The sequence below is a fragment of the Meriones unguiculatus genome, chromosome 17 (assembly GCF_030254825.1).
Source record: "Meriones unguiculatus strain TT.TT164.6M chromosome 17, Bangor_MerUng_6.1, whole genome shotgun sequence".
Taxonomy (NCBI): Eukaryota; Metazoa; Chordata; class Mammalia; order Rodentia; family Muridae; genus Meriones; species Meriones unguiculatus.
Genome location: NC_083364.1, coordinates 21,775,079 through 21,896,974, shown reverse-complemented (window position 1 = coordinate 21,896,974; position 121,896 = coordinate 21,775,079). Strand labels below are relative to the sequence as shown.

The 121,896-nt window shown below is 46.4% G+C and overlaps 3 protein-coding genes across 5 annotated transcripts; 2 read left to right on the top strand and 1 right to left on the bottom strand.

Moving 5' to 3' along the window:
• Nucleotides 1-6,891: 6,891 nt before the first annotated feature.
• Vpreb1 (V-set pre-B cell surrogate light chain 1) lies at nt 6,892-15,803 on the bottom strand. Its single transcript, XM_060370104.1, has 3 exons — nt 15,782-15,803; nt 9,455-10,000; nt 6,892-7,478 (listed from the first exon to the last, which is right to left on the bottom strand). Exons 1-3 carry the CDS (start codon nt 15,801-15,803, stop codon nt 7,114-7,116), a joined length of 933 nt encoding a protein of 310 aa, XP_060226087.1. The 3' UTR covers nt 6,892-7,113.
• Nucleotides 9,506-35,637, top strand: Top3b (DNA topoisomerase III beta). 2 transcript variants are annotated; one of them, XM_021645945.2, is made up of 18 exons: nt 9,506-9,595; nt 20,331-20,485; nt 21,489-21,620; nt 21,811-21,917; nt 23,147-23,221; nt 25,419-25,615; nt 26,029-26,185; nt 26,803-26,916; nt 28,295-28,385; nt 29,090-29,244; nt 29,363-29,468; nt 30,084-30,230; nt 30,340-30,513; nt 32,089-32,217; nt 32,705-32,854; nt 33,370-33,470; nt 34,098-34,299; nt 35,058-35,637. In XM_021645945.2, exons 2-18 carry the CDS (start codon nt 20,416-20,418, stop codon nt 35,537-35,539), a joined length of 2,589 nt encoding a protein of 862 aa, XP_021501620.1. In that variant the 5' UTR covers nt 9,506-9,595; nt 20,331-20,415; the 3' UTR covers nt 35,540-35,637. The 2 variants fall into 2 exon arrangements, with proteins under 2 accessions (XP_021501620.1, XP_060225978.1); XM_060369995.1 differs by having other exon boundaries at nt 32,684-32,854.
• Nucleotides 35,638-37,681: 2,044 nt separating this feature from the next.
• Ppm1f (protein phosphatase, Mg2+/Mn2+ dependent 1F) lies at nt 37,682-68,750 on the top strand. 2 transcript variants are annotated; one of them, XM_021645951.2, is made up of 8 exons: nt 37,682-37,793; nt 44,881-45,150; nt 52,101-52,237; nt 55,891-56,093; nt 56,681-56,869; nt 59,011-59,154; nt 63,519-63,612; nt 64,859-68,750. In XM_021645951.2, exons 2-8 carry the CDS (start codon nt 44,948-44,950, stop codon nt 65,236-65,238), a joined length of 1,350 nt encoding a protein of 449 aa, XP_021501626.1. In that variant the 5' UTR covers nt 37,682-37,793; nt 44,881-44,947; the 3' UTR covers nt 65,239-68,750. The 2 variants fall into 2 exon arrangements, with proteins under 2 accessions (XP_021501626.1, XP_021501624.1); XM_021645949.2 differs by having other exon boundaries at nt 37,728-37,905.
• Nucleotides 68,751-121,896: the final 53,146 nt, after the last annotated feature.

Sequence of the window (121,896 nt, the reverse complement as noted above, 5' to 3'; positions counted from 1 at the left end):
TCGATTAAAACTGGCTTACCAGTTAAGTGAGACAAAGTACTGAAATACACCATTATCAGACACACTTGCCCACTCACCTCTAGAAAGTATATTTACTCCATTTGAAGATGAACTTACTCAAGTGTTATTTACTCCATTTCCAAATGGAATGAATACACTTACATCTTCAGTGGTAATTAAGAGTTGTGGGTGCTTTTTACTCCTGATTTAAACCAAAGCAGGGATAGTGTCAATGAATGATCCATGCAGTATTCCCACAGCAGCATCTTGGAGGGAAGCCTGACAAACCATTTGCACTTGCCAAAGAAGAATATTTATCAATGGCAGTCTTTGGGTGCCAAGACTTTTGGCACCAGGCCAAGGAAATTGCACATACACTATTCTACTTGTGTTGTTAACTATGTAATCTCTATCAAATACCACACTTCTCTAGAAATCTGCAAATGCACCAAGAAGCTGACTGACAATGAAAGGTTAGTCAATCCAGCACTGGAAGGCAGAGAGAGGAGGATCCCAGGAAATAGCTGGATCAGAAAGTAGAGAGAGAGAGGAAGACACACAGGTCAATCTCTGGCATCCATGTTCACACACATATCATATCCACACACATAAAATAAATAAGTGAAAATGAAATTGGGGTCAAGTCCTTAGCTTAATGGTTGATCCCTTGGCCAAGATGGGCAAGGGCCTTTATTTGATAACCCACAACATAAAAATAAATAAACTATGGTCAAGCATTGTGGCACAGGATTGTGATTCCAGTACTCAAGAGGCAAAGGCAGGAAGATAAGGAGTTCAAGATCATCTTTGCCACATAAGTAAGCTTGAGCTAGCCTTTCACCACATGAGAAATTAACACAATAAACAAAACAAGAATGCCAAACCATGAGAGACACAGCAAAATCAGTATTAAAAGGAAAATTATACCAAAAATGCTTATGTAAGAAAATACATTAAATGACTAATGTAGTGCTAAGTCTCAAAGAACCAGAAAGGACAGGACAGGCAGTGGTGGAGCATGCCTTTAATTCTGGCACTCTGGAGGCAGAGCCAGGTGGATCTCTGAGTTCAAGGCCAGCCTGTTCTACAGAGTGAGTCCCAGGACAGCCAAGTCTACATAAAGAAACCTTATCTCAACTCTCCTCCTTCACAAAAAATAAAAAATAAAAAAACCAGAAAGGAAAACAAATCAATGAATCTTAAAGTTGACAGAACAAAGGCAATAATGGAGTTTCCACATAAGTTAGAGAACTTAAATCCATTAGAAAAATCAACTAAACTAGAAATGGTTCTTTGAGAAGATTAATTGACAAGCCCTGCACCTAACTACCTAAGAAAAAAGGTAAAAATAAGTAAAACTGAGAAATTTAAGAAAGTGTAGTACAATTAATGACACAGAAATAAAAAACATGCCATAATAAACTACTATGAACAATTCTATCTTAACAAATTAGCCTTAAAAATGCATTGATCCTATACAACCTATCAATAATAAATAGAAAAGAGATTTCAAAGACTGAAAAAATAAACTAAAAAAAAAGGGGGGGATTTAACTAGTATCTAAAAGCCTATCAAAGAAATGCCCAGGACTGCATGGATTGACAGGTAAATTCTACCAAAAATTTAAAAGAACTAACATCAATTCTTCTTATACTCTTCCAAAAAGTAGAACAGGAACACTTCCAAATTATTTTTACTTATTTTATGTATGTGGGTGCTTTACCTACATGTATGTCTGTGTACCATGTGTGTGCCTGATGCCTGTAATAGCCAGAGAGTGTTGGGTCCCTTGCAACTGAAGTTATAGACAGTCATGACCTGTCCTGTGGGCGCTGGTAATCAAACCTGGGTTTTAACCACTGAGCCATCTCTCCCCTCATCCCTCCTTTTTTTTTTAAAGACAAGTCTTGCTATGTAGCACTAGCTGACCTGGAACTCTAAATAGATCAAGCTGGCCTGGAACTTACACAAATCTGCTTGCCTCTGCCTCCCACATATTGGGACTAAATGTGTGTACTAAATTCTTTTATAGCCAGACAAAAATACTACAAAAAAAAAAAAAAAGAACGAAAGAAAGAAAGAAAACACTACAAACTAACATGCATAACAATATGAATGCAAAAATGCTCACCAAAATACTACCACACAAAGGTCAACATTACATTTAAAAAAAAAGCAAACACTGGGCTGAAGAGATGGCTCTGAGGTTAAGAGCACCGGCTGCTCTCCCAGAGGTCCTGAGTTCAATTCCCAGCAACATGGTGGCTCCCAACCATCTATAATGAGATCTGGTGCCCTCTCCTGATGTGAAGGCATACATGCAGATATTGTATACATAATAAATAGATAAATTTAAAAAAAAAAGCAAACACCAAGACCACATGGGACTTCCTACAAGGAGGCAAGAATGATGCCACACATACAATCAATGTGTATATTAACAAAATGAAGGAACACTATTATACTCATTCTATGAAGCCAACATTAATCTCGTGCCAAGATCACATAAAGACACAACATAAAAAGAAAGCTATCAATCAAATTTCCTGGTGAAAATATTTGCAAAAAGCTACAAAAAAATTCTTGCAAACTAAATTAAAAAATACATGTTTATTATTGGCACATCTGTACATGAGCATGTTTGTGCCTGCAGGTCATGATACTAGAAAGGGCATCATGAAAAGAAAAGGATCGTAAAAAGGACAGACAAGATAATTGAATACATATGACATGAAAGGACTGTCTGGGGAATGACAGGAAACCCAGCCAGAGAGAAGATAGACAGCACGAGGTGGGGGGAGGGGAGGGGGCAGTCACGAGACAGTGGAGAGCAGAATGAGTGATAACAAACTGTAATGGCACAAATGAATGAAAATGCCAGAATGAAACCCGTCGCTTTGTATGCTACCCCGGGAAATACGTTTTGAAGATGGGGAAAAGTGGGGCCAGAGAGACTACTCGGTGGTCATAAGCACTGCTACCAGGGCACCCAAGTCTGGTTCTTAGCGTACATCAGACAGGTGTGAGCTCCAGAGCCCAGCACCCTCTTCTGGACTCCACAAGTACCAGCATTTCCTGTGGCACACACACATACACGCAAAATGATTTAAAAATAAATCACTTTTTAATTAAAAAATCAATCACAAAATGGAAAAAAAGTAGAGCTGTCCCTTGGTACTCACAGTACATGGTCCCAGGACCCTGAAATACCAAAGCCTATGGATGTTCATGCCCCTTGTATAGAATGGCATATTTGCACACAGTCACCTTTATTAATTACTGGTTTATAATGATAAATCTGTATTTCTTACCATTCCCACTCTAGGTGGGCTAAATGGGGCATTTTGAGATTAGCCTCCGGCTCTCCAGTAGAGACTTGTAACAGGGGCTTCACTTGAATCTATTCATTCTGCTTTCAGGAGGCACTTTAAGAGGAGCTTGGGTCCTCCGAGACTCGGAGCCTCCTGGTACTAGGAACTAGGTCAGTGTCTGAGTGGTGTTTATGACGTCTAGTTGAGAGGCAGACCCAGACAGACTTAGCTGAAGTTTGGTCAAGGACCTTTGTCAGCAGGCACCAGGCACAACCGAGTTCAGGTATCAGAGAAACAATGTGGGGGTCACATCTGTTGTGTAGTCACAGCTAAATACGAAAGGTGGGACTGCACGGGGAATAAATAATAAAGTAAAATAAGCATGATAGCTTGACTGTGAACTCGGATGGCAAAAATCTAAGTGCCACCCTCTAAGACCCTGGTTGCTCCTGAGATCCCCTCCCCGAGGGCCTCAGGATTTTCTCAGATCAGAATGTTTGAGTCACTGACAACATGTCCAAGCCCGTTTGGTTCTGCTTTCTGTTGAATTTGAAAGGTGAGCTCACGCATAGGTCACAGCCTGGTTCTCATGGCTGCCAGGAGTCCTCTTGATTCCTGGAGCAGAGTCTTTGCAGTACTGGGTTGTGGGTCCTGACACTCTGGGAATCCTGCGCATTCCACCAGCTCTCCCGTCTCAGGCTCAGAGGTTCCGCCACATTCCTTCTGTGTGGTTGCTCCCTTCAGGCTTTCCTTTTCCAGGCCCTTCTTTGTTACAGTATACAGTCCTTTGTTGCATTTGTCAGATGTCAGAGCATGCTGATGTGACAGAGGGAAACAGAACAATGGAGAGACAGAAGTACAAAAGCAGTGAGAGAGTGTGGCCAGTCACAAATGTGGAAAAACATCCAGGCTGCCTCTGCCCAGTCTCAGAGAATCACAATGACCCCAGCCATCTAATGAGAGCTACTTAGGGTAGCCAAGAATTCACTGGCTTGCATTCATCACGCATTCCCTCACTCACCCGCCTCTCCTATCACCCAGAGTGTTCATCACACACACATCCAGCCAGCTGGGAATTTACAGGCTGGTGGAAAAGTCTTGCTAAATAAAATCAGAGCTGTGAGGCAGGTGCTAACTGTAATTAGGAAAACAGACCGTTTGCCCACTGGAGGGAGGCAACAACTGAAGAGTGGCCAGGAAATGGTTGCCCAACGAGGGGGAGGTGAGATGGCTGTGGAGCCCCACATCAGTGCAGACAGAGGGAGGACACAGCCCAGGACAGGAAGTGCTCCCAATGTTAACAGCTTGAGTGAAGGCTTGAGGCAACCAAGCGAACCAGGCACCTTATCAATGGCAGTTAGTTGAACACAGCAGAAACAGACAGTGGAGGTTAAAGGGACAAGAAATAGGAATTTCAGGACCCGATGTATCCAGCACCCACAGGCTAGATAGTGAGGAATCTGAATTCTGTCCCATCAGTCTGTGCTCTTTTCATACACCATATGCAGGTGTTGTGGATCTGAGCTGAGGTAAACCATGGCTGTAAAATACGTACTGTACTTCAAAGATGGAGTGCCAAAGAAAAAATAATGTTCATAAGTACCTGTTATAATGCTTATTAAAATTATTGTATTGGGAACATGTTGTGTTAAATAAAATAGATCATAAATCATTTCATCTGTCTTTTTTGTTTTTTGGTCTTTTTTTGGTTTTTTACTTTTTTATGCTCAAGGACAACTTTACTAGAATTTAAAAGGAAAACAAGGCGGTAGGCAGGCTATAAATATCAGCAGCTGCATAAGGAAGGAAAGAGGTAGAGAAGAGAGGAAACCATGCCCTTTTTAGTTAGGTGTGGAGGACTGGCAAACAGACACCTCGCCAAAAAGAGGAAGATTCAGAGAAAGAATGAAAACACCAAAGTACCAGAGAAAGCATACTTGCATTCTGGCCCACAGCCCAAAGAAAGACACAGAGAAGAAGAAAAAAATAAAAGTTCCACTTTTCTGTGTCAAGACTCAGAGGAGGGGATCTCTCTATGTTGTCCAGGCTAACCCTCAGACTCACACTTCTGCTTAGCCTCCCGTAGCCAGGACTACAGGTGTGGCTTGCGCACGTGCAGAGAATACAGGAAGCAGTCAGAGGCAGAGGGAAGGCAAGTCTGAATGAAGGGATAGGAAGATGGAGGAATAGGAAGATGGCTGGGTGAGAAATAACAGGCCACACTCATGACAGGTAAGTATGTCAAGCATTTCATGTAGATTAATCAATGTTAGGCCGTCAGGACAGCTGGGCTCAGTGGATAAAGGTGTTTGCTGCCAAGTCTTAGGACCTGAGTTCCATCACTCAGGCTCACATGACGGAAGAAGAGAAATGATTCACACAAACTGATGGTAAGGCGCTGTTAAATGAAGACAGCACCTACGCTACTCATTGAATACAGAGAAGATGTGTTGTGGAATTATTAGTATTTAATATGGTTCATATGATTATTAAGGTGACAGTTATCCCTCAACCTGCTACTTTAGAAATGAATGGACACAGAGACCTGTTATATTTTTAATAAGCACCTAGGGCTGGGCGAACAGTAACCATGTAAGGTTAATAGCTCTCTGTTTTTCTGCGTTGCCTTGGCTGTCCTGGACTCACTTTGTAGACCAGGCTGGCCTTGAACTCACAGAGATCTGCCTATCTCTGCCTCCCCGAGAGCTGGGATCACACAAGTGTGCCACTATGCCCATCTCCATAGTTAGCTTTAATACTTTTGTCTTTTGACTTTGCAGAATGACAGTTGATTTACAAACCAGCTGAGTAATAAAGAATTATTTCACAGGGTGGTGGTGGTGGTGGTGATGGTGGTGGTGGTGGTGGCAGAGGCGGTGGTGGCACACACCTTTCATCCTAGCACTTGGGAGGTAGAGCAAGGTGGAGCTCTGAGTTCAAAGACAGCCTGCTCTATAGAGTGAGTTCCAGGACAGCCAGAACTACACAGAGAAACCCTGTCTCAAACAAACAAACAAATAATAAATAAATAAATATAGATAGATAATAAAAGAATTCTTTCGTGTGTGTATCGTGTGTGTGTGTGTGTGTGTGTATATAAAATTTATTTATTTATTGTTAATAATGCTGACTGGCCCCTCACTCCCCTGCACAGGAGGTAGATGCATCTCTCTCACCCTGGGGCCTTCCCTGCAGCTGCCTGCTCAACACCCACAATGCACAGATCAGGCAGCCCCATGACAAAGGTCTGTCCAGCCTAAAACACCACTAGTACCAATGAGGTGAATGTGCTCTAGATCTGTCACTTGGCCCCTGCTCTCCCGCAAAGCCGAGGCCCAGTGATGGTGCTGGCTAAGGTCCTTCACTCTGTGACTGTGGAGATGACAATAGGAGACCCTCGTCCTTGGCAAGGAGGTCCCCGCTCCAAGGTATTTCTTCCATCCATTTGTCCCATGATCAGGGCTCAGGCAAATGCTGTTCATGTTGCCTGGCCAAGCTGAGCATGACTAGCGAGGTTCCAGGGACCTTTGACCTAGGCAGTTCTTAAGTTGGTTCTGCTATCACAAACCAGCCACGCCAATATCAGAAAAACAGCTTTAATTCTATAATCCAACCTCCGATGGGGGTCACTGAAACACTGCAATACAACACTGCTGGATGGCTCCATCTCCCTCCTTGGCTCGGCAAAGCCCCATGCTCTACCCCGCCTCCCTCTACCAGCCTAGGCTAGCAAAGCAAACTCAGTCTTCACTTCAGGGTCTGAATGTCTCGTCTCTAGAGCCTGGGATCCAGAATCTGTAAGCTACTTTTCTCCTCTCCACAGTCTTTCCATTCCTTTCTTCTTTTCCTGGCTCCGGGGCCCCACAGCGCAGTAATACACAGCCTCGTCCTCAGCCTGCAGTTCAGAGATGCTCAGATACCCCAGGTTCCTGGCCATGTCTTTGGATCCAGAGAAGCGAGGGGGCACCTTGGGACCCTGGTGCTTGTCTAAGTGTGAGAAATAGCTCAGCAGGAACCTGGGAGGGTGGCCTGGCCTCTGCTGGTACCAGTAAATGCTGTAAACACGGATGTTAAGGTTTCTGCTCAGGGTACAGGTGAGACGGACGGTGGCTCCAAGGGAGGAAGAGGCTGATGGTGGCTGATGCAGCATTGGCTGAGAGCCACAACCTAGGAAGATAGAAGAATGCCCATCACTGAGACAGAGAGAGGCAAGAGAAGGGGCAAGAAAGCTCTGGGGTCCAAGAGTTCCCTTACCTGTGATGTGGACCAGCAGCATGAGTAAGACAGAATTCCAGGCCATGGCTCAAGACCTGTAGCACCCTGCCCCCCACAGCCACTGATCCTGGAGCCCTTGTCAGCTGGGAAGCACTCTCCACCCTCTTTGAGGAGTGGGTTCTTGCACTCCTGGTTCCTGCTCACCACCCACCCAGGCTTTCTGGGCTCTACAACTTCATTTACTAGAATGATCTAATAGCAGCCTTTGTGGCTCCGGGTTTGACCTGTGGAAGCATTCTGGGAGGAAGCACCTGCTAGAAACTCATGGGCCAGAACCCAGGAGCTGACTGGTGGGCTCATCTCCCTGAGGGAGAGTGACCTCAACTCCCCCCTGAGAAGCTGAACCCCACGGAAACAGATTTCATGTTCATGTTTAAACACCTGGTGAACTGGGACGAGAGGATACATCCTCGGGGTAGTGAAAATAGCTCTTCATGCAGCAGGAAACTGGGGTTCTCAGAAGGAGAGGGATGCTCTAACATCTTCTAAGCTCCAGAAGAGCCTTCAACCTGAATCTTACTCACCAAGAACAAAGCCAGGTAAAGAGGCTTCAAAAAAGAAGCCACAGACATCATCATCTGATTGACAATGGGAGGGGCTAATCTGAAAACTGTCACTTCTGCCAGGAGGTTACAATGATAGCTTGTTGTCAAACTATGGTCCCTAAAGAATTACAGTTTCTCCAGGAATCTCATTCTGAGAGAAGGGAAAGGCTGAAGACTTGGGTCAACCACTGAAGGGATCTCCACTCCATTCTGACAACCTATCAGATCACTATGAGACAGTGATGGGTAGATGACCGTCAAGACCACGCCTTGACCATGACTGTTTGCTTAAGCATACCTCTTGCTCTCTCCTTAAACCTAAGTCTCAGGCCCCAGACACTTGTGGGAGATGTCCCTGGGCCTCTTCAGTTGTTCCTCTACCATATGTGGGCACTTCGAATAAATCTCCTTTCTCTGCTTGTTACTATTACTTACGTCTATTTTATTACATTTTTATTTTCATTTATTTTGTGTGCACATGGACAGCGTGGCAGCCACTGCCTTTACCTGCTGAGCCATCTTGCAGGTTCATTCTTGTCTCTTTAATTGATGTATTAAGGATGGGTGCCCAACCCTAGCTTGTTAGGGCTGTCGGGGCCCAATCTTAGTAACAAAAGGATGTTACCAGAAGTTTGAGGACAGTCTGGGTCCACAGTGACTCAGGACAGCCTGAGCCACATAATAAGGCTATTTGAAAATAATAGATAAAAATAATTTTTTAAGAGTTAGTGTCACTATGTAATCTGGCTAGCTGTCCTGGAACTTACCATGTCGATAAGGCTGGCCTCAAACTCATCGAAATCCACCTGTCTCTGCCTCCCAGGTGCTGGGATTATTAAAAACGATATGCTAAAATAGTCATGAAAACTATTTTAAAATCTCCATAATACTAAGCCTCTAAAAACATTTATACATCATCTTCCAAATACATTAACACAAATAGTACGGTCTACAAAATCTTAGATGGTGTTTTGTGTTTTGTTTTGTTGTTATGAAACTCACTATCTAGCTCCGGCTGACCTCTAACTCTCTGCCTCAGCCTTCTGATCACTTCATTCCCAGTGCGAGCCACCATCCTGGCTGACAAATGTTTCTAACCCTGGGAGAAGCCTGCGATCCGCAACGTTTAAATTATTTTAATTACTAATAGCATCTGTTTTCATGTTGCTTTTCAAAATCATAGTGACAATCATCATTATAGTCCGTCTTGTCTGGATGGTTTTGGGGGAATCTACTCCAGCTGCTGGAAGAAAAAACAGTGGAGGCTCAGGGAACACCTGCGGCATCAAACCGGACGCAGACAGCAGGGCACCCGGAACTCACCAGCCGCGGAACTTGCAGACATCGAAGTGTCGACATCGGAGAGCAGATGAGGGAACGCCACAAGCGGACAGAGCCGGAAGTGCGTTCGCGAGTGGCCACCGGGAGAGCAAGGCCGGAGCGAGAGCTGCAGCGGCACAGCGGGTGAGCAGTGGGTTGCTAGCTGCTTGAGAAAGCGGAAGACTCTGGCTTTCCTCAGGCATTTCCGGAATGGTAGCGGAGCTCCGGCCCTGGCCGGGGCGTGGGGGAGGGTCCTTGCCTGGCGCGCCCTTCTCGCCGCCTCGCCCTCGCCGTGTGGCGGCTGAGGGGTGGTGGGCCCGCGCTCAGTAGGCTTCTCCCCGCAGCCCCGAGGTGGGTGTCCCCCCCGAACCAGGGGTAGGGAAACAGGCTCCCGGAGGACGTGGCGCCCGCAGAGGCTCAGGCCCGCGGTCCGCGTTCTAAGCCGAAGGTTCCACTCGCTGCCTCCCGGAGCCCGCTCCGTCTGGAGACCTCGGCTGTTCCCTGACTTGATCTCCACAGAGTCCGTGAAAGCTCGGGTGAACCAATGATCTAGAATCGAGGGCCAGCTACTTATGCATAAGTGGAAGGGAAAACGGTGACCTCTCTTAACCTATTTGTCACTTATGCCTTTGGGAACAGGACTGGGAGAAGGCAGAACGACTTGGGTTTGATGGCCGGATAGGAAACAAACAAACACCGTTTGTCAAGGTCTGAATTGTTAGGAACTGCAGTTTACTCTGGCTTTAAAAACTGGGCTGATGCGCTGGCTCAGCTCTCTTGCCACCAAGCTTGACAACCCGGGAACCCACAAGGTCAAAGGAGAGCTGAATCCCACAAGTTGTCCTCAGACCTCCACTTGTGACCTGCAGCGTTTGTGCACCCATACATGTACACTCACACAAAATAAATGTTTTTAGATTTTTAAAATTTAGCTTTCTACGCTATAGAGATGTTGGTAGATATAGCTGCAGCATACTAGATACAGACAAGGAGTTAAGGGACTGGATCTGTTTCCTGAATTCCTGGGTACTTAAAAATCACCGAAGCGTTAACTACTAAGACACTCAAGCTTTGCTGACTCCTTTTGGGGCTTCTCTTCAAGTTAAATCCACTACTTCATAAAACACCGACCCAAAAGGAAATGCCCATATTTACAATGCCTCTCAAAGGACACAGTGATTGCTGAGACTTGGCAAGATATAAACAGGTTGTCTTGCTGTTCTCTTTGCAGTCAACACCTAGATAACACTTGCTCCAGAATAGGACAAACTGTAGTCTGAGAGCCTTGGCAGACAATATCAAATATCAAATTTGGTGTATCGTATTGGTTTAAGTGACCGTATATAAAAATATTACCTAGACATTTTGGTATACACCTCTATTCTCAGCACTCCGAAGTTAAAGGTAGGAAGATCAAGAGTTCAAGGCCAGCCTTGGCTACATAGTGAATTTGAGGCCAGCCTTGGCTACACAAGGCCCTGTCTCAATGCCAAATCCCTTCCACACACGAAAAAGGAAAAAACTTAAAGTGAATAGTAATGTTACTAAGTCAGAGTGTGAATGTGGTGTATAAGTGATGCTTATAAGCCATCAAATTCAGGTTTTTCACTGGTTTTCATTTTCATTTTTTTATTGTTTGTTATTATTTACATTTTATCCCAGCTGCATCCTGCTCCCCCATTCCCTCCCAATCCCACCCTCCCTCCCTCAGCTTCTCCCTGCCCCTTTCCAAGTCCACAGACTGGGGAGGACCTCCTCCCCTTTGGTCTGGCCCTGTTTTATCAGGTATCTCAGGGCTGACTGCGAAGTCCTCCTCTGTGGCCTATCAGGACTGCTCCTCCCTTGGGGGTGGCGGGGAGTCAAAGAGCCCACCATTGAGTTCCTGTCAGAGATAGTCCCTGTTCCCCCTACTATGGGAAACCAAGCTACCACAATGGTTTTCATTTTCAAATGGAAGATGTTCCTTAAAAAATAAGAAGGTCTTGAGCTTAATCACAGTTACATTTGCAGAGATCTTTTTAAAAGATAGGAACTGGTATGGATGAAAGAAATTATTCTGGGCTGGAAATAAGGAAGCCAACTGTCCAGTAACCTAGTAAGTCACATTCTTTGAGACTCAGTGCCTTTTCCTTTGTGACAGTCACTGTCAAGGCCCTCATCTCTGGATTACCTGGTTCTGTACCCTTAAGAGGGGGGAAATTTTTAAACAGCTTATTGTTTTGTAGCTGAGTGTAAACCTAAAATTCCTCTTGCCTCATTCAGCCTGCTGAAAGATGGGATTAAGGCATACCTGGCAACAGAAATAACTTTTTTCCTCCTTTGAAATAGTGATAGAATGTTACAAAGTCCCCTTGTGGTACTGAAATGCTCAAACTACTTGTACCTGTTTTGAGTCAAAACTCATGAAGATCAGTGCATACTCAAGTGGACAGTGGCTGCACAGCCTTGACAAGAGGACACAGCTTTGTATTCCTGTCCAGTTATATTTCTTTTTCTGGGTAAATGTCATAATTCCTGCGGAATGTTTGTTTCTGAAGGGACTTAGCAATCTGTTCAGTAACCTAGGATCTCAGGCTGCAAGGGAGGAGTAGTGATACATAATTCCCAAACCTTTGAAACCATGGAAAAAAGAACACCTTGGAATAGAAATGTCTTCAATACCCTATAGATTTAAAGTCGGGTGTTGTTGTTTCTACTGTTTTTATGTGATGGGGTGTCACTATGTAACTAGAACTCCCTGTCTAGACCAGGTTGACCTCAGTCTCACACTAAGAGATCTGCTTGTCTCTGACTCCTACCATATCCAACCTAAAGTAAGTTTTGATTTTGTTTTGTTTTAATTTAATTTTAAGGATCGATAAGCATTTTATTTGCTTTACAGATAAAACTGTTCTCATGTTATTCGGACATTCATTTGATGATGTTTGCTCACCATGTACTACTTCCCATTTGAGTGAGGAAAAAAAAAAAGTCCCTGCTTTCCCATAATTTGTTTATGTTCTAGGAGCTGTAAGACAAGAACCTAATAGGAGTCCACATCAGATTTAGTAGTAAGTGCTGCAGGGCAATACAGTGGAGCTATTCTTACAGGCAACAAGTTTTAGAGCAAAAGGTTCAGGTTCAAATCCACCTCCTGCCACTCCAGCTCTTTTGTGACTCATTTTCCAATTATAGGGCAATATGATGACAATGTCCCTATCCCAACAACACTGCCAAGACTGTCTGCTCCTTTCTTTGGAAGAGACAGGAATCTCAGAACCCTTCATAGAACAGTCTCCTGCCTCCAGTTTTCCTTTCTGGCCTCTGACGTCTCTGTATGAGAGAAGGGAAATCCTTGTGTCTCCTTTAAATTCACTCCTGGGCCTTCAACTGTGATAGAGACAAAGCTTCCCCACAGTAGACATCAGAGGCCGTGGCTGTTCCAGTCATTCATTCATTGCTCCAGGAAACAAGTATTGTACACTCAGTACCAAAGAAACAGCAGTAACCTAGACACAATCTGTGGAGAAACAGGCCTTTGGCGCCAAATAGGTTTTCAGGAGGAAAAGGCCAGAGTGAACACATTTTTGAAGAGTTTGGCCCTTTTCCTATGTGAGATTATATATTTAGGGAAAACATTCAAGTTTTTACTTGAGGCAAGTTTTACTTCTTTGTGGCCCTACAGCAAGGACTGTGCTGTCCTAAGCTCACTTTGACTTAGGCTACTTTCATACATCATTAGGAGTAACAGGAACCCCTTTAGTAAAGGAATTTCCATTGACATCTCCATTGTTTCTGAACAGTGCCCTTTGCCCTTAGTATGTTTAGATGCATTTGTCTTTTTTGATCGGTTGTATACATCCATGGTAACAAGTTTTTAAATAATACAAAAGGGATTGTGATGAGTTAGGACCACCCCACCTCCAGACCCTCACACCCGCCCCAGGCAGCTGTTTCTGAGTTATGCAGATGCACCGGCCTTTTGTAAGCTAGCATATGTACACGGATGTGTTTGGTCACTCATAACAGTGCTTTGTATTTTATTTAATTGCATAGGGTTCCCTATGTAACTGATCTTGGTTGTCTGTGGGTGTTCTCTTGTACTTACATGTAACCAGTTCCCTGTTAACTACTAGGTTGTTTCTGATCTTTTACTTTGAGTGATAACGCTGCAGAGAATTCCCCAGCAGTGTTTTCTCATAGACGTCTCATCTGGTTCTTCCATCACAGTCCTATCCTGCCTCCTAGGGCTCACTGTCCACATGAATAGTCTCGCTAGCACTTACCGTTTGTTTCTGTGGTCTCTTCTCAGGACCCTTCACTGCCACAGATCAGTGTTCACTGCTCTAGCCTATCCGTATTCCTGATTCAGTACCTTGCAAATCAAGAATCACTCTGTCTGACTTCATTTCTACCTCAGCAGCAAGCTTCTTACCATTAGGACATTAAGAACTCACTGTCTAGACCAGGCTGGCCTCAGACTCACACTAAGAGATCTGCTTGTCTCTGCCTCCTACCACACCAGCCTAAAGTTTTTTATTTTTTGTTTTGTTTTATTTTAAGGACAGTGGTGTAGCCCCTTCCTGCATCCCCCTCTTACCCTCCTTAGGATCAGGTCTGCCATGTTGATTATGTCTCTCAATCTCTACCCTCTCCTCACCGAGAGGTGCCACCTCCTTTGCTTCCTGTCTGAGCCCCAAACTGCCTAAACATCTTCCCCAGCCTCTTCATGCCCTAGGCTGCTCAGCTGCCTCTCAATCCTTCACCCACTCCCTCATCTTTTTTTCTGCTCTACTTGGATAGTTATCATAATGACATGCCATCCATCTAAAATGAAATGTAAAGGCATACTTATGGTTTTCTGGAGTTTGTCCCACTCATCCTTTGCTTTTGTCACTGGACAAATGGTTCCCACCAAGATCACCAAGGTTCACTCAGATCACTTTAACCTATGGGCAGGTCTTCGCTGTTACATCTCCTAGCCTACATGACACTGTAGTAGTGTCACTGAAGTGTTCTTTTTCCTTAGAATTAAGGCCTCTCCTGGCACACGCAAATGGCTCCTCTTCATCTCCTTGGTGCCCAGCCTCAATCTGTGTGATGCTGCCTCCACCACACCTGAACTGCTCCTGAATTTTGACTTGACCTCCTTTTCTTTCAAGTATCCATCAACCAACAGGAATCTCTTCCTTCAGTTGCCTGACTTAAACAAAATCTAGATGTTATCTGTGTTTTCCCCCATCGCATTCGCTCCTAGTCCCCAGCTTTCTGGGGTTCAGTCACCTGTGTGTCAGCTAGAGAGTCTCTAATATTTGAGGTCAGGTTGTCATGCTCAAGGGCAATTCTTCATTGCCTCCCAGCTTTCCCACCCCACCCACTTAATTGCCCCTCCAACTGTCCAGCCACCTCTCTCCAGGCCTCAACTTCCCTGATCCCTTCTGCCTACACACCTCTCCCAGATGCTATCACGTCCAGTTCTACCCTGTTCCTTACTCTCCCCACCTGTGGAAACCCAGGTGTGAGCTCTTAAGACAAGAACCAGTGTTGCTTTGTACCATCTTACCTGAATCCAGGACTAGGCCAGGCGTGTAGTGGTTGCTCAGTAAAGTTACTGTTGACGGTATTCATCTCTAGGCAAGGAATTGTTGAGGAAGTGCACTTACACAGATGGCTCCGGTGGAGTTGTCCCACACTGACGTAAGCTAGTTCTCCAGGTTACGGTCTGTGCTAGTAAGTATAGACTTGCTTTAGCTCTTCATTTCTTTTTTTTTTTTTTTCTTTTTTTTAAGATTTATTTCTTTACTACGTATACAGATCTCACTCTAGATGGTTATGAGCCACCATGTGGTTGCTGGGAATTGAACTCGGGACCTCTGGAAGAGCAGCCAGTGCTCTTAACCTCTGAGCCATCTCTCCAGCCCCAGCTCTTCATTTCTTAATGGTTGTTGTCAAGTTGCCTTTCATAGCCCAGAATAGTAATAATTTGGGGATTTTATTTTTAATTATGTATATACAAGTGGAGGTGTACATATATAAGAGGCCAGAAGTAGGTGTCAGATCCGCCTCACATGGCTGCTGGGAACCAAATGCTAGTCCTTTACCAGAGAAGTGTACACTCTTAACTGCTGAACCAAGAAGTAAGACAACAGTTTACTCACTTGTCCCCAACTGTGAGTAAAATATGCACGTGCAGCTATGAATCAGAAAAGAGAAACATTTTTAGATGTTTGCAGGTGTGCTGCCTTTGCAGGCCAGAGGTCAGGGGTTTCTTTTTCTTGCTCTCCACCTTATTTTTTGAGACAGAGTCTCTCAGTAAACTTGAAGCTGGCCATTTCTGTTAGATGGGCTCACCACTGAGCACCATAATCAACATGTCTCCACTCTTCCCTGCGCTGGGATTCCAAGCCAGGTGCCACCACATCCAGCTCTTCGTGTTGGTTCTAGGGATCAAATGGTGTCCACGTGCTTGCACACTGAGCCATCTCAAGTTGTGAAGTAGAGGTCTCACATCGCTTTCTTCCCCAGAAGGTTGCCTGAACAAAAGTCTTTGAGTTTTTAAGTACATACAGTACTGTGTTTGTGAATATTAATGCTGCTGGGCATGGTGGCCCAGGACTATAATCTTAGCACTTAGGAGACTAAGAGGAGGATTGCCACCAGTTCAGGGCCAACCTAGAATACACAGTAAAACTCATTCCCAAAAAGAAAGGGAAGGGGGCTGGAGAGATGGTTTAGTGGGTAAGAGCACTGGCTACTCTTAAAAGGACCTGGGTTCAAATCCCAGCACCCACGTGACAGTTCACAACTGTCTGTAATTCCGGTTCTAGAGGATTTGACACCTTTGCACAGACATACATGGAGGCAGAACACCAGTGTAAATAAAATTGAAGGAAGGAAGGAAGGGAGACTGAGATTATGGTTCATAGAGCACTTGCCTATCATAAGCCCTGGGTTCAACACCCAGGACAACAAAGAAAAGGAAAGTGGGGCTGGAGAGATGGCTTAGCAGTTAAGAGCATGTGTTGTTCAGGCAGAGGACCTAGGTTCAATATCCAGCACCCATGTAATAGCTGACAACAGTCTGTAACTCCATTTTCAGGTAATCGACACCCTCTTCTGGCCTTCACAGACACACATGCATATACATAACAACAACAATTTTTTTAAGATTTATTTATTTATACATGAGTGTTCTATTTGCCTGTGTGCCTATATGATTAAACTCAGGAACTCTGGAAGAGCAGCTGAGCTATCTCTCCAGCCCAACAACAACAAAAATTGTAAAGAAAGAAATGCATGCTTTTTTATTTTTTTAAACCTTTTCTGTTTTATTTTGGTTGGTCTGGTTTTGGCTTGGTAGGGTTTTTGTGTTTATTGTTGTATTTCCCTGCTTTGCCAGCAGGTTTCAAGTGATATATCCTGCCTAGAAAACTACAGCAAGGGCCAACAGTGGTCCAGATACGAAGTTTGCATGTCCTCTTGCAAGGTATCCCTGCCATACATAGTACACACTGTAATCTGGGTTAATTAAGACAGATGCCTGGCCGAGGGCGATGAGTGTGGGAACAGAGAGCTTGACCCCAGTAGACAGTGTTAGAAGAGCCCTGAGGCTGAGTATAGCTCTGTACAAGACCCTAGCTTCCAAAGCCAGCACCAGAAACAAGCCAAAAAGAAGAGGGTTACCAGTCTTTTTCAGGGTGGGAGAACAGTCCAGTCAGGGAGCACAGGCAGAGGCCCCAAATGGATTTCCTTGTATCCAATGACCTTACACTATTGATCCTCTTGCCTCTCCCTTCCTAGTGCCCAAATAGGGTTGTTCTTTTTTCTCTCTTATAAAAAAAAGCAAACACACATACCTATACAAATCAACATTAAAGTAAATAAAATATCAATGAGACAAAAAGTGTTTAAACAAAGCAAAATAAGACAAAAAGACTACAAAAATACTATTGAGTTCATTTTGGGTTGGCCAGCCACTCCTAATGCATGCCCTGAGGTGTGGTTAATACACACCTAGAGACTCTACTGGAAGAAACTAATTTTTTTCTTGTCAGCGGATATCGGTTGCAGACAGCATCTTGCTTAGGGGTGGGAGCCCATGTCCACTTTCTTCACTCAGTGCTGGGACCCTATCTGGCTTAAACCTGTGCAGACCTTGTGCAGGCTGCCATAGTCCCTGTAGATTCACGTGTGTAGCCATCCTGTTGTGTCTGGAAGACACTTGGCATAATCCATCACCTCTGCCTCTTAAAATCTTTCTGCTTCCTCCTTCACATAGCTACCAGAGGGATTTGATGAAGACATCCCATTTAGGTCTGAGTCTCTTATTCTCGGCATTGTCCAGTTATGAGCCTCTATGTTAGTTTCCATCTACTGCAAATCTGATGACAGCCAAGCAAGGCATTGATTTATGGGTATAGAAGAATGTTACTAGGAGTCATTTTTCTGCTATTTTCCTGTAGCAGAGCAATAGTATTTGTTTTGCCCTAGTCCCATGAACTATCAAATATCAGATTCTTGGCCACTATAGCAGTATCAGGTATGGATTCCATCTCATGGGATGAGCCTTAAATCCAATCAGAAAGTGGGTTAGTAACTCTCATAACATTCGTGCCATTATTGTACCAATATAACTTGCAAGTCTCTGTTGTAGGTTACAGATACTGTAGCTGGGAGATGCCGATAATTACCTATCTCCTCTGGTAGCATGCAGAGTACTTTGCAATACCATGAATGCTAGTGAATAGAAGTGAAACCTCTAGTTAGGCACCAGCTTGACTTTTCCATGTTTGATGACATGTGTAAGTGTTCTCTTTAGTAATAGGACCTTACTAACTATTGGATTGTGGAGAGCAACCAGGAGACTTGACAACAACCTGAGCTGTTTGGGGGTTTCTGTGGGGCCCCTTTGATCTACTCAACAAGATGTTAGTAATTCCTGGCACTGGAGGTTTTACTTAGTGGCATAAGATGTCAAGTTAGGGCATTGTCTCCCCTGTTATTGGTAATTCCATTTAGATTTCTTTTTATGTGTAATTATAGTTTAGGAAGCTTCTACAGTAGTAAGTTTTCATGTGGTTTCTCAAATGTCTTTTAGTGTTAGCTGTCCCTCCTTATAGTCCTTCCTTTACCCTTCTCTTCTATCCCTTTCCCTGGTTACTCCTCCTATTCTAGTTTCCTCTTTGTCTCTCCATAATATTTCTTCATCCTTGGAGGATCATGTCCTCCCTTCTAGTCCAAATTGGGTTGTTGTTTTTCATCCCCCATTGGGTGAAATTTAATTTGACTGTAGAGTTTGGACTGCAGAATGATATGGGTAGTAAAGTAGGTGGGAGGCTAGAGATGAAGAGCTTCCTGTGTTTTGATGGCTTGTGCACTCTGCAGTTGGTGGATCTCAAGCTACAAAATAGGTTTCATAGTTCCTACAGGGCCCTGGCATGGCCATCTGCATTGAGTAACATGTATCCCTAGGCAGCCAGTACCCAACCAGTACCCAGCCAGGTGAAGTACCTCTCTCAACCTAGAAACCAGTAAGTAGTTCCTCTGCCATATAAGAGATGATTTCACAGACAGGTGTCCCAAGAACTAGTCCAGGGGCTTGGGCTTCCACGTCCTGCCCTAAACGATTAGTCCAGGTCTGCAGGTCCCAGGAGGTTTCTAGGCATGAACAGCAAAGGACCTAAAGTTGTAGTGTCACTTTGCTTCCCCTACATAGAGCCAGAACCCACTTACTTTAGCCTGAGCTAAATGTTCTCCAGTTTCCCTGGCTTTCATTTATTTGGTTTCCTCAGGACTGGGGTATAATTGAGTGGTAAAGTATTTGCTTAGCATACTGATGGGTCTGGGTTCCATCTTCAGCACCAGTGTACAAAAGAAAAGTAATATTCCTTGTTTTACCCACTTAATCTTCTTGCCAACCTATTGGCCCTAGTCTGTTCCTGCCCTCAGAGTGTCCAGACACCATTGTGCAGTGCATGGGGCTGACCTGGAAGGAATGAAACTTAGCCTGTCGGGTGGGTTATGCAGGGCCTTAGTCAGTGGTGGGTGCAGGGAGTGCAGCCTTCTCCCAGATGGTTTCAGTGAAACAGCTCTCTCTATTGGGGGGAGTAAGGGCTATATAGACCATAGGGACATGGGATGGGGCTTGGGGGGGGTGAATATACAGCATTGTCTCTGGTTGAGGTTCTGGGAATGCTTCATTTACATGAAGGGAAATTCCAGGTGCTAGCTGGACATGTCCTTATAAGGAAATAGGAAGTTTTAACCTGAAACCTGGCCACCAGGCTGCATGACTACCTCAAGGGTGGCCGAGGTGGGAATCACAAGATTACATGCACATCAGGTCCAGACCAGGAAGGGAACAGTCCTTACTCCTGCTGGTCTCAGGATGAGATTTTTGGAGTTTAGACATATTGAACCTTACTCTTGCTCCAAGCTGGCTCCCCCAGCTGCTCGCCTACCCCACACCAACCCCAGTCATTAGCAAAAGTTAATTATACCAAATAACAGGTTTCATTGTGGCATTTTTATACATGAATATAATGTATCGTTATTATATTCATCACTGGTTGCCCATTTTTGTCCCATTCTCTGTGATTCCCTTCCTCTTCCCAATTTGTTGCCCTCTACTTGGATGCCATCTTTGTGTGTGTGTGAACCAGTGACATTTCATTAGGTTATTTGTAGGATCTTGGACACTTCATCAGGAGCTACACCACTGAAGGAAAATAGCTCCTTCCCTCAGCAACTGCTAACTACATGTAGATACTTGCTACCTAGAAGAAAGCATTCCATAACACATTACTCCTTCCTCTAGCTCATACCTTCTTTTTGCTCCTCTTCACAGAGTTCCCTGAGCATTGGAGAAAGAGATAAATGTGTTGTCTTTTCTTCTGTTTAGGAGTCAGTATCAACAGTCGTGTTGAACTGCCCTTATTCTGGGTCTGAGTGCTACGGCCTGTGGGCCCTGACAGCCCAGAGCAGGAATGAAGACTGTGCTCATGGTAGCAGAAAAGCCATCCCTGGCACAATCCATTGCCAAAATCCTCTCCCGAGGTAGGAAAAAAATAAACACTAGGCTGCTTGATTGCTTTAATCTATAAGTTCAGTCATTTGTGCTTTTTAGGACATTTCTTTTTCCAAAGTGTGCCTTTCACAGCTAGTAAGGTTCAACTGGGATTGACAGGTTTTAGGAAGTACCTCTAGCAAATCTCTGATGATATGGAGTACTAGGGCTGAAGCCTCCAGGAAAAACAATGAAGTGCTTGTCAGTGTGCTGGACTGGTTAAGGCATTGTCATAAACACAAGAAATGACTCTAAAAGGGAGGAGGATGAGACCAAGTCTTGGATTTTGCACCACTAGATACTCACTACTGCCTGCTGAGTCCTTGATGTAGTTACAGCTACATCTTCTGCATCTCATGGCACTCACAAGTAGCCAGTGACCTGAGAGCCAGGAAGGTAGAAGAACATCTACCTATCAAGATCTGTGTTGCCACTGAGGTGGTGCCTGGGAGGTTGTTTTCCTCTGAATTGGAAGAGCACTTGGATACTACCCAGCAATGGCAAACATCTGCCTTGGCCTCCCTTTTACCAGCAGATGGAGGAGGAAGAGCCCCTAGTTAAGCTGAGACTGCATAGTCCAAAGGTCTAGAGGGGTCCAGAAGGCATCTTCTCATCTCCAAATATCAAGAGTGTTTAGCTGAGGGACCATAGTGTAGGATATAATAATTAGGAGGTTTCTGGTAACCTTCAAATCTAAATAAATGAAGGTAGAATTCAAACTGGGAGGGGCAGGGACCAGAAATGCAGTGAGAACCCAACAGTCTGTGCCTCTAGTTCCTAACTAATATGGGACTGACCTGAGTCACTGTTAAATTTTTTAGAGACGCTTTTGTCCTTGAGCACCATTGTGTTACCCAGTACCTGCAAGAGAGTGAAGGAGTGACCACTTGGGGGAAGGAGGACTCTTGTCCTCTGAGAGTCAGCATGTAGGCTCAGGGACCCACAGCATGGACAGCTTAGCCTCACACTTGTCTGTGTGTATTGCCTCCCTAGGGAACATGTCCTCACACAAAGGGCTGAATGGGGCGTGTTCAGTGCACAAGTACACAGGAACCTTTGCTGGACAACCTGTCCACTTCAAGATGACATCTGTCTGTGGTCATGTGATGACCCTGGATTTTCTGGGTAAGATGACCATCCTCCTGTCTCTGTCCTTATGAAAGGAGCACTGTGCAACAAATCCCGGATCCACTTAGATCATGAAGTGGTTGGCAGCTGGCATGATGTGCCCTACCATATTCATAAGGTTGTGACAGCTGCAGAGGCTAAGCCCTTGTGAAGTGTGACTCAGTGTCTTCGTGGATGTGGTTTACAGGAAAGTACAACAAGTGGGATAAGGTGGACCCTGCAGAGCTGTTCAGCCAAGCTCCCACAGAGAAAAAGGAGGCGAACCCCAAGCTCAACATGGTGAAGTTCCTGCAGGTGAGTGAGGGAGCATGAATCTGCCAAGGGGCCCTTCTCAGCTCCCATACTATAGGTGGGTGGCACAGGTGTCTTGTCACACCATTATTTGTGCCCTTTTCTGCATCTTGGACGCCGAGGCTTTGGCTGGCAGCTGTGGACCCATGTTTTTCTGCCCTTTCTATGAGTACTCTGCTGGCCCACCTGGCATGTTTCATGCCTGGTTCCCTATCCCAGACATCCTTGACACCAGTTCTGGAGAGCATGTGTTCTGCTTTTATAATGGCTCAGTTAAGAGTTTTTCCCAATTTTAAGATAAACATATACATATTTAAAATAAAACTGGAAAATAAAGGTAAGTTTAAAGGAAAAAAAAGATAGCCACACAACTCAAAAACAACCACTGTTAACACTTAACTGTTTCATTTTAGCTCTTTGAATGTTTAAGTTGAGCCATTAAGGTCTATTACAAGAAAGGAAGATGGTCCACGAAAGTAGACATGGACAAGAAAAGTTGAATATTAAAGACATGTTTGAAAATATTAGAAATAAAACGTTTATTAAATCCACTTTAATCTTTTATTTTTCCTCTGGAAATTATGGAGCACACACTGTATTTTGTGACCACATAATAAAATTAAAAATATTTTAAGATACCTACTGTGAGGGCTAGAGAGGGGGCTCAGTGAGTAAGAGCACTTGCTGCACAAACAAGTGTGGATCCAGCACCTATGCTCAGTGCTGTGGAGGGCAGAGACAGGAGGATCACTGGGGCTGGCTGGCACCCCTCCAGGGTCAGCGAGAAGCCTTGTCTTGAGGGGTAAGACAGAGAATGGTAGAGCAAGGCCCCTCTGGTCTCCGACCCACAGGCTCGTGTACCTGCACACCCATGCATTTGTACACCATGCACCTGCACATGCATGCATCTGTATGCCATGCCCCTGCACGCCCATGCACCTACACACCCATGCCTGCACACCATGCACCTGCGTGCTCAGGCACCTGCGCGCCATGTGCACACACCACACACAGAAGAACAGATCATAGTGTAATTATAATTTTATATCAAATCTAACAATTTGATAGTTCTGAACCAAAATCTTTCCTGAGTGCTGAGACAGCCTCACTGCAGACAACTTCTCACTCAGCCCAGGCTCAGTCCTCCTACTGGAAGCTCAGTACCTAGTTCCTTCTCCTGTCCCCGGAGGGGACTGTCACAGGAGTGATTGTCAACATGTGCTTTGTGACAGGTGGAGGGCAGAGGCTGTGACTATGTCGTGCTGTGGCTAGACTGTGACAAGGAAGGCGAGAATATTTGTTTTGAGGTGAGTGTGGAGCCCATTCTGCTGCTTCCCTTTAGCCCTTCTCCTACCTTCCTGATCTGAGTTTTCACACTATTGCTGAGGCTGGCATAGGGAGGATAGTGACTCAGAAACTGTCTTCTCCCACTCCTGTTTCAGAAAACCTAAGCTATTTTACATGCACAACATAGGCTGGAGAAATGACTCAGTGATTAAGAGCACTGTTGCTCTTACAAAAGACACAGGTTTATAATCATCTGTAACTTCTAGTTCCAGGTCATCTGATCTCCAAGGGCACCAAGCAAACACATAGGGCACAGACAGACAGACAAAACATTCATACACATAAAATAAAATAAAGAAATCCTTTTAAAATTTTTTTGTTGTTGTTTCTTGATTTGATTTTTTTGTTTTGTTTTGTTTTGTTTTGTTTTGTTTTGTTTTCAAGACAGGGTTTCTCTGTATCCCTGGCCCTCTGGGAACTCCCAGCTGGCTACAAACTCAGAGATCCACTTGCTTCTGCCTCCTAAGTATTGGGATTAAAGGTGTGCTCCAGCAGCATCTGACCAAAATAAATAAATATGTAAAAAAATTTAATGCATAAACTAGGGCCCATAAGATGGCTTAGCAGGCGAAGGTGCTTGCAACTAAGTCTGACAACCTGAGTTCAGTCCCTAGAACCCCACATGGAATGAGAAAGCCAACCCATGAAAGTTGTCTTCTGACCTTTAACTCACACTATGGCACATACACACCAATTATTATTGTTATTTTTTTCTTTTGTTTTTTTGAAACCGGGTTTCTCTGTGTAGTCTTGGCTATCCTGTACTTGCTTTGTAGACCTGGCGGGCTTTGAACTCACAGAGATCCACTTGCTTCTGCTTCCCTGAGTACTGGGGTCACAGGCATGCGCCACCGTACCTGGCTTCTTTTATTTATTTTTTTAAGCACCATTCTGGGTGGGTGCAAGTTGCAGAATTTTTTAGTGTTTGGCCTAGCTCCATGCCTGTTGCACACCTTCAGTTGCTGTAGTTAATCTTCTTGGCAATCACCTAATATGTTTGAGTGTTTGTGTGTGTGTGTGTGTGTGTGTGTGTGTGTGTGTGTGTGTGTGTACTGTGTACATGCCTGGTGCCCTCACAGGTCAAAAAAGAGCATCAGGTTTCCCAGACCTGGAATTATACATGGCTTTAAACCTGAGTCCTCTGCAAGAGCAACAAGTGCTCTTACCCACTGAGCCGTTTTCAGTCCCAGGTCTCATCCCACCTGTCCTCTGCCCTGCCCATCCTAGGGAGCCCTACCTACAGGAAGGGTGGTAAGGTTTCCCATGTGCCCTCTGTAATGAGACTTCAGTGCTGCTGGTTATGCCTGCTGCTCCCGGTACTGCCCCTGGTGCTGTGGTTCCAGCCCTTATGCCACAGTCCTGACCTGGGACTTGACACACTTGAGTGCAGGAGATGCTTCTAGTAAGACAGGTGTCCGGGACCAGCACTCTTGTACAGCTCTCTTAGCAAACTCGACTCCACACGCTCCTTTTTCTCTCTTCTCTCCCACCTCACAGAAGTGCCCCTCAGAGAGACTCTAGGGCAAGAAACAGTAGCAGCTCATAGGGCCACTGTTTTTCCATAATGATGCCATTGCATGCCCCAGCTTTTCTGGTGACTTTCCCTCCCTGTATAGCCTTAGAGAGTCTCAGTTTCAGGACCTCCTATAGCTAGCTCCTGCCCACATACAGAACCTGCTGTAGCCTTCCATTCTTACTCATTTTCTCTTTTCCTTATCTGTCTTTTTTCGAATCATGTGACAATTCTACATATCCATCCAAGCACTCCCTACTCCCCAAAAAAAGGGACGGGGTTTAGGGCCATGAGGTCCTTCTTATGCTTGGCACTAGCATTCACTGGTTAGTTTGGATGAAAGCACTAGAGAAGTGAAAGGGTAGGAGTCACGGGGCAAAACTAAGAAAGGAACTGCGCTGTGGAGTGTGTGGATATCTGAAAGTGGATGCAACCAGAAAGATGGCCAGCTAGCAAGGGACTTCTGGGGAAAGTAGAAGGGTAAAGGGATATGGGGGGAAAGGGGTCCCTAGTAAGGGTGGGAAGGTTAACCCTAGTAAGGGTGGGTAGTAAAGGTTAACCCTGAAGGGCCAGCCCAGCAGTGTGGGTAAAGAGTAAAAGGCAAAGTTGTAGGAATTAACCACAGCCAGTATTCTTCCTCCCAGGTCCTTGATGCCATTCTGCCTGTCATGAATAGCTCCCAAAATGGTGAGAAGACAGTGTTCCGGGCCAGGTTCAGTTCTATCACTGACACTGACATCTGTAATGCCATGACCCGCCTGAGTGAGCCAGACCACAATGAGGCACTCTCAGTGGATGCCCGTCAGGAGCTGGACCTGCGTATCGGCTGTGCGTTCACTAGGTGCTGTTCCTTGCCACGCGCACATACTGTCCCCATAGCCAGGATACTGTCTTTCCTAGGGCCCTAAGAGCCTGTATTAGCTACCAGAGATGGCTTTTTTAAACCCTAAAGAAAATTCTATATTTATCTGATGTACATCACATAGGCCACAGCTTCATAAGCAGATTATTTGCATGCACTTGTGTTCTGGGGTCAGTATTCATAGGATGCACTCTATCCTCACTCCATCCTGCACACACATTCAAGTTCTTCAGTGGCTTCGTACTCAGTCACTTTCACATTCTTCTCAGTGAGCACCATCATTCTTGTGTGACCTTTCTGCATATACCCCCACATCCACAAGCCAGGTTTACATGGGAATTGTCTAGAATGAGTTATTCATTGGCCTTTTTTTCTCTTCTCCAACCCTTTAGGTTCCAAACAAAGTATTTTCAGGGAAAATATGGTGACCTAGACAGCTCTCTCATCTCCTTTGGGCCATGTCAGACTCCTACACTGGGATTCTGTGTGGAAAGACATGATAAAATCCAGTCCTTCAAACCGGAAGCCTACTGGGTACTGCAGGCCAAGGTTCTCTTCCCTTCTCTATTCCTGTTATTTTGCTGTTTTCCCCATCAGCATGAGGACCTTGTTGGTTTTAGGCCAAGAGCACAAGTATGAGTCATAGCACCAAACAGTTGTTGGTCCTGGCGCCCAGGAGGAAGAGGCCCCAGGTTTCATGGGGCCACTGAGGCTCAGCTGCACCTGGATGCATTGAATAAGTAGGAGTGAGTTCCCTCTGGGGTAGAGGTGAGGTCAGCTGTTGAGTATTCAGTGAGGATTAAAAAAAAATCTTATTGGTGGTCTTCAGGGACTTGTTACATCAAAGTCTCCTAAAGCACGGCACATTTAAAACAGTACAAACGCTTCTGCTTTTCTCCAGGCCTGAGGCCTGTGTGGGCATGGGAAGGTGCTGTGAGTAGCCAGGCAGGATAGAGTGAGAGGCACAGCTCTGTGCAAGTGTTCCTTAAGGGCCCGCCCTCAGAAGGAGCATCTGCACAGTGGGTGACAGGGTGGGTGTTAGCTTTGGATCCACAGCTCGGCAGTGGTAAGATGTTAAAGCTAGGCCATTTTGTCTGGACAAAAACCAGCCTCCTCTGCTTCAGTGTCCATCTCTGAAATGTGTTTTCCTTTTGTCTTTCCTACAGGTTCATACCGATAAAGAGGAGTCTCTCCTTTTGGACTGGGACCGTGTTAGAGTTTTCGACAGGGAGATTGCCCAGATGTTTTTAAATATGACAAAGCTAGAGAAAGAAGCTAAAGTATGCTTTTTATATCCACATCTGTCACATGTGTCCTGGGTGGGCAGGCCCTAGAAACCTAGGAATCACTATAACCCTGGGCCATGTCTTTTTGCTCTTTGTGAAATGCAGGTGGCTTCTTAGACAAATGGGTTCCTCATACATACATTCCTAATATACTCCTGCCAGTGCCGCAGCTTTCACAGCTGCTTTCACAGCTGCTGCCTCATGCTAGCCACACATGAACCACTACCAACCCATTTCCACTGTCTCTTCCAAAAGACCCAGGCACAAGGGCTTCTTTGGCAGGACTCCATTTCACACTGATGTTTCTTTTCTCTGGTGTCCAAAACTACCAGCTGCATGTGGACCTCTGTGCACATTGGTGAACTTGCCTGAGGTCACACACACTCAGTCAATATTCATACTTGGATGGTGATGTTTTCTACACAAGGATTTTCTGAATCAGAGGGGCTGCCTCTTGGTGCTTAGGAAGATGGTGCAGCTTGGCGGAGGCTGGCTGCACAGGTTAGAACCAGGTACTACAGCTGTGACAAGTGACTATCATTGAGCCTCTTTCTGGCCTTCTTCAGTCACATTCTAGTTGCCTTTTCAAACTTTGCTTTGGTGCCATTTTGCTCAGGCTCTGCTGATTCACAGTGAGGCTATTTGACATTGGCAACTCTGATGTCAGGACCCACTCCAAGAGATGCTAACCTCCAGTGTTACACATACACAAATATTTCCAGTGTCAGCACCCATATTTGTTGGTCTGGAATCTGGAATGTGCTGACCTGGCCAGTCTGCATGAGGTTGGTAAAGGCATGAGACTGGCTGGTTTGTTTGGATTATATTTGCAGTAGGCAAAACAGAGAGTCAATTTTTATGCCATCTCATAGTGGGAAGTAGTAGCTCACTATAGACAAGCACAGCCCATAGATAATTTCAAAATGATTACCATTGAGAAATTGTGAGATATCCCATAGAAACCAAGACTTGCAGCTTCCCTTAAACAATTAGAAGGTTTTGTGATGCTGTCCACTTGGCAGCTCTCACAAATGGCCTCCCAGCAGCCATTTCCCTGACACAGCCCACAGGCCACCCTGGGACTTGGCCTATGCTGACTTCTGTGGGTTTCATACCTACAGTCCCTTCCTCAGTTTCTTCCCCATCCTTCCATATTCCCTCTCCTTCAATGAAAACAAAATGTGTGTGCATCACACACACACACACACCCTGTTCTGATAGTAAATATTCAGTTCAATCATCAGTCTGCAAGGGAAAGTGAATTTCAAAAGCAGAAAGACCAAATGAATTAATTCAGACCTTTGTTCATACATTTCAAGTCTGCTGTGCCTCTTCATCTTGCCTAATATCACTCCATCTGTCCTGTCCTCAGGTTGAGGCTACAAGCAGGAAAGAAAAGGCCAAGCAGAGACCACTTGCTCTTAACACTGTGGAGATGCTGCGTGTGGCCAGCTCAGCTCTGGGTATGTAGGAACATTTCTCTAAAGCATGCCAAAGACATCTTGAGACTGGTCCAGAACTATCTTAACCCACACCGAGCCCTCATGCTGTGATGTTTGAAGCTTGGGGTGGAGGTCTTGAGTCTCATGTGAATTTCCTTTCTGTTTAAGTCCTAGGATAGGACTGCTCAAAACATTGCTTTCTTAGCTATCACAAGAATTAGGCTGAAAAATTGACAATTTTTCATTACAATTTCAATACAATTGACAGTTGTATCCTAAAGCATTACCCTGATAAAGCTGGTCCTTGATACAACAATACCATCAAATGATCAACAGCCAAATGCCAACTCCCAGGTTAGAGCAGTAGGACAAGCTGTCTTAGAGTGCAGAAGCCTAGGAGCTCAGAAGTGAGGTGTAGTCCCAGCAGGCTTAGCTACCCAAAGATCTAGCTCCAGCTTTGTGGCCAGAGCTCAGATTATGTCATCAGCATTGCTACTAGCACCGTAAAGTTGAGCAGTGTTTCCCACTGGGCCCACCTTTGCAGGTTTAGGACCTCAGTTTTGGACAGGCTTGTGTTCCAGGTGCACACCTAGCCAGTACCTCAGAACCATGGCAATACCCACTTGAGAACCATCTGTAGGGGTAAACAAGAATGCCCAAGCCTATGGATGAGCCCTGGCCACCTTCCAAACCCGTAAGCCTCCTGTGCCTCCTAATTTTGGCAGGTATGGGACCACAGCATGCCATGCAAATAGCTGAGAGGTTATACACACAAGGATACATCAGCTACCCACGGACAGAAACTACCCACTATCCTGAGAACTTTGACCTGAAGGGCTCTCTGCGACAGCAGGCCAACCACCCATACTGGGCAGACTTGGTGAGCAGAGTGGGACTTGCCCCATACAACCCATCAGCTGTGGCCTCTGGACAGGCTTGGCTAAGACCAGTGGGAAGAAGTGGCCTGACTTGACTCTGCTTTGCTTCCCTTCCCTCAGGTTAAGCAGCTGTTAGCGGAAGGTATCAACCGCCCACGAAAAGGCCACGATGCTGGTGACCATCCCCCCATCACACCTATGAAGGCAGCTACAGAGGCTGAATTAGGTATTGGTGCTCCTCTTCCCAGCATCCTCACACTCTCAAGCTTCTTGGGTATGAAGGCCAAGCTGCTGCCAGCATACGGTAGACAGAGTCAAGCCCATTATCAGTATGGCTGCTCCACAGCCTACCACTGGCATAGTAGGCACTCATCACCAAGCACCTAAGACAGAATTGAAGTGGTCACAGCTGGTTGTGGACAGGCAGTATACAGCCAGCCTTGGTGCAGGGGAATGAAGCAGAGTAGCAGAGCTCAAAGGTGGGCTGTGCCTCCTACAGATTAAGGCTGTTTTGATTTACCAAGGCCTGTAGAGAAGGGAGAGCAGGGCCAGTGGAACCAGGAGCTGCTGGAGATCTGAGTGTGAAGCAAGAGTACCACATAGGCCTGTGTCTAAAGAGCAGTCTCCTGGAAACACTTTATGAAGGGGCCACCCAGGCACTAGAGGCAGCCTCCCTCGCCTGTGTGTTCCCTCTTTCAGGCTTTGAAGCATAGGGCTTAATGGTACGGCATTTGTTTGGCATGTGCTTAAAGCCTACATTCAATCCCTGGCATCATCCTTGGTACTGCTATCAAGGCCTTGTTGCTAGTCCAGGGAACCTGGTGACACTGAGCCTTTGCAGGGGGTGATGCATGGCGACTCTACGAGTACATCACCAGACACTTCATTGCCACAGTGAGCCACGACTGCAAGTATCTCCAGAGCACCATCTCCTTCAGGATCGGGCCTGAGCACTTCACATGCGTGGGAAAGACAGTTCTCTCCCCAGGTATAATGGCAGGCCATGGAGTCCCTTCTCATTTCCACAAACACTGTGGGATCCTGGCTGGGATGGGAGACCCAAGTGGGAACCTCAAATGGCAGTGGTATCTCTCCAGGCTTCACAGAGATCATGCCTTGGCAGAGTGTGCCCCTGGAAGAGAGTCTGCCCACATGCCAGAAGGGTGACACCTTCACTGTGAGTGAGGTGAAGATGCTAGAGAAGCAGACGAGTCCCCCGGACTATCTGACTGAGGCTGAGCTCATCACACTCATGGAGAAGCACGGTATCGGTGGGTACCCAATCTAGGGTTTTCGTTCTCAGGGTTTGGGCCAAGAGCTGATGCTAGGAAACATACCTGGCTCAGCATGTGGTAGCAGGGGTCCCAGTGTATGACCCGTGGATCCAGGCATGCTCATTGTGTCAAGCTGTTTACAAGGCCTTACCATCAGGACCTGGCCTTCCATATGACCACTGTGATACAGCTTTGTATACCATGGGATGCTACACACTGACAAGTGCCTACCAGACTCAAGGTTAATCCAGGATTCTGAAGGACTCCTGGGTCAGCTCAGCAGCCTCCCTGAGTCACACAGCTAGCCAGGCCTGCCCTAGAATTCTGGTCTGGGCCTGCTTCTCCCCAGGGCCTAGGTACCTAAAGTGAATCCTGGCAGTAGCCTCAGCCTGCAGCTGAGGACCCATTAATGGCTCACACAGTGCTAAGGACCTCTTCCACACTCACGACTTCTAGTAGCCTTATATACTGTTCTGGACCCAGGGACCAACACATATGCGGTTTGGGGCATGGACAGAGTGCTTGTGTGACCTGAGTGAGTAAGGGCAGTGCTGTTGAACAGGGTCCATGGGGGCAGTATAAAGTTTAACTACCTGGGTGTAATGACTCATATCTGTAATCCTAGCATTTAGGAAGCTAAGAAAAAAAGATTGCCACAAGTTCAAGGCCAGCTTGGAATGATACTCTCTGTCTTTAAAAAAAAAAAAAAATCTGACTATAGCAGCCATCCAGGAACTCTTGCATGTATAAACTGCCATAATGGGGGCCAATTCCTCTCCTTGACTATGAGCCATAGAACCTCTGAAGGCTCCTTAACCCCCAATGCCAGAACTCGCTCAGAGTGCCATGGTACTCTGCCAGCACAAGCAAGTGTGCAATCACTATTAAGTTTCCTTTCCACATCCTCTGACCAACAACACAGCAGAATGCATCACCTTCCACTTTTCCTTCCCTGCCAAGAAACTTGTACAAGATGACAGAAGCTGCATCCCTGGAGTGGGAAACATGCCTTGGGTATGGTGAAGGGCCCTAAAGAAAGGGAGGAGAGAGAAGAGAGGAAATGGGTAAAACCAGCCTGGTTCAGCAGTAGCTTTATGAGTGCTCTCTGGTAGACACCAGAGACCAATAGCTAGAGTGCGTACATGCCACAGTTTCCAGGTGGAAGAGGCCGAGTTGCACTCACCGTTTCATGGAATGTTCTCTGACCTAACAGAGTCCTTTATCCTCTCTGGGCCTCTGCCTTTTAACTACAAAACTAAAATAAACACTAAAATAAACACCAATGAAGGCTGTCCTTGGGTTCACAGGTGTGCCAGCACAATGCAGAGACAGCCCTGCTTTATCTTGGGAATCTTTCTGCATCGTGGCTTCTGGCAGCCATACAGGAGGCAGCAGTCTGGACCCAGTGAGCAAAATAAGCTTCAGTTTGTGGCACAGTACTCCCTCCGATGGGTGCTGGGAGGGTCCAAGAAACAGGGTTTCTGTGACAGGTGGATGAAACCAGAGTGCATAGACCAGAGCATCTAGTTGGGGCAGGCTGAGGAGTACCCAGAGCCATGCTGTGCATTCCAGGGACTGATGCCAGTATCCCTGTGCACATCAACAATATCTGCCAGCGCAGCTACGTCACTGTGGAGAGCGGCCGCCGGCTCAAGCCCACCAACCTTGGCATTGTCCTGGTGCACGGCTACTACAAGATTGGTGAGTCTCTGCCCACTATCTATGGCCTCCTGGGCTTCCCAGTTCCTTCCTGTGCTGGGGCTCTGCTGCGTTTCCCTAATCCCTACTGCAGAGATGCTGTGGGGACTCAGGAATGTAATGGATCAACAGGTTGTAATGGGTCCAAAAGTGAAACAGGGTTCTTCTGCAAACCAAACCTGGATTCTTCACTAAGATACCCACCATCTCTGCTCAGTAAAGTGCCACCAGTTCTATGGGAGATGGAGAAGTACAGCACAGACCTGGCCATTCTACAAAAGCTTTCTACACAAACTTTCCTGATGGGAAATCAGGAAAAGGTGGTGGCAGTAGAGGCTGCCCTTGGTGCCTTCCAACTCTGTAGACAAGCAGCCCAGGGGGAACCCAGGAAGACTGGGTCGGCTGGGTTGAACAGAACAGAAGTTCTTGCCTGTGTAGTGGGTGGCAGGGTCCTGAGTCTCTGCAGTAGCATCCACTCACTTGCTCATAGATGCAGAGCTGGTACTCCCCACCATCCGCAGCGCAGTGGAGAAGCAGTTGAACCTTATTGCCCAGGGCAAAGCTGACTACCACCAGGTCCTGGGCCACACCCTGGATGTCTTCAAGAGAAAGTTCCACTACTTTGTTGATTCTATTGCTGGTAAGACCTGCCTCTTTCCTGCCCCTCAGCAGCAGCTATTCCAGCAGGACAGGGCCACCTGAGGCCCACTCCCAGATCTGGAGTCAGAGCTCTGCAAGTCACAGTAGTGATGCCTCTGCATTAGCTGTTGTCAGGAGCAGGTTAGTTAATATCCACATCAGGAGCTGTTGAGGTAGCGTATGCCTTTAATCCCGGCACTTGGGAAGCAGAGGCAGGTGGATCTCTGGGAGTTCCAGCACAGCCCGGTCTACAAAGTGAGTCTAGAACAGCCAGGGCTACAGAGAGAAACCCTGTCTCAGAAACCAAAAAATTAAAAAACACATCAGGAATGTACAAAGCTGATGATCAGGGCTATAGCTCTGTTCTGTTATCACTGACAGAGATACAGCCTCATTTGAATCCTTGACCACGGGTGGTGGCCTCTTTCTAGTTCATCCAGTTCCACCAAGCCACCTGTTAGAGGGAGGGCTGCCAAGGACCAGGGCGGACATGACTCCTGTGCTCTTTGCTCTCAGGCATGGATGAACTAATGGAGGTGTCCTTTTCACCCCTGGCTGCCACGGGCAAGCCCCTCTCACGCTGTGGGAAGTGCCATCGATTTATGAAGTATATCCAGGTATGTGAATGTTGAAGGACTATAGCCACATCTGGCCCGAGCATTTCTGTGCAGACATCACCTTTAGCTCTTCTTTGTCATTAGTCAAGCAAAAATACTGTCCTTTGTCTTAGTTGTCACACAGAATGATTAAAAGGCCTGAATCAACATCAGTAACAGCAGAGACCAGCAGGCCACATGTGCATTGTCCATTCGCTCTTGCCACCACTTCTCTTTCTCTCATGAATCTAGATAACATGCTGGACTTTACATTTACAGTGTTATGTAAGAGAGTATGTGGGTATGTACATGCATGTATGCCACAGAACACATGTGGAGGTTAAAGGAGTAAGTTCTCTCCTATCAAATGGGTTCTAGGGATTGAACTCGAGCTTAGCAGCAAGCACCCTCACATGATGAACCATGCTGGCTTTTAGTGGCTTTGTGAGGGAGGGGAGAAGTGGGAGGTGTGGTGACTGGGCCTCACGCCAGTCAGTGGTTGAGAGGTCCTTGTCTGACACTGAATTCTGCTTTCTGTGTATCTGTTAGGCATTCTGCATTACTTATTCAGGATTATGAAGAAAAGGACAGTAGGCAAGCGAGTCAGCAGCAGCCCTCATATCCCTTTCTGTTGCTTCCATCACATAGGCCAAGCCAAGCCGCCTGCACTGCTCCCACTGTGATGAGACCTACACCCTCCCTCAGAATGGTACCATCAAGCTCTACAAGGAGCTGCGGTGCCCTTTGGATGACTTTGAACTGGTCCTATGGTCCTCAGGCTCCCGGGGAAAGAGCTACCCACTATGTCCTTACTGCTATAACCACCCACCCTTCAGAGACATGAAGAAAGGTGAGTGTGGCACATGGCTAACCTCAGCTTCAGACTTAACCAGACTACAGTAGGGTCCCTTAACCCATACATCCATACCTGTACCCACTGGTACTGAATCAAGGACCCTAGGAAATATTTGGGCCACTGCTCAGTCCCTGGCCAGCCTATCTGACCTGGGTATGCCTGGGTCATAGTTGAGCAAGTAGCTTGCTCACTTAGAATCTGGGCAGGGTCCATGCTGTGCCCCTCTAACTGGACTAAGTGAGAGGCAGGGAGCTTCAGATAAGGACACTTGGCAAACAGCCCCCTAGGCTCTCAGACACTGCTGTTGTCTTCCTTTGCACTCTTTGCTGGAAAAAAAAGAGAGCATGTATCCAGGCTAAGCAGAGTGTTGCTGAGCCTGGGACCAGGGGGGCTCAGTGCCCAGCACCTTTGTTACCCATAGCATTTATAACGAATCCTTGTGATCTCAGTCTGCATGCATGCTAGCAAGATAATCAGGCTCTCTTCCTGGCCCCCAACCCCAGTGGCTTTCAGCGCAACAGATAAGTACCAGGTGACCTGAGGGCAAGCTGGAGTAGCCACTAATAAGCCACAGAAGCAAAATGAGGGTTTGGGGGTCAGGTAGAACCCTCAGAGCACTAAGGACTGAGTATTTTAGATAAGCAGAGGAACCCAGGCCAGAGAAGAAAATACCCCCAAACGGTATTGTTCTGTTTAGAACAAGGGTCTGTGAACCAGGGCAGCTTTAGGTCACTGGACGCCTCTTCCTTCAGGCATGGGCTGCAACGAGTGCACACACCCCACCTGCCAGCACTCGCTGAATATGCTGGGCATTGGCCAGTGCGTGGAGTGCGAGAGTGGAGTCCTGGTTCTAGACCCCACCTCCGGGCCAAAGTGGAAGGTGGCCTGCAATACCTGCAATGTGGTGGCACACTGCTTTGAGAACGCCCACCGAGTGCGGGTATCCGCCGACACCTGCAACACCTGCGAGGCCGCTCTGCTTGACGTCGACTTCAACAAGGCCAAGTCTCCCCTCCCCGGCAACGAGACACAGCACACAGGCTGTATCTTCTGTGACCCCGTCTTCCAGGAGCTAGTGGAGCTGAAGCATGCAGCCTCCTGCCACCCCATGCACCGAGGTGGTCCTGGAAGGAGGCAGGGCCGAGGGCGGGCCCGGGGCCGGAGACCTCCAGGAAAGCCCAACCCCAGGCGGCCCAAAGACAAGATGTCAGCTCTGGCTGCTTACTTTGTATGACAGCCTGTCTTCCCCCACTCCAGCTCCAGTTTGATGTAGACACGTCATGGTGGTTGTCTTTGAACCACTGAAACCATTAAAATGCTTTTTATTTTGTATTCTCTGGAGAAAAAGCCTGGGGCCTTTTACTGGTGACCGGGAAACTCATGAGGATCACCTTCATTCTCCATCCTTTGTGTGTTTAAAGTACACCCTGCTGTTCCCACATCACGGCAGTGCCAGCAAGAAAGCCACCATGTCTGGGACCATGGGGAGCAATTGGTCAGCAGCTCACACCAGGTGTGTACCCGAGCAGTAGTGCAGCTGCGTGCAGCACAAGCAAGGACCAGTCTAAGATTAGCAGGAAGACAGACAGCGGCAACCCAAAGAAGTCTTGGCACGCCAGGTGGAGCAGGCAAGGCCCGAAGTATTCAGCCTGGTTCTCAGCTCCTTGCCCGCCACCTGTAGCCCAGCTTCCTGATCCCTCACCCATATTTTTATGGCTGCCACTTGAAACTCCAAGCATGTTTGGCATGTAGAGCCTGTGTATGACTCTGGTGACATCATGAGTCTATTTTGACTCCTGTTCTTATCGTGAGTCTGTATTGCCTCAGACAGGCAGCTGGGTACCCCCACTGAAGCTGGTCAGATGCCAGGTTCAGAAAATACTCTGTAAGTCAGACTGCTCTGTGGTAGCTGGGTGTAGCTATGGACTGCCTTTCTAACTGCACCCCCTTCCTGTGCTCCCTTCTCCACCCACCCAGCATCGTTTCCTGTTTTAGATGTGATAGAAACTGACTGCTCTGTAGCCATGCCAGTGGTAGCAGAGGCTCAGCAAGACAGCTGCCCCAAGGCTGCTCTGGAAAATGCTGGGTTGAGAGGCAGCCAACATTCCTCATAGGAACCCTCCCTCTGCAGTAGATTCACAGTCACACAGGCAACTAGTTGTTCATGTAGTGGCCTGTCCACATAGCCCCACCAGGACTTCCCACCTGAGCCCTGGCAACCATAAAAGAACATACAGCAGAGGGAGAGCCCGTGCCTTGGGAAAGCTGCATAGAAGTCGCTGGGATATGGCGTAGAAGTATAAGCTATAGGACAAAAAGGACACTTAGAACCTATCTTTTCCACTCCAGTCAGAATCTGGGACCTTAATACGGTCACATCTTTTGAGTTGGGTACCTAGCATACATAGGCTGTGGCTTTGCTGTTCTGCCCATTTGGGCCAATCCATCTTGAGTAGCCTGCAGGAAGGCCGCTCAGTTGTGTGGTTAGTTTGGGCTTGGGGGAAAGACTGTCCTACAGGCCTTGAACCCAGACTATCCATTCCATCTTTAAACTTTTATACTGAGAGCCAGGCAGTGGTGGTGCACACCTGTGATCCCAGCACTCAGGAGGCAGGGGCACGAAGATCTCTGTGAGTTTGAGGCCAGCCTGATCTACAAAGGGAGTCCAGGACAGCCCGTGCTACACACGCACCACACCACACATACACCCTGTATTGCAGTTTCAACCTGATGGATGTCTTCATTCCTTTTGTATGAAACTCCACCGGAAGCCAGCCTTGCCTTTAAAAGGCTGCCTGTGCTACCAGATGTACTAAGGAAATGTGGAAATGTTTCATTTCCTGTTTAGTAGCCTCAGGGCTCAGGCCTGCTTATCTCTCGGTGGCCATGCAGTCCTGCTGAGCACAAAGTGCCAGGGACCCTGACCAAGAGGAGCCTGGGACATGTGGTCAAGTGGGCGAGACCACAGGAACCGAGAAGGGTGCTCTCCACGCTGTACACAGGCATGGTAGGCATTCGTTGGTATGAAATGAATATAATGTTAGACGTTAAAATGCTTTCTTTGACCTAAAGGGTTTTATTTTCTTTTGTCGTTCAAAAGCAACCATCCCATGACCCTCTTATTTAAAAATAAAACACATGACCCAGAGGAATACACCTTTTGTCTCTGATGGGTGGCTAGTTCTGGGCAGTATAGAGCTGCATCCCTGCCCCGTGGCAGATCACTGCACAAGTTGTGAGGCAAGAGCTGCTTGCTGCTTATTCAGTGCTGGAGAAGTAAAGCAACTCGGGGCGGGGCCGGGGGTGGGGCGAATAGGGCGAGTGTCTTCCCCGAAACAAGAGGGCAGAGAGACAGCCAGGGGGCAGCAGAGGCCCGCCCGAGGCCCGATTGCGCTTGCGCGGAGCCTGCGGCGCCCAGGACGGGAAGTAGGCGGGGCCGGCCCGGAGCAGCTCGTGGGGAGTACTGCGGCAGGCTGGCAGGCTGGCAGGTGAGGCCCCCGGGGTGCCGGGGATGAAGAGCAAGGGTGGAAGACTCGGACTAGGGTGGCGGTCACGTCGGGGCCCGAGGTGCACGAGGTTGACTGAGGACGAAATTGAGAGGTGAGAAAGCACTAAGGCCAAGACCTGTTTCGGGTGCCGGAGCCCAAGGGACTTGGGAGCAAGGGAGCAAAAGATCGGAGCAAGCAGCCGGGACTGAGGGACTGGAGGCAAAGCATAGGAAGCTAGGGGCATGGAACTGGGAATCCATTGACCACATAGGGGTGTGACTGAACCGAGATCCGGGGGTGGCCTGAGAGCTGTGAGGCTAAACGGAATACCAAGCAAGGGGTGACAGTCCTCCGTTTTGAAGGATCTCTCACCCACACCCACACCCCAAAACATGTGAGCCAGGCCCTTGGCCCAGCTCTCAGCTTTACCAGGGAAGACGCCCCTCTGAGACCACATCTTTTCAACCTGACTGCCCAGCCCTGTGGCGCCCCTGAGTATATTTAAAGCCAGTGCTTTAGTTAACACCTGGTTTGGAGGCTCAGCCTGAAGATGTTTAGACAGATTGCGGTAGAGCCTCATCCTGAGTGTCTGGGGCTCCACCGTTACAGCTGTGTGGCCAGCCCCTAAGCTCTCTGTGATGATGAGAAAAGGCACTGTAGGGATTTCTGCAGAGACTTAACACCTAAGGAGGCCCAGTGGAAGGCCGTGGTCTGCTCCACCAAGGCCTTCTACTTCAAGGTCCCTTGATTAACAGATGTCTTCACAATATCAAGCTCTGTGAACTCCCACCTGAGGAATTGAGCACAAGTCCATCTCTGCCTCCTGGTCTCTATGCTCATATCCCTCCTGTTGTCAAATGTTATTACGTTTTCTGGGAACAGACTGGGCTGGAAGTGGCCGAGTCACTGGGCACCAGAGTCCTCAACTGAGTCCTGCTTTGGTCACATCTCATGTTTGTGGTCTTAGAGTAATAGCACTTGGTTTCTTCATCTGCAACGTGGCCTGATAATCATGTACCGTTCTGAGAGGTTTAAAAACCATACCCCACCCCAAAACATTAATTTGCAGAATTCCATTGTGGCCTCACGTGAGGCCAACCTTGCCTTTTAGGCTGCCTTTGCTACCCACTGTACTAAGGGAGTGTTTTCATTTCCTGTTTGGTAATCCCAGGTCTCAGGCTTCTATTCTCACTCAGTGGCCATTCAGTTTTACTGAGCATAAAGGGGATTAGGGACCCTGACCACATGGAATTTAGGATCCATTGAAAAAGTGCCAAGCCTTTAAAAAGAAAAATGGCTGCCTAATAATATGGCTGTGTTTGATGCCACAGAATAGTAGCCCATTAAAGATGGTTAGAGTGGGGAGTGGACATGGCTGGGGTGGAATGCATGTTCAGCGTGCACAGGGCCCTGGGTTGAATCTCCAGCACCAATAGAAAAAACAATTCTTGAAGTGTTTTTGGATACTGTTGTTTTGTTTTGTTTTGTTTAGACAGGGTCTCATGTAGCCTAGTCTGGTATCCAACTCATAACGTAGCTAAGGATAACCTTGAACTTGAGCTCTTTCCTGCCTCTACCTCCCAAGTACTGGAATTACAGGTATTTACCACCACATCCAGGTTTTAGATGAACCCAGGGCCTCGTGCCTTCAAGGTAAGAATCAGCCAAATGATACACTAACCAGCACCCCACTACCCTTTGGGTTTTGTTTGTTTGGTGGGGGTGGGCTTTGTTTTTTGTTTTGCTTTGTTTTTGAGACAAGGTCTTACTCAGTAGCCCAAGCTGGCACCAAACTGGTGTCAAGTCTCCTGCCTCAGTCTCCCAGGTGCTGAACCACCTAGCATGAACCTCCATGCCAGGCTAAAGTGATAATTTTGTAATGTCTGTCTTACCACAATATTTATAACAAGCATTTGTAAATATAAACAGTCTTTCCCATGTACGTAGTAAAAGTTGGTTAAGATCTATAAGGATTTACACCAAACTATTCCTAGCCGTTAGTTACAAATAGAGAAAAAATAGAGAGGTAAGAGTCCTAGGCTAGGGGTATAGCTCTGTTGACAGACTCCGTGCCTAGCACGCATGATCAATCCCAGCTCCACATAAGCCAGATGTGGTGCACACCTGTGAGCCCAGTTCTGGAGAGTGGAGACAGGAAGATCACAAGTTCAGGGTCTAAGGAGCAGCTGCCAGCTTGTAAGTACAGAGGCAGTCCCAGAACCAGGAGGACCCAGCCAAGGCCCTGCAGCCATGGGAGTAAGGGGCTTGCCACCCCTTCGCCCTCCCATGCCACCCACCACCACCACCTTGCTTAGTGGCTTTCACACACTCATGCACATGTTCCTCTCATGCTGGCGGGGTCCTTTGCTACTGTGAGCACATTATTGAAATCAAACAACCACCTCCCAGACCCAGCACTCTGTTCTCCTACCCCTGCTTCTCCACAGACTCCTTCGTCCAGCTGCTGACTGCCAGCCAGCTGCCACTGTCCCTTCCAGCGATCAGTGGTGCCCTGCCCTTTATCAGTCTCTGCTGCCACTGTCGGAACCTTTCTCTCCTGGTCTTGGGTTTCCACAGCAGAGTTGCTGGAAAGGCATCTGTCAGATTTAGGAGTTTGTCGGAAAAAGGAAAAGGATATTACTCTTTTCCTTTGCCTCAGCTAGACTCCAGAAAAGGAAAACTGGTTCTTCCCTGTGACCCAAGCCACACAATGCAGAAATGAGTTGAGTTGCCGCAGCAGACAGAATTTCTCTGGGTACACTGCCTTTCTAGTGCAAGTGGATGGTTAGTACAGGCCCTGAGAGTAAGCCAGCCTATACAAGCAGAGCTTTGCACAAGAGCATGAGCGTGGAGTCATGCTCTTTGCCATGCCATCCAGGCCCCACTCAGCATGCATGGTACAGGTAGCCGTGGGACCTGTAACAGGTCCTGAGCCAGGAGCAGAGAGCACAGGGCATTGAGAGTGGGTGTCCTGCCAGGTACATTAAAGGCTTGGGTCTGTAGTGCTGCAAGGCAAAGAGGATGATGAACCCAGCCTCCAGGGAAAACAGGTGGACTGTGGGGAAGGGCTCTAGAGGAAGGAAACAGCTCAAGGGTGAAGGTTAGAAAGGTGTCCGCCTTCTAAAACATATAGCAGACACAGTACCAGGTGGATGATGCTGTGGGCAGGGTTTTGCTAGTTGGGGCTTTGACTTTGATCTTAGTCATAGCTTTATGTCAAGCCATTTAGCACTGCTGGAGGTTCTAGTACCATTAGGGCCTGTAAAATTTCATGAAACAAATATAATCCAAATGCTTGTCAGTTGCTTGGGAACAGCTTTGCAGTAATCATACTTCTGTTCCTGCATACCAAGGGGCTAGAGTGTGTGAGTGGGGTACCATGTGACACTTGGCCTGGTCCATCTCTTTGTCCCCATGCTCTGCAGCTCTAACAACTACTTCTGTTGTGCATCGCCAACCCCTGGCCCAGAACTCACTCTCTTCTTCTTTTCTATCTTACCTTTGGGTTAGATTGCTTCTGTCTCGTTCCCAGACTGATCTTTCTTTCTTTGCTTTATTTACACTCTATTCTTTTTATCTGCTTAGTCTTTGTAACCTAGGCTACATTTTATTAACTTGTAAGTAAGTGTGACTGTAGACAATAAATTTTAGCTCTGGCAACATAACCTTCACTAAGAAGTACTATATCTGCCAGCTAGTGGTGGCAGACACCTTTCATCCCAGCACTCGGGAGGCAGAGGCAGGTGGATCTATGAGTTCCAGGCCAGCCTGGTCCAAGACAGCCAGAGCTACACAGAGAAACCCTAATTTGAAAAAAAAAAACAAATTAAAAAAAAGCACCATATCTATATTTTTGCAAAGCCACTTTTAATACTTTAGTGTATGCCCCCAGAGGGGAGGAAAACACTCCAAGAGTGGCCCAGGGGGAGAGAGGCTACAGAAAGAAGACCCACTGCAGAGTCAAGACAAAGGTAATGTGCTGGACCTGTGAGCGTTACAGGGGAAGGCGAGCATGGTGGGGCTGGCTCCATGTGCAAAGTACAGAGAAAAGTGGACCCCAAGACTCTTAGGGTCCTCCTCATTCGACTTTTTCTGCTTCTGCTGTATGATCTCCAAGTCCCTCTGTTTGCGCATGGCAGCAGAAGGCCTGTCGTCTCTTATCCTTTATCATACTGCCTGGTGGATGAGCTCAAGCTGGCTGCTGTAGACCAGGGTGCAGGATCCTGCCTTTGTTGCAGCCCCTCATTCTGTCCGGTGTTGGAGGCTGTTTAGTTTTTGACACAGGGTCTCTGTAGCCTGACCTAATTTGGCAATTGTTATGTAGACCAAAATGGCCTCAAACTTGTGGCAGCCCTCTTGCCTCTGCCTTGTGAATGCCAGGATTATAGGCATGTGCTAACACCAGCCTGTAGCTTCTTGTATATATCTTTTTTAAACAAATTAGCTTTTGATTTCAGCCTTTGAAAGAAGAAAGAGGTGTTGTGTTTTGTTTCCTTCTCACTTGTGTCAGTTATTTTTTTTCTTGTTGCAAAAAACTACTTGATGGAGGAAGCACACCTTTAATCAGAACACTCGGGAGGTAGAGGCAGATGGGTTTCAGACCATCCTGATTGACAGGGTGAGTTCCAGGATAGCCAAGGCTACAGAGAGAAACCCTGTCTCAAAATAAACAAAAGCTTAACAAAAACAGTTTAAAAGAAGGGTTAATTTTGGTTTTCGGTTTAGAGGAATAGAGTTCATGGTGGCAACATCATCTCCAGAAGCAGCTAGTCACATTGTGTTCATGGTCAGGAAACCAGAAGTGCGAGCTGAGCTCAGCTGCTACACTTCTTCTTTAATATAGGACCCCAGGTGACGGGATGGAGCCGCCCACAGTTGACCTTCCCACTTCAGTTAACCCAACCGAGAGAGTCTCTCACCGGATGGCTTTCCCTTCAGTATTCTAGGTCCTGCCAAATTAACAGTATTAACTGTCACACCACACATTTTCTTTCGTACCCCAAATACTATTTCGGTTAACATGATATTGGAACCCTCCCCACATCTATTTCTCTTTTGGTGTTTTGTTTAGTTTTGCGTTTGCCGCAGAATCTCATGTATCCCAGGTTGGCCTGTGACTCTTTGCATGTAGCCCAGGATAGCCCTGACTTTCTGATCCTCATGTCCCTATCTCTCAAGTGTAGGATCAGAGGTGTGCAATAGCACACCCATTTATGCTGGGAATTGAACCTGGAACCCTGGGCATGCCAAGCAAGCAGTCCACCAACTGAGATGCATTTCCAGGCCCTCTTTGTGTCTTTTACTTCTTATTTTACTGGAAGCCTTATTCTGAAGTAAGGTCCTGAGTGAGGACAGTCTTGGCTGCAGTGTGTGCTTTGAGCTCCCTCCTGCTACCTCTCCAAGTTTTCCTCATCTGTCTGGTTCATCCTTAGTCCTCCCTCTGGGCAAAGTTTGGAGGTACCATCTGTGGTTGTTCTAGAAGTCTCACCCATCTGGCAGTTAGAAGCTTCAAGGCCTCCAGAGGGAGCCATCTCTGAAGCCTCTCTCTAGGTTCTCCCGCCTAGAGCTTGGGGTGCTCAGCATCTTATATCCATTTTATCACCTTAAAGATCGTCATTTGTTTCCTCTGATGGTTAACACGCTGGGCTCTTTCCTGATAAAGGTCCCTAAGCCAGAGTATCAAGTAGAGCCTTCAGAGGCGTCCCATCCTCAGGGGGCTCACTGAACAGCCACATCTGGCCTGGGCTGACACTGCCAGAAGCAGCAGCTGCTGAGAGGGAGGTTATCTGTCAGGTGTGGTGGAAATTGGGGCTTTCCTCCAACCCCAGGGCGAGCAGGGGAGGGAGGGACAGACACATCAGGGGTTGTCAACGAAAGGCAGAGGGAATGTGGCTCTAGTGGTAGTGGGCTTGCTTTGCATGCATACCTTGGCCTCAATTTCCAGCATCACAAGGGGAGAAAAAAAAAAAGGTATAAGCAAGAGACACTCTAGTACCGTATGAGGCTGGATGATTGTAAAGGAAGAAAGGAGTCTTTGGGGGTCACAGACCGAAGGACAAGCCTACAAGCTTGGACATTAAGTATATAGAAAGAGCTAGTTGACCATGCCGGAGGTGGCTCTGAGCCAGATGAGAGCTAAAAGCCCAACCCAGTGAAGACACCAATGTACTGCTATAGACTTGCAAGAGTTTTGGGCATTTTGTGTACCTCAGATGTGAAAGGGCCAGTGTGGGAAGGGACAGTCTCAGGCAGGCATTCCTCCAAGCCCTATCTTTATCCTGAGACCTTGGGCAAGGGACCACCACCTCCAAATTTTGGTGAAGTGGGGTTTTAACCTGACTTTGCAGAGCTTGAGGCAATACCCAGGACCTGGCAGCTACAAACCCTCAGGAAAACCGTAAGGGTTTGGGACGAGGCTGAAACCCATGTCCCAGCTTCAGCCTGGGATACTCTGGGCTCTTGACTCGCTCTTCCTATTAGAGAGCAATGGACAGACTTGACCATGTCCCAAAGGCTCCTTATCCCTGGTTAGCCCTGTGCTTCTCCCAATCAGGCAGCCCCAGCAGCACCCTTCGCTCGCCTAAGTTTTTCTGTCTCTCGCAAATAGCTCTACACTGGTGACCTGTGTGTATTGTTACTTTTCCCACCATTACTATGGCCTGACACATATCCCTTTCTACCAGCTGGTCAGCTGTTGACATGCTGGCATCCTGATATCTGGTTAAACCCCTTTACCTGCCTTCATGACCTGGTTCTGGTGTCCCTGTCCTCTGGTCCTCTCCACCACTCTACAGAGAACATGAATTCCCTCCTTCACATCTATGAGATGTCTTCATGGCCTGCTTCTGATCCCATCTCCTGAGGCAGTTCTCTGGGTATGCATGTTTCTCCACTTGAACTCGTGTCAGGATACTAAATGGGAATAACTCTCCATTAACTATGTTCCCTGAACTGCGAGGCCCAGGGCTTGTTGAGGTACCTGCCTCACTTTGCTGGCTGGTGAAAGAGACAAAGCAGGACACCTATATTCCCCATCATACAGAAACTGTCACCCTGTGATATTGCTAACTCTGACATCTCTCCCCAGAGTGAAGACTTGGCCGTAGACCATCTCACCCCAGCCTAGCCGCGAGCCCCCCCGGGATGCACTGGGCATGGCCTCTGGAGCCCCACAGAACAGCAGCCAGATGGCCTGTGATGGCGAGATCCCAGGCTTCTTGGACACGTTCCTCCAAGACTTCCCAGCCCCACTGAGCCTGGAGAGCCCTTTGCCATGGAAGGTTCCAGGGACAGTACTGAGCCAGGAAGAGGTGGAGGCTGAGCTGGCTGAGCTGGCCATGAGCTTCCTGGGTAGCAGGTAGGTCTTGGCTACCTCAAAAGGGAGGAGCTTGATGGAAAGGGACAGGGTGACCTTGACCCTAGTCTCTTGGGAGTGTTTGTGTCCCAGGTGGTGACCTTGACCCTACCTGAGTCTCATGGGATTGACAGGGTCATCCCTTCTCTGGATGTTCCAGCCTGAAAGTTCAGGGAGTGACAGGCTCTGACATTCTGTGCCTTTCCTCCTAAGTGTGTACCCAGCAGCACTAGACCTGCCTGCCACTCTGTATCTCTGCCTCTTAGGTGGCAGCAATACTAGACCTGCCACTTCTGTGTCTCTCCGTTTTTCATCTGGAAGACTTCTGTCTTCTCCCATCTTAGCATCTCAGCATGTTTGGACAGGGGTTGTTTCAGGATTGCTTTTATTTTCCTTATCAGGTCAACCACCACCTCATTTAAAGGAAATACTTTGTGGCTTCTCTTCACCATCTGAATGCAGCATCCCCACTCCCATGCTTTGCAGCTATTACTAAGTAAAATAAGAGTCTTTTGGACACTGGGGTCCTAAGACAGCTGCTGAATGACTAATGCACGGGTGCACTGGGAAGACATAGTTGCTGTTCCCCATAAGACAAACACATGGCTGAGTTTCCATCATGCTACTCAGAATCTCAGAGTAGTCCACCATTTTAAAGTTATTTATTTCTTATTCTTACAGGTTTTTTTTTTTTAATTCATTTTGTGTGTGTGAGTGGTTTTACCTATGAGTTTGGATGTGTAGCACATGTCTGCCTACAGATGGTCGTGCACCACCATGAAGGTGCTGGGTCCAGAACCCAGGTCCTTTAGAAGAGTAGCAAGCGCTCTTAACCACTGAGCCATCTCTCCAGCCCGTACATTTTTCCATTTAGCATTTTCGGCCCAATTGCTAAAGTAATTGCGTTAACAAAAAGGGCAACTTGGAGCTGGCTAATGATGCTCCTGCGTAGATAATCCTGTGGCCACGTAACACCGTATCACAGTGTGGGCAGCAGAAACAGAAGTTTGTCCTTTGACAGGTCTAAGGGCCAGAAACTCAAAATCAAGATATGAACAAGGCTCAACTTTCTCGAAGGCCACCGAGGAGATTGTTCTAGAGCTCTCTGGTGGCGACTGCTGTGCGTGGCGTTGCGTGTAGACTCACATCGCAGGGGTTGCCTTTATTATCACACGGCCCCTCCCCGTCTGTAACCTCACTTCTTTTTTAAAGTTTATTTTCCGTGAGTATGTACAGCATCTGTACAGAGATCAGAGGACAGCCTGGGGTATCAGTCCATCAGTCCACTTTGTGTGACACAGTCTTCCATTGGCCCAGACCTTCACCACGTAGGCCAGGCTAGTTGGCCCTTGCATTTCCAGGGATGCCCGTGTCTCTGCTTACCGTCTGACCGTTGTTGGGACTGCAGACGTGCGCCCTCGCACTCAGATTTTTACCTGGCTTCTGGGGAATCTGCACTGGCATCTGTATGTTCACAAAAGAAGCACTTTACTGACTAAGCCATTTTTTTCCTTGGCCTCCTTACTTGGAGGAAGCTAGTCATAATAGGTTTTGGACCACAGAATGACCCCACTTTACTGTAACTGCATCTAAAAAGAAACTGTAGTTCCAGATCAGGTCACTTTCTGGGATTAGGTCTTCAGGGTACACAGTTGAACCCAGTCTAGGTGCTCAGGTATAAGTCCTGCCCATTTTTTTAGGCAGAGGTAAGTAGGGTATGAGACTGGCTTCATGGCCTGGGCAAGGTAGGGCCACACGGCTCTCTAAGTCCTGACAATCCAAGAGGCAGCGGGCACTGTCCCAGCTCAGATAAAGATGAGCAGGCGGAGAAGAGCCTGGTCCAGCCACCCTGCAGATTGTGGGAAGGAAGAGCAGCAGTTCTGTGAGGTTCTTCTAGGCTCACTCTTTTTCAGAAGAGCTGTGCTGGGCCTTGTGCCATTACCCCTCATTTATTTATCCAGTCTAGAAGTCTTTGTGCCTTGAAAGACAGTAAAGGACAGATCCATCTCTGCCCTCTGCCCTCTCTGTTCTTGCAGTCAAGCTCCTACTGGTCAAAGGGGTAGCTCATGGAAGCCAGGGACATTTCAGGCCGTACAACATCTATACAAGCCTGCATTCACTAAGGGAATAAGCCCAAGCTTCTTAATCTAAGCACTCTTCCCACAGCTGGAACAGCGTCCAGCCTCAGCATATTGTCACCTTGGTGTTACCTGAGTATGTGAGAAATTGGCCCCCAGTGCCCTTCATCTCCATCTCTACTCACCCAACAACAGTTGCTAGGATCCTAGCACGGTAGACAACTCACAGGCAGTCTGCTTTAGAGCCATGTCTATCCTGGACCCCACAGCTCAGGAGCATCACTCTGTGATCTTAGTATATGAATATGATATTGCTAGTTGGTTTGGAGAAACTATTTCAGAGGCAGGCGGTATAAAGTAACTCATCCTCAGGGTGGGAAAGAACTGGCTACTTCATTGTCAGAAGCCTTGAATACAGGGAGTGAGAGGAAGGCTCTTAAGTTCTGCCTTCTTAAAAGAAGTCCAGAGCAGCAAAGCAGCACTTGGGAGCCAGAAAGCTGAGTCAGTTCTGGGAGCAGGAGGAAGCAGCCAGCAGACCTTCCACATCTATGACAAAGGGCCTTACTACCTGCAGGGCTCAGCAATATCCAGAAAGAAAAACCGAGCCCAGAAGGGCTGGAATGGGGGGTAGGGGTTGCAGAGAGCTAACAGGGAAAGGTACCTGTTGGGAGGTCAAGGACATGTGGCCTAGGCTCAGAATTGGTCCCTAAAGAGGGGGCATTGGGCATTGCAGGGCCTCTAAGCGATGCCATAGGTTCCCAGGTATAGGTGGTACAGGGAAAGGTCTTTCCTGGGGAGAACTGCATGGGGGTGGGGGGAGCACAGCAGTGAAACGGGAAGGGAGGGGTGTACATCAGTAGCTGCTAGCCACAGCACCTAGCCCACCCGGAGACGGGCTAAGCAGGAACTCCGGTACTCCCAGGGGATGAGGGGTGGACTATTGAGCCCCAGGTCAGTAGTGTTTGCATGTGATAAAGGAAGTACCAGGACTCATTTGAGTGCACACTAGTAGTCAGTGACAGGCAAAAACCGTGCATTAGAAACTCAATGGGCCAAAAATTTGTAAGAGCCAGAGGGGATGGATGATACCAAAGAAACCGCGTCTTCCAGACATAACAGGACTGACACACATAGGAACTTACAGAGAGTGTGGCAGCATTCAACGGGCCTTCACAGGTTCAAGCCACACTTGAACCTGCACTAAAGGGGGAGGTGGACACAGGCTCCCATTCCTAGCCAAAAGGTTATCTCCAATTGACAACCACTTGCAAAGGAAAATTTAGTTTTCTCCAACAGAGCCTCACAGGGTATAGAAACCACACCTAAGGGTAGGCCCCATGCCCAACTGTAGGTGGCCACATGTATATTTTTATAGACTTTTTTTGTCTCATACTGCTTTGTGTAAGCATTTTTTATGTTACTGGCCTTTTGCTTGTATATTATAGTTCTCGATTTTGTGTTTATGGTGTGTGTGTGTTTCTTGTGTTTTTTCTTTGGGTGTTGTGTATGTGCTTATTTGAGAGGGAGGACAGTGGATATGAATAGGAAGGGGAAAACCATGATCAGAATATTGTATTTAAAAAGTTTATTTTCGATTAAAAAAAAAAAAAAGAAGAAGAAGGAAAAGATGGATCGGGGTGCCCAGAACCCCAGGGGCCTGCTTAGGCCCTGTGTGCATCCACTAAACAAACCATAGTGTAGCATAAAAATGTAGTGTAAGCCGGGTACAGTGGCACATGCCTGCAATCCCAGCACTCAGGAGGCAGAGGCAGAGGCAGGCAGATCTCTGTGAGTTCGAGGCCAGCCTGGTCTACAAAGCAAGTCCAGGACAGCCAAGGCTACACAGAGAAACCCTGTCTCAAAAAAAAAAAAAAAAAAGCCAAAATCGATTTTTCTAGCCCTCCAGATGGTTCTTTTCTAGCATTTTCTCTCATGTGTGGACATAGGTGTATGTCCTCATTACCTGTGGCATGACCTAACCTGCATCATATGCAGCGGTTACAAAGCATTCACGTTCAGCCATGGGCACACAACGTAGTCACTCGGTGCCTCATAGACCCTTACGCCTTGCCCATGTCCCCACAGCCCCATTTAAAGTTGTGGATATCAAAGGGCTTCAAACGTATTGATCCATTGGCTCTTTTTTTCGGATTTCAAATGACCTTTCCTCTGAGACCATCTGGAGTCATATCTCTGACCTCTGGGCTCAGCACACTCCTTTTCCTTTTTCTTTTTCGTCTGTGATTTCACTGTCATGTCTGTAGGTCCCCAAGCAATATAAACTTACACTGTAAGTACCTACATGTGGTTTTTGTCTCCTGTGACATTGTGGGCACCTAGTAACCCTGAGATGGGCATTTCCTCAGCACAGTTCCACTCCCAGGACCAGAATCAGGGCTGACATTCATGCTGATGACAGGACTGTGGGCCTCCCCACCTTTGGGTGGGTCTCCGGAATAAGGCAGAAGCTGTGTCCGGGAAGGAAATGCGGATGGCTGGAGGCCAGGCATTGTCTGTGTCTCCGTGGCTGGAAGCTGCCTCCCTGCCCCCAACAGCAACAGCAGCCAATGGGCAAGAAGCTTAAGCATGACCTTACCAGCACCAAAGTGAGCAGGTATCCTTTCCCTGCCTCCAAATGGAAAACCCAGTCCCTGACAGGAAATGCCTCAAAGTGGGGGTGGGGGAGACACAGACAATGACACATGACTTGGACATGTCCTCTTCTCTTGCCTTACTCACAGATGCATCCTTCTTTATTTTGGAGGTGGGGGATGTGGTAGGCATGTGCTGGAGATGCAACCCAGGGTCTCAGCGAGCTTGGCGAGCGCTTCCCATCCTAGCTGGTCGTTTCCAGAAGCCTCTCCCTGAGTCACTCTTGCCTTTCAAAAAATTCAGCTCATTATGCAGTTCCACAGACTGTCAGTAGCAAAGCCTGGCAGTGCAGTCTACTAAACTCAGCTACCCAAGAGGTTGATGCAGGAGGAGTAAAGGTTCAAGCCTGCCTAGGATCCAGGGTAAACTGAAGGCCAGCCTAAGTGAGACCTCGGCTCAGGAAGTGGAAATAAAGCTGTAACAGATTTTGCCTAGCCTGCAGGAGTCTCAGCGTTCAGTTCCCAGGTCTCTAAAACTAAAGGCCAGCAATAGCTAGCCAGTCCCCTAGGCTATAAGTCATCAGCCAGGCTCTTAGAAGGTCATTGTCCTCATTAAGCCCAAAGTGTCAGCCTAGCATGATGGTATATAACTGTAACCCTAGCACTCTACCTGAAGAGGCACAGGTAGGAGAACTTAGGAGTTCAAGGTCAGCCTTGGCTACATAGCAAGCTTGAGGCCAGCCTGGACAGCATGAGATACTGTATTTTAAAAAAAAAAAAAAAAAAGTAAAGGGAGATAGTGTTTCAGTGGATGAGAACAGTTGTTGTACAAGCATGAAAACCTAAATTCAAATCCCCAGTAACCATGTAAAAGCTGAGCATGTATGCGTGTGCCTATAACCCCAACATTAGGGGCTAGCCAGCCTAGCCCAGATGGCAAGCTTTTAGGTTCAGTGAGAGACACTGTCTCAAGGGAATCCAGGAGAGTGATAAAGCAGGATATCTAATATCCTTCTCTGGCCTCTGCCTCGAACACACACACACACACACACACACACACACACAGGAAGAGAGGAGAGAGAGACACATAAAAGCTAGGCATAGAACCTTCATTCTGTGGTCCCAAGGGACCCTTATTTTGCCATTCCCCACTTCACCGACTCTTTCTGGAGGTGGGCCTCCAAGGCTTCATTTCTCCTGTGGCTCTATCTCCTATCAGACCCTGTTTCCACAGGTCTCCTGAGCTCTGCAGAACCGGTGGTACGGAACTTGCCTCCCTGTCCCAGTTGGGCTCAGTGGGAGGGCTACCCCTCCCCCTCAGCCCAATTGCTCAGATCCAGTTTGATCTGCCCCACTCTTGATCAGCTCCCAGCACTGTTCTGCTCTGCCCCTTTCTAACTCCCAGGCTCCCTGCCCAGCCTGTAGGCCTTGGCCTCTCCAGGCTGTTATTACCTGCATTCACCAGTCAGCCCATCCTTCACGTGCTCAGAGATCTAAGAACTCAGCCGGATGCTGTCAGTTCTCTCTTCTGAGCAGGCCAGAGGTCCCTGTGGCCACAGCCTGGCCCACCCCTAGCTCCCTTCTCCATAAACTCAGCAGCTCAGAGAGTCTGAGCTGCACAGGGCAGCATGGGTCTTCTGTCGGAAGGGACCCCCTTCCGGGGGCAGTTTCCTGAAGCTGTCATCCCAAAGCGCACAGACCAGACACCATAATGACAGTCATCATTGTCTCGTGACGGGGGCCAGATGGAGATGAAAGTGTCCACAGGGCTGGACCCTCCTGGTGGTCTGAACATAATTACCTCTACATTCCTGTCCTATAGCCACATGGCTTCCCCTTGTGTGTATCTGTGTCTGTATTTACCCCTTTTCACAAAGATGCCAGGCACACTGAAGCAGGGGTCCATCCCACTCTACTGTAACCTCATCTTTACTAGTGCTATGCTTATTGAACTTATTGAGACAGTAAATGTTCAGCCTTCAGCATATGAAATGGAGAGATAGAGGCTTAACTCTTAATATGCCCTGGTCCCAGGGGTCACCAGCTTGAGCATCGGGCAGATTTTTGGCCATGGAGGTTCATATGCCTCAAAGATATCTTCCCAGCCGATCCTGTCAAAGAGTATGTGTCTGATGTTGTGTAAACATCCATTTTAGGTCTCTGGAGGCAGAGATCAGCCAAGTGTGGGATCCGAGCCATCGTCTCCACCTCCACGGTGTAGGCTGTCAGGCCCAGACATCAGCTGGGAGCTACTCCAGCTCACCCTCTCATGTCTTCTCCCTAGGAACGCTCCTGCACCCTTTGCTTCGGCTGTGACCCACGAGGCAATTTCCCAGCTACTACGGACAGACCTTTCTGAATTTAAGAAGTTGCCTGAACAAGAGGATGAAGAGGATGAGGAAGAGAAACCCCTTGTGACCTGTAAGTTCCTCTCATATGTCTCTGAGACTGTTTAGCAAGTGACAGACTCAGGTTGACCCTCAAGGTTAGTGCCAGGGTGCTATCAAGACAGCAAGGTCAGAGTACAAAGACAACATGGCATGGCATAGCAGACCTGCAGCGGAGACTGTGACCAGCACCCAGGTCAGAGCCAGCCAGTGAAACAGGGCCCTACCTTTGACTTTTCTTAAGTGTGCTTCAGAGCACTTAAACATGGATGGTTGTTTGTCCTGCCCTACCACGAGGAATCTAAGGTGTTGGCACACAGCCGACCTCACCTTGCTATTCCCCCTCAGCAGAGTGGCATGTCCACCCATGGAGGGTCCATAAGAAGTCAGTGATCCCAAACTCATGAGGTGGCAAAGAGGAGGCTTACCTGTCTACTGCTCCTGGAGTAGCAGCCGGCTGGGCCCTACCATGTACACTTCAGCAAGAGGAACTCAGAAACCGGGAGTGAATGCCAAGAGGCCTCAGGCCGTGTGACAGTGTTTGTTTTTAAGATACAAATGTTTTTACTCTCCATGGCTCTCGTTCCCAGACTTTTGCCAAGGTGTTGGTTATTATAAAACCAAACGTACCAGGAAAGAATTTGTAGCTGCAGGAACACGGGCTATGCAGCCACGCTTTCCACGCAGGTAGAAAGATTCTCCCTTTGCTGCTGCTTTTGAGTACTTTTAGCTCGGCATTAGGTCGTGTGTGGAAAGAAAAACAAAGAACACAGTGAAAGAAAACTGCCTGCATCTCTAGCCCTTGTGCCTACCAACCACTCTCCCACCCCCATTTCTGGCCCCTTCCACAACTCCCTCCAGCCTTCATCCAAGCATGGCCTTGTCCCTCTGCCTGGAAGACAGCTATGCACAAGGACAGGTGTCCATTGTTCTCTATAAGGCTAGCAGGCTTCCAGCCTGGTGACAGTCCCCACCCAACACCAGGGCCTCAAAAAGGAAGCACCCCCACCTTACCCTTCCAGGCAAAAGAGAGCATCACCTACTGGTGGAAAGGAGAATGGCAACTGACCAGGCTTTACACTGGCGTGTGGAGAAGGGAGGAGCCTGCCCTGCCTGTCCCAGAGCTGCCAAGCAGGCCTAGACTTGTGGCCTTGAGCACCTGAGAGGCAAGTCTGTAGTTTCCAAGCTGTTGTTGCCCACTGTATCAGCACATTCTATGAGGCTTGCTGCTACAGAGAATAGACTAAAGCCCCTCCACACCCACCTGCCAGCAGCCTCCCTGTGATTGGTGTGAAGACAGACCTCCCAAGCAGTTCCTGAGACTCAGGTCTATAGCCCTTGGCTAGAAAATCAGGGCATGGCTCCCACAGCCTAAGACTGGGCATTACTGTAGGCCTGTCATCCTCATTTTTTTATTGCCCTTTCTCTGCTTGAGCAAAATTCAAGGCTGAAAAGGAGGCAGCCCGGGCTTAGAGGCCTTGCCATGCTCAAAGCTTCCTCAATGCCAGCAGTTCCCAGGGGCAGGAAGGGAGACCACAGCAGCATCCCAGGAAATGGTCTGAGTCTAACTTTCAACAGAGAAGAGAATAAAAGACCTGGGAAGTGATGTGGTTGGAGACTGGCTGGCCAGAGGGCAAGTGAGTTCACACTTAGAGCTGCAGGGCCTAGGTTGGGCGTAACAAACTCAGGGCTCCAGCTCCTCAGCCTGCTACTCCAGTAGCTGTTGCTAAATGTCTGAGTGGCACACGGTCCTGGACACAGCAGCTGCAGCAGACTCCAGGTTTTCTGCCCTGCCTTGGTGGAGGTTCTGGTGGAGCTTATCCTTCTCCCTGCTCATTGCTTTTCTTTTGTGGCTCCCTCTGGCTTCCTTCCACTCTTCCCATTTTCCTCCAAAGGTGTACTTCTGATCAAGAACACCTCTCCCCTTTCTTCTTGTGCCTCTGGTGTGCCCTTTGATGCTTGAACTCCGGGTTTCAACTACCTGACCTTGAGCTACCCACTTGGATGATGGCTCTGGTCACACCATCCAGACGGGCAGAAGGGCTTTATACATTGAAATGAACTAAGACATGAAGACGTAGCCCCTGAAGTCTCCTTTGAACTTGATCCTTGATGATCTCTTGTTTAGAAGTGAGGCTTTGTGAAACTTTGTTCCTTTAAAGTCTGAATTGTGCAGCAGCAGCTTGCCGGGTGATGGGAATGGCTGCAAGAAGAACCGGCAGAGTTCAGAGCCACCATATGGGCCATGCACTTGTAATGAAGAACTGAAAAGTATTAGAACATTGTACATACAGCGGGGGGGAAAAACATGCCAACAGATGCAGCTCCTGGGGTCTTCCTGCCTGTGTCTTGATTGTGTGGAAATCATTTCTGCCCCCTCCCCTTTTTTTCTGGAACTACATGGTTTTTCATGTGCTTGCAGATAACCATGTATGTCATTTTCTATCATTTTCTCATTTAAAACCACGTTTAAAAAGTTTTACATTCTTGGAAGCGTTGTACTCTCCTTTCTGTGTTGCCCTGTAGTTTGTCTGTCTGTCTGTCTGTCTGTCTGTCTGTGAGGATCTGACTCAGGTGTGTTACATCTCCAGCCCTGGCTGGGTTTTTGCTTGGTTTGGGGCTCAGGGCTTGGGTGTTGTTGTTGTTGTTGTTGTTGTTCTGTTACATCTTTTTAAATGAATTTTGTCTTGAAATAATCGTAAGTACGCGTGCAGTTGATTATGAGAAATAATATAGAGACATCCCAACTATATGTGGCCCAATGTCCTCAGGAGCATCATGCAAAGCTGTAATTGTGCACAAGGCAGTTCCCCTGTTCCAAGGACCCTACACACTGCCTTCCATGGGCCACCCTAACACTCCTCGCCTACCAGACCCAGTCCCTAACTCCTGGCAGCGACTAGTTTTCTCCATTTTAATGGTGTCATTTAAAACAAACCTATCAGTGGAATTGCATGTCTAACATGGGGGATTAGTGTCTTCCATTTGGCATGATTCTCTGGAGACTGACCTAGCTGTTTCACTCACTTCTGCTGATGGACCTGCACCAAAGGTGTAGCTCTTGAGCCATTTGTAGGTTGGAGGGAATCTGGACCAACCACAGATTTGGACTGTCACAGATGCAAGTAGTATGATTCATGCACTGTTCTTGTGGGAACAGTCCTCATTTTTCTGGGATCCATGCCCAAGAGTACAGTTGCTGGCTTAAAGGATAGTTGTGTGTTTAGTTTTGAAAATCATTTTTAGTAGCAGCTTAATTTTTTTTTTGTCATAACAGGCTAGAATTCACTTATTCCTTATCATTGGACCTATAGTGTTTCTAATTAATGGACGATTCCCAGAGACTTTTGGTCCCTGGAAACAGGCTTTCTTGCATAGTTTATAGATTGGTGTACTGAGCATGCCCTAGGAGATGAGGTGATTGACTAGTGGGGCCCATGTAGGCTATTGGGAGGGGCTATTTAAAACCCTAGACAGGAGCAGTGGCACATGCCTATAACCCCAGTACTCGGGGAGGCAGAGGCAGGTGGATCTCTGTGGATCTCAAGGCCAGCCAAGGCTACACAGAGAAACCCTGTGGGGGTGTGGCTACTGAGAACAAGGCAGGAAAGGAGTATAGGAGACTAGTTAAGCACCAATTGCATGGCTTTACTTTTTGGTTAACAATTTCTCCATCATGCCCATCAGTACTGGATGCCAAAGGCCTAGCACGGAGCTTCTTTAACTGGCTTTGGGAAGTATGTAGCCAGTGTCCAAAGCAGATGCTGTTGACTGCCCAGGCCCCTCAGCGGCAGTGGCTGGTTTCCATCCATGCCATCAGGAACACACGACGCAAGATGGAGGATCGACACGTGGCCCTTCCTACCTTCAACCACCTCTTCGGCCTGTCTGTGAGTGTTGCACCTGCAGAGCCCAGGAACAAACAGTAAAGGGGGGAGGGTGTGAGGGGGGTTGATATGGAAGGTGCAAAAGGCGGGGAGCCATGAGTGCTGAGAGAATTGCCAGCCAAAGCTAAGCCTGGGGAAATACTGAGAAGTACTCAACTTGGGGTCGATACTAGGCCATTTTCAATGGGATCCTGAGCCTGGGTCACAGGATAGAAAATGTAAATACGTATTAAAATATAAAAATGTACTTCTCACTGCTCTGGAGACCAGAAGCCTTGGGTAAAGGGGCTGCATCTGAGGAGGGCCTTCATGCCAGCGGGGAGCTCTGAGCACACCAAAGTCCTGTAGGCTAGCACGTCGCAAGACTGAGTTTCCCAAGGGGATAGCTACTCCTCGGTGGTCCGTTCATCTCCAAGGAGATTGATCCCAGTGACCTGCCAAGATCTTCCTTACGTACGGTGGGGTTTAGGTTTTCAGTACCCGAACCGTGCAGACAGACCCTGCCACCGTAGTGCTACCCTACTTCCCGCCCTGGTAACAGCCAGATGAGAACGGCTGGCTGGGTCTGACTCGCCCTGCACTCCCGCCAGGACTCCGTGGACCGCGCCTACTTCGCTGTGTTTGATGGCCATGGGGGCGTGGACGCTGCAAGGTATGCCTCTGTGCACGTGCATGCCAATGCAGCTCACCAGCCAGAGCTGCTCACCGACCCGGCGGCAGCCCTCAGAGAAGCCTTCCGGCGCACCGATGACTCGTTTCTCTGGAAAGCCAAGCGAGAGGTGAGAACTGGCAGCTGGGTGGAAAGTGCCATTTGGGGAGCTGGAGCCGTTTAGCTTCAGAGAGTTTCTGCTCTCCGTAGAGGAAGGAGAGCGAAAGCAGTTGGTGGTTCAGGAAGAAAGGGTCTCGACCAAGCACCGCTGGCAGCCATGCCCCCTCACTCCTTCAGGCATGGCACTCAGCTTTCACTTAAGCGGGTGCGTCTGTGTCTGTGCACACAAATACGCATGTGCACATATGTGTGTGTGTGTGTGTGTGTTTCTGGTCTCCCTCCATACCCGAAGCCACTGTGAGGAGCTCTATCCTCTGCCCTGTCAAATCATGGTCTGCTCCAGCCCCAGTCACCTCCCAGTGCGTAACCCCAGCAAAGTCCTCTTCCCTGATGCCATAGTTATCAACTCTTAATATCGCATCATGGAAGTGAAGGTCCAGCACATGAAGACCTGGAGACCACAACCCACAGCCCTGCAGGGCCCACCGTGCTGGGTCTGTATGACACAGACTTGGTCCGCCAAGCCAGCTCAGGGCTACCTGACGTAAGACACAGGCTGGCTGAGGGTGATAGAATGGCAGACAAGGACTTAAAAGAACTGATCGTTTACAGCTCCGAGAGCAGGAGACGGGGCAGAGGGGCAAGCCTGGTTTTTCAAGAAACTTAAGTCCCAACAAGCTCAGTCCTAGATGCTCTGCTAACCCTGCTAGTCTGAGCTGTAAGAATAGCCCAGCCAGCCAGCACCGGGAGAACTTGGGCCCTGTAGGTCAAGGAGGTGGCTTTGAGATCATGGGCTCCAGACTGCCTGGCCTGCCAATGACAGGGAATACTAGCAGGATAGGGGTGTGTGTTGCTAAAAGTTTGATAGCTCTGGGAATGGTGGCCTCACCAGGATCAACCAACAGAAAATAGAAAAGCGTGGCTGACAAGCCGTCCCAGCGCCCCTTGCTCAGCCAGGTCTCAGTAGGCTACTGGTAGCCAGTAGGTACTTATCTTCGTGGAGTGGCAGGTTGTGTAGGGATGAGGCCCTTGTTTGTGGAAAAAAGACAATGGGCCCCTCTTCTGTGGCCTGAAAGCGACCTCGCTGGGCCCTTCCAGCAACAGTGAGGGCCCAGTCTGGTACTATAGCCATTTTAGACACTGGGACACTGCTGCTCAGATCACTCAAGAGACCAAGTCAGAGCCAGACGTGGTGATGCATGCCCGTAATCCCAGCACCCAGGAGGCAGAGGCAGGCGGATCTCTGTGAGCTGGAGGCCAGCCTGGTTTACAGAGCAAATTCCAGGACAGCCAAGGCTACACAGAGAAACCCTGTCTTGAAAAACCAGAAAAGAAAAGAAACCAACCCAGAAATAGGGCCTGCTGGGCCTGCACTCAGGATAGCACAGAAGCGTGCAACACTTACAGGCGAAGCAAGGGGAGCTGCCGCCTGAGAGTAAGCGTAGGAGCCGCTCTGCCCTGAGGCTGGAAAACCTCAGACCTGGAGTTTCAGCACATAGAGGCCTGAAATCCCAGAGCTTTAGAGAGAGCTTCTCAGTCTTCATATATTGACCTTAGTGGAGTACAGCAGCCCTGGATTCCATTTCTCTACCCAGAAAGCTCCAAGGCTCTCTAAGCGGAGCCTAGCGCCCTCTGTCACATCCAGCAGCAAGAGAAGCAGGCCGCGGAGGTTAGCTTACTCCTCAGGATAAAGAAAGGAGTTACTTAAGCAAGAGTTGTTTCTTTCCCGCCCTTGTTCTGGGGATCAAGCCTAAGGGCCTCTCATGACTAACACGAGTGTCCCACTAGTCTACACCTTCAGCCCCCTTTTCAATGCAAATCTGTTGAGATACAGTTCAAACATACATCGTATTTGTTTACAGTATGCAGCTGGTAAAGTTTTGGCTTATACATGCACTCATGAAGCCCTGCCTCAGCACTGGTCATGCCTAAATCTTCTTTTGGTTCTGGGTGGTCCCTTCCTCACTCCTGCCCTTCCATGCCTATTTCCCAGTATCATTAGCCTGCTTCCTACCATCACTGTTAGAGATGAAGGGGGTCCGTAGGACTTGTTCTCTCCATACAGGATGAAAATGACATGATCCCTTGTGTAGGGTCACCTTCCTCCCCAGGCCCTCTCAGCCCTACATGGCTCTCCTTCTCTCCCTGCAGCGACTACAAAGTGGCACCACGGGTGTGTGCGCACTCATCACAGGAACGACCCTGCATGTCGCCTGGCTTGGAGACTCCCAGGTCACCCTGGTACAGCAAGGACAGGTAGTGAAGCTGATGGAGCCACATAGACCAGAGCGGCAGGTAAGGGGCTCCCTCTATCCAAGCGTAAGACATTTTCAGGGCCCTGTTACGCTGGCCCCAGTTGAGGACCCACTACTGGGGTCCCTGCAGTGAAATGAGGTATTAGTGGGGTAAAGTAGAAAGTACAGGGGTCCAGAAGACTCCTGGTGCTCCTTCAGAAGGTAGGTTCCTTTGCCTGATTATCGTGGGCAGGGGACCCCACAGGAGCTCTTTCTGAGTCCACAGGCAAGAACAGGACCTTGCACCCTAGCAGGCAAACCCAGAAATAGAGCGGGCAGGGCCTACACCCAGCCCAGCAGAATCCTGCAACACTTAGGGGCAAAGCGGATGGCCACAGGCTGAGAGAGCAAGGAAGCCACACTGCTGAGTCTGGAAGACATAGCAGCCACCCTGGAGTCCCAGAACCGCAAAGCCACTGGGCACCTTGAGTCTTGAGGTCCTCACCCAGACATATACACCGCCTTCCCCAATCCTGTTTCCCCTACATTCCTCTCTGCTTTGTATCACTTAATTGTACAGCCAGTGGACCACCCCTCATCAGCACATAAAGAGCGCCCGCCCTTTCTAACAGACACATGGCGTGGCCTTCTATTCTCCAAGTCACTGAGACATTCACCAGTATTCTTTTTTCCATTCTAAAAATGAGGCAGCAGTGAAAACTGGGTACATCCCATAGTCCACGCTCAGGTCTGTCTGCACAGCAGCAGGTCCCAGGGGCAACGATGCTCAGTCAGTCTTAGAGATTTGCCCAACTCCTGTCCTCAGGCTGGACCAGCCTGAGCAGAGCGCTGCTGCTGTTGAGAATCCGTTGTCCACAGCCTCACCAGTCCAGGAGTCGGCCCATCTGTTTCTTGACATTTCATGGGAGGAAATAAAGAAATGCCTCTTCACTCCAGATAAAAAGCATCCGTGGCAGACCAGAGTCAGTTCACCCAGTCTCGTGGATAAACCAGTCAGTTTGCTAGCATTACACACAGGTAACTTGCAGCTGCACCATGGGGAAACAGGCTCATGATGGCTTCATTCCTGCAAGTTCCTGCATGGTATTCCAGGCTTCCCAAGCCTTGGGAGACCAGAAAGCTGCTCTCCCTCCCCTCCCCCAGAAGGGTCTATTTTAGTTGGAAGGAAACAGTTACACAGCACCATTGGATGGCGAGAATACATCCTTTCTTGTTTCCCTTTGTTTCTCTTTCAGAATGAGCTTGTCTTAGTTGTCTTGGGATGTTTTTGTTTTGTTTTTGTTTTTGTTTTGGCGGGGGTCAGTTTTCAGACAGGGTTTCTCTGTGTAGCCTTGGCTGTCTTGAATTTGCTTTGTAAACAGGTTGGCCTGGAACTCAGAGATCCGCCTGCCTCTGCCTCCCAAGTGCTGGGACTAAAGGTGTGTGCCACCGCTGCCAGGCCTTTTCTTTTTCTCTTAAGGTGGGCTCTCTCTATGCAGCTCTGCCTGGCCTGAAACTTACTGTGCAGCTCAACCAGACCTCAGACTTGAGACAGTCCTTATGCCTGTGTCTTTCAGGTGCTGGGAATACAGGTGTGAGCTACCACACCCAGCCTTCCGGAGTAAATTTGAACATAAGTTGTTGTTATTGTTGCTAAGATTTTATTATTTGTATTTATAAATGTTTACCTACATGTATGTGCACACTGCATTTGTGCCTTGTACAGGCACAGGCCAGAGATCCCCTTGAACTGGAGTTACTGGTGGTTTTGAGCCACTGTGTGGGTGATGGGACCTTGAAGTCCTCTGCAAGAGCAGCCAGTGCTTTTAAACACTGAGCCATCTCTCCAGCTCTTGAACATCTCTTCAGAGGTTCAGGATCATTGCATTCTTTCCTACAAGCACTCTGTCTGTCCTTCGCCTGTGTTTGAACTGACTGAGCACCACAGCCGTGTTAGGTCAGCTCCCACCTGGGGAGTCGCATGTGTTTCCCACACATTCTTGCTGTGTCATGTAGAGGTTTGGGGTGGTCTGCAGCAGAGGCAGGCTGTCTTTCCTCTTGCAGTTCCTGGGTTGCTGAAGCAAGACAGGTAGCAGTCAGGAATGTGGCTTGGGGTCTGGGAGGTCCATGTGCTCAAGCCAGTGAACAGTACAGAGAACCAAGGTTCAGTCACTTGCCTGGAGCACACAGCTCCAGGGGTGCCCGTGCTGTGCCGTTTCCACCACCACTGCAAGGGATTGACATCTGCTCCCTGGCCAGCCCTCCTCCCCTGGGCAGGTAAAGCACAGCCAGGTCTGGATCAAGTGCCAACCTTTGCCAGGGGCTGGATATTCTCTCCCACAAGAATGCCAACATTCTTGCAAAATGTGTTCAGGAACCCCGCAAGCCTGGTGGAAACATTTTTCCACACAGTTCCAAGCCCCGTTTGTCCTAGCTTGACACTTCCAAGCCTCAGGGCTTGTCTGTCAGGCAGGATCCTGTCAGGCCAGGTCCCGTGAAGGGGTAGGGTGAAGATGGGATGGCCTAGTGCTGAATTAGTGCCTGCGGAGAAGCACACTGGTGGGTCAGCTGTGTGCTGACCTGCAGCTGCCAGGGCCGAGGTTAGTCCCGGCTCCTCCCCATCCTGCCTAGTCTTGCCTGTGATGCCTGTCGCTGCCTGCCAGCTGCCAGAAAAGCACTCAGACATCTGTGAAAAGACTCCCTCAGAAGCCAGAGCCACAGCAGGAACGTGAGAACCTGACCAGAGCTTCAAGAGAGGGCCCAGCAACCACCAGTGACTCTATGGGTTGTGATGGTGTCTGTAGCTGTCTGAACAGAGCCCATCCCACTCATGGGTTCAGTTTAGGCCAGCTGACCTTTAGCGTCTACTCTGTAGGATGCTTTCCTGAGGCAGCCAGATGATGAAACAGGACCTAGTACCTTCTGCCCAGCAACTCTGCTTGGTAGAGAAGTGGGGCATAACGGTGAGGGTACAAGACTCGGGGCAAGTGCCGTGGAGAAAGCACTTGGGAATAAGGCATGGGCTGCGTCCTGAAGGCAGAAGGGGCTGCAACAAGTCAGGGTGAGAGAGAGCAGGTCCTGCACATTGACCTGCAACTGCTGAGACCAGAGTGGGAAAAATCTCCGAGAAGTCACTAACCAACCTAACCATGTCCAGGCCACTAGAGGGCAAGCTGAGGTCTGGTCTCAAAAGAGTGGGCCTGAGGTTGGAGATGGCATCTGTAGTTGCAATCCAGTGGCCTCAGGAGGGAGGCGCGCAGGCTTCAGGGAGACATGGAAAGGGCCGTGGGAGTTCACGGAGATGCGGAGGTGCTCTGAGTGATGCGGGGACCTTGCTGGAGTGCAGCCCTGAAGCCAGGGAAAGGGAAATGTGCCTGTTCATAGAATGGCTAAGCCATCAAGCTTTGGCTGCGGAGATACTGTTTTAGGAGGTGAGGAGGATGAACCAGGAGGAACTGGGGGGAGGGTGTCAGAAGAAACAGGCAAGGGACACCTGGAACAAGCATGGGCACAGGGCAAGGCTGTGGTCAGTGCTGACTGAGGAGGGATCCAGGAGGGGGAAGAAGGACCAGGACAGGACCAAGGTTATGGAGCCAAGTTAGCAAGGTACCTCAGGACCTGGAGCTGCAGAAAGGAGGGCTCTGTCCCAAGGAAGGTGTGAGGTCAGGTTTACACAAGTAAAAGAGGGATATGAGTGACCTCCCTCCTCCAGGAGATGTTCAAGATGCCTTGCCCCAGAGGGGCACAAGATGGGCACTAATCTGCTAACACTAGCCTTTAGAAGTCACACTTTACATCCATGAGGCCTCTCCCTGGAGGGGACTGACAGGACCAGGGAGAGTTTCAAGATACTGGTGGCTGGACCAAGTGTCTATCCATCCCCCTTGCAGTTAGAGTTGGAGTACCAAGATCCTCTGGCAGAGATAATGCCTAGGGGGGAGTGGGGAGAAGGAGAAGTAAGGGTGGGCATGGGGCTGCCTCTCCTGGCCTGCTCAAGCATTGACGCCTGCCATGCAGCCTTATATACATAGCGCAGGCCTCATCCTAGCAGTTTTCATGGTAGAGGTAGCAGCCCCAAGTGAAAGTCGAGGGATCTGCCCTCGAGGCTGAGCTAACACCCCTCTCCTGTCCCAGGGACACCTTAGCCCAAACACTGCTTAGATCTGCCTGGCTTACGTGGTTGGCACTTCCATGCTGCCCCCATTCCTTGATGAATCATTCCTCCAGCTAAAGGGTAGTTTTCGTTTGCACTGTTTTTACTGAGACCTGATACAGCTATCTAGCTGAGCTTCCTCACTTGGTTCAAGTATTTTGGCTTTAGATAGGTCTTGGGACTTAGATTCTACTTACATAGTGACATTCAAGCTCCCACCCCACCCCACCCCCAGCTCACCCAAGTCCCCGCCTTATGACTATCTCTTGCAGGATGAGAAAGCACGCATTGAAGAGCTAGGTGGCTTCGTTTCCCTCATGGACTGCTGGAGAGTCAACGGGACCCTGGCAGTATCTAGAGCCATTGGTAAGGGGATACATGGGCTGCTGCAGGGTGGAGAGAGAGCCACAGGCTTTCGCAGTGACTTAGCGCAAATCATGCTTCATAAGCTACTCACAGCACATAGCCGTCTCAGACGCACAGCGGAGCTGCCTCCAGATAAACCCATGATAAGCTAAAAATACCTTGTTCAGAATGTGATCCAACCTACTGGATCCCAGCTCAGCACAGTCTAGGAAAATGTCAGCCATTGTCTCCTAGGCCCCCAGCTGATTGTAAGCTGCAGTTCTCTGCTGCTTCCTCAGCACTGTGATGTTTGGAAAAGGCCGTTGTAACCAGGAGAGGCTCAGGTTCACAGTGCAGTTTTGTTGACTGTGTATACTATCAAACACTGTAAAGTCAAAAAATTACTAAGTAGGGAAAGTGTAGCTCATTTGATAAAGTGCTTGCCCAGGGGACAGGGGATGTCCAAGCAGATGTAGGAAGCAAGGACTCGCCCACTGGCCTCTCAGAGCGAAGTCCCGTGTTCAGCTCCCAGTGGCTGCTGCTCACACCAGGTGTGATGGCACACACCTGTGATTCGTTCTGGCATTCAGGAGGTGGGTGGAGGAGGATCAGAACTTCGAGGTTCGGATCCTGAGCTACAAAAGGTATATGAAGCCAGCCTGAGCTATCGATCTTTTCTCAAATAATAATACTCAAGTACAAAAATAGAAAATTAGGAACCCTCTGTAGGACCCCCTAAAATACAGTAGGAAACCCCCAGCCCAGCTTAAATATTCCATAGATGGGTTTTTTTTTTCTCAGCCTATACATGCTAATTTTTTTCTCAAAAAAAAAAAAATGTTTAAGGTCCTTTTTCCTCTTGGAGAATAGCTTCCCATTCTTCTCTGTATCCCATCGCTGCTTAGACCCAACCTCTGAGACCATACCTGCCCCTTCCGACAACTTCGTTCCATCCTATGTAATCCCTGGGAGTTTTGGCATCTTCCCTTCTCAGCCTCCTGAAGAGTCTTGGTTGCCTCCTTCCTCACAGCCTGTGTTTGCGCTGCTGTAGCTGTTTGTGTCCTGACACCCTGGAGGTGGCAGCCATTCCTAGATGAGGGCTGCTCCGGTAGAGCTGGGGCTGACCGCTCCACAGAGGGCGGGAAGCGTTAGGCAGGTTACCCACAAGAGCCAGCTAGGCTCTGGCCCTGCATGCCCGAGGATGGTGATATGAGGTGGTCCTGGGCGTGGGAGAAGCGGGAAACAAGATTCTTCTGTTCATTCCCAGGGGATGTCTTCCAGAAGCCCTATGTGTCTGGCGAGGCGGATGCGGCATCCAGAGAGCTAACAGGCTTGGAGGACTACCTGTTGCTTGCCTGCGATGGCTTCTTCGATGTTGTCCCCCACCATGAAATCCCGGGGCTCGTCCACAGCCACTTGGTCAGGCAGAATGGAAGTGGGTCACATGTTGCTGAGGAGCTGGTGGCTGTGGCCCGTGACCGGGGCTCTCACGACAACATTACAGTCATGGTGGTCTTCCTTAGGGACCCCCTGGAGCTGCTGGAGGGTGGAGCCCAGGGGGCAGGGGATGTCCAAGCAGATGTAGGAAGCAAGGACTCGCCCACTGGCCTCTCAGAGCTTGGGACCAGTACCTCACAGAGAAGCTAAGTGGTTGAGGCCTCCAGACCCCATCCTGTTTCTCCCCCTGCCTTTGTGATCCCTCCCCTTCAAAGACCTTAGCTCCAACAGGTATAGTGGGCAGGGGTGCATACCCTAACAACATTCCCTTAGCAACCCAGCCCTTCATGTTGCCTGCCACAGCCTGTCCTCATAGATGCAGAACTGCAGAAGACAGCAAATGAATCTCAGAAGGAAGCATAGGAACATGACCTCACCAAAGAGTACATGGCTGAGGGCATCAGGGCAGGACAGGGCTGGGCACAGAAACCACAGGCACCTCTTGGCAGCCTAACCAAAACACAGGTCAGGTTATGGGGAACCCTCACACAGACCTGTCAGGCCCATCCTGGGCGGAGACCTGCAACTAAGTGTCCAGCCCAGGACTGTAGCTTCTCACTGTCCCCAGGGTCGGGAGGGCCTCGTCTGCACTAACAGAAGGCTTGTCCTGCTCAACTGCTGGCTTCCAGAGAAGAGGCAGTGGTCTTACTGGGAGGAACACCAGGGGCCTGGCCCTCTGCCACTCCCCTCTAACTGAGTACAAAGGACATTCGGGCCTTCTAAACCTCTCTCTCTCCCTTGAGCATCTGGGGGAGGTGAAGTCAGATTGTTTGTTGCATAGATTTATTGCAGGGAAAGGTCTAATCCAGAGTCAGTATTCAGGTTTTGTCGTGTTTTATCAGTGCCAAGCTGACCCACAAGGTCATGTGATTTAAGCAAAGCTTAGCATTTATTTTATTCCTGAAAACTTAAGTATTTTACATTGTGTGTTCGTGGAGACATTTGCAGTATTACTGATTTTTTTTTTTTCCTAATTCAGGATGGAAACTAACTTTTCCAGGTTGTGTTAATAAGCCACTTAAGTGCCTTAAACAGCTTTGGCGTAGGTGAGAACTGCTGGGCCCATCATGGATCCTGATAGGCAGACATGTTGGGGTTCTCAAATAGGCAGCATTTATTGTGGGAGGAAATGCTTTGGGAAGGCAGTCTTTCTGGGAAGGTCCTTTTGTGCTTCTGGGCACCTCAGAACTTTGTTGAAATGATCAGCAGAGGCTGTAACTGTGGGCATCTGAGGCAACACCAGCCTCCTTGTCCACACTTGGATCCCTACTGGATCCCCTCTGGGAGGACCGTACTACTCTTGGGCTAAAGCTTTGGACACTCTTGGTGTATTTGTAGGCACATGGACTGAGTCATTGAGGATGGTGCTAGGTAAGGAATTTTGGCAAGCCCCTCAGTCTGGTGTCTTAGGGAGGGACACCAGAAACTGCTAGCAATTTGACAGCTACAGTTGCCACCTTTCTCCTGTGGCTGCTCTCCTTCCCTGCTGGACTCTGTCTCCTACCTGAGCAACAGGAAAAACCTCCACATCCCTAGTGCTGTGAAGTATAAAATCAGGCATGGGGGCTGGAGAGATGGCTCAGAAGTTAAGAGCACTGGCTGCTCTTCCAGAGGTCCTTGAGTTCAATTCCCAGCAACCACATGATGGCTCACAACCATCTACAATGAGATCTGGTGCCCTCTTCTGGTCTGCAGGCACACATGCAGGCAGAATACTGTATACTTATTAAATAAACCTTTAAAAAAAATCAGGCACAGAAACCAGGCAGAGGGAGGGACACCCAGAGTAGAAGGTCTATGGAGGCCCTCAGCAAGGGCCACGTGTGAGTCAAGGCTCCTCCACGCAGATACTAGCAGGCCAAGAGGATAATGGGTGGCTTAGCAAAGGCTCGGGGAGGACAACAGTTAGAAGAAGCTTGGCTGTGTGGTCCCCAAGGAGACGATCATAGTCTGCCTGTAGGGAGCAGAGCCCTAGCTCAGTGCACCTAAGCCATCTTTCAAAAGAAGCAAGGGTGTTTTTGCCCCTGAGGCAAGCCCACGGCCCAGCAGCAGGGGAGGAAGCCAGCCATATTTGGTTGGGCACACCAGCTGCATGGTTGGTGTTTACCTATTCCCACATCAGGGATGGAGGACTTGGGGCCATTCCTTGGTCATACTCTGTTGATAGGAAGCGCTCTAGACACACGGTAGCCCACCATAATGACTGGGTATTGCTCAACCTGAAGGCCAGCTGCCATCTGGGGGTCAGAATCTGGGATCCCCCCTACATTCTCAGCACAGAGAAACATGTAGTTGTTGGTCCAGCTTGCCTGTAGCAGTGACCTTGACAGAGGAAGATGTTGATTTTGGTTTTCTCCCTTTTTGCTAATCTTTCTCTGTTCATTGCTGGTAAGAGTGGAATCTGAACCCACATAGATGTTCCTTGATGGTCTCGTTCATACGCACATGTAAGGTCGTGCCAGATACCAAGGCCTCGGTGTAAAGGGAAGTCCCTTTCCCAGTCTTGAGTGCCTCTGCTACCCCTCACCCCATCTGCGGCGGTGATAGCCATGCGCCTGCCTGGCATTGGTCCAGGACGAACGTTAGGCACCAAGGGAGACCACGTACCCCTGGTGTTGAGGGCTGGTCTTGTGCATAGAAAAGGACTCTTCTATCCTGATTGGAGTTGCCAGTACCTAGCCCACGAGACTTCTTGGCCACCTCTTCTTCAGGCTCTCATCCCAAGAGGATCCCCTAACCAGAGTGATTGCACTTCCCAAGGCCCAGCTTTGCCACCATCACACTATATTAGCTGAACAAGTCACTGTACCTCTCTGAGCCCCGGTTAGCCTTTAGGGTAAGGCATGGAGAATGTGCACAGCATTACCAGCAGTTGCCAGAGCAGAGGAGCCCATCCTCCACCAGCAGCAGAGAGTTTTAAGTATTATTAGTGTCTATTCTTAAGATTCAGTGGGCTGGAAAAAGAGCTGAGTTACAGACGCCAGTGTCTTGCGTGGATACAAAAGCTGAAACAGCCAAGCTGCTTTTGCAGGTACAGCTGCCTCCTAACCTAAGGCCTGTAGGAGTAAGGGCTGGGAGGGCACAGGCAGGCGTTAAATCAGAATCCAGGCTCGGAGGTGGCGTGTTTTTAGGGGTGTGGAAACGAGGTATCTGCAGCGCGGCGTGAGACTCAGGACTAGTGGTGGCAGAGTCACAGGCAGCGAGGGCCTTGGGAAAGCCCCTGCCCTTCACCATGCTCTGTCTGCCCCTGCCCTCTTGGGTCCTGCATGCAGTTCCCCGCCTCCCAATGGTAAGTTTCAGCATGGGTGTCCTGGCTACCTCAACTGTATTCTCGGGGTCAGAAGGACGGCCCTGGCCATGCTGTATGAAAGCCAGGTCAACTTGTGTAAAGCAAGCCGTGCTTCTGGTTTGATTCTGCCTCTGTAGCCTCCAGTGATCACCCTCTGGGGTCCTGTGCTTTCTACGGCTTTACCAAACACCAAGCTTTGCCACGTACATGCCATTTGGGTCTTGCCAAGGGTTATTTCAAGGGGCATTCTGGGAGTCTTGTTGTAAGACACCGTGTTTCTCCAGTCTTAGGGACAGGTTCCAAGGTGATGAGCTCATAGGAAAGTGTTCCCCTGGGGTCCCTGTACTGGTGTCAATAAACCATGTATTCAAGATTCCTGAGTGCCATTTGCATCTCTCTCCTGAGTGTCTGTCTATGGTTACTACTCTATCTCTGAAAAAAAAAAAAATGCTTAACAGAAAAACTTTAAAAGAAGGTGTTGACTGGAGGTATTCTAGAGAGCTCAGGTCATGGCTGATCACATGTGCTTGAGCAGGAACATGTGACAAGACTTCATGGCTTTCTTCCTCAGAGCCAACCCAGAAAGCGTGAGAAGTGAGCAGGGGCCCACACTCAGTGGTGGGCTTCCAAAAGCCAAGTCCAAGATAGTCCAACAGCTTGGGACCACGCATTGAAAACCTGAGTCTTCAGGAGACATTTTGGATTCAGGGTCCTCTTGGCCTCTAGGGTACATTTGGAAGCTGCTGAGGATTTGGTAAAATGCCTAGCCAGCTGGTCCTGGTTATCCTAAGACGTGTACCCCACCAGCCGTGGCGTAGGTAAAGAGGGGTCAGGCTTCCCAGGAGCCCCAGCCAAGGGTGCCTCATCCCAGCCAAGAGCCTGAAATGTCTCAGGCGTTCAGCCACTGAACACAGGGTCCTCTGGGACAGTAGTCAGCATGGGCCATCTGTGAGCATAGCCTCACAGGTCTCTAAGGTTCACTTGCATGGAAGCTAAGCACCAAGCATTTCTTCTGTCTCCACCCTGCCCTCTACCTGGCACTCTCCACTTCCAGCCTGCAGGGCCAAGGGCAGAAGCTCTCAGAAGACAGGGTGCACAGTGGGGAATGGCTGCATGGCCCCACGCGAATGCACTGAGCTCTTACCGCTGGCTTCTGAGACAGGGTTATGGGTCATTCTTGCTTATGTTTTCCCCTAAATTCTGTTCTCTTACTCGGCAAACATGCTTATTTCAGTAGAACAATGAATGTTAAAATTCCCAGTTTGGGACATGTTACTTTGAAATATACGTTCACATCGTTGTGATTAAAAACCTGACAAAAAGCAAGTGATGGAAGAAAGTTCATTTTGGCTCACAGTTCTAGGAGGGCGCAGTCCGGTCAGGCCAGGGAAGGCATGTCAGGAGTGTCCTGAAGAATACATCTCATCTCATCCACACAGAGGAAGCAGGAAGAGACCAGAAAGCAGAGCCTGCTATAAGCCTTCAAAGCCCACCCCCAGTGACCCACTTCCCTCCCAAGGATGTGCCTCCTGATGGTTCTGTCACCTCCCCAAGCAGTGCCAATAGCCAAGGACCGAGTGTTCAAGCACACAAGCCTGTGGGGGACATTGCACATTCAAGCCACAACACCAAATAATCTTAAAATACCCCTTAGAAATCTTCCCCTAAGGAGAGTCATGAAGAGCTGGGGTTGCTATGGAAACAGCCACAGCACAGCACTGTGCGTCAGGATTTAACACAGTTCTATAACCAACTCGAGTTAAAAGGTGTTGTGTGCTAGCCGAGTCTATAAACCACTTTTGCCAAGAGCACATGAGGTATCGAGCGTGCTTTAGACTGGATGTGAAAGGTGCACACCTTTCATCGTGGCGCTAAGGGAGGCAGAAGCAGAGTGATCTCGGAGTTTGAGGCTAACCTAGTCCACATAGTGAAGGCCAGGGCAGCCAGGCCTATCTAGAGAAACCCTGTCTTGAAAAACTGGGGGAAGCAAAAGTTCTTTCTCAAGCTGCGGGCAGCTGCTTGCCTGGCCAGCTTGCTTCGTTATCGAGTGTTGAGTTACCGAGTATTGAGGGAAAAATATGTGTTAGCCTTTACCTCGAGACAGAAATAAGCAGGAGGGTCTGCCAAGTTTCTCTAACTTGTCTGTGAGACCTTGGACCCTGTGTGCTATACAGGAATGTGGTCTTTGAAAACAAGCGTAACTGTCTCATGAACCCTGTCCTTGGACAGATGTGAACTGTGTTTCATTGTCTTTAAAAAGGAATTGGAAAATAAACTTGGTGCTTTCAGTACTGATAGCCCTCCGGAAACTACATTAGGTTTTCTGTCTTTTTCTTTTAACCTGTAATTTCTTAATCCCCACTCTCTCTGCCATGTCCCGAATTACCTGCGGCTGGCTCCGTTCTGCAAAAGACCAAAAGAAGAAAAAAAAAAAAAAAGCTGGTGTTGGCACGCTGGGGTTGGCTACCCAGAGGCTATTTAAGCTGTGGGCTGGCTTTCCCCAGGGTCAGATGATTGTTCAAGGTTCCTGAATAAACTGCATTGAAAAAAAATAAATAAATAAAAGCTGGTGAGAAATCAGCTAATCAGCTGGTAGCATAAGAGAGGGATGTTAAGGGTCTCTACAGAGCTGAGAGTGCCTGGGCAGCACAGTCCAGGTAGCTAAGTCAGGGTATGGAAGACAATAGTCTGGGAAGTCCATCTCATTGGGCATAAGTGTTGGACAGTGTTGGAGTGGAGGGCCTATGCGTACAGAGCCCGATGGCTAGGGAGCCTGGTCCTTCAAGACTTGCCTGAACAGGCTGAGAACCTACCTCTGAGCCATTACAGCAAGCGGCCTTTAAGAGAGATGTGCCTGAATCCACCCAACTCCCCCTCTGACTCCAGACCTGCAGCCCTCCGGCCCTCCACAGCGACCTCCAGCTCAGCTCTTGAGACCTCGCCCCCCTTGGGCGCAGCCAGTAGCTGGAGAGAGTGAAGTTTGCCCCCAGAGCTCTCAGCTGCAGTCGGCACATGCAGAGTCAGCAGGAAACTGCCCCTTAGGACGTCAGGAGCTACCCTGGGCCCTTGGGGGTCAGCACATCAGTTCAAGATGGCTGAGAACCGCCCGTGGTGGGGTTAGCACAACCGGCAGCCTGGCATGTCATGCCGCTCTCAGCGCTGGAATGAGGGCTAACAGACAGCAGAGTGCTAGTGAGGATAGGATGGGTCCTCCGAAATGGAGTATGTGTGCAAACGCGGTAGGGAAACCTGTTACTGTATAAACTACTGAAAGTCAAAAAGTCTTCCAGTAAACTTCACCTCTGATCCCAAGAACTAGGAGAGGCCCATGTGCCTTAGGCTTGCGGGGAGGCGGGGTGCGGGGGGGGGAGCTATCAGCCTAGGCCTCACCCCTGCCCAGCACTGTCTCAGCCCAGGGCCTGTCTGTCCCTGTTGGCTCTGCCTGTGCCTCTTCTCTTCTCCAGCCTTGTCTGCCTGTTTTCTCTTAGCTCTTCCCCTGTCACCCAGATGCTATAGACCATGCTCTGTGGAAGGCGACATAATCACCGCTGTTGGGCCTGGAGGAGGGGATAGGGATGCTGGGGGAGGAGGGATAAGGATGATGGGGGAGGAGAGAGGGGATAGGGATGCTGAGGGAGGAGATAGGGATGATGGAGGGATAGGGATGCTGGGGGAGGAGGGATAGGGATGCTGGGGAGGGGATAGGGATAGTGGGGGAGGGGACAGGGATACTGAGAGGGGATAGGGATGCTGGAGTGGGGATAGGGATGTTGGAGATAGGGATGCTGGGGGAGGGGATAGGAATGATGGAGTGGGGGATAGGGATGCTGGGGGAAGGTAGTGGCAAAACCAGGCAGACTCCTTTGTTTCTTTTTTTTTTTTTTATTTCACACATGTACATAAATACACCACAACCTACCCTCTCACATCTCCCTGCTACCCTACAAATGTCTTTTCTCTGACTAGTGGGCTGATGCCTCACCTGTCCTCAGAGCTCCCTGCCCGGAGGGGATACAGCTGCCCACTCAGCAACAAGCCCAGAAGGAGATAATGTCAGCATGCAAATCTGGGGGTTTCTCATCAGGCCCTGCCCCTGCTACCCACGAATCCATCTGTCTTCCCCTCTCCCCACCCACACAACTCCTCCAGAGCCCCTGGCAAAGCCTCCTTAAGTATATGCTGCCTTACCGCGTTCTGATGAGTCGGCTTGTGTATCTGAATCTCCAGATGGTGGCTTGTATTCCCCCTGTCCTCTGTACATAGCTCGACTCCCTCTCTCAGAGCCCCCAGATGGGAGTGGGGGAGGCCTGAAGGACAGGTGAAGTGTGATGGGCAGGTGAGTGCACGCTGGAGGAAACTCACCCAAGCGACCAAGATCGTCAGGTTAGGGCAGGAGGTATTTGTTAGGCTCTGTCAGGAGGAGAGCAGCTAAATCTGACACAGAAAGCAGGGCCCACGGTTGCTACAGTAGGTGGGATTAGGCCTTATGTTCACCAAAAAAGGGTTTACTTCTGAGCAAGGGAACCTGAAAACCAGGTCCCAGGCTGGGTCTGGAGTGTGGCAGCACCAGGAAAACAGGCAGGAATCCTGACTAGCAAGCTCCTGTCTAACTTGACCACAGATTTCCCCACTCAGGAGTCCTACAGTTCCACCTCAGCCTCATCAGCTTGTCTGGGACCTGAATGGGATCTAAGCCAGCCAAAGAGAGGTCAAGGATGACTGCAGATGGACCCCTAAGCTTACAGCTCACCGTGGCTCTATAAGTCCAGCACCTACGAGGCCAGAGAAGAGAGCTGCAAGCTCAAGGCTGGCCTGGCCTATACTGGGGTGCCTTGTCTCAAAAAATCAAAGCATGGCAAGTGTTTGCCTTGCAAGCATAAAAATCATTTCAGTCTGAAGAATCCATGTTTTTAAAAAGCCAGACTTGATGGTGAATGTCTCAGAACTAGAGAGTCAGAGAGGAGGATTCCAGGGACCCTTTAGCTAACCAGCTGCATTAGGATTCTCTGGAAGAACAGAAGCAATGGAATGAACGTATATTAAAAGGAGATTTATTAGGTTGATGTATACCGTACAATCTAGGTAGTTCAACAATAGCTGTGTCACACCAAAAATGCCAAGAATCTGGTAGTTGTCCCTCTGGTAGTGGGTTGTCTGACAGCTACATTAGAAGCCCAAAAGCTACTTCAGTGAGGAGTGCAACCGCTCCAGGAACAGAACCGGTGAGTTTGCCAGCAAGAATGAAGGAAAGCAGGCAAAAAATGAGCTTCCTCTTTCCGGCTCCCATCTACCTAAGCGGCCACCAGAAGATGCCACCCATATTTAGCATGAATCTTTCCATTTTGAACAAAATAACCAAGAAAAATCTCTCAAAAGAGGAATGATAGTAGACACTTTAAATCCCAGCACTCAGGAGGCAGATGCAGGCAGATTTCTGTGAGTTCAAGGCCAGCCTGGTCTACAGAGCAAGTTCCAGGCCAGCAAGAGGTACATAGAGACTCTGTCTCACAAAAAAAGAAAGGGAGGGATGGAGGGAGAGAGGGAGGGAAAGGAAAGGGGGAAGGAGACAAAGTACCCACCACTTAGTTGATAGCAGAGCTAGTCAGCTTGACAGCCAAGACTGTCTATCCCATCAGCCTAGTACACTGGATGAGTTCCAGATCAGTGAGAAACCCTCTCTCAAAAGAAAAAAAACGTTGGGTGGGATTTGAGGAATGACACCTGAAGTAGTCCTCATATACGATAGGCATCACACACACACACACACACAGACACACACACACGTTAAAGATGTTATCTTACTTAACATAGCAGAGTCTTGAGGCAGAGGCAGCGTTTGGGGAGCACAGTGAGTGGGTGAGTGGGTGAGTGGATGACTATCCCGGATCCTTGGAGAGTTGGAAACTAGTGCTCACTATAGCAAAATCAGTTACTTCTGGGTGGCTAGATGCTTTGTGTTTTTTTTTTTTAATTTATTTATTTTTATTTTATGTACATTGGCGTTTGACTGCATGTATGTCTGTGGGAGGGTGTCAGATTCCCTGGAACAGGAGTTGCAGACAGTTGTGAGCTGCCATGTGGTTGCTGGGATTTGAACCCAGGTCCTCTCGAAGAGTAGTCAGTGCTCTTAATCACTGAGCCATCTCTCCAACCTGCTATGGGTTTTTTTGTTTTGTTTTGTTTTGTTTTTATTAATTACTATTTTTGTATTTTCTTCCTGTTTGTTTTAGACAGGATCTCATGTATCCCAGGCTGGAACTGAATTTATGATATAGTCCAAGCTGACCTTGAATTCCTGATCCTCCTGCCTCCATCTCCCGAGGACTGGAATGACAACTATGCACCACCACACTGGGCCACAAGACTGTGTGACCTTGCATCCAAATCCCAGAAATCTCAATCTTAAAATGGGCAGGAGTACGGATCGCTCCCTCCCTCTTCCCTGCCCTGGCACGTAGCCACGCCCCCAACCTTCTTGGTAGTCACATCCCAGCCCCAGCCAATGATAGGAGCCCACCCTGGAAATGAGCCCAAGGTACTCAGGCTGTTTCACTGGATGGTCTAAGAGTTGCTGTTTCACCGGGAGAGCTAAAAGGCTGTAACACTTGAAGAGCTGCTTTAGAAAGCTTTCTCTCTCCGGGCGCTCATCGCTGCACTGGGACCCTCAGACACCTACCTGGCTAGGCTTTGTTCGTTAGTCTGGTGCCTGCACACCCAGGTGCCTGGATGCTCCAAGGAAAGAAACAGACCCTGGGAGGCTATCGCCCAAAAGAGCTGTAACACTGAAAACCCAGAGGACTGCCCCTGGCACACACACACACACACACCACACACACACACACACACACACACACACACACACACATTGCCCTAAGGACTTGCGCATTCCGGCTCTGCCTTATTCTTCCCAGCCCTGTGTGCAGAGTGCCTGAATGCCCTGAGGGAGCAGAGCTCTTTGCTCATGTGTTTTTTTCTTCTCCTTTCCTCCTCCTTTTAGCACCATCAGCATCACCATCACCGTCATTATCCTCATTTTACTGATGAAGCTGAAGTACAGGCCTCACCCAGGCCAAGGACAGCTCTATCTTTGAGCTATGTTTCCAGCCATGTATCTTTTGCTTGGTTATTTTTTTTTTTAAATAATCTATTTAATTTTATTTTGTGTGCATTAGTGTGAAGGTGTCAGATCCCTTGGAATTGGGGTTACAGACAGTTGTGAGCTGCCATGTGGGTGCTGGGAATCGAACCCGGATTCTTTGGAAGAGCAGACAGTGCTCTTAACCACTGAGCCATCTCTCCAGCCCCCTTTTTTTTTTTTTTTTTTTTTGTTTCTGACTTAGGGTCTCTTGTAGCCCAGGTTGGCCTCAAGCTCTCCGACAGCTTCCAAATTCTGACAGGCAAAAACAAAAACATGCTATCTAGTGATCAAACTCAGGTCATATGTGCAAAGCAAGCCAGGCCCCCATTTTTTTTTTTCAAATAGTGTGTGTGTGTGTGTGTGTGTGTGTGTGTGTGTGTGTGCACGTGCGCACATGCAGTTGAGCATTCGTTTGCACATGCACATTCGGATGTGCAAGCATGTGTGTTCACGTGAGTTGCTGCATGAGTGTGTAAAGCTGTGTATGCCTGTGGGTGAATATTTGAGGGCCAGAAGTCAGCCTTAAAGACAGCTTGTGTTTTCGAGACAAAGTCTTTCACGGGGCTTCACCAAGTGAGCTCAGTTAGGATGAGCATGAGGCTCTAGGGCTCCTCCTGTCGTTGCCTCCCTGGTGCTGGGATTACAACAAGCACCACGCGCTTGGCTTTGATTATGACAGGTCTTGGAATCAAACTCAGATCTTCCTGCTTGTACAGCAAGCATTTTTTTTTTCCGTTTTATCTTTACATGTGTGGGTGTTTTGCCTGCGTACATGTATGTGCATAACACGTGTGCGGTGTCTGCGAAGGCTAAAAGAAGATGTCAGGTCCCCTAGGACAGGAGGTACAAATGGTTGTGAGCCACCATGTGGGTACTCGAAATCCAACCTGGGTCCTCTGGAAGAGCAGCCAATGCTTTTAGCCAATGAGTCATCTCTTCAAGCATTTTGCCAATTGAGCTATCTTCCTGGCCCATTTTTAATACTATTACTAAGTTTTAAAAAAATCAGAAAAATAACATTATTTCATAAAACCAAAATGTATCCATCCATTCCTCAGTAGACACTGGCCTTATTTCAAGTCACACACTGGTACAGATGTTTGAGTAGAGAAGAGAGCAGCCTTCTGCGGTCATGCAACTGTGTAGCAAGTAGAAGGGGCAGGCAGGAAGATAAGGGGCCTTGCTGTTCACCACTTGTGACTCAAAAGCAGCAATTTGGTAGAGGCCTGAAATGTGATGTTCTTGTGTCTTAATAGTGAAGAGACCATTGCCTAGGGCTGCAAAGAGAACGTGAAACAGAATTCAGGCCTCACGTCTGTGACTCTCTTAACCTTAAAACTTCTGGACAGTTCTGGCACTCCCTCTATTCAGTAAATGGAGGCAATGACTGGACCAGAGGCCTAGAGGCCATCATGGGTCTGACAGACTCAAGGAAGAAGCCAAGACCAGGCTATTATCCTAGCACTCAGGAAACAGAGGCAAGAGGATTGCCCAAAGTTTGAAGGCCAGTCTGATCTACACAGCTAGACTCTAGAGCTGAGTGGGTCTTCTGTCCACTCACTTAATAAATGTCCATTCCTACTCAGCTGTAGATAAGGCCTGAGAGGTACACAGAAAACTAACAGGTCCTCGGGAAAGCAAGAGATTAGAGCTGTGGCTAGAAAATGCTCGGTCCTGTGCAAAGAGCAAACAGCATCTCACTGCGAGAACCACAGCCGAAGAAGAGACACCAAGGAGGAGCAGGTGTGAGGAAGAACAGCCTGCCGCCCTCCTGTGCTCCTGTGGTTTCAAACATACTCTGTAACAAGCCGGAAAGAAGGCAAGATGAGGCTGTCGGCAGCTTGCACTTCCCTGGCAGCTGCTCACACTCGGAGAGCTCCAGGCTAGAGGTCAAAGGAGCCTTAGGCAGGGACTGAGTCTGCCGTGGAGGGAGGTGAGAGGACTAGATCCACCCTAAACCAGAACCAAGAAACACGGGTCTATAGATATTTTGGAGTAACAGAAACATCGTCCACCTTGTTTTGAGCCTTGAGAGTGTTGGTGAACACATTTGTCCAGAAGTGTAGTTTTATGCCTGAGCCTAGGACAGCTCATACTCTAGGAATGTCACCTGAGCAGGTAGAAAGATGCCAGGCCTTGCAGTGCAGGTGAGGCCTGTACTTGGGAGCCTGAGCCAGGAGAATCGCAAGTTTGAGGCACAGCGAGACCCTACTCAAGTCAGATTCTTATAATATAACCCAAGTAGTGGTGTCTGGGGTCCTCGCTGCGAGGTGCCCTGAGGCAGGCCACCGATGGGTGAGGAGCTGGCAGCGTTTGAGGGTGGCTCACAGCCTATGGCTAACGAACACATTAGTAATAAACCATAGGCACTGCCCGGATGCCTACCCAAAGGATGACCACTGGGCCAAGACACCAGTGAGCCCTGAAGGAGCAGGAGGCAGGAGGTGGCCTTCACCGAGGTTCCCATATGCCTAGACAGAACTCCCCATCGTAGCTGGGCAGAGGCTTACATCCTATAGCAGAACCCTACTGCCTCCTTCCAGAGAGCTGAGCCTTCTCATCTCTGCTCACCACCTGCTCTCTATATCTGGGAACAAACTGGGATGGCAGGTGTGTACATGTGTGCAAATGTGAGTGTGAGAGTATGTGTGTGAGAGAGCAGGAGTGCCTGGGTGAGGACGTGTGTGTCATGTGTGTTCGTGGAGGTGTCTGTAAGCATTTGAGTGTGCGGAGAGAAAATGACTGTGTGTGTATAGGATTGTCTATGTGAGTGTATGAGAGTATATGTGGAACCTATCTGTGATGTGTGTGTGTGTGTAGGTGTGCAAGCGCGCGCACACGCTCTGGGTAGCAAGTGTGACTCTGTGAACCATGAGACTACCCATGTAACTGAGCAGGCTTAAACAGAACAAATTTCTTAGGAGTCAGACAATCTTCAGGTCTTGCCGACTTCTTGTCTTGAGAGGTCACCACGTGCTGGGTTTAGAGAGAGAATGAGAGTTGGCACAGTGCTGCTGAGCCTGGGTTGTCGGGCAGCCAGGGGCCTCACAGGTGGCAAGCCTAGGACTTGCTCTCCGCTCTGCCTGTGAAACAAGTCCCTCTTGTGGGGAGTAGAAGGCACGTGTGCTTACATGTGAGAGCCCCAGGGCTGTGAGGGTGCTTTGCAGGCCAGCATAGTTTTAATTCTAAACTTGATTAATCACCTGGGAAGAGTCTCAGGAACGATTGTCCTCCTTGGGTTGGCCTATGGGTAAGTCTATGGAGAATCGTCTTAATTATGTTAATTGATTTGGAGAGACCTCCTCCACAAGGCAGGAGGTCCTGAACGGAATAAAAGCGAAGAAATCCAGCTGAGCACAAGCCAGCACGTGTGCATTCATTGTGTGCGTGTGTGTGTGTGTGTGTGTGTGTGTGTGTGTGTGTGTGCGCGCGCATGCGCTGTTCCTACAGTGGTGGACTGTGACCTGGAACTGTGAACAGAAACGAGCCTTTTTCCTGAGTTGGCCTTGACCGTGTATTTGATCACAGCCATCGAAATGAAGCTAGACCGCATGCCCCTTACACACAAGCGCTTGCCCTTGTTCAAAGCGTGACACTTTGTAGATCAGCCTCCGGCTCCACATAAATCGGCATGGTGGTCATGTCTGTGATCCCAGCCCTCGCGGTGTGGAGGCAGGGGGATCAAACTTTAAGGTCATTTCCAACTACACAGGAGTTTGAGGCCACTCTAGAATACAAGCGAGGGCTGGCCTTCAGCTGCAAGACCTCCAGGGGGCATTTAAAGCCAAGGACAGCACAGAAGCCACAGGCCGAACACCGTTTCTCTCTTAACTGACACTTGTCATGCTGGCACTGTCTCTTTCGCAGACCAAAAAGGGGGGTGAGGGGACGAGTACAAATTTTCTTTTGCTTCTTCGTAATTTCACAGAAAGATCTTTAGATCTTACCAAACGTAGCATATAGCTTTTAAATGTTCTTATTAAGTCAAGAATTTTCACCTTTTCACTTAAAAAAAATAAAAATAAAAATAAAAACACACCTTATGGCTTCTTATCCAAATCATCAGTATCAATACTCTCTTGTGCTTTGGGGTCACTACTAAGTGAAATAAGAGTTCATGAAACTCAAGCATGCGTAACACCAGTACAGTCCGCTGGGACCAAGCGGGTACCGTGCACAGCAGAGACGCACTGGGCTACGGTGACTAACATCCTGACTGGGACGCAGTCAGTCGGTGCAAACTCCATCTCCTCGGAATGACACACAATTTAGAACTTGCAAATTGGTTATTTCTGCAACTTTTCACTTACTACCTTCAAACCATGGATGAACTGAAACCACGGGAGGGCGGATAGTGAGAGATAAACATACCAAAGTAGAGGAAAGTTCAAGAAATGGTAGGCCCAGCAAGACAGAGCCTGGGGCTGTCACCCTACCCAAGCGCTAAGGTGAGAGGACAGTGTGATGAGAGCCAGGCACAGAGTGACAGCTTCCAGTCTGCAGCCTTCCGGGTGTTTCCCTCTCCTATCCATCCATCTCTTTCCTGAAGCTTTCTGTCATACCTACCCTAGAACCAGCCTAAAGGTCAAAGCAAGGCTGAAAAGCAAGGGGCATGAAGGCCTTTGACACAGACTTAAGTGCCCCTCAATAGCATGGCCTGTTCATCAAAAGATAAATGGTGACATATTCTCATATTCTCCCTATATGTCTGTTTAAAAGATGACATCAGGGTTGTGCTCAGACCTGGGCAAGAGGACACAATGAAGACACACAAACTATCCTATTTCAACATTGGAAATGATAAGAATGTGTGTGTGTGTGTGTGTGTGTGTGTGTGTGTGTGTGTGTTTTCCAATACTAGGGATTGAATATGGGGCTTCCACTCGCCAAGCAAATGCTTTACCATGGAGCCACAGCAGCAGCTCCCATAGTCTTCTAGCTCTTGACATCATCATCAACATCATCATTAACTTCCCAGGATAGCAGATAAAAAAAAAATAGGTATTATCATATATGTGTGTTCTGAAAATCATATGCAAGAACTTCGCTCCAGCTTAGAGCTAGTGTGAATGAGATGGCCTGGACTCTCATGGCAGCGTTTGACTTTGTAAGACAGTGAGTGTCTTCATCACTGTTCTATCGCTATGAAGAGACATCATGACCAAGGTCAACTCAGAAAATAACTCCTTTAGTTGGGGCTTGCTTACAGTTTCAGAGCTTCAGTTCATTATCATCATGGTGGGGATCATGGCAGCACATGCGACTTTCCATCAATAGCTGAGACCAATATCCTGATCTCCAGGTGAGAGAGAGAGAGAGAGAGAGAGAGAGAGAGAGAGAGACAGACAGACAGACAGACAGACAGACACTGGGCTTGAGACCTCAAAGCCCACCCCCAGTGACACACATCCTCCAACAAGGCCACACCTCCTCCAGCCACACCTCCACCAGCCACGCCTCCTAATCCCTCCCCAGTAGCGCCACTCCCTGATGACTGAGCATTCAAATATATGTGCCAACGAGGGCTATTCCTGTTTTTTCATTTGTTTGTTTGTTTGTTTTTTCAAGACAGTTTTTTTTTTTTTTCTGTGTAGTTCTGTCTGTCCTGGAACTGGCTCTGTAGACCAGGCTGGCCTCAAACTCAGAGATGTGCCTCTATCTCCAGAGTGCTAGGACCAAAGGCACGCACCACCTCACTGTGTGTGTGTGGGGGGGTAGTTCTATTCAAACCACCACACTAAGCACGAACTATTTTTCTTTTCTTTGTGCGCGTGCATATGCTCGTGGGTGTACTGTTTGCACATGTCCATGCATAGGTGGTGTGTGTGGGTATGTGGGTCTGCTGGCCTGTGGAGGTCAGAGGTCAAAATCAGGTGTCTTCCTCAATCACTCTCCACCTCATTTTTTCTTAAACATTTTATTTATTATGTACACAATATTCTGTCTGCATGTACATCTGCAGGGCAGAAGACGGCACCAGATCTCATTACAGATGGTTGTGAGCCACCATGTGGTTGCTGGGAACTGAACTCAGGACCTCTGGAAGTATAGACAGTACTCTTAACCTTTGAGCCATCTCTCCAGCCCCCCCACCTCATTTTTTTAAAAATTGTTTCTTATTTTTTTTTCTTTCTTTCTTTTATTTATTATTTTTTTTTCAAAACAGGGTTTCTCTGTGTAGCCCTGGCTATCCTGGATCTCTGTAGACCAAGCTAGTCTTAAACTCAGAAATTCGCCTGCCTCTGCCTCCCGAGCGCTGGATTAAAGGCGTGCGCCACCCCACCCCACCCCAACTCTTTACCTCATTTTTAAGGCAAGGTAGCTCAGTGGAATGGGGCCTATTGATCCAGCTAAGCTGGCTATCGAATAAGCTTCAGGGAGCCACATCCCGGCTTCCGGTACTGTGACTACAAACAACTGACTATACTGCCTAAGCCATTTCCTCAGCCTCACATGAAATATTTCCTAATTAAAAATACAAAGAATAGAGAAGCATGGTTGTACATGGAAGTCAAACACAGAAACATCAGGAGTTCAAGGTCATCCTCAGCTATAGAGCAAGTTTGAGGGGAGCCTAAGCTACTCAAGACTCTGAAGGTGGAGGGGTACCCTTTAGACGTCAGAAAGAAGTGGTAGAACTACTAGGCTGAGGAAGAGAAGATCTAAAAGGCTTCTTGACAGAAAGGCCAGGCACTCACTGTCTGTCGGGCCCAACCAGGCAGTCCAGTTGTGGTGGAGGCTGCCCTGCAAAACACTCACATGCAGCCCTCTGCCTCCTTACCCCTCTTCTCCCTTCTCTGCCTTCCCCTCTGAAATGACGACAGAGCTGAAAGCCAAAGGAAGCAGTTGGCATGGCTGGAAAACTGCACAAATATATTGAGAGTAATGCAAGGCAGGATTCTCATTGCTAAAGAGAATGACAAGTACAGCTCTTACATAAAACCCTAAGAAATTGAGCTGAATTCTTTATGAGCATGTGTGCATGCAATTGTCAGCTTTCTATCACTGTGACCAAAAAAAAAAAAATTCCTATATAATAAGCTTTAGAGAAGGAAAAGCTCAAAGTTTCGGAGATTTAAATTCCGTATGATTTGGCACCATTGTTTGGGGGCCTGGTGGTCCTACAAGACAAATGGTCATGTCCGAATTGAAGGAAACAACCACTCAATACATGTATTAAAAATCTACATAAGGATATATATATTATATAATATATATACATATATATATTCTGTGTATGTGTGTATGAACTCTCTACATATGAATAGATAACAAGATATAGGATCCAGCTTGAAAGAGCTCCTCTTCAAAGGTCTATCTGACTTTTGGAACAATTTGGAACATCAAAATAAAATAAAATAAAAATTACAAGAGGGCAATAGAGATGTAGCCAGTGAATGAAGTGCTTCCTCGGATTCGCAAGGCCCTGGGTTTGATCCCCGGCACCAGCTAAGGCACGAGGGCCAGAATCTCAAAGACATCCTTGGCTACATGTTAAGTTTGAGGCCACCTAGGGCCACATGAGATCCTGTCTCAAAAAAAAAATAAAAATAAAAAGATGAGAGACTTCTGACTACCGACTAATAGGGATGTCTATGCATCCATTATTGTTCTGAAAAATTGAAAAAGCAGCCCTTTAGTCAGCTTCACCTGGTCTAGGGAGGACAGGCATGGCTCCAGGGCTGCTGATGCTGATTGCATAGAAGCTTGATGAGGAATAAGACATTGCAAAACACAAAGTGTATTTGAAGATTAGTTACAACGGAATTTCCCTTTCTCCATCTCCTACTGAACCCTCATCAGGAAGGAGGCTAATTTCTCTCGCCTAAAATTTCTGTGGCCCTAGGAACTTGTCCATGACCAATAGAACATGGCAGGATTGCTGGACACAGTGGCACACACCTGTAATCCCAGCACTCAAGAGGCAGAGGCAGGCGGCTCTTTATGAATTTGAGGCCAGCCTGGTCTACATAGTGAGCTCCAGGACAAGAGAAGCCCTACACAGAGAAGCCCTACACAGAGAAGCCCTCCCTCTCTGGAAGGTACCAAGCTGTGACAATTGCCAAGTCCCAAAGGGAGGTTAGATGCTGTTGGGTCTGGAGAACTCTCCCTCCTCATCTGTTCTTCAACCACCACATCCTAAAGTTAAATCTGGAGTGATGGTTATTCTCAAATGTCAGCTTGACAACAATCTGGAATTAACGAAAACCCAAGCACACCTGTGTGTGATTTTTCTTGACAGGATTGTTGAAATACCCAACCATAATGCAGATCTTCTGATGTGGGAGGATCCACCTTAAATTGAAGCCACACTGTCTGGTGGCAGCCTACATAAAAGACAAAGACGACAAAGCTTTGGTTTTTGCTTTTACTGGCAATGGAGGGTTAGGGGGTCAATCTTCCATGGAACCCTGTCTTTCTATGTTTCCCGGGAGGCCTGGACGCCACCCAGCTGTAACTTCATGCTTCTCCGGAGGGAAGGCTCCAGCCGGATGGAAAAGGGTGAAGCGCTGGGTCAAAGCGTCTCTCCCAGCAACACCCATCTCCGGGCTAACAAGAGTGGAACGTGGAACCAAGACCCTTGCCAGAAGATGTCCAGTTCAGCCATCTGTGCGGGAGAAAAGATTTCTCTGCAATGAGCGGTACTGCTCTTTCAGCAGGGCTGTGAGCACCAGGCTCAGGGCTGCAAAACCCAAGCCAGGCGGCAACGAGGGCTCAGCGAGTTACTGTCCCAACAAGGTCACCGAGGTTACTGCAGCCGGTAGGAAGGCTCAGAGCTCCGAAACCAAGTGGCGGGGGTGGGAGCCCAGTTTGGTTTGGTTTAGGCGAACAGAATGGCTGCTTCAAAAGCAGCCTGCCTCTCACCTTGGCAAATGGGCACTGTGGTGGGCAGAGAGGCAGTAGAAAAATGGCAGAAGCTCCAAGTGGCCACCAGCATGTGGCTTCCTGAATGGGAGTCAAGCCCAGGCGTCCAGCTGTGAATTGTTCGGGGAGGAGAGGAGCCCTCCTTTCTCCAGAATAAATGACGAGTGTCAAACAGTCCTGGTGGGAGAATGGAGCAAGGAAGAGTTTATTTCATGAATCGGGGACATTATGCATGTTGAGCAGTAGGGGAAGTTTTGGGGGTGATTGTGTTTGATTTGCTGGAGTTGGGAGTGACAGCTTTTGCGTGCATGTGCACACCTCACGGGTGAAAATCAGGGGACAAATTTGCCCCCTGGGTCTCAGAAATCAAACTTCTGATACACTTTGTGTTTTGCAAATTGGCAGCAAGTGCCTGTATCTGATGAGCCATCTCAACAACCCACACCCTAGATTCTTCCTTTTTTAAAATATTCTCCAAAGGGCTGGAGAGGTGGCTCTGAGGTGAGGTTAGGAGCACTGGCTGTTCTTCCAAAGGTCCTGAGTTCAATTCCCAGCAACCATGTGGTTCACAACCTTCTATAATGCGATCTGGTGCCCTCTTCTAGTGTGTAGGTGTACATGCAGGAAGCAAACTATAAATAATAAATCTTTAAAAAAATAAATATTCTTTTAAATTTATTTATCTTCTATTTATGTGTACTTGTGTGTGCCTTTGTGAGTTCACATGCATCCTGTGTGTGCAGGGACCCACAGAAGCCAGCAGAGGTCCTCAAGCCTGACAACTGAGTTCCATCCCCAGGATGCATTGTTGGGAGGAGAGAACCAACTCCACACTGCAAGTTCTCTGAACTACACAAGTGTGCCCCGTCGTGGACACAGACACACACTCACATTCATACATATGTGCATGTGTGTGTGTATACATGCACACACACACATAACACATATGCATGCATACACACACATACATACATACAAACACACACACACACATACATGTGAAAACAATCCAGTCATTTGTTGGGAAGAAGAGACTCAAAGGAAGTCTTGGTTGTCAACATGACCATATCTGGAATTAACTATAACCCCAAGTGGCTGGCTAAGCCTGTGAGGGACTTTTCTCGACTGAATTATTTGAAGTGAGAAGACTCATTCTAAATGTGGATCTTTTGGGGTGGGAAGATCTACTTTAAATCTGGGCCTCACCTTCTGAATGGCAACCTATATAAAGGACATAAAAGAATAAAGCTTTTGATTTTTTCCTGCTTGCCCTCACTCTGGCTGGCAAATTTATTCCTTCGCTGGCATTAGAGCCTGCTTCTTCAGGATTCCAGCATATACTGAAGACCAGCTGAGACATTCAGCCTCAAGGACCAAGCAACTGTTGAATTATTGGATTCTTGGACTTTCCATGGGAAGACAGCCATTGCTGGACTAGCAAGACCACTAGGAGGTCAGTCAAGCCACTCTAATAAATCCCATATATAGAGAGAGTCAATCAGTTCTTTTTCTCTAGAAAACCATGACTAATACATGGAGCCATGTATTAAATTATTTTTAAAAGTTTGAGCCTCCTGGCAGTGATAGTGCATACCTTAATCCCACTTGGGGAGGCAGAGGCAGGCACATCTCTGTGAGTTCAAGACCAGCCTGGCCTACAGAGCAAGTTCCAGGATAGCCAAAGGCTACACAGGGGAACCCTATCTCCAAAAGCAAAACAAAACAAAACAAAAAAGTCTGAATCATGTCAAGGCCAAACATCATGAAGACACTCAGATGTTAGGCCTGCCTGAATACCTACAACAAAATAGATTTTGAGCACTTTATTAGGCAAAAATAGACAGTACAAACAGCGATGTACACTTAAACACCTCTGTTTGAGACACAGGAGCTTTGACTGTGGTACCAAGGTCATCACTTTGTTCCTCTGATGGCATGGGTATATCTTCCCCACAACTAGTTCTTAGCACAATTGACTTCATGGTGGACGTACCATTTAACGTGCCATAAAACTCAGCATGTAGACATCACCACTTGCTGAAACTAAAGCAAAGGCCTAATTCATCAAAGTCCATAGTTCTGGGGAAGTCTCTAAATGTAATAACCTCAGTTTTTAGCTTCTGTAGTTCTGCTTCTTGCTAATTGTTCTTGTTAACCCAGTGCTTGGTTTTTGTGCTTAAAAGCTCACCCTGAAAAAGATTCAGGGCTGAGGATCCAGTGTAGCCACCAGCCAGCTAATAAAGGCTCTCTGCTGTCTGAAACCCATGTCCGAGCAGCCCTCTCCGAATAGAGCACAACAGTTTCTGCCGCAGTCATCTAGGCTATCGCTTAAGAAGGTAACCTAGATGAGTCAGAGGCAGAAGAACCTCTGAGTTCCACCTGGTCTACATCCAGAGCTACACAGTGAAACCCCCCGTGTCGAAAAGAAAAGAAAGAGCAAGAGTACACAGAGCCTACAAGTGCCATCATGTACCCTAGTGGAAGACATCCTACAAAAGGAAGATGCAGAGAAGACAGAGTCAGCACATACTCCACCCACACACGTACACACATTTATACCCTGTTCCTTGCAGTTGAATAAAACTGTGAGACCAGCCACATCTTGGGCCTCCAGCTGTAGACATTAGACATCTTAGACAAAGCTACTGGATTTTAAAATCACTGTAACTAAACACAGTGAGTTTGCATCCTGGTGAGTACAAAGCCAAAATAAGCACAGCCAAGATTTAGAAGAGGAGAGAAAGATGTATTTCTGCAGCGGGCAAGGAGAGCATAGGAATCCACACCAAATCAATGCTCTTTCAGAATAAATAAAGCAGGGGTGTGGTTATTCGGGGAGATGTTTATTCATTCCTGTGCATGATCACTTAACAAGTATATTCTTAGTCATACTCAGTTTAAGGTCGTAATTTAAAATAAAAGCTAGTTGACACATTTGGGGACATTCTTAGCTTACATATGTAAAAGAGAAAAGTGATGGGCAGAAACCATTCTAGACATGCTTATTTGCACCGTGAAAGTTTAGCTGAAAATAGGGCCATAAAAATAGTTCAGTGGGGAAAATGTCTTACCAACAAACTTGACAACCTGAGCACCACATGGTGGAAGAAGACAACCAGCCCCCACAAGTTGTCCTCTGACCTCCACACATGCCATGGCACACACACAGTCACATACACACAAATAAGTGCTTTTAAAAAAAAAAACTGTCTAAAAATAATTTCATGAGAATACAGAAACTTCTACTTGAAGGCATGTTAGCCTGAGGGTCGCCCCTACAAGTGACTGCCTTACTTAGCTCCCTGCAGATCCCTGAGACACCTCACTCTGCATCCTTCTCTGCCTGAAGGGTCTCAGCCAGGCGGCTGGCAGGGTGTTGGTGAGTCTTGAAGGAGGTACCTGGGCGTCACAGCTGTATGTGCTGGCTGGAGAGAGGAGCACAGGTGGCCCGTGTCTCTGAGCCACGTGGGCAGGTCAAAGGGACCCTTGTAGAGAGGGATCTTGGATATAGAAAGTCACAAAAGAAGGGAGAGGGGCCAGGAAGAGATGGTGGTCTCTGGCAAGCTACCGCCCTCTAGAATAGCGGTTCTCAACCTGTTGATCGCAACTCCTTTGGAGGTCGAATGACCCTTTCACAGCGGTCACCTAAGACCATTTTGCATATTAGATATTTACATTACAATTCATAACAGCAGCAAAATTACAGTTATGAAGTAGCAGCAAAAATAATTTTATGGTTGGGGGTCACCACAATATGAGGAACTGTATTAAAGGGTCACACCCAGCTTTTGGGAGGCTGAGAACCACTGAACTAGATCAGATATGAAGTTTATATTCTGAATCTATTACCTTCCAGGTGGGGATGCTTCATCTTCCTCCTGAGCCTAGACCAAGATAGGTCTTAGGATAGGCCTGGGGCAACCTAACAATGTATTTTTAGGGTTTTCATATATTGCTTTGTCAAAACATTTTAAGGTATATCTAAATATGACACAAATTATTAATAAAATCAGTAATATTTAACATCCTTAACTTATGTAGCCTAAAATATTTGCTAGGACTTAAACATAAATTGAAGATAATTAAATTAAACATATTAAAGATAATTAATTAAACATAAATTATAAGCAGGCCAGCTGAAAGAATAAGAGAAAAGGAATAATTACTGTCCTGTGTTATACTACAATTGCAATAAATATGATTTATGTTCAAACTTAAAGGGACCTATACATTTAGCAGAGTAAAGCTATATAAGCAAATAGAAAAAATAAGATAGTGGAACAAAAAGATTCATTTAATGACTAGGTTTCATTATTTTTCATTTCCTGCTTTACTATGAGAACTGGCTCTGGTTCACAGGAGTTAGTGTCTGGAGACTCGAGTGACTCTTGGTTCTTGTACCCTCTTTACTCTCATATTATTAATCAGAAGAGTCAATAATCTAAGAGGAATGCATTGTAGTTAGAAAAATTAAACTAGGTTGAACCAATCCTGAAGGTACCCTGCTTTACTTTTTTTTAGTATTTACCTAATGTGTGGTGGAAGTTAAGTTCTAGGTTTACTTTATTGGCCTGCTTGTTTGTTTTGTTTTGTAGACAAGATTTTGTGTAGCCCAGGCTAGCCTAGTCTTGGTATGTAGCTGGAGATAACCTGGAATTTCTGATTATCAGAGCTGGAATTACAAGCAGGCACAGTTTATATGGTATTAGAAATTGATTTAGGGCTTTTTGCATGTTAAGCAAGTACTTTGCCATTGAGCTACAATCCCTAGTCCAGTTGATTATGTTTTATTGTCAACTTAATTTTGGCGTCAGAGCTAGTCTTTCCTGGAAAGACATTTTATGCAGCCAACTGAGCTTAGGTTCTGTTTGTGGCATTCACTTTGCAGCTCAGAGCAAAATATACAAGTGTTAGCCGACTTTCATAAGCTTTTAACACAGTTTAGCCAAGGTAATCTTTTATTTTTAAGGGACTCACAGAAGTGAACCATGGGATGGTTCTAGGCCCCTCACACATGTGTAACAGATGTACAGCTTGATCTGTTATGCCTAGATCACAAGATCCCCAAGAGACCCCCAGGAACATGAGTCGGATGCAAAACACAGAAGGGTCTTTATTTAAGCTCGAGCTAGGGTCACAATCCCTCCTGACACAGCAGGTTAGGAGAGCGGCCCCGAGCTCCACCGGGATCAGTGTTTTTAAAGGACAAAACAGCAAACAGGGGCTTCCAAGCCTTGGCGTTACCTGATTGGACAAAGGGGCAAAGGAATGCAATGCACTGTAAACAAATTGGTTAATCACATCTGGTCAAACCACAGAGAAAAACGGTTAGTCCAAAAGGGGTATCTTGACTTGGAAGCAACTCATGTTTTCCTTGACCATCCCTGTCATTATCAGTTAGTCTCAGTTGCTGTGTCTGCAAGAGAACATTCTGCTGAGAACATTCTGCAGTTTTTCCTGGAACTCAAGGGTGGAAACCAAGTCACTCTCTAAGGACAGTCAACTTAAGATAGAGTCTGAGAAACAAAATGGAGTTAGCCCTGTTACTTTTAACCTCTTCATTCCCCCCTCTTCTAGTTACTATGGAGGTCAATCTTGGACTCCTTAGAGATCTGATAATTGGGTATTAAGTTGATATTGGGACCTCATTAACTGAATAGTTCCCAATCTTTGTCTCATATACTGTAATAACTTACTGAGAATGCTAAGGCTGAAAGTTAAAAGCAATAGTAAAATAAGAAAGAGTCCCATCAGTGTGGATATAGGGGTAGTAAGCCAAGGAGAACTATTATACCAGGATTTAAATCATCCTCTGGAATCCTCTCTTTCCAATGTCACTCCAGGCCTTTTGTTATTTTTGCTAAGGAATACCTAATCATTTCTGAGTGGTTTACATAAAAACTACATTTCTCTCTAAGGGCTGCACAAAGCCTGCCCTGCTGTGAAGACAAGAGATCCAAGTCTCTTCTGTTCTGCAACTTCTGCCAGGGAGTCAACATTCTTTCTAAATGGGTGATTGAGTTCTCCAGGCATTGAATATCTTTATCAATACCTGCCTTTAAGCTGTTATAATTCTGGCTTTGTTCATCCAGTGCTGCAATACCAGTTCCTGCTCCAGCTAAGCAGGTCCTCAAGATTATAGCTAATGTCAGGGAGCCCCTTTTGACTTAGCATTTCAGCCTGTTAGGTAGGATAAAGGCTGACGAATCTCTCTTTTCTTCAGGCTGACACTGGGGCGGATGTGGGGAGCCGCTGGTCTGCCAGGCTGCTTTGATCTCAGCAGAAAGACATGTTTTCACCCTGGCCTTCACTGCAGTCACTGATGAGCTGCCAAGTCTCTCTCCTCCTTTTGTTTGAGACAGCAGGTGGGATGTCTTGTCAAGTTCACACCTTTTCTTTGTGTGAGGATCACACAGATAGGTGGTCCAAGAAAAGAAGTTTTGACTCGTCTATGAATTATTTCATTGTACTGAGGTGCTTTTGCTCTGACTTAGAAAGGGATTACTGGAATAGACTGGTAACTATTTTCTACTAGAGCCCTCTCAGAAAGATCCCTTGTGTATTGTGTTGGTTTCTTACTTTTTCTTTCAGTCCTCACTCCTGACTCAAGAACTGTTCAACTCTGCTGGCAGGCTCCAGCAAGTGGAGATCTTGGGGACCCAGGAAGGCTGAAAGGCCAGTCAAAAGCTAGGCAACAGGACACCATCTAATCAGTGATCCAGTTGAAGTGACAGGGAGCCATCACATCGGCTGGACTGGTTTACTTCAGCGTTCAGCAAGTCCAGGTCTCAGCTTGCAGTCCATGGCTGATCCCTGAATGGTGTCTGTCAGCCAGGTGAAAATCTGCTGAGACAAATTCAGACTAGAGACAGAACTTAAAATTTGTCTAGTAAATGAGGAAAGTGAGGAATCGCAAGACCAAGGAAAAATTTATCTGGGTCCGTTTGGGCTATGGCAGATCCAGGTCTTCTGACTTTTTGATTTCCTGAGACTCATATGAATTTTAGTTTACAAAAGGAAGTATATTGGTATCACCATCGTATTGAGATCCATACTTTAGAAAAAGCAGTTAACAGGTGTCTACAAGACAGCAGGAGTAGACTCATGCCATTAAGACCAAGTAAAAGCTATGGCGTTTGGGTCAGATATACACATTAGACAGATGTTTTTAGCATAATAAGAAGTACCTTTAAGTCTATCTCCAGAAGACAACCAAAAGGAAATTAAAATCTCAAGCTTGTGACTGAACAATAAGCCGTCAGTGCTTCATCAGCTTATCAGAACTCTACTGATCAATGTCAAAACTCTGAACTTCTGAAATCTTATAACAACATAAGCACAACAATAGCAAAGAGGGGAGAGAAATCTGAAATATCTCCCATTTTAATATGCCTTAAATTATTTTCTTATATCATTATAATTTATTATTCATATATCTTAAGACATCTATTTAACCCTCCAATCTTTTTTAGATCATCATAATTTAAACTTTCACATCCTCAGACCTTACATAAACTTTACATTTTTCTATCCAGTTTTTCACCGTAAGACACAGGCAATTGACATGAAGCCTGTGAGCAAGGCAAACCTGTTTGTCTTTCTAAATAAAAGATCTAGTACTTAGAAGTTTTAACTAGCTAATAAATTGACCAATGAACTAACAGTGGATCTAATTGTCTGCTCTTTAGCTGCAAAGCTTAGCTTAGCCATCAGTGTGATCAGAGACCTGAGAAAGATAAATTATAAGCTAAATGAATCCATGTACCAATCAAAATGACAGAGACGACTAGTCAGTCCACCACCTAGACAGTTGTCCCTGGTTCCTGTTGTCTCATGGCATCATGAGCAGAGGCAGCCTGGCCATCAGGCATAGGAGATGAGAGACTTTTTCTGTGGAAAAAAGAACATGAGAGACTGACCTCATCTCATCTTCAGCAACGTGAAAACAATGATGCTCCAGGTGTCCACAGTTTTGTCCACAGTTTAGGCTGGGACCTAGCAGTGGGCCAGTTGGAGCAATCTTGCCCAGTAGTTAGCATACCACAATCTAGGGTCAAAGTCACCTGCTGTTGTGCCCAAATCTTCTTGGAGACCTTGGAGAGCTACTGCCAGGATTTTGGGACTCTCCATCATAGTAAGCTTATGCATTTTAAAATGCCATATTCCACAGATCTCCGACAAGCTTGAGGGCCAGCATATGAGTTACTCTTTGTCCATCTCTAGTTATCTACTCTAAATTACATCCTGTAAACAGAATGCTATAATCTCTAATTCTGGCATATTCCTTAGATAAATATTTTAGAACCATGTCTATTTTAAGTAGATCTTACATAGGCAAACTTTGTAGTCACACATCCTAGGCTTAACCTTGAAAACATAAACAAGAGACTACATAAAACTCAATATTGTAACCAACCGCAGTCATTAGCATAACTTTAAATATATTTCTTAACTAAAATCAAAGCAAAACTTTTTAATTATGCAGTTCATAGAGGGGCTAGCAAATCTTGCTGATCCTACCATATTGCATTAAGATTGAAGAGCAAAAAGCTTAAAGGACAGAAGTTTCACCTAGCACTAAACAGAGAACTAAACACAGCTGGCAGCCCTCGGCAAAGATGGACTATTCTGGCCATACCAAATATAGGCCAGAAAGAAACAGCATTAAATCCTGTATATAGGAACTGACAGCCGAGCTTATATTTCATATAATGGTTAACAATGGCTTGAATTGATTTGGTCTTACACAGAGCTGCAGTCCTCTTCCCCCTTTAAAGAGCTTAAGCAAACATTTTGCAATGAAGAATCACCAGCCTTTTAAATGAAGAAAAAACAACCAGAATTAATCTAATAAGTTAGCCTAGAGGCTAGAGAGATGGCTAACATTTTAACATATTTTACAGTTCTTTCTCAAATCATGTTTGCAGGTATGAGAAACCAAAGCAAATGCAGTTCATATGCCCTCTGGCTTTCCATACATACTCTGACCTTCCATAACATTCTATATACCTTCAGGCTAGGCTTTTCCTAGCTCCATTTCTCTGGTTTGACCAGACATTTTTACTTTAGACAAGCTATTTTTTCTTTTCTTTTCATTACTATCCTAGTTTCTTGCTTTCTCTCTTGCTTTTCAGACAACATAAAAACTTCCATCAAAATCCTTCTCATCATTTCTTTATTAAGTCATTCAATGGGCTTTTACCATCCTGACATGATACACTGTCAAAACTGCAATTTTCTTCATTGACTCAAACAGTATCGCTTGGTTTCATTCGGTAAAATTAATAAAATAAATACCAGGGTCTTTTGACCTACCCCAAAGGGTTGGAAAACTGTTCCAAGCTCTTTGTTAGACTGCCCAGGGTCATTATTTTAAAATGCCTGATAAACTTTAAAATGTTTTATAGCCTTAAACATTTAAACATTTTTCAAAACCTGTTTTTGCAGTATTAAAATACCCAGAGTGAAGTTGTATACCATAACCATAGATTTTGGAAGCCAAAACCAAATTTTATCAGTGTAAACAGTTCAGTGCCTCTAAACTCAATACCAGGTGTATTATTTTGACGTTACAAACGTTGGCTGCCAGCAAGAAAAATTCCTGTTTACAAACACATGGAGATGTAGCTCTAATCTCATATAAACAGAGTTTCAAACCTTATTTTTAATTTTTTTTATAAACCTGGTTCTTAAGACAGGACAGAAATTATGAAAAATCTTATCCCAATTTATATGACCTTGGAAGACTTGTCCAGCCTCAAGAGAAGATGGGACCTGTCCTAGTTGATACGCCTATGTGAATTGATAACCATGGGAGGGCTCCTCTTCTCTGAGAAGAAAGAGAGGGAGGCATGGGGGAGGGGAGAAGGAGGGAGGGGAGGAATGTAAAGTCCACAAATAAATTAATTAACTGAAAAAAAAAAGATTTATTTTTAAGAGCAGCGATGGCACACACCTTTAATCCCAACACTCAGGAGGCAGAAACAGACAGATCTCTGTGAGTTCAAGGCCAGCCTACTCTACTCACAGAGCGAGTGACAGGACAGCCAGGGCTAGAGAGATAAACCCATCTCCAAAAACAAAAACAAAAAAATAACTATTTTATGTGTATTTATTTGTTTGTTTGTTTGTTTGTTATGTGTACAGGTACCTGTACAGGCCAGAAAAGGAGCTAGAACTACAAGCAATCGTGAACTGCATATTGTGGCTTCAAGGAAGCCAATTTGGGTCCTCAGCTAGAGCGGCAAGAGGTCTTGACCAATGGGCCATCTCCCCAGCCCCAATGTAACCTACAATTAGTCCTTTCAGGTTACTTGAATGACTGTATTTTCATAGTGTGTATGACTTCCATTTCATTTCTAGAATTTGGGAAATCAATTACCTTGAACTAAATGCAGGTCCATTGCCATTTCAGGTTGAAAAACTTAAACTTTGAGATTATTATTATTATTATTTTTTAGTTAGTTGAACTGTGGGGCTGTCCAGGCACCCTTTCAGCAGCTAGATATTTTGCATATCATCCATTCCTCCCAAGACAGGAAACCTTATAAGCAGTGATTCTATGCTTCCATATTTTGAACTGAATTTCTTGAGGTCAAGAAAAGCTTTTTCTAACATAATAAGTTCAATGTAGACTGTTAATTGTAGAATCGCTCCCGTTAACCAATCAGACACTTTAGCATTTGTCAGAGATTTATTCTAGTCATTAACACCAATGTTGTTAAAAACCTTAAAGACAACCCTTTTCCAATTAAGAAAAGTTAGTCTAGGGGCTAAAGAGATGCTTAAGAGCTCTGGCTACTCTTCCAGAGGACCCAAGCTGAATTCTCATGGCAGCTCACAGCTGTCTATAACTCCAGTTCCAAGAGATCCAACACCCTCACAGACACAACAAAAATGTACAATAAAAAATAAAAATAAATCATTTTAAAAAAAGAAAAGAAAAGTTAGTCTCTGAACCTACAGTCAGCTTTTGGACGGCTTATTATTTTTAGCAAGAGAAGGCTGTATCAGTAGCACAGTGAGTTGTGAAGTGGGTTTTCAGGTCTAGCTAGTTACTGTGTTTTATGAATAATTTTATTTCCTTCAGCCCATGGTTTTTCCCTGTCTTTAACATTTTAGATGTCTTTACTTTCTACGTACGAGTATTTTGTCTGCGTGTGTGCGCGTGCGCACCATGTGCTTACGTAAGCGGAAGTCAGGAAGCATCAGATCACTGGAACTGGAGTTACTGACGGCTGTGAGCTGCCGTGTGGCTTTCCGGTACTTACTTATTTACGTATTTATCTGTTTCTATAATTATTTATTGGTTTCCTTTGACCAGGTTTCTCTGTGTAGCCCTAGATGTCCTGGAAATCACTTTGTAGACCAGGCTAGCCTCAAGGCAGAGATCCGCCTGCCTCTGCCCGAGAAGTGCTGGGGTTAAGGGTGTTCGTCACCACCGCTCGGCGTATCTTTATTATCTTATTATGTCGCATAAATAGTTTTCTATGGGAGTTGGCGAGATCATAGAGTGTAAATGGATTGCTGCACAGGCCTGAGGACCTCGGTTTGATCCCTGGGACCCACAAGAATCTGGGAGGAGAGAACTGACTCCATAGAGTTACTCGTGATTTCTACACATATGCTGTTGCACAGAGATATGCACACACAGACACTATACACACACGCTAATGATAATTTATACAACATGGTTTCTGTCAAATACATTCATGTATTTAGAACGTTTTCTATTTTTCTTATTGATCCCTTTTCTGTCTTTTTCCTTCTTGTGTGTCTGTATGTGGATGTGTGGCTTTATACATCAGGGCATCAGTACTGAATATTTTGATTAATAGCTTGCCACCTCTTTGTTTTGTCTTGAGACAGGGTCTCTTATGTAGCTCCAGCGGGCCTGGAACTTAGTATATAGAACAGGCTAGCCTAGAACTCACAGAGATCTGTTTGACTCTGTTTCCAGAATGCTAGGATCAAAGATGTGCGCCCCCATGCCCTCACCAGCTTATTTTTTTATCTTTAAAACTTATATTTCCCCAAATCTAAGAGAAATGGATAAATTCCCAGACTCATATGACCTACAAAAATTAATCCAACCTGAGATAAATAATTTAAACAGACCATAACAAATGAGGTTAAAGCAGCAATTTTTAAAAAGTCTCTTTGAGTCCAGATATTTGATTTCTTTAAAGAAAGTTAAATCCTAGATGGCACCAATGGTAAATTCCATTAGATCTTTAAAGAACTAATATCAATGCTTCTCAAACAATTTTGTATCAAAAAGTGAAGGAATGCTACAAAACTTTTAGTGAAGACAGTATTACCCCATCTCAAAATGAAATAATAGAAAAGTATAGAATAATCTCTCTGAGGAACATAGATAAAAATGCTCAATAAAATATTTTCAAATTAAATTTAAAAACACATCAAAAGCATCATTTACCTTGATCATGTTGGTTTCGTTATAGAGGTACCAAAAAAAAAATCAGTAGCTGTTCTATATAGAAATAACAAACACCCTAAAAATAAAAATCAGAACCCCCCTCCCCCCCTAGGGAGGAGCAGCCTTGCTAGGCTACAGAAGAGGACATTGCAGCCAGTCCTGAAGAGACCTGATAAGCTAGGGTCAGACAGAAGGGGAGGAGGTCCTCCCCTATCAGGGGATTGGAAAGGGGCAGGGAGGAGATGAGGGAGGGAGGGTGGGATTGGGAGGGAATGAGGGAGGGAGCTACGGTTGGGATACAAATATTAATTTGATTAATATAAAAAAATTATATGTCAATGTGAATGAGTATATACCATGTGCATCTTTCTGCTTCTGGGATAGCTCACTCAGGATTATCTTTTCCAGATCCCACCATTTACCTGCAAATTTCATGATTTCCTTGTTATTTATTGCTGAGTAATATTCCATTGTGTAGATGTACCACAATTTCTGTATCCATTCCTTAGGTGAGGGGCATCTGGGCTGTTTCCAGATTCTGGCTATTACAAATAAAGCTGCTACAAACATGGTTGAGCAAATGTCCTTGTTGTGTACTTGAGCCTCTTTTGGGTATATGCCTAGAAGGGGTATGGCTGGATCTTGAGGAAGCACTATTCCTAGTTGTCTGAGAAAGCGCCAAATTGATTTCCAAAGCGGTTGTACAAGTTTACATTCCCACCAGCAGTGGAGGAGGGTTCCCCTTTCCTCACATCCTCTCTAGCATGTGTTGTCACTAAAGTTTTTGATCTTAGCCATTCTGATGGGTGTAAGGTGAAATCTCAGGATCGTTTTGATTTGCATTTCCCTGATGACTAAGGATGTTGAGCATTTCTTTAAGTGTTTCTCTGCCATTCGATATTCCTCTATCGAGAATTCTTTGTTTAGCTCTGTACCCTATTTTTAAATTGGATTACTTGATTTATTGCTTTTTAACTTCTTTAGTTATTTATATATTCTGGATATTAGCCCTCTGTCAGATATAGGATTGGTGAAGATCCTTTCCCAGTCCGTATGCTGTCATTCTGTTCTGATGACAGTGTCCTTTGCTTTATAGAAGGTTTTCAGTTTCAAGAGGTCCGATTTATTAATTGTTGCTCTTAGAGCCTGTGCTGTTGGTGTTCTGTTCAGGAAGCTGTCTCCTGTGCCAACGAGTCCAAGGCTCTTCCCCACTTTTTTTTCTAAAAGATTTAGTGTCTCTGGTTTTATGTGGAGGTCTTTGATCCACTTGAACTTTAGTTTTGTACAGGGTGATAAATATAGATCTATTTGCATTTTTCTACATGTAGACATCCAGTTAGACAAGCACCATTGTTGAAGAGACTGTCTTTTTTCCATTGTATGATTTTGGCTTCTTTGTCAAAAATCAAGTATCCGTAAGTATGTGGATTTATTTCTGGGTCTTCTATTTGATTCCATTGATCCACCATTCTGTTTCTATACCAGTACCATGCAGTTTTTATTGCTCTGTCATACAGCTTGAGATCAGGGATGGAGATACCTCCAGACGATCTGTTGTGCAGGATTTTTTTAGCAATTCTGGGTTTTTTGTTTCTCCATATGAAATTGAGAATTGTTCTTTCAAGGTCTGTAAAGAATTGTGTTGGTATTTTGATGGGAATTGCATTGAATCTGTAGATTGCTTTTGGCAGGATGGCCATTTTCACTATGTTAATCTTACCGATCCATGAGCATGGGAGATCTTTCCATCTTCTGATGTCTTCTTCAATTTCTTTCTTCATGTTTCTTTCTTTACTTTATTATTAGTTATTAGTGGCTATTGTGAAGGGCATAGTTTCTCTAATTTCTTTCTCAGCTTTTTTGTCTTTCATATAAAGGAGTGTTACTGATTTTTTTTTATTATTTAATTTTGTATCCAGCCACTTTGCTGAAGGTATTTATCAACTGAAGGAGTTCTCTGGTTGAATTTTTGGGGTCACTCATATATACTATCATATCATCTGCAAATAGTGATACTTTGACTTCTTCCATTCCGATTTGTATCTCCTTGATCTTCTTTAGTTGTCTTATTGCTCTAGCTAGGACTTCAAGTACTATGTTGAAGAGATACAGAGAGGGTGGGCAGCCTTGCCTTGTCCCTGATTTCAGTGGGATTGATTTAAGTTTCTCTCCATTTAGTTTGATGTTGGCTACAGGCTTGCTATATATTGCCTTTACTATGTTTAGGTATGTGCCTTGTATCCCTGATCTCTCCAAGATTTTAATAATGAATGGGTGTTGGACTTTGTCAAATGATTTTTTGGCATCTAAGGAGATGATCATGTGGTTTTTCTCCTTCAATTTGTTTATATGGATCACATTGATGGATTTCTGTATAATGAACCACCCCTGCATGCCTGGGATGAAGCCTACTTCTTCATGGTGGATGATGTCTTTGATGTGTTCTTTGATTAAGTTTGCAAGTATTTTATTAAGTATTTTTGCATCAATGTTTATAAGAGAGATAGCTCTAAAATTCTCTTTTTTGGTTGGGTATTTGTGTGATTTAGGTATCAAGGTAATTGTGGCTTCATAGAATGAGTTTGGTAATGTTCCTTCTGTTTCTATTTTGTGCAATAGTTTGAAGAGAATTGGAGTTGGCTCTTCTTTGAAGGTCTGGTAGAATTCTGCCCTGAAATCATCTGGCCTTGGGCTTTTTTTTTTTTTTTTTTTTTGAAGGGAAGCTTTTGATGAGTTCTTCTATTTCCTTGGGGGATATAGGACTATTTGAACCATTTACCTGATCTTGATTTAATTTTGGTAAATGGAATCTATCAAGAAAATTATCCATTTCATTTAGATTTTCAAATTTTGTGGCATAAAGGCTTTTGTAGTAAGACCCAATGATGGTTTGGATTTCCTCAGTGTCTGTTATTATGTCCCCTTTTTGTTTCTGATTTTGCTGATTTGGATAGTTTCTCTCTGCCTTTTAGTTAGTTTGGCTAAGGGTTTGTCTACTTGTTGATTTTCTCAAAGGACCAGCTCTTGGTCTCATTGATTCTTTGAATTGTTTTCCTTTTTCTAATTCACTGATTTCAGCTCTGAGTTTGATTATTTCCAGCAGTCTACTCCTCTTGGGTGTGTCTGCTTTTTTTTTTTTTTTTTCTAGGGCTTTTGGGTGTGCTGTTAAGTTGCTTGTATGAGATGTCTCAAAGTGCTGCCTCCCTGCTGCCTCCGGGGAATAGGGAGGCCAGAGCTTGGGCAAGAGAAAGTGCAGGAGGTTGAATATTTGCCAGTCTTGGTCCCCAGAGACGTCCACAGGTGACCTTGATCCAAACTGTCCCAGTTCATGGGTTGTCCCCTCTCATCCAGGAAGCCTCAATATTGATGTTCTGGCTTCAGCTGCCCCTCTACTGTCTGACCTCGGAGTTTAGGATCCTGTGCCCCTCAGATCCAGTGTAAGCTGGTTACCGCCATCTTGGACTCCCTCCAGCTTATTTTTTGAGATGTGATCTCTTGCTGAACCAACAGCTCGCCAATTTAGCTAGACTCCCAGGAAGCCTCATGTACTTACCTCCCAGATGAGGCACAGGGATTATAAACACAAGCTGCTACCCAGCTTTCTTGTGTGAGAGCTTTGGGCCCAAACTCAGGTCCTCATGCTCACACAGCAATCACTTCCCCTGAGCTGTCCCCCAGCCTCATTTCTTTTCTTCTAGTTTACATTTTCAAACACTAATGAAATCTACACATTAAAACAAAATGGTTTTGGAATGAACAATACTAAAAAATCATATTATACATATTAAAGATTTTTTTATTTATTATACCACGTATGTGTAAACATATTGTGTGCAGGTGCCTTGGAGACCATACAAGGGCATTGAATTCCCCAGAGCTGGAATTAAAAGAGGTTGTGAGCTGTCTGTTGTGAGTGCTGGGAACCAAAAATCCTTCGCAAGAGCTGTGTGTGCTTTTAACAGTTGACCATTTTTTCAGAATACACACACACACACACACACACACACACTCACACACACACACATATTTCAGCCAGGGTCTAGATATCTCAGCTTGGATTTGAACTTCTTACCCTCTTAGCCCCACCACTTAAGTGCCAGGAATACAGGGAGGAATGTTAGCATACACCTGACTTATGCAGTATTGATTTAACAGGTTGTTTTTTTTTTACATGCTAGGCAAGCGTTATTGACTGATCTATATACATCCTAAGTCCCATAATTTTTTTGTAATTTTCAAAGTGTGTATGTGGAATTATCAAGTGAATTAAAACACTCTAGAAGCCATAATTTGTATTTAAGACCCAAGAAAAGTTACAGGCATAGTGGCACACCTGTTTAATCCCAGCAATGGGAAGGCATAGGCAGGCAGATATCTGAGTTTCCAAGCCAGCTTGGTCTACATAATAGCAAGTTTCAAGCCAGCTGAGGCTATATAGAGTGACCCTATTGAAGGAGGAGGAGGAGGAGATGGAGGAGGAAGAGGAGAGGTTGTTCTGAATTATTTGCTATATATCTAATCTATAATAAGTCATACTTGTTGATAGTCTCAAATATATATTATTCCTTTTATAGCATATAGGACGCTTAAACTAAATACTTTTGTTGCCATACTGGAATGGCAGCTGTGTTGAGCTATTGTAGCCTCAGAACAAGAATACTATTGTTGGGTAGAGTAGGAACAAAGCCACTGTTACTTCTGGGCAGGAACTGCATGTCATCAAGAATTGACCATAAGAGACCAGCTCAATCTGGCTGAGGGCACTAAAACATTGCCATAAAGTATTCTGCACATCAATAGCAGACACATGCCAATTTACCCGGGACATTCTACACAGCCGGTCCCAATAAGACTCAGTTCACACTAGGAAACTCATTTCTCAGCAAAATCCTGAGATGCCCACCTAGGCTTTAGACATGAGCCCCACACAGATGTCCACCGGTTAGACACCTGGTGATTGAAGAGAGCCCCCTGTGGGTGTGCCATCTGACTGAACCTTACAGTTTTCCTTGTAACTACTACAGAAAGAGTTTTTTTTTTTTTTATCCAAGTAGTGTCATCCCTTCTTTCTATGCTTGGAAAGCAATAGACACTTTAATTTAAACAGCGAACAGACAAATATAAGCCTGACTAGCCAGCAGTCCAGGCAGAACTCATGTTATTCTTTAATAATTTCTTACACACAGTAATGTGTTGATCATATTTTCTCCCCCCTGAAGCATTTCTTTTCCCCATCTTGCTTTCATGTTTTTGTTATGTTTAAACCCATGGAGCTTAAACAGAGTTGCCTGCGTGAACATGTGTGTGCGGTTATTTGCTAGATCGTAGGCAACTTACCAGTCAGTACAACCCTGAAAGAAAATGGACTTTCAACAGCTAGGTGGAGCCTCATGAGCCCCTCCTCCATTCCTGCTGAAATGTTGACAGCTTTGGTCTTGTTCAGGTCTTGGGCCAGTAAGCATGGCTGCTATGAGTTTGTTAGTGACCGGCACCCTTTCTCAATCCTCAGGCCTTTACATTCTTTCCGCACCTCTTTCTGTGGTGTTCCCTAGCTGTCCTGTCTTAAGTCTGAGCACTCAACGGTCACTTGTGGGGGAGCAGAATAGTCAAGAAAGCCTTGTTTAAATTGTCTGGGGAGACACAGTTCTCACTGAGCACTATACAAACAGAAGCAAAGCCCCTGTGAGATACACCTCAAAAACAGGAGATTCTGTAATAGAAAATAAATTTGAAAGAATACTTCCGGAGTAAATGCTGGCATGGTTGAGCTAAGTTGACAGGTGACATTCTAAGGCCCTTTGGCCTACCAGGCTCCACTTTGGTACTGAGGGGGAGGGGCGGCAATGGATACTTTCCATCTCCGCAACCCAAGCGTTCTCTATGTCTCCGGCATGTGGAGGAGGGAAGGTTGTTCAGGTCCTCTTCTGGTAGTTCCCTCAGCCCACTGCAGGCTCCTGATCCTCCAGGTGGGGCATGTGGAAAAGCAGCCCTTCCTCTGCTGTTCTCCTGCTCTCCCCAAGGAAAGCAGACTTAGCCATCATGGTGCCTGTTCACGAGGATTTATCTCTGGGCTCCAGTTCTCAGTTCTGTGTGTCAACAGCTCTGATTCTTGTCAATAAGAATGCAGCCTTATTCTTGCCAGATAATTTACTTGTCAAAGGTTTATTTAAATTAAGTGAACAAAAAAAAAAAAAAGCCCTCAGTATTCACAGCAAACAGCAAGACCACATATGCCTTTGTTTTATTTTTTCCAGTCTTTACTTTTCTTGCCCCATCTAGTAAGAAGTTCCTGGTTGGTGGCAGCTGCCCTGGTAACTGTAGTAACGGGCTATTAGGAACCTAAAATCTAAGAGAGAGCACCATGGTTTGAGTACGGTTTGTCCCTCTGAAACTCAGGCAGTGTCTCCAACTCTCCGTCTCTAGCCACACGACAGCCTCCACTACCTCAAGTCTCTGCCAGCAGAAAAAGACCACCACCAAATGTGGCCTTGGACCAGAAACATGAACCAAAGTAATACTCTTCTTTGCAATTTACCCAGTCTAGGGCATTGTGTTGTGAGCCACAGAAGATGGACTTTGTCACTGACCAGAGAACTGTGATTCCAAAGATGCTGGACTTGTTCTACTGTGTCCTCTAGTGTTCTGTTCCATACGTGGAAGTGTGTAGCAAAATTGAGAAATTAAATGTTAACTTTCATATGTACTGTATCCTCCAAAAGGCTTGTCTTGAAGGCTTGGTCCCAGAAGATGGATTCAAGGATTAATTACTCCATCACTGAGAGGCGATTGGACCATAGAGATATGTTGTTCAGCTGTTTGCTCTGAACTGAAACATTTCCTCATGGAGGGAGGGGGAGTTCCTAAGACTAAAGAAATGAATAAAACTCACAAGGCCAAAGAAGATCCTGAAACTTAGATGATTCAGAAGGCCCCTCCCGAAGATTATATATGCGGGCTGGAGAAATGGCTCAGCGGTTAAGAGCACTGTCTGTTCTTCCAGAGGTCCTGAGTTTAATTCCCAGCAACCACATGGTAGTTCACAACCATTTATAATGTGATCTGATGCCCTCTTCTGGCATGCAGGTGTACATGCAGATAGAGTGTTCATATACATAAAATAAATAAAATATTTTTAAAAAAAGATTATATATGCACTAATAATCCATGGAGATGTGGGAGGAGGGAAGAAAGAAGGGAAGGAAAGAAGGGAGGGAGGGAAGGAAGGAGGGAGAGAGAAGTCCCTCTAACAATGATGTTTCTGTGAGTCATCACCCATATTGGAGTAGTCTTTTTGGTGATGGGGCTGTCTTTAAACCACCCATTTTCCTGTAAATAATCCTTCATTCATACTCTTATAAACCCAATAAACTCATCAGTTCTCTAAGCTAGACTTTAGTGGAATCATCTTTCGGTTTGTCACTGATACCTCATCTTTGATAAATATGCATTTGTCCATGTCTTCTCAGGAAAACTCATTTGACAGAGTGCTACTATTATCAATGAGTTAATATGTTGGTTGAGGTCTTACTAAATAAAGTTTTGGAAAGTGGGGCCTGTTAGGTGGTTTAATCTTGCCTAAGCTCCTTCCTGTCTGTTTATATTAGTTTCTTTTTCTGTTGTAGTGATTAAATGCCCTGACAAAAGCAACATAAAGAGGAAACAATTTATTAAGGTTCAAAGTACAGTGGCACAATTCACAGTGACAGGAACTCAAGACAGGAGAAACATGGAATAACTATTCACTTCAACATCCATAGTCAAGAACAGAAAGCAACGAGTGAATGCTGCTGCTCAGCATCCTTTCTCCATGCACGGATATCAAGAATCATCCTTAATTGCTTTTCCACCTTATTCATTTAGGTAGGGTCTCTCAATCAAACCCAAAGCCCACCAACAGGACCAGTATTGCTAGCCATCTTGCTCTGGAGGAATCCTCCATCTCTGCCTTCTGAGACTGGAATTACAGATGGGCTACCACGCCCACGGGGCATTTAGTGGGTTCTGAGACTCCAATCTTCATACTTGCGTAGTAAATACTTTGAACACAGAGCCATCTCCTCAGCAGTCTTGCTTCCATTGTTGAGACATGGTCTTACCATATGGTCTAGGCTAGCCTCAAACTCATGATATTTCTGCTTCAGTTTCCCAAATGCAGGGATTACGGGTGTTCTCCAATAAGCCTGGCAACGAAGAGCCATCTGTGAGGCACAAATCAAGCCTAGTAGTGATTTGATCTTGAACGCCTCTGAAACTGTAAGAAACAGATTCCCATGGCCTATTAGTTCCCAGCCTATGGTATTTTGTATCATAACAAGCCAACTGGATTTACTAAGACAATAAATAGATCTGATATTTAATTCATTCTAGCAATCTCTACTTCATAATAAAAGAATTCAGTGTACTTAAAGTAAAACAATTACGAGTAAAGGATTTACTTTTACCTCCTGACTTTAGATGTTTCTTTTCTGTGTGACTTGTATGCTACTGGTTCCTAAATTCCTCCACCATTGTCATTTAAGTTTATTATTTGTATAGTGTATGATTTTATTCCTTTTTTTTCTTTTCCTTTATAAAAAGAAAAAGCATAAACACATACAAAATATCACTGACTATTAGAATGAAAAAATATTGGCAATACCACGTGCTGGCCAGGACTTGAAATAACTGGAATTCTCATATATAAAACATGAAGTCATTCTGGAAAACATTCTGTATATTTCTTAGTTATATTCTTAGTGATGGAGGACCTTGGGTGTTATGATTAGCATCCCAAGCACATGTATAATTCTGCAGTTCTGAGGCTGGTCTCAAACTTACTGGGTAGCCAAGCTTGACCCTGCTCCTGTCTTCATTCCCAACTGCTTGTTCTCAAAGAAGGATAGTATTTTCAACATAATTTATGGAGAAGTTTGACCTCCATAGACAAATAATAATAAAGACCCTCAATTAAAAATTCACAGTTTTAGGCCAGGCGATGGTAGTGCACACCTTTAATGCCAGCACTCAGGAGGCAGACACAGACACTTATCTCTATGAGTTTGAGGCCAGCCTAGTCTACAGAATGAGATCCAGGACAGCCAAGGATACACAGAGAAACCCTGTCTTGAAAAAAAAAAAAAATCACAGTTAAAAAAAAAATTAATTCAAAATGAATCAGAAATTTCATTCAAAATGCTGAACTATAAACTTTGACCTAAAAGCATACAAAAATATCACTGACTATTAGAGTAAAAAAATATTGGAAATGCCACATGCTGGCCAAGCTTTGAAATAACTGGGATTCTCATATATTGCTGATATAAAAAACAAAGTCATTCTGGAAAACATTTGCTATATCACCTGCAATTTCACTTCTGGGTTTGGGTTTGGAGAAATGAACACATCTCCACCCCAAAACCCACATATAAATGTAAAGAGAAATTCCATTGATAATCACCCAAAACCACGGAAAGAAAAGAATCTGCCCATTGGTGAATGGACAATAAAACTGTAATGAATGACACAGCAGGAGGGACCCCTCTGCATTAGTATAAATAAACTGTTGGAGTAAGACTGAGATGGATCCCCAAAACACTGCTCTGAATGAAGGCGCCCTACAGGAAAAGAACACAGACTATATGCTATGAACTGAGTGTTAATATCCCTCCAAAATTCATATGAAAAGCCTGAATTCACAGTGTGGTGGCGTTCAGAGGCGTGGCATGGGAGGTGAGTACGCCATGAAGGTGGTGCCCTCATAAATGGGACGAGTAGCCTCATAGAAGAGCCAAACCGGATGAGCAAACCTGAGCCGAGGGAACAGCCCACAGCGTTCCAACCCCTCACCCACCCAGGCGCCAGAAAGACGCAAGCACTGAGGATACACAGAAAAAATAAATGGCATTAAGACAGTCTTATATGCAAAAGAAGACTTAAAAAACATGGAACACTACAAAATTACAAGAATTAAATAACATTTTCAATAATAACTCTGAATATTAACAGTCTCAGTTCCTCAATCAAAAGTGCTAAAAGATGGGGTCAAGGATAATGGTTCTTTGGTATTCACTTGAATATCAGTTGGGGTTTACATTAGTCCTACATAAATGAAACCTTAAAGTGTCTTAGTTCAAGGGGCTATTGAAGGTCTTTAGCAGGCGAACATGGCACTGACAAGTTTTGCCTTTTACCCTTCTCCCTATGCTAAAAACCATTAGATTACATTCCTAAAGCAACCCAAGGTCCATTCCCTTATTTGGTCACCTCCTCCTCCTCCTCCTCCTCCTCCTCCTGAAACTGTGAGAGGACTTAATTCCCAGGGGCTAGGCAGTTCTAATCAGAGCCATGTAACCTCTGTGGACACTAGCTAATCTCAGTTAAGGTCCAGTAGCTGAGGGGTCTGGAGTCTACTGTCTTACCATTCCATACAGCCCTGATCTATTCTGATTGGGCCTGGTTGATATTTGAGTAACCTGGGGCAGATTTAGTGTCTATCTATTTGGCTAATCTGATGTCATGGCAGGCTTCTTTTCTCCACTGTCTGTCTAGGCCTGCATATCAGTTTCTTGGAGTTCAAAGAATTCCTGGGAAAGCCCCTACCTGAGGACAACCAATCAGCTTACAGGGCAAGTTGACCAAGAGCTGTGTTTATGAATGCATGGCCTTGCTGTTCCCAAAGTAAAGCACAGCTGACCCTAACCAATCAAATTAAAGGTCAAAGCAGTAGTAAAAGACAAACATCAAGGAGTCAACAAAGCCCCCACTAACTAAGGGAAATCCCGAAGCAATCAGCCAATCTTGAGTCCCCTCAAACCCTTATATCATTCTTGATCAATTAGTTTAAGAGTTACCACATAAAGCCTCTCTGTCTATAAATTGAGCCTATGAAATCACTTCTGGGTCGCCATTTTGCCCTCATGGTGACCCCAGCATGCTGGTTAACTTCTGCAGAATAAGCACTCTTTGTTCTTGCATACTACCTGAGTCTGGGGTCTTTCTCCAGTGATTCTCAGACCCTAACAGCTGACCACCAAGGTTCAGCTATCAAAGTACTGAAGTCCAGCAATCAAAAGCCCCCTTTGGGCTATTCTAATTAATATGCTCAATCAAAATGAACCAACTCATGAGGTTTTCCTTTTCCTTTATGAACTGCCACTTGCCTGTGGGCCACATCTGCCTCCTCTCTATCCAGAGGCAATTTTTTTTATTTTTTTTTTGTCTCCATGGAGCAAATATCTGTTGTCCCTTTTCTCTTCTCTTTTGTCCTGTCTTTGTCTCTTATTCTCTACCCTTTGTCTCTCTGGGGCATATAAATCTTTGTGCTAAGAACATGGTCTTAATGTGTCCTGGTTGTTCTTCATTCCAGCTCTAGCAAAAATGACATGGACTGATGCCTAAACAATGATTGTCTCTGACAATTTTAGAACTCTGTAGAGCAGTGGTTATCAACCTGTGGTTCACAGTCCCTTTGGGGGTTGAATGACCCTTTCACAGGGGTCGCCTAAGGCCGTCAGAAAACACAGATATTTACATTATGATTCATAACAGTAGCAAAATTACAGTTATGAAATAGCAACAAAAATAATTTTATGACACCACAACATAATGAACTGTGTTAGTAGGTCGCAGCATTAGGAAGGTTGAGAATTGTAGCTCTAGAGTCTATGATCAAGACATTAGAGCCAGACATGTTGGATGGCACATGCTTTTAATCCCAGAACCTGGGCAGGAGAAGCAGGTGGATCTCTATGAATACGAGGTTAACCTGGTCTACATAGCAAATTCTAGGCCAGCCAGAGCTACACAGTGAGACCCTGTCATAAAAAAAAAAAAAAAAAAAAAGACATTGGAAGATCTCTTGTCAGTTGAGGGCCTGCTCCTTAGCCTTTGTGACAGTCATTGTCATGGAGTCTTCACGTGTTCAAGACAGAACACGTGTCTGGTTGTGGTTCTATAAGGGCACTCTCCCACTCATGAGGGCTTCACCTTCATGACCTAATCACCTCCCAAAGTCACACTTCTGAATGCCACCATTTTGTGGATTCAGGCTTTGTGTAAGATTTTGGAATTAGAGAAACACTCAGTTCATGGTATAGAGCACATAGTTAGCTGAATGGATCACAATACTGGATGTGTCTTTTTTTCCTACTTCCAAGGAACGCACTTAACCACTAAAGATAGATACTACCTTCCTTATGGTGAAAGAACAGGCAAATGTATTTTAAGCAAATGATAAAACACATACTTCAAATTAAAATTAGAAGAGATAAAAAAGTCCGCTTCGTATGGACAAAGGGATCAGCCCATCAGGAAGACATTATACATCTAAATATGCACACACCTGGAGACTTAGAAAAGGAGCAGTGACTAAAAGTGCTCCTGGGGGCCAGGCAGTGGTGTCTCACATCTTTAATCCCAGTACTCAGGAGGCAGAGGCAGGGGGATCTCCGTGAGTTTGAGGCCATCTTGGACTACAGAGCTATTTCTAGGACAACCAGGGCTACACAGAGAAGCTCTGTCTTGTGGGGAGGGGGACCGCTCCCCTGGCAGGGAGATACAATGTTCACCAATGTGCTGGCCCCTTCAGTTTCTCCAAATGTGGGAAACTAGGCTGTATGGTTTGTGGTAGTGGGGACTGCATTCCTACTCCCCCGCCGCTTAAAAAAAAATGTCCTTGTAGTTCCCAGCACACACACGGTGGCTCACAGCTGTCTGTGGCTACAGCTCCCGAGGATCTGAAGGCCTCTTCCAGCCTCCACAGGCACCAGGCATACATGTGACTCACAGACATACATGCAGGCAAATACACATACGGATAAAACAAAAATAAATCTTTAAACGTATACACATTCAACACAACGGCTCCCAATTTCATAGACAAATATTGTTAGTTCTGAAGTAAAATGTCAACATCAATACAGCCATGTTGGATACTTCAATCTCCTACTCTTCCCGACGTGCAGGTTATATGTACAAAAAAAAAAAATAATAAGTAGAAACACTGGAATTGTATGTCATAATAGATCAAGTGAACCTAACAAATGTGGAGGTCAGAGGTCAGAGGTCAGAGGTCAGACAGAGGACAAGTAGTAGGAGTTAGCTCTTTCCTTCTACTATATGAGGGAAGGTAGCAGGCAAGCAGGTGACTGGAACGCTAAGCTAAGAGTTTGTAAAGTTTTTTGTTGTTGTTTTGTTTTTGTTGTTTGTTTTGTTTTTCACTTGAGACAGGGTCTCTCTGTGTATCATTGGCTGGCCCAGAACCCACTGTGTAGAGCAGGCTAGCCTAATAGAGATGCACCTGCCTCTGATTCCTAGGTGCTAGGACCATAGGCATGTGCCACTGCACCCACAAGAACTCACATCTTAAACAGCAAGCACAAGGCAAAGAAAGGAAACTGGTTGGAGCCTTTAAAGTTTCAAAGCCAGACCGTCTCTGTGACATTTTTCTTCCAGCTAGACCATGCCTCCTAAGCCTTCTCAAAACAGCTGAGACCAAGTATTCAAAATGCCAGAAGCTGTTGGGGGAGGGGAACATCTCACTTAAACCACCCAGTTCTACTCACTGCCCCTCCCCCTCCACCACTGCCCACTTCAGGTCACTACCTCATAAAGCAAAAGGCACTAGCCAACTTCTGTACAGGTCCCCATGGTCTTTCCATCTCAACACTGTTTAAAAGTCCAAAGTCTCTTCTGAGAGTCAAGGCAATTTCTAATTGTGACCTCCTGTAAAATAAAAAAATAAAAAAAAAAGGAAATGGCATACTTCCAACATGTAATAATACAGAGTATATATTACATTCCATAAAGAAAATGCTGGACCAAAGCAAGACAAACCCAGCAAGGCCAACACCAAATTCCATAGCTCTGCGTGCAATGCCAAAGTGCTTAGCTGATTCTACCCTTGCAGGTCTTTTGTCTGTAACACACACTTTTCTCTTTGCCTGTGTGCAGCCCTCCTTGGTAGACATCTCATGGCTCTGGCATCTCCAATACCCAGGAGTCTTCACTAAAACCCAGGCTTTGCTTTCGCAGTTTCATGTAAGGCTTTCTCAGGGCTTCCATGCAGGGACTCCCCTGCACATGCTTGTCTTCTGTGGCTCTAGGGAACCACAGAGGAAGATTCCATGACCCATTTATTCATGGATCCTCCGTGACTCTAATGGCAGCATCATGTGGACAACGCTGTCAAGTTTAGCTGCCGGCCTGATGAGTTCCTTGGCTTCTTGACTCACTTTTGTAGGAGTAAACAATCCCTGAGCCTTTCACAGCTTAGCTGGGCCGGTCTCTCCCTGAGGGCAGCTTCCCTGTGTTCCAGTGCAGGACACCTCACCTTAAGGTCCTTATCTCTTTCTGAACAAGCTTTGGCTGCAACGTTAAGTTTCCAGGTGCTCTTTTTCATTTCAAACTGTACATTTTACTTCTTTCTTTCTTCTCCACTTGCTCTTTTTCATTATAGAATGCCTAAGAGTGTTTACTGATAATTATATAACAGAGTCAGTATTAGGCTGTCTTGAAATCTCTTCCATCAAACAAATCAGTCCATTACTTTTAAACCCAGCCCCAGGCAAGAGTAGAAGCAACCACATTTTTTTTTCCACCATCAATTAATCTCTGGAAATACCCCCACCAACACACCTAGAATCTCCCAGACAGCGGCAAATCCACCAAGGTAACAATGAAGATTAGCATCACACAGAGCACAAAGCCGTTTTAAGCAATCCAGCTGTTTTTTTTTTTTTTCATGCCCTCTTTTCATGAAGCTATTCCTATTGCAGGGAAGATTGTGGAGACCCAGATCAAGATGTTTCAGTTGGGAACAGCAACTGAAGTCACTCCTGCGGTATTTTGGAAGATGGAGTGCCAGGGCAAGAGATAGCCCTTAAGAACATGCACTGCACACATTGGTTTGTTCCATTCACCTAGCCACCGCTGCCCAATGTGGTTTTACACCGTCAGATCAGGTTCTTATTGGGCTTTGAGCAAGGACCAGGAATTTCCAGCTTAGCAGTTACACAATTGGGTGACATCCAGCAAGGGCAAGCTTGTTACCAAGTGATTGGCTAACTCACATAACTAACACTGAGCGAGCTATCTATAGACCTCAGGACTGTTAGGTATTTTCCTGTGCCATGAATGTTCTACTACAAGGTTGGTGGGCTGCGCAGCACAGATGCCCCACTCTGACATAAGATACCTTCCCATTCTTGTGGTTATTAGCAGGCTTTTTTTGGGGGATGGGGGGATTTTACGGTCTTGCTCCTGGAATTGATGACGTATGGCCTAGTTTTTCTTTTAAAGTTAAGCCTGATCCTAAAATGGAGACAAAATGGAGTTTATGTCAGCCTCATACTCTAATTGCCTCACGATGAGTGGCTCCACTAGCTGCAGAACATTAATTTTCAACATGTGAGCTTCTTTGGATATGAGGGGATACTCACATCCAAACTACACCATTAAATTAGGTCATGAGTATGGAGCCCAGTGATGACACAAGTAGTTTTCATGGCAAGAGTAGGAGACCTGACCTGGCCTCCTTTTTTTTCTGGGCCACTTGATGCCTTATGATACAGGAAAACCCTTACCAAGCAGTCACTCAACTTACCTAATACATTGCCAATTTATTTTGTCTCAGTTTCAGAGGTGTGAGACACTTAAAAATGTCAGAGGTAGAGAACCACCTCTCCTATGTTGAAAAAGGAAATCCTTATGATTGGTGTCAGTTTTTCTCAAGACAGGACTTGCGAGACCACTGAGCCCTGTTCTGCCCAGTTCACGAACCCCAAAAGACCAGGAATAAACAGACTCCGCTGTAAACACATGAGGTTCTTTTTATTGTAAATTACAAGCTGAAGCTTGGGCCCACACACCCCCACCACCAAAGTGGTGAGAGCCAAGCGCCCTGTGCCCAGGTTAGTTGGGTGATTTAAAGATTCTGGTCCATCCCAGCATGCCCAAGGCAGGGGCGATTCCTGCCTGGCAAGCATCTATTGGTCAAAATGCTATATTTTGAATCGATTGGCTATAGGAAGGTTCCCAGACCATTAATGACCTGGTGTCCCTCCCTAGGGGGATGGTCCAGTTTCCTAGCAACTGTATCTCTAGTGGGTGGAGAAAGAATGCAGTGAGGTGGCCCTTCCCCTCAGGGCATTACTGTACTTCTTTACCTACCTGGTTCAGGCCTTAATAATAGCTGCTAATTTATCTTTTGGTCTCTCAGCCCCTGGACAGAATCCTGAAAGGTGCTCAGTTGTGGCAGAGAGCAGGCGGGCAGGGGTGGAGGGGTTGGGGGAGGGGGTTTGCAGGGCTGTACTTCCTGCTTGTCTCACCCTGGTTCGTACCATGCTTGTTCCCAGGTTTTCTGGATGACAACTGAAAGTTTCTAACTTGTAAGACAGAGGACAGCAGAATTTAAGAAACTAACAGATAACCCAGAGGAATCTGCAACGGGGGTTAAAAACAAAAACACAAAACAAAAAAAAACAGCTTATCTGGGAGTCACAGGGATCTCACAGAGCAATGGCACGTGGACCAACCAGTCACTTGCCTGATAGTCAAGGAATTATCCTCTAAGTTGGTGTATTTCACGGTTTCCTTAAGCGTGATATTGTGTTTGTTGTATTCCATCTTAACCAAAACAATATTTAGTATAATGTCCTTTTTATTGTGGGGGAGGTTCAAGACAGGGTTTCTCTTTATAGCCCTGGCTGTCCTGGAACTCTCTCTGTAGACCGGGCTGGCCTTGAACTCAGAGATCTGCCTGCTAAGTGCTGGGATCAAAGGCATGTGTCAACACCACACAACTTAGTATATTGTCTTAATTCTGAAGTATTTAGCAGGATTTTCATTGATTTTAAAAATTGGTTCTGTTGAGATCCGTAAGCAGGCATCTCTATGGCCAGCCCCAAGGGACCTGACAAGCTGGATATCAGGTATCTGTGAAGCCACCTACAAACCACCTGAAACCTGAAACCTGAAACCAGGTTTGCTTGCTCTGGGTCACCTTATAAGAGAACTTGTACCACCTCCAATCTCTCTCTCTCCTACCCTGGCCAGAGACATTCTCTGTGACCCCTTCCCCCTTCCCTTAATAAACCTCCCACATGGAACCAGTCACGTGGAGTGATTTGTGAACCTGTCCTGTAACTTTGTTGCACAATCCTAACATAGGTGCATTGGCTGGGAATAGGTGCCTCCAGCAGCCATGCCCTGTGGTGGTTACTTTTTGGTGCCAGCACCCCACCAGAGCTGCTGGAAACCTATTTCATTCCAAACACCCATGACCCACTTTCCGCCAACCAGATCTCTATCTTTTGCATGCAACACCGGCTGGATTGGTGAGTTCCCCACGTTGGTCAGCATAAACACCTCTCTTGGTAGGGGAAAATTGACAGTTGTGAGTCCAGCAACTTCTTACTACCCTTTGAGACGGAGGAACCCCCAATCATGGTCTTCATTGGCTACGGTTGACCCTTTTTGCTGACCTCCATTTAGGGTTTCCTCTTTCCCTTGGGTGAGATTTTTTTCCTTCTACGCACAGTTTCTCCCCCTCTCATGCTCACCTATGAAAATCCTAGTGCCGGTTTTGTAAACCTGTCTCCTACAGGCAGCTGTGCCCTTGGTCTCTGCCAACGCTGACGAGTTGTTGGATCAGGTGTGGCCATACTACTCTACTGAGCCACACCTTGCCTTTGGGATGCCTCTGGCAGGTCACTGACTCCTACCCTCCCAATGAGAACTGCCCGTTCGTCTGTTCCTCCAGTGACTCCACTGGGATGTCTTCTGGAAATTTTTAAAACCCTATGCATGGAGCCTGAGTTAAAGGCCTCTAAGCTCATGTGCCTCTGTAATAAAACTTGGCCTACATATTCTTTAGATAATGGTTCAAATTGGCCATATAACGGCCAAAAAAATCCCAATATTTTACGGGATCTTTTTAATTACTGTCATCAATCTGGTAAATGGAAGGAGGTATCTTATGTTCAAGCTTTCTCTCTTCTCTGCTCTAAACCTTCTCTCTGTTCTTCCTGTTCTCCTACCCAACTTCTTCTAGCTATAAAATCTTAACCTCAAGAGTTCTCTACCTTTGATCCTGCGGATGAACCTCCACCTCGCCATTCTCAACCTCTGGCTTCTTCTCAATCTCCATCTACTTCCTCCTCCTCTTCTTTAGCTTCTCCAGCATCCTCAACCCCCTCCCCAGCAAAAGGCTGTCCTAGTCTACTTTGGCACCCACTTTCGCCCCACCAACAGCTATTAGCCCCCCTGCTACCCACTCTCACTCTATAGTGAAGCCCACTTCTACTCAGCATAAACCAGCCTCAATTCTTCCCTTGCAGGAGGTGGCCAGTGTGGATGGCTTAGTTAGGGTGCATGTTCACTTCTCATTAACTGAACTTTCTCAAGTAGAAAAGAGATTAGAATCCTATACCTCTCTCTAATCCTTCTACTTTCATTAAAGAATTTCATTATCTCACTCAATCTTACAGTCTTATATATGATTCTTACCAATAACCTATTAGCTGAGGAGCATAGGTGAGTTTGGGAACAGGCTAGAATGCATGAAGATGAGGTTCACTAAACAAATGCAGCACACCTGGTTGGGGCTGAGGCAGTGCCCAACCAAGATTATAATCCGGAAGGCATTTTAGCCAGAGATCAGTTCACAACCTGCTTCCTGGCTGGTCTCCACAAGGCTGCCCTTAAGCCAGTTAATTATGAAAAGCTCCAGGAGGTCATTCAGGACAAGAATGAAAACCCTTCTCAATTCCTAGAGTGCCTTACAAAGGCCCTCTTACAACATAATAATCTAGACCCCGAAAGTACAGAGGGTAGGCAACTTCTGATGACCTATTTCTTCTCCCAGAGTTACCCTGACATCAGGGCTAGGCTTAAATGCTTGGAAAAGGGGACCTCTGACTCCACAGGCAGAAATCTTAGCACTGGCCTTTAAGGTGTACCACAGGAGAGTTGAGAAAGCCCGAAAGCAAAAATACCAAATGCTGGCCAAGGCCATCCGGCCGGCCTCAGTGACTTCCCAGGCTCTCTTGCCTCCTAAGGCATGAGGACCATGGGGTCCCTGTTTCAAATATCTTCAAGAAGGTCACTGGGCCCAGTTTTGTCCTAACCCTACAAGGAACCAGGGCAATGTCCAAAATACTACCAAGAGGGACATTGGGGTGTTGACTGCCACCGTTTCTCCCATGATATGATGGCATCACTCCCAGATCTCCCCCTGGCCGATATCCTAGGCCTGGCTACGGACGACTGAAGGTGCCTGGGTTCTTTTGCGACCACTGCCATCACTAGCAGGGAGCCATGGGTAATTATCATGGCATCAGGGTGGCCCATCTCCTTCCTTGTGGGCACCTGAGCCACTTACTCATTCCTGATGGACTATTGGGAACCAACCTCTCCTTCTAGTTCCCCTGTTGTCGGAGTTGGAGGACAGCCTTGTCAGCCTCCATTACTCAACTGTATTTTCAGGGGTGTTCCCTTGACTCATTCCTTTTTAGTGATGCCAACTTGTCCAGTTCCCTTACTGGGAAGGGACTTTTAGCCAAAGTGAGAGCCTTTATCTCCTTTACTCCACCCTTTCGCCTGACCCCAAGCTCACCAGCATCCTCTCTCCTCCTAGCTACCCTACCTACCAGTTGTGACACATCACTTCCTTTCCCAGCCTCTCAAGTGCACCCCATGTCTGGGATGTCCAAAACCCCTCTGTTGCTAGACACCATTCCTCTGTGATTTTTCAGCTACAGGATCCCACTTGGTATATCATCCAAGCTAAATACCCACTTTCTCTAAAGAGCCTCAGGGGACTTAAGCCTATGATCGTGGACCTTCTAAGAAAAAAAACTCCTCCCCACTTCCCCTCCTTCTAACACTCCTATACTTTCTGTTACAATGGAGCCTATTGCCTGGTTCAAGACTTCTGGCTTCTTAATTCTGCAGTTGTCCCCCTCCAGCCTGTTGTAGCTAACCCCTATACTCTCCTCTCCACTATCCCCTCAGGTACCACCCATTTCTCAGTTCTGGATCTCAAGGATGCACTTTCCTCTATTCCCTTGGACATCCAGTCACAAAATAGCTTTGCCTTCACTGGACTGACCCTGACACCCTTGTTTCTACTCAGCCTACCTGGACTGTCCTACCCCAGGGGTTCCGGGACAGCCCACACCTTTTTAGCCAAGCCTTAGCCTCTGATCTAATTTCCTTATCGCTCCCTAACTCTAAACTTATACAGTATGTAGATGACCTTCTCTGCAGCCCATCCCTACAAGTTAGCCAGACTAACACCTCTGCTCTTCTAAATTTCCTATCCAGTAGGGGCTATTGGGTCTCACCCTCCAGTGTCTAATTGTCCACCTCTGAGTTCACTTACCTGGGACTGAAGAAGCTGGCTTGGTGATACACATTTCTAATCCTGGAACTCAGTTTATATACCTGGCTGGCCTCAAACTCACAGAGATCCACTTGCCTCTGCCTCTTGCATGCTGGGATTAAAGGCCACCACACCGAACTGCTGTGAGACACTATCTTAATACAGCATCGTTATCCTCTAGCTCATTTCTTTTGCATTTTGCTCATTATCAATTACTTAGATTTCTCAGCATCCCACACTCCATTGAGCGTTGGTTTTATTCGGCTACCTCGCTGGCTGTCTTTAGTTCTGAAGCCAATCGTCAGTTCTTTTCTCTTATTTCTTCATTCTCAAGCTTCTGATTCATAGCTCACTGACTTACAGAACACTCCTGAGCAACCTTTGAAGAAAAGTGTGCTGACTCTGTGTTGGAACTCTGGTTTCCAGTGAAAGAAAACTGGCTTAAACTACACGGACTGGTCCTTGGGTGAAATCCAGGTAAAACTGGAATACAAACAACCTCAATTTCTGGAAGCAGGAAATTGTATCCCTATCCCTGAATTCTACTTTTTCTCTCTTGCCTTCATACTCAGAAAGCATATGTCGGGTCCTAGATTCAATCATTACCCTGGTATCCTATCAGGGAGCAACATTGTATTTCTGAAAGCTCAGTTAGCCTGGATGAAGTCATACGTCCAGCCCTCCGTGGTCCTGCACTTGGGGGCGGGGTCAAACCTTCAAAGCACAGGAGAGTGCAGAGGAGACCGTTTACCCAAAAGAAACTGAGTTGTTACTACTAGAAAAGGAGACATCTATGCGGGACAGTCCAATGTAATAGCTATCCATTGTTTCCTAAGATTTTTTTTAATTGAATTTGAATTGATCAAAGTTAAGCTTTATTGCTACAGCTTGAAGTAGTGCAATAATAAGCATGTTGATAAACAATTGTAAGTAATACAGACATGTTAATCTTGTTTGGGGGACACCACATTAGAACAAATGGAAAATAAACACAAAATATATCAATGGCTACCTAATTTCCTTTTTTCTTTTTAAAGATTTATTTATTTTATTTATATGAGTGTTCTATCTGCATTTACACCTGCCAGAAGAGGGAATCAGTTCACATTATAGATGGTTGTGAGCCACCATGCGGTTGCTGGGAATTGAACTCATGACCTTTGGAAGAGCAGACAGTGTTCTTAACCACTGAGCCACCTCGCCAGCCCCCTAATTTCCTTTTTTAAAAGACAAATGGGTATCTTCTAATTTTTTTTTTTTTTTTTTTTGATAAATGGCACCTTAAAAAGAAATGTTCTTTTTCTGGACTGTCTCCTCACTAAAACTGTGTGTGGATCTGGAGTTTAAAAAATTATTTAAAAGTCAGGTGTGGTGGTGCATGCATGCCTTTAATCGCAGCACTCAGGAGGCAGGGACAGGTGGATCTCGGTGAGTTTGAGGCCTGCCTGGTCTACAGAGCCAGCCAAGGCTACACAGAGAAACCTTGTCTTGAAAAACCAAAACCAAAAAAAAAAAGAGCGAGAGAGAGAGAGAGAGAGAGAGAGAGAGAGAGAGAGAGAGAGAGAGAGAAGCAGTAACTATCTTGGTACTTTGAGCAGAACCAAGCCTATTCAATCCTCAAAAAATATCTAGGAATTTAAGATCTGTTTCTACTTCCACCATTCTGGCATAGGAAATTTGCTCAGAGCTACAGCTCTGGTTTTGTTTTGTTTATTTGTTTAACTTTTCGCTTTATTCTATGTATATGGGTGTTTTGACCGCAGGCCCCATATGTGTGGAAGTGCTTACAGAGACCAGAAGAGGATGACAGATCCTCCTGATCTGGTGTTACGATTGAGAGCCGCCATGTGGATGCTAAGAACTGACCTGGGTCCGCTGAAGAGAGGCAGGTCTTAATTATTGCTTTTAATTACTGAACCACCTCTCCAGCCCCTAAGTGTTTGTGGGTCAGTGTTCACATTCAACTATTATTGCCCCTCCGGAGCATTTTTAAAAATAATTTATTTAATTTTATTTTATGTGCATTAGCGTAAAGGTGCCAGATTCATTGGAATTGGCATCACAGACAGTTGTGAGCAGCCATGTGAGTGCTAGGGAATTGAACCAGGATCCTTTAGGAAGAGCAGACAGAGCTCTTAACCACTGAGCCATCTCTCCAGCCCCCCTCTAGAGCTTTTAAATCACTTATGTTGTGTCATACTTCTTGTTTCAGTGCCATAGTTTTTGGAGTTTGCCTAGCTCCTCACTATCTTGATAAGTGCTCAAAGGCCCATCCAAAACTCCCGATTATCTGGGAGGTGAGGAACAATCATAAGGCACAGGGTTCAGTCCCGAGTAGCAAAAAGAAAAAGGAAGTTGGAAGTCAGGGCATGAACATGATTAAGTTTTTGTTCAAGAACAACAGCCTGAGAGAGTCAAGACATTGTGCAGTCTCCGTGAGATGATTCAACAGGCTTTAAGCAACTGAGTGCTTACACACAAAGTTTGCTTCTGAAGCTTTAGATGTATACTCATAACCTGGGGGGGCCGTTAAAATGCAGATCTGGATTCAGGAGGTTTGGGGTGGGGCCTGAGATGCTACAGTTCTAACAAACTTAGAAATGCTGGTGTTGCTGGGTCTGGAGGACATACTTTTGAGTAACAAAAATATATTAAAGAAATATTAGGATCGCTGAGAGAGCTCAGTAAAGTTTTTGCTACAAAAGCATGACAGTCTGAGTTATGGTCCCCAGCACATGTAAAAGTCTGGTCCATCTGTATGCGTGTATTCTCCATTCCACCACCTTCTCCCCTCCCCCAGAGGGCCAAGTAGATCCCGGAGGCTCAATGGCTAGCCATCCTAGCAGAAATGAGGACTCTAGTTTCAGTGAACAATGCTGTCTCAAAAACTAAAGTGGACAGCCACAGAGGAAAACACCTGAGGTCAGCCTCTGGCCTCTACAAGCACACACACATGCACACATTTCATGCATATAAAGGAACCAAAAGAAATCTTATATATATTCATATACATTAAACTTTATGGGAATTTGTGACTGAGTAGGTGGTGTTACATTCAAGAGTGAGGTAAAATACACATTGAATAAACCTTCTACCACAAAGCTACACCTCTAGCCTAAAAAGCAATTATAGACATGTTTTCAGTTTGTATCTGTGTGAAGGTAACATTATCCACTAGATACAAGATGAGGAACAGGTCTGGGTAGGGTAGAGAGCAATAACAGAACATTTATTGGGGGAAATAATATACTATGCGCCAGGCTCTTTGTGTGTTATTTTATTTATTCTGTAGGATACATTTATGAGGTGGATATTATTGCAATCCCTCATAAGCCTGGGGAAATTGAAGTTAAGGCTTTTATCAATTAACTGTTGGTAGTTTGGCTATACATAGTTAATGTAAATGTGGAGACCAGAGGGCTGTCTGTTGTGCAGTAGATATGTTGACCTGGGGCTTGAGAAGAGTTATTCTTGGGCCAGTGAGATGACTCAGAAGATAAAGGTGCTCGCCACAAAAGCTGATGACCTGAGGTTGCTTTCCAGAACCCACATGGTAGAAGGAGAAAAAGAATTCATCAGTGACTTCCACAACCATGGACGCTGTAGGCAGGCCCTCCCCCCACCTCATCCTGCACTAGATAAATGCACAAACAAAATTAAAAGAGTTATTCGAGCAACAGAGATTTAGGAAGAATTAAGAATTTTTTTTTTTTTTTGAAAGCAGAGTGTTCTGTAGCTCCTCATGCTGGCCTTGAACTCGTTTGGAAGCCAAGAATAACCTCGAACTTCTAATTCCTCTGCTCCCACCTTTTGAGCACCAGGAGCATTGATGTCTACAGCCACTCTGACGCTAGTTTTTAGCTTTTTAAATAAGTAACTTTATCCTCTGATAAGATATTATTAGTTTGTTCTTTATTCCTAAAATGTATCCACTTTTGGCAGCTCTAGCAACTGCTCAGCAGTTAAGAGCACTTGGCTGCTCTTGCAGCGGACTCAGGTTCAGTTCTCAGCATTCACAAGGCAGCTCTGTAACTCCACTTCCAGCACCGTCTCCTGAACTTTACCGGCACCAGGCAAACATTTACACTCAGAGAACAAAGAGAAAGAAATCTTTTTTTTTTTTTTTTAAATGTGTCCAATCTCTAACAGAAGTCTCCAGGTCAGGATCCTGGAGGAGACTCTCCAGGCGCAGGGCAGATCAAGGCGGTGTCCCTACAGATATGCAGAGCATTGCTTTTAGTCTCTGTGCTTACATACTGTCCAGTGGGCAGTGGGCAGTTCATGGGGTTCTGGGACTGTCTGGTTATTTTGAGTGAGTGATGTCACTGGATCTGGTTATCAGGAGCAGCCTTGGTTGCAGTGGAGTTGCTGACTAAGCTATTTTTATGTGTCTAAAAGGCATTTTTTTTGGGGTGGGGGTCGTGTTTCGAGATAGGGTTTCTATGTGTAGTCTTGGCTAGCCTGAACTCACTTTTTAGACCAGGCCTGGCCTCGAACTCGCAGAGAGATCCTCCTACTTTTGCCTCCCCAAGTGCTGGGATTACAGGCGTGCACCAGCAGGCCCGGCTTAAAAAAAATTTTTTTTTTTTTAAACTATGCTCATTACAGTGTGAAAATATCCTTCCGGGTCTGGGTCACGCTTTTTTTTTGTTTCTGTCCCAGTCTGAGGGTCTAAGTTCATCAGTGTGCGGTGGATTCCTAGAGGCCTGTCTCAGGGG

What these genes read in the sequence shown, in the direction of transcription:
- Ppm1f (XM_021645951.2), top strand. Translation starts at nt 44,948, where the DNA reads ATGGCCTCTGGAGCCCCACAGAACAGCAGCCAGATGGCCTGTGATGGC. An exon ending in TCTGGAAAGCCAAGCGAGAG is followed by an intron (nt 56,870 to 59,010) that starts GTGAGAACTGGC and finishes CTCTCCCTGCAG; the next exon opens with CGACTACAAAGTGGCACCAC. An exon ending in CACATAGACCAGAGCGGCAG is followed by an intron (nt 59,155 to 63,518) that starts GTAAGGGGCTCC and finishes TATCTCTTGCAG; the next exon opens with GATGAGAAAGCACGCATTGA.
- Vpreb1 (XM_060370104.1), bottom strand. Translation starts at nt 15,803, where the DNA reads ATGTTGATTATGGTGCTCAGTG. An exon ending in GTTGATTATGGTGCTCAGTG is followed by an intron (nt 10,001 to 15,781) that starts GTGAGCCCATCT and finishes CCTCGATTCTAG; the next exon opens with ATCATTGGTTCACCCGAGCT. An exon ending in GTCTGCAAGTTCCGCGGCTG is followed by an intron (nt 7,479 to 9,454) that starts GTGAGTTCCGGG and finishes CTATCTTCCTAG; the next exon opens with GTTGTGGCTCTCAGCCAATG.
- Top3b (XM_060369995.1), top strand. Translation starts at nt 20,416, where the DNA reads ATGAAGACTGTGCTCATGGTAGCAGAAAAGCCATCCCTGGCACAATCC. An exon ending in AGCTAGAGAAAGAAGCTAAA is followed by an intron (nt 26,917 to 28,294) that starts GTATGCTTTTTA and finishes TCCTGTCCTCAG; the next exon opens with GTTGAGGCTACAAGCAGGAA. An exon ending in ACCCATACTGGGCAGACTTG is followed by an intron (nt 29,245 to 29,362) that starts GTGAGCAGAGTG and finishes CCCTTCCCTCAG; the next exon opens with GTTAAGCAGCTGTTAGCGGA.